This window comes from Polyodon spathula, chromosome 10 (genome assembly GCF_017654505.1).
Source record: "Polyodon spathula isolate WHYD16114869_AA chromosome 10, ASM1765450v1, whole genome shotgun sequence".
In the NCBI taxonomy this organism is placed as follows: Eukaryota; Metazoa; Chordata; class Actinopteri; order Acipenseriformes; family Polyodontidae; genus Polyodon; species Polyodon spathula.
In genome coordinates this window covers 18,380,478-18,524,656 of record NC_054543.1, presented here as the reverse complement: position 1 = coordinate 18,524,656, position 144,179 = coordinate 18,380,478, and the positions used below count along the sequence as shown (strand labels likewise).

The window sequence follows — 144,179 nt, the reverse complement described above, 5'->3', positions numbered from 1 at the left end:
GCCACTTTTCGATATAAATCGGTAAAGCTTGTTAAATGTTGAATTCCCCGTTTTAAAACTGATTTTTTTTACGTTATATACTACTTACAGAACTTTTGGCGGAGCTATAAAAAATAAAAGATTGGTTTTTATTACCAAAATCTTTAGAAAGATAAACACAAGAAATGATATCTAATAAACTATGTAACAATTTAAGGGGCTCAGCTGTGACCAAATGTTATTTCAATTAGAATGTTTGTAACCATGGTTTTGTTGCATGTTGAATATGATAAAGGGGCTTCACTAAATGAGACATTTCTCAATGGCATAAAAAGTCTGTTTTTTTTTTAAAGCATAAAGGTCTATTTCACCCATTCTCTGCTTGAATTAATTAGTCTTTTAGGGGGTAATTGCATTTTAGAACTATGGAAGAACAGTTGCCTTTAGTGCAACTACATTGAAGTGGACGAGTAAGCAGTCTTACATTCCTCAAAAATCTAGTTTAGAAGAAGTACCTAAACTTTAAATGGCTACTGGCTTTAAAATGACAGTAATTATATAGCAGTGATGCCATGCTTGACTGTGCCTTACTATCCTTTTAGCATGTTTTAGTACACTTTGTTATGCTTTTGCCTTGGCATACTGCTGTAAACTTTTAAAAAGGGAGGCACCCATTCTTCCCCTTTGGAGTTCTTCTTTTTCAATCTACTGCTTATTTACATTCCGAAAAGGTAGTGCTAGATGTGGGGGCACAATCTTGCACTCTGTTTAAAATGGATTGCCTTGATTACTATGCTATTGAAAATTCTTGCATTAGTGATTTATCTCATGTATAAATAACCTGTGGCATTTTCCTTCTTTTCCAGTCCATGACCTTGTTCCAATCAGTTTCTGAATAACTCTCCCCCACTGGAGACGGTTGTCTGTGCATATATCTCACTTCACACACCATATATCTGGCCACCTGCTTATCCAATCAAAATTAAACTAGGTATTACCATTAATTATCATATGTTATTGAGACTAGTATATACTGGCAATAAATTTCGGTATCTGTCTGTCCATACACCTGTCCAACTGTATGGCACACTTACATTTGTGCTTATACTGTCGAACCTATTCATGTGACCACCTTTATTAAGCGACCACCTGTCTAACACGACTAGTGACCACAAGTCTCTTACCCAACAATGGACTCAAACCTGTATTAAGTAACCATTTTAGCTGGCTTTTATCTGTAATTTCAATAAACATACTGTAGCGTTTTAGGCAGGAGGCAGAAAACAGAGAGACACACTTTGTTCTTGGTTCCAGTAATCGTCTATGTCTCACCCGCCAGGCCACCGCTCTGCCAGCTTCACAGCTTACACACACAGGATGCAGCAATACAGGAACACAAGAACCATGGCAACCAGAACAGAAACAACAACACTGAATAGCATGCAGCGCCTTCTTTTAACAGTCTATTAATAGGGTTACGCTTACAGTGATGAAACCGAGAAAGCGATTCTAGCAGAGATATGTACATTTTATCATATGCCTTCTGCAAGTTTGCTAGTTTAATAATACAAAAAATAATTTTTGGTCATTATTTAATATGTTGTTGTTTATTAATTTGTTTCTATCGTGTTTGTCTTTTTGTTCATAATTATTGGCTTTTATGTTATAGCAGTTTGTAAGTGATACAGACAATATGCTCAGTTACTTTTTTTACTGCACTTGTATGTTTTAACTAGAAACAGATAAGGGGACCTTGGGTTAATTGTAAGCCCAGTTTTATAACTTAACTTTTATTTTTTTATGTGGAATTACAATTAAATTTTTTTATTTAAAACATTTTGTGTGACCTGCAGACAGGCAAGCATATGCATTGCTTTCACAAAATAATTTGCTTTGTAAATGCATTATCTAAATGAATATAATTAAATTACACTACATCCTTTTGTTCATATTCCATCTTCTAGTATCTTTTACAATGTATTGAACACATACACACATACATAATTACAGGAAGGCATGTCAGAGACATTCATAAGTTATTGGCCCTCTTTTAAGAGACCACCTGTGTTAAGAGGCCACTATTGATAATTCTCATTGTCATGAACTATTTCATCATAATGAGAGTTCTAATTATGAATTTACAGCTGTGGCAGGGATGTAGGTCATTGATGTACTTGTTTAATTTTTGCAAGAACTTTGCCATTCAATAATCAGTTGGAACAAGATAAAAAGCAGAAATAGTAAAGCAACCACCAAAACAAGAAATTTTGTGAAAACATAATTCCAAGGGAACAGTACACAAATCTCTGCGACTAATTGGTGTTTTGACTTTAACTTGGAAGGTAACAACCACCAATTTATTTTGTGCCCTCTTGAAGTTTCTTTGTGGCAACTTTATTTCTCCAAAATGCCTGCATGCATTTATTTTAAATTGTGTAGAGGTGTAAATGTGTATTGCACTGCTGTATAAAAGTGTCTCCTCTTTTGGTGCATAAGGAACTACCCATTCCAGCTGGGATTGCTGGTTCTTCCTCTCTCTGTATTGGGGTCTTTAGATGATTGAGCACCAAAACTGTGGAATGCGCTTCCAAAGTTATCAGGGAATTAGGGTCCCTATTGATGCTCAGGAAGCATGATAATTATATATATATATATATATATATATATATATATATATATATATATACACACACACACACACTGAGCATCAAAAGAAACTTATCACTTATATTTTGATAAAATTCACTAGATATGATCGAAAAATAACAAACTCTGTTTTAGAGCAGGTGCAGTGACTTTTTATAGTGATGATTAACAATTGACATCATGAAGATGCTGCAAAATGATCTGTCGATCTTGGGCAGGTGTTGTGACAGAGTATGTCTGGTTATACCATAGTCTCGCCAGGTTTGAAATTGCTGGCTGTGAGCACCCAAGATGGCGAGCCACAGTATGCTACCCTAGTCCAGCCTCAAACATGTCAATTGCACAAAGGCGCTGCTGTCTTGACAGACGTGGCATATTGCTTTTTTTTTCTCTGATTTTCTTTATTGCTTTTATTCTAGCTTGCAATTCAATAGCTGAAATCACTCCATGTCCAGTGTCCAATCAACTGTCTCACTAATTAGGTAATTAAGTGCATATGCTTCAATCATAGTCACTCAAGCATGTTATGGTCAAGGATGAATGATCGAGTGATTGAAAATAAATATTTCGTCAATGTCCGTCATTTAAATACCTTACTTTTTTCCAAAATTAAATGTGCTAAAATTGTGATGTTTCTTTTGATGCTCAGTGTATCAGTGTATATATACACTGAACAAAAATATAAACGCAACATGCAACAATTTCAAAGATTTTACTGAGTTACAGTTCATATAAGGAAATCAGTCAATTGAAACAAATTCATTAGGCCCTAATCTATGGATTTCACATGACTGGGAATACAGATATGCATCTGTTGGTCACAGATACCTTAAAAAAAAAAAAAAAAAAGGTAGGGGCGTGGATCAGAAAACCAGTCAGTATCTGGTGTGACCACCATTTACCTCATGCAGCGCGACACATCTCCTTCACATAGAGTTGATCAGGCTGTTGATTGTGGACTGTGGAATGTTGTCCGACTCCTCTTCAATGGTTGTGTGAAGTTGCTGGATATTGGCGGGAACTGAAACATGCTGTCGTACACGTCGATCCGGAGCATCCCAAACATGCTCATTGGGTGACATGTCTAGTGAATATGCAGGGACATTTTCAGCTTCCAGGAATTGTGTACAGATCCTTGTGACATGGGGCCGTGCATTATCATGCTGAAACATGAGGTGATGACGGCAGATGAATGGCACGACAATGAGCCTCAGGATCTCGTCACGGTATCTCTGTGCATTCAAATTGCCATCGATAAAATGCAATTGTGTTCGTTGTCAGTGGCTTATGCCTGCCCATAACCCCACCGCCACCACGGGGCACTCTGTTCACAACGTTGACATCAGCAAACCGCTCGCCCACACGACGCCATACATGCTGTCTGCCATCTGTACGGTACAGTTGAAACCAGGTTTCATCCTTGAAGAGCACACTTCTCCAGTGTGCCAGTGGCCATTGAAGGTGAGCACTTGCCCACTAAGGTCGGTTACGTCGCCGAACTGCAGTCAGGTCAAAACCATGGTGAGGACGACGAGCATGCAGATGAGCTTCTCTGAGACGGTTTCTGACAGTTTGTGCAGAAATTCTTTGGTTGTGTAAACCCATAGTTTCATCAGCTGTCCGGGTGGCTGGTCTCAGACGATCCCACAGGTGAAGAAGCCTGATGTGGAGGTCCTGGGCTGGCGTGGTTACACGTGGTCTGCGGTTGTGAGGCTGGTTTGACATACTGCCAAATTCTCTAAAGCGACATTGGAGGTGGCTTATGGTAGAGAAATGAACATTCAATTCTCTGGCAACAGCTCTGGTGGACATTCCTGCAGTCAGCGTGCCAATTGCACGCTCCCTCAAAACTTGAGACATCTGTGACATTGTGTTGTGTGATAAAACTGCATATTTTAGAGTGGCCTTTTATTGTCCCCAGCAGAAGGTGCACCTGTGTAATGATCATGCTGTTTAATCAGCTTCTTGATATGCCACAGGTGGATGGATTATCTTGGCAAAGGAGAAATGCTCACTACCAGGGATGTAAACAAATTTGTGCACAAAATTTGAGAGAAATAAGCTTTTTGTGCATATAGAAAATTTCTGGGATCTTTTGTTTCAGCTCATAAAACATGGGACCAACACTTTACATGTTGCGTTTATATTTTTGATCAGTGGATATACAGTAATCCATATCCGTCACATATCCGCCCTAACTGTTTATCCACCATAATTAATCTCTTCAGCAACATTGGTTTATTAATGAAGAGATAAGATTAGTTCAAAGATTATAGCTCATACTAAAGATTTTGTACACTGTGTTGTATGTGCTCCACGCAAAACCATTTCTTGTAGTGTCACGTAAGCTGTTCAATGTGTTGATATGTAAATAAATCACGTTCACGTTATTGCGGGCGTATCAACTTCAACCCCCTGTATTGATCTCCTGCCTGTCACTCAGCAGTGAATACAAACACCCACAGGGCAGATGACTACTCTGTCACAATCATTAATACCCTATCTTTCTAAACAAGGGATTCAGGGGAGCACCCTAATAAAAGCTGAATGGCAAAACAATCATTGTGTGAATATAATAATTGCAACAGCTGTGTATAATGGTATTTAAAACAGGATTCATTTATCCACCTTTTTACATATCCACCCTTACTCTGGCCCACCGCAGTCAGATACAACAGAATACTATGATGCAAGTAATATTTATATATATATATATATATATATATATATATATATATATATATATATATATAAATATAGATATATATCCTGACATTTGTTCTTCATTTCTTCTCTAGTAAAAATTTGTTTCTGATGGCTGCCAAGACTGGAAGAACACCTCCATCCACCCACAGTCATTCTGTCATTACTCATTTTTCAATCTGGCTATACATTTTATACATATATTGTATATTTAGGCCTCCCACATAGTTGAGTCTAATTACTGAAACGAGTACTGGTATTTTTTAACAATAATAACCAACTGCAAACACAACATCACATTCAATCAGTTAAAAACTAATACAATGCAGTTAAAATTCAGAAGAATGTGCATGACCAGTTAAAGTTGATTGCAGTATTATGATAATTTTAAGGGCACAGAGGTAACATAGTGCTGTTGGTGAAACTTCCTTCATCACAGTTCATTCAGTACTGTCAAACAATGAAAAAATTAATGAATTTGACATATTGCACATGTCATGTTTGAAAGCACAGTTCATGACCAAACAGCTATGGAATGCCATTTATTTAATTTTTTTTTTTTTTTTAAACTCATTCTAAGATTTCCTGGCTTAAATTTTAGGGAAAGAAGGGAGGTTGAATTTTTCATCTGTATTTTCTGCTACTTCACAGTAAAGACAACTTCCATCAGAGAGGAGTTTGAACACACTATTGGGATATAAGAACATTTATGAACGAGAGCATGATTAGGTAACCCAATTTTATACCCTCACAACTCTCTGTGTGAAGAAATGTCTTCTTCCCTCTGTCCTAAATCTATCCCCCTTTAATTTCCAACTGTGTCCTCTGGTCCTGGTTTCTGTACTGCACTTAAAGTATGAGTTAGGCTTGCAATCCTCCACTCACTACAGCAGCTCTACTCCAGGCAGCAGCAAAGTTCCAGGCTTTCAGAGCCCTGCAACTGGATTACCTGACAGTCCAGGACATCAAAGTAATGGCTGTTTGTTTATATTTAAGGAAATGGATTTTTTGTCCTGTAAAAAAAAAAAAAAAAAAATGGGAATGTGCTATGGTCTGCTAATCTTGTGAAATGTTGTCAGTAGTTAATGCTTGCATCTTTAAGAATTCATTTATCTGTATTTCTATTCAGACTTTAACAGGAAAATAATTTCTTCTCTTGACAAATTCACACATTTAGAATCATCAATATAAATTAGCAGGTTAATGATAATAGTTTCAGTCAATGTACTAATGCATAGTTAGCTGTGGATTCAGTCAGGGAAACTACTTGTAAGAATACATCCTCTCAAAGTCATGTTCTGCATAAAGAAGAGGCTGGCATTGTTCACCCAGGGGAGAGGACACGATTGACCGTAAACAGGTGTAAAGGAGCTGGGTAACTGTTAGCAGTGTGCGATTTGAAGGGGGGGGTGGGGGAATTTCCCTGGCTCTGCTTTTTTTATCCCTGGCTCTGCGCATTTCTTCAGGAAATTTTAAACATATTTAAAATGATAAATGTATGCTGCATTATTTTTATGCAAAGGAATGGAGTTTGGTTTCACTGGAGCCGGATCATAAAGTTCGGCTGTATAAAGTGGATCATAGCAGCTTTTTTTAAACAGCCCCAGAGCCAAAGACTGGAACTTTCACCCATGAGTCACCTGCTGAGCAGAGTGGAAAAAAGGCCAAGATTAACAACAGTTAACTCCTGTGGAATAAGCTGTTAAGATAAGTATGTTGCTTTATGTTCCATTTATCGTTGTGCAGTTATCAGTGAGGATATGTGCAACAATGCAAGCACTTGTCATGAGTGTGTTTAACATTTCCTATATGGTCAGGATACGTCTGTTATATGATAACATATATGATCAGCGTCCCGATGAACAGTTTCCAAACCAAATGTTGGGAAGTATGACTGTATTTGCTGCCCTTCGAATCAGTGATATTATGGGGCAAGTTCAGCATGGAAGAGGGGGTCCTGGTCTCAGTTCAGCTCCTCCTACATTTCACAAGGCAACCCCAGCTCAACGGAAGAAGCTGGTAGTCAAGTAGCCAAGCAGGAGGAGAGGATGAGGTGTGTAAACGCTGTTTCCCAGGCCAAGCAGGGAGAATGGATGAGTGTGGAACAAGGTAAGAATGTCTGGCAAGACCTATGGACAATGGAACAGAGCAGGATCAGTTTCCTCATCAGATCAACATATGATGTTCTCCCATCACCACAGAATCTAAAAACCTCTAAGTGGGTGAGGATCCCTCCTGTCCTTTGTGTTCATCACCTGCAACATTGAGGCACATTTTGACAGGATAAAAGATGGGTCTTAGCCAAGGATGGTTTACTTGGCGCCATGCCCAGGTGCTGCGATTGGAAGACAGGCATAACCTGACCAATAAGTTGCCACCAGTTCCGTCAAAGCATTAAACACAAAAGACAATATTCCTCCAACAAAAGGTTTTTTAAAAAGCAGCCAACTGTTAGAAACTGGAAAATGCTGGCAGATGTTGATCAACGGCTTATTTTTTCCACCTGAGATTGCCACCACTAATTTTTGACCAGACATTGTCTTGTGGTCTGGATAAGCACGCCCTGTTCTTCTGGTAGAGTTAACAGTGCCATGACAGGATGCTGTGGATGAGGTATGAGAGGAAGAAATTTCAATGTGCTCAACTAGCTGTTAAAGCGGAACAGCGAGGCAGAAGGATATCTACATCATCAGATGGAAAGAAACACAAATGGATGTAGATGCAGATGGATCACATTAGTTTACTGTAAAGCCACTGTATATCTTAGTTGGTGGTTATCTTAATCAGCATTAAGTTTTAACATTTACTCTCATGTAATGGAAATCTTGTTCGTCTATTTTTGTCGCTTAGACAATCTTAACAAGACAGTTAGTTACCTGCCTCCCTAGTGTGTCTGTCAAGTTACTACCTGTTATTGGCAGAGGGGATGTAACTTTCTGCAGAATAAGAGCCATAAACAAGTGGTTAGCTGGCTGATGTGTGCAATGAAGTCTTGATTTTATAAACAATTGGGATTTTTTTTGTGAAAATCTGGATTCGATTCAAAAGACAGACCCCACCTAAATAATACAGGGGCAAGTAAGCTTGCAGAGCATATTACAAATCACTTAGTTAATAATTTAAACTTGCAGTGGGTAGGGAGGGGATAATCAAGTCTTGACTAGCTTGTTTAGGAAAAACATAGAAGTTATTGAATCAAATCTTTCCCGACACTCTACAGAAGGTAATAAACATCTTGGGATCTGTTTTAACAGTCTTATAAATATTCCCATCAACACTGTTCAACCCTTTTCAGGTGATTGTGTTAACTTACGTCTAGCTTTATTCAATATTAGGTCAAATAAAATGTCTTTAGTTAGTGATTTTATTATAGAAAGCAGCCTTGATTTTGTGTTCTTATTTGAAACCTAGCTCAGTGTTGAGATAATATTTCTCTGTTTGAGGCTTCTCCCTTCAAATATACTTTTTCAGATAGCATGCCCCCCAATATTTTTTCTGCAAATAACATTTATAAACATGGAATTGCTGACTCTTCATTTGAATCTTTATCTTTAATGTTTCATAATCAACCAGCTGTTCTTACTGTAGTTACTTATCACCCATCCAAATATAATCTTTCTTTTCTGTCAAAATTGGCTGATCTCCGGTCTACATTATTTGCTAAACAGGATGCCATTCTATTACTTGGAGGTTTTAATATAGATGTTGACATTGAATCTGTTCCAAAGACTGGAATTTTTAAGGTTTTTAGATTCTCTTGATTATATTCAGTATGTTACATTAACTTACTCATAATAATGGCCCCCCTTTAATTATTTTTTGTTCTAGGTTAAATCTTTGTAGCTTAGTCTGGTTGCGCTTCACTGGACTCTCCAGGACCACAATGTCCCTTTGGTGCTGTGGTGACTGGTATTGGTCCAGATCTGTACTTTACACACTGGCTATATACCTATGCATTCTGTTTGTCTTTCTGATTGCTTTCCTACACTATCTAGTTCCTGACAATGATGTGTTATATAGGGTAATAGCAGTGTATTACCCTGACATAATTACACAGTAGAATCAATCCCAGCAATGGCAACACAAATATTTTGCACCTATATTGTGCATTGGAACTGGGATGGCACCATGGGACCAGTGGAACCCCATTGTGTATCTGTTCATAATATGGTGATAGAATTTGAAAATATTAGCATTGTACTAGCATTGCATACAGGTCATAATCCAACTGATGTGCTGATTGATTAATTGATCACCTCTGGTGTTTAGAGAAAGGTGGGTGATTTGGAAGGCTGTGATTAATGATGGTTTTATCCTGAGTTGAGCCTGGGAATGGCACTGTACTCACCAGGGCACAGCAGCTGTGCTCATATATTTCAGTTGAACAGACTCCTCACAGTGACCCTAGAATGGCTATGACTTTCCCAGCAGTCTGGTAAATGAATCTGGTTATATATTAAACGTGGGTTTAAAGTGTGCAACAGAAATGTTGTCAGCTGGAGTTGTACAAGAGCTTCACCTGTGTTCTACTACAATCAGCAGCCAGTCGCTAAACTCAACATGTCAAATATTCTTGCAGCCCTTATAAAAACATACAACAAAATGTAGTAAAACATAGCAAAAGGATGATAAAGTAGAGAATTAATGTAAATGTCCAGTATAAACATGGTAAAAGCATGGGAAAACTGCACAAAAAATAAAGTTCTGCACATAGGGGTAATGGAAAAACAAGAGCTACTGCAACGTACAATGGTATGAATGATTGGTTAATGCTACCATTTAGAAACATTTTTTATATTTTTACATATCAGTAACAATAGTATCACAGCAGCATACATTCCTATTTCAAATACAGCCATCACCACTAGTACAAATGAATAACTTTTCAGGCAAGTATGTCTGGGATAATAAGGAGATTAACCTCCCCCTAGCTCTTCTTCACAAATGCCTGTTTTCAACCATTCCAACAGTTCTATAATTGAATACAGCAATTTAATTTCTCTAAACCAGCCTAGAAATTGTGCTGGGACACCATGGAACACTGTTTTTCAAATAAAACTACAGAAACTAGCATTCATTTATTCATTCATTTATTGAAAGAAAATGTTAAATACATCTGTGTTTTTCTTTCAGTTCAGTACGAAAGCTCCCTGTTGTTACTGCCTATCAATGCAAACAGAAATCCCCCCCCCACAGTGGCCTGTCGGTTTGGATGGCTGGTTTGCCTTGAGGCATCATTGAAGAGAATGCCCACCTCCCTTAAACAAATGAGGCCCAGAAACGCTGCATGACCGAGCTTGACAAGTACAAAGTCTGAATTGCTTCTCCAGGCTATGGGGCAAACACTGACATCTTGACACTGGTAAAGATCAAATATCAAAACTTTCATTGGGGTCTTCTGTAGATTAAACATTGGGTACAATGTACATGGTAACGCATATAAATAAGAATGGGATTACAATGTGTGTTATATAAATAGGTCTGTTATTTATTATGAATTGATGAATATAATATTTGATTTGAATTCAGGATGAAAGACATGTTATGTGGATTTAAATTGTGTTGAAGATATTTGGGATCTAGGCTTGCTTAAAATAAACAATTTCTCAAATTTACAAAGCTGCAGATACAATTTTATATTGCTGCTTCCTGGTACTTAATCAATAACTACAAGCTGAAAGTATCATTTTGGTTTCATTCTAATCATTTTTGTTGGCAATTCTCCCAAAACAATAAGCTTCTTTGTGTAAAAATCTGGAAGTAATTTATGGTACCAAATCAAATGAAAGTTATTAAGCTCCAGAGTTATTTTAACTTTACCTTTGCAAGCTTGGATGACATTAACCTTTGAGGTACCTCAAGGTCATACAGGTATATTTATTTACTAAATTTGAAAATAAACCTATACTTGACTTTCTTTTTCAAAATATATTCTTAAAGGTGGAATTGCTTGTATATTCAGCTTTAGCTCTTCTGTGAAATGGATTTAAATTGTTGCACATGGCGTACAATAATGGATTTTCTTGCAAAGGGATGACCGTGTGGTGTGCAGGGTCAGTCATACAGTCAAGGGAGTGCAGGTTTGCGTTATGGCTGTGAGAATTCACTGCTCTTCACTGGGGATTCCATCGGGAATGTTGCATTCGTACTAATGTTCCTGCAGTAGGAAGGAAAAAACGTCAGGGGCTGTTCCTCATCGCTACAGCAGACGACCAGTGAAATCAAGTGGACACCTGCAGGGCCTCCAGAGGTGATAGCTCACCACTCTGTAGTTCCTGGTTGTAACGTGACAATTGGCTTGGTCTTTGGATCGGAGTACGCCTGCTGAACTGTTGTGGGGAATTGCTGTAGTGAGGGAGCACAATTATTCTAAACTGGAGAAAATCTAGGGTAAAATAATTAGGCACATGAAGACATGAAGTCCTCACAATGCTTGGCACTATTAATAAAACAGTATTCCTCGGTTTGAAAACTACTGATGCAGAATTATTTAACTTTGCTCCAATGTTAGGATTGTGATTGAAATAGTAAATCTACACCAGTCAGAATAATTAAGACCTCACAAAGGATGGGCTACAGACATGTGTTTGCACATCAGAAACAGCAGACTAGCCTATCTCTGCTCCTTGTTATATACAGATTGTGTTGGCAGTAAAGTATGTACTGTAAATAATGGTGTTAAACCATCAACATAAAAATGGAATCTTCATCTGTCTACCTTTCAGAAAATGTTCACTGTGGCAAAGGCAATAGTCCTTATTACAAAAGGTCTGTACAAACAAGTTTGTAATGAAATGAACAAATGTTGTTAGAGAAAATAAAAACTGACCTTTACTCCCACCTTAGCCACCCTTTGCATTGTTATAGAAGCATATGTGGAGTAGAGTTTCAAATTCAGTGAGTAGCAACATTTCCAAAAAATTATTTCATTGGACCATTTAATGACACCAGTAGTTTAAACATGAAAGAAATGAAGGGCACTGTTGAAATGTCTGAACATGCTTTCTTCATTTTCTAACGCACTATTCATACACATTTGCAATATGTTACACATGTACACCACTCCCATTACTTTTTGATACTGTGTTTTATCTGCCTAAGAAAGTGAATGTAGAGATGTCTAGAAAACACTACTAATTGGGAGAAACAGTGATTTCAGTTTTATAAGACTAATGGAAACTGTAACATTTTAATAATGAAGACATTCCTAAAGATTAGTGCACTCATTTACTGTGTTTAAAGCAAACCAACCATAGACATGCATTTAAGCATTTGCCCACTGCTGTGTCTTAACTACTTCTATAAGCTATTTTACTTGAAGTAAGAGAACCACAATAGACACTTTACATGTGAGAGCTATAGAAAGCTACGTGGCATTCCTTGTCCACGGATTTGGGCAAAATGCATTCCAGGTCAGTTGAAATAATACAGAACATTGCTACTTTATATAACCTACTCACAACATATTCTTACTTCATCCTCTTAAAAACTGTATTTGGTCTACAGTATTTACTGTGCTGCAGCGGTAGCCGTAGCCAAAGCATTTACCAGTAGTGACTTTAATATGTTTTCTGGTGTCTTCTCTGGGACTGACTAGCTTAAGACATTAGCATGTTAACTTTTTTATATAAAAGGACTGGGCTACAAAGATAGGCTGAAAGAATGTATATTGCCTGTAACAAAGAAGAGTTAGGAGTGACATGATTGAAGTCTTTAAAATTGTAAAAGGAGTTACTTTAAACACAGCATAAAACCAGCCCACAGGACACAGCTGGAAATTAAGTGAAGAAGAAAAGGAAAGGAATGACAGGGAAACTTCTTCTCACAGACAGTGGTGATGGTATTGAATGAGTTACTTAATCATGCTGTTGATTTAAGACGTAACTTGACAAAGTTCTGAGATCAATCAGCTACGATAAACTTTGATGAGCCGAATAACCTCCTTTTGTTCATACATTTTCTTATATTCTTGTATATGATCCAAATGACATACTGAAACACTCAATAAAGTGCTAAAGAATGTCCAAATATAGTTTCATCATAACTACAAAGGCATACAATCTAGACATAAAAAGTGTGCGAAAAGATGACTGGACAGACAGACACCCTCTATTTACCAGAAGATTGTTGGCATACATTGTAAAGCTAACAGTATAACCATGAGGAAAATCATGAGAAAACTGCAATTTGCTGTGGTAAACTTTTATAGAGGTCCTTAGCAAGTTTCATTACAGTAGAACAACCGATTCTCTAGATATGCAAGATGTGCAAAAGTGACGACATACATAGCATTTGTGTCTACTATATTCCAAATGTTGTGTTGCTTTGGGTGGTAATGATGTGGTCCCAGAGATATAAGCAATTAATTTAGCTGCAGCCGAGACAAAGACATGAGCAACCCATATAAGCACGTCCTCATGGGGACGAGTTCATATTATTCTTCCTTCCCTTCTGTGCAATTCACTTTTAACAAACTAGATTTTAGCTTCCCAGTTTGTTTGTTCTTGACTCTGTCATAACTAAGCAGGTATGCATCTGTCACTACTTGCAGCAGCAGTTGGTTATAAACGCAACCATCTAAGACCTCTATAGCAAAGCAAAAGAAATAATAAACAATGACAAAAGTTTTCTTTTTTTTTTTCAAATGGTGCAAATATTATCTTACAGGTAACACCTATAAAGCAGACACAGGCTAATAATGTATAATGTAAAAGAAATTCACAATGAAAAAAAAACTACACAAAGAAGTAACAATACAAAATAAGGCAGATTTATTAATTATACAGAACTAATATCACACAATTAAGGTTTTAACTTCAAATGGTTGTAGTAGTCTGAAAAGGGACTCAGTACAAGACCATAACAAACTGGCCCAATGTTCCGGATAGCTTTAAGCTTTGTGGTAAATGGAGTTTTAGATCTCACTGTAAATAGAACTGTTAGGTTTGTAAGGTAACAGGAAACAAGATGGTTAGCAGGGTTGAGCTTGGGGTGCTGTGCACAGATGGGGGTTAATTTGATTAACAAATAAGGGGAGAAAGGGGGATGGATTACACTGAAAGAGGATCTGATGGGAGGCCCAGGCTGCTGATAAATATAGACAAAGGACAGGCCTCAGAAATGGAAAGGGATTAACACCTCCTAATTGAAATGTATGTCCACTTACAGACCTGGGGGGATTCCGAGAACAAAAAGAATGCTTAAGAAAAAAATGAGAAAAAAAACAGGTTAATTAAAAGAATAAAATCGTACAATGGGTTAATTAGGGAAGAGCTGACATAAATCAGCAAGTTCCTATGAAAGTTAAGACAGGGTTATGTAAAAGTCAAAACCCTGAAGCTTTTAAGGCTTTCGATTTCATTCTTCTTTGAATACTACACTAGGAATGGACATTCTACTCCAAGTATGTAATTCACTTTAGAGGCTGTAGCTAAAAAAACAATTCCATACATTTTGTCCACCAAGAACATCCATTTACTATTTAGGACTCAACGTGCAGTTTTGAAGGAAACATATTTTAGCAAACATGTGTTTTGATTTTAAAACAGGAAATCTGATAAATACACTAGTTTAAAGAAATCCAAACCAACTGTCTTGCACTTCGTGGGTCATTTCACCTGGAGGATGACATTGTCCCCGCCCCTTCATCAGTGCCTTTCCTGTCAATAACCCATCAGCTATTTCCCCTATTGACTGACATGCTCCTAGCCAGTAACATGCATTGACCCAGAAGACACTACTGAGGTGAAATGGCCCAGGACGTAAAGCAGTTACAGACTTCCTGTTTAGCAAGGCAAGCAAACTGGGACTTTTTTTTAACACAAACTGGGTAAGATTTATGGATTTATTTTGTAAGTTACAAGATAAAAAAACCCTATTGGAATCAACAGTGGTAAACAAACATAACCATAACATTTAGAACCTCAGCATTTACTCACAGTCCTTTTATAAAAACAAAAAGTAATGTCCATAGTAAATGATCTTTACTGGCAATGCAATGGTTCTGTTGTAAAAAGGCAGGCAAAAGCAACTGCAATTAGTAAAATGGTAGTGCATACACACAGTAAAAAAATAGTATGTTATACTGCAGTATCGGTCCATTGTGATGCCAGAAGCCAAACTGTCTTCATATATATATATATATATATATATATATAGCCAAAAGTTTTTTTAAAAATACTGGATATATATATAAAAAGTCATATTTCCTGCAAAGCGTTTCGACAACTTAATATGTTATACATTGTATGTACAATGTTAACATGAGTTACTTGTAATAAGTCATCCAACAGTAAAGCGATTGGTTCATTCCACTTTATGAAGCAAAATTAGTTATTTCTATAGGGTGATGCAAAACTTCATCATAGCTGGCCATAGCTGTACTGTACAAAATTACAAAGAGAGAGATCCTACTGTATACTCATACTGAAATATTTACAAACACACGATCACTGGATTTTTCCTAACAATTACAAAAAATTTAGAAACTCAAAACTTATAATCTAGTCTAGTAACATGACACGGTAACACTTTAAAAGAAGTGTCTGATCATGATTATTTCATTTCTAGTAAGGGAAATGTTATGAAGTCATGAAAAGTATGTCATGAATTCATGCTTGTGACTTTTGAATTCAATAGGAATTTCATTTGAAATCAGTAGGAAATCGTGTATTAGTTACACTGGAATTACAGACACTTGTTTTAAAGATTTACCCATGGTACCCCACGAGTCCTAGGCTTCCAAATCAGTGACTATTGTGCTTGTATTTGTTCCAACCTTACTGTGTTACTGTTGGTCTGCTAATTTCATGGTAATCTGTGGTTTTAATGATATCCTCATGGTATATTTTACACTTGTATTTTTTCAATATTAAAGCTGTATTCGTGTTCAGTGTTTTATTCCTGGTTGACCATTGACTGCATTATGTCACTCCTGGCTTTCCAATTTAGTTCTTTCCTCCTGGAAGCTGTTTGCCAGTCAGGGGAGCAAAACAAAAATGTAAACAAAAGGACAAGAGAGATATCCTTTTCTAAATAGGGTCTTTGTAGGGTCTTACAATATATTAAGAGATGATGGTATTGATGTAACGTATTACAAAGTAATATGGAACTCAATCTTACTGGAACCAGTTTCATTATTAGTGAGGAGCACACCACAGCAATGTCATCATTATTGCATCTGTTTGTCTGAAATGATTACTATAGTGCAGTGAAAGAGTTTTTGAGAGCAGGGCTCGAGAGTGTCAGTTAAGTGATTCATCAGTAAGCCGAGCAGGTGACAGTAATTAGAGTCATCTTTTCCTTTATTGAGTTATATAACAAAACATCTCACAGACATAGGAAACAATGTGAGAGCAGTGTCCTCTTGTTGAATCATTTACTTTGTAAGGGCCTTTCACTAATTCATACTTGTCAGTATATCATGTTTTTTTTTTTTTTTTGATTAATAGGAAATAAAGAGGAAGCACATTTATATAGCTCAGTGGTTTAGAAAACGACTGCACATGTAGACTGGTACACCTTCCTCCAGGGGATACATTTCCTATTTTGTTTTCCTTTAAAAATACTAAGTCTGAACCAGTCATATGTAGAAACACATGATTTAAAAGGTTTAGCTGGCTGGTGGTCTCTAACAGTACTAAAGAGTGCCGCATGGGTTCTGTCAAGATATAAAATGAAACAGATAGAAAACAAGGGAAAAAGTTACTTCATTACCTGTAGCCACATACACAGTGATTTAAACCACCAGACTATATCTATGACATGCAAATAATACAATGATGCTCTGTTGTAAAAAAGCGAATGTCATTCAATCTGTATATTATATGAGATGCAGCCCAACTCCCCTCAATAGCTGCTTTAGTATCTGCAATCAATGGGAATAGCTAACATTACTCAAACTACATTTTCTGTTCTAATTTCTTGAAAGGGGGAACAAAGGCCTTCTGTTTTACGAGGGAATCAGATTTACCTGCAGAGCTTGTTTTGGTTGTGCCACTGCTTTACTTTTCCCATAATAAGTGAGCTGGCTGGTTCAGTATTTACAGCTCTGAGTAATTCCTTTGCACCCAGTTTTTTTCTTTGATCAATGCAGGAGTTTTCTTAATCTGATCTAAGTAATCAGGAGGTGAGAACATATAAAAAGTTAGACATCCAGTTCCAAGTAAGACACAGACTATGTAATCTGTTACCAATTAAACAATTATCCATAACTATTAAACAAACTAGTGAAAAAATTATATCTATATCTATATCTATCTATATATATATATCTATATCTATATCTATATCTATATATATATATATATATATATATATATATATATATATATATATATATATATATATATATATTAAACCTATAACCTGTACAGGTAAAGTAAATGTAAAGTAAGTTGTAATTTATGGGTATCCCCAATATTGGGTTTGCTAAACCTCTGGATCACAATTCAATTATTATGTCAAGGTCTAGAGCCACTAGGGGGGAAGGAGAAGAGAAGGCTTATACGAGAGATCTAGCCATGATATGATGAATTTAGCCAGGAGAGCATATTGACCTGGGATACCTGAATCTATTTAGCCCGGAGCACAGACAAATTAGCAGGGAATTGACTGAAGTCTTTAAAATCTTAAAATTAGTTGATATAGTTAACCCTAATCAACACTTTAAGTGCAATACAGAAACCATTACCAGAGGACACAGTAGGAAATTAAGTGGTGAGAGACTTGGGGCAGAATTAAGGAGACACCTTCACAAAGAGAGTGTTGAGTTTGTAGAATGGGCTACTGTGGCAAAGTGGTTTGCAGTGCGTATGTGTAGAGGTGATGCGGTGCACAAGTAATGACAAACAAGTGATTTCAATGTCCAACAATGTTTCATTTGGGGTGGAGGTTTTGTAATTCAGGTCTTTCGTGACCGCAAATAATAATCCCAAGCAAATATTGCATTGTTTCACTACGAGTTACAGTCCCAAAATAATAAACAGTTATTAAACACACACAAGACACAAGTCCACAGTGAGCGCTAATGTAGTGAATATACAATTTATCTGTGAACAATGGTGCAGTGCTGTCCGGGTTTGTGCTGGCCTTAAGTGACAGCTCCAGATCGTGTTAGCCATCTAATAAATAACAAACACTACAATTAGACTCTACAAAACAAACAAACACTAATCAGTCAAGATTATATTTTGCTTGTCCTTTAGCGTTCTCTTAACCATAAACAAAAGAACAGATCATCTAGCCACGCCCCCTTGGTTAGTGAGTGCAGCCATTTCTCCTCCAATCCGCGGTTGCCACATCGCTTTCCCTCTGGGGCGATGATTTAATGTATCGCAGCTGTGCCCCTTTTTAAATGGCCAACTTCCACCTAACCCTGGGAATTATCAGCCCATCCAGTCCAGGGCACTCTGTTCCCTTTATACTTCAACCTCACAGGTCGGGAGGGAGATTTATCACCAAGAATCATTATGTCTCTGTCACAGCTACCTAGTCATGTTGTTGAGGCAGAATCATATCCTTTGATCTCAGAACTTTGTCAAGTTGGTTCTTAATCAGCTACTGGGAACAGGACAAGCACTGATGGGCTGAATGGTTTTATTCATAAATTGTCTTATGTTCATATGATTTGGAAATCCAGGACCTTCTTTGAAAGTCTGCCCTGGTATGCTTTTAATATTCATAAAGTGGACAGGACCGTGATTAAACATTCAAACAAAGGCACCTCCTACAGTAGCACTGCAAACTTTGTACTGGTGCTATTTGCTCCCTCTGCAGAGCTGCCAGCACAATCTCTTACCCCACACCACCCGCAGGAGGCTTATCCAAGTACTGACCAGGTCAAAGCACGTGTAGCTTCTGAGAGAATCCAAGTTTGCTGTGTTTCAAGGGCAGAATGCAGAATGACCCAAATCCATTTTGTATGAAGGATATAATAATCAGCACCCATCCTGCAGTATTTGTGTGGATAGAGCCATTAAAATGTCACGACAGGAAATCTCTTTAAGGGAAGCACAAAAAAAAAAAGTCCTTTCAAAAATTAAAAACAGCAGCTCGGAGTGTGGCATCTGTGCAGGATGAGCAAGCTGGCAGGAAGGAAGAGTTGGTCTTCCTTTGAAGGCCTGGATTATAAAACCCACCCTCTATGTGTGAGAGCTGCCGTACTGAGTGTTCTCCTGATGCTGTTGGCTGTCCCAAGGCAAAAAAAACTTTCAGTGGCAAGGCCCCCAACTATGGAATTCTCTGGAATGCACATGCATAAATCATTGAGGCAACTAGACAAGCATTTTACTTATTTAAGACCACTAACTGAGTAAAATTGTATTTAAATAGTTCGCCCTAAGATAATTTACATAAAATAAATAATTAAAAGGTACCGACAGAAAATGGTCGCCGACCTGGTGTCAATGAAGGCAATTATCCATTGAAAGAGAAGAAACAGATTAAACACTAAATGAATTAGCTTAATCTGGTTTACATAGTTTCTTACAGTTTTACCAAATCTTACCAAAAGTCAGGTTATTTGCTGTGATTAGTTGTTTGCTTGAGTCCCGGGATGTTTTTTAAATGTATGTGTATGGTATTATGAACCAACTCTGCAGGCAGGTACTGGTAGAATCATTCATACAGTCTGGGTAACTCTGGAATGCATATTTCTTTATCATTAGGCAAATCAGTGGGCAGTTGCAACTCTGACACAGCAAAGCTGAACAGACCAAACAGCAGTCACTACCCTACAAGTAACTAATTCAAGACAGCTGGAAAACACAGGCATAAAACATCAACTTTGCAATCGAGTTGAGGCATGCATCAACATGAACTTAAAACAAGTTAAATTACATTTGCTACTAAATTGATTTGGTAGCTTGACTGTAGTGTTGTGAACGGTTCACTTCAAACATGATGGAACATTATAAAATGTAACGATCACTTCTAGTATTATAAACTAAATAATCACTGTTAAGTGTTTGTCAGAACTCCAGTACATCCTATCCTGTGTACAGATCTCCTTGTTAATCTTACAATATTAAGATCACTTGTATGAATGTGAGGATGTAATTCTTCTTCTTCTGCAAGTAGTTAAAGTGTTCCAATTCAGCTTGCCTGTTTCAGAGTTGGGGGAAACACATTCCCTAATGCGGAATTGTTCGGAGTGCTAAATAAATTGGACTGCTAGCAGTCTTGTAAAACTGTAGAACACATGCTTAACCATGGAAGAATGTAGTAAACAGACACAAACAAATTCAATGTTTGTACAAAATTCAACATGATTTTAGGATACCACAACTTAACCATCCTATTATGTTCAGAATTTAGGTACATCTGTTGTGTTTTTGGGTCACATTGACCTGATGCAATTTCAAACTAATTTAAACAGCCTTAAATTGATTAACTGTTTTTATTTGCAAAGGTGTTACTCTTTTCTGCTCTTTTAGTCCAGGAGCTGTGATAAAACTTATTTGACTGCCAACCTGGGAGCTCCTCATTTTGGAGTGTCTTTACCAGTGAGATACTGTTGCAATACTGACAGTGAAAATTAGGCTGTGCCTTGTAGATATATATGGTTTGTTTTTTGTGCTTATAAATATCTCCAGACAGGTGCAGCCATTTCCAGAGATAATAATACAAAATATAATAATAATAATAATAATAATAATAATAATAATAATAATAATAATAATAATAATAATAATAAAGAAGTTTGTTTTATTCCTGCACACAAATCTACACAGATAAATGCCACGGGTCACTGTGACCTGAAACATCTTATTTTTATGACCTTTTCTAAAAAAAATAAACATCTCAAAGGTTCTGTTTTCTGTGTGTAAGTTCGTGACCCCAATTTACAAAAAGTCATAAAATATTATACAGAAAATGAGAAGAAAAAATAGCATTCAAGCTAATTGGAACCTAGAGTCGGGTCAAACAGACCCGAAACCTAATAGAGGGTTAAAATATAAATGTTTCTTTTTATGAACAATAACAAAGCATAACTAAAAGCATAACTGGGGGCGAAATGTAAGAGGATCTGAATCTGTAATCTAATGCTTTGTAAACAGAGTAGGAAATGTGAAAAAGTGTCATTTGTATCCGTGGATTATGAAAGGTTAACTATGACAATATAATATCTTTATTTTTATACAGCACCTTTCACAGTGGACCACCATCACAACGCGCTTTACAGATGTAGGCTGTGAATGGAGCATTATATGCAGAGTCGCTTACAATAGGACGTTGATTTAACATCTCATCCTCAGGATGGAGCACAAGGAGGTTAAGTGACTTGCTCAGAGAGTCAGTCAGTGCCAGAGGTGGGATTTGAATCAGTGACCTTCTGGTTAAAAGCCCTTGATGTTTACCAATGGACCACATTGCTTCCTAGTTCATATACTTATAGAAACATGAAGGAATATTGATCTGGAAATAAAAGGAAATTAGTTCTAAAAGTATTCTTTGAGATTTTGTGCCTAATATTTGATGTCATCTTATGCCACCTTGTGGCACCGAAGTGCTGAATTACTAAAAGCATCAGTGCAGAAGTTCCCAAACTCTTTTAATCGAAGCCTGGGACAATCCATGTAAAAACAACTAGTATATATATATATATATATATATATAGATATATATATATTATTATATATATAAGAGAGAGAGAGAGAGAGAGAGAGAGAGAGAGAGAGAGAGAGAGAGAGAGAGAGAGAGAGAGAGAGAGAGAGAGAGAGCGAGCAATTAAAAGTGTTAAAACATTTTACAAAGAAAATAACTTAAAAACTGAATAAGTGTGCAGACAAACATTTATCCCAACCCAAGGGTAAGAGCACTCTACAACCCCCCAAGGGTGGAAGGTTCCCTTTTAAAAGTTGACCATAGTAAAACAATAGCAAAGTGTAATACAGAAGAGTGAAAGCAGGGTAAAAACATAGTCAGGTATAGTAAAGCACAGATAGGTATGGTATTTGACATAGCAAAGGCATTTTATAACCATGGAAAAAGTATGAGAACATGCACATTTACAGTGGGAAACATTAAAGGTCTACTTAAATCGCGGTAAATTTATGTATTTTTCACGGGTAGATTGAGGCATAAAATTGGGATTTCGCGGACCTTTTTTAAACATTAAATAAACCTAAGTAGACAGTACTTCAGAACACTATGAAGCCTAAAAATAGTGGTACTTGCTTCCTTACTTAAACAGGTTGTGGCGGAGTGTCCCGCCCCTTTGTGTTTTTTAGTGTTTTCTGTTGTATTTAGTGTGTTAATGTTGGTGTTTATAATAATATACACGGGATATAAAAATGGTTTATGAGCACGAGTGTTATAAAGTGTAATTTGTATTTAGGCACAAGGATTGCACAGCACTTCAAGTGCAGGTAAAATGTAATATGCGAGAACGGGAATTTGCACTTTATTGTAATAATTGTAATTATAATTAAAATACAGCAATTGCTACACCGTGCTGGAAGTGTTAGCACAGTACTTGTTTGCTGGGTTAGTCCACGTCCGTTTTATCTGTCTTATTTAGCCAACGCGCCCTTTACGTTCAGTGTTGTGTGTTTTGTTTAATTTTCTTCGTTTGTATTATTATTTAATAAATAAACTGAGCGCCATGGCTTAGTTTTCACCCGCCGGAAAAAGCGTGTTTTGGTTTGTTCCTGGGTCTGACGTCACCCACTACAGCCGTCTTTGTGACACAGGGGCTGTCATTTGTTAAAGGCAAGCAGCGAGACTGCACGTTTTGCATCGACTGAATTGGTTGGAAGTTACGGCAAAGCTTTGCCAAGTTATACAGATTGTGGAATGCGATTAGAAACAGACCCAAAACTTGGTTACCCAAGGGCATCTGGCATACTTTTTTAAAGGCCATATATGCATCACGTTTGTTGTCGTGTTGTTTGTAGCATCTAATAATTATATATATATATATATATATATATATATATATATATATATATATATATATATATATATATATATATAAGATATGCAAAACAATTTGTTATGGGAGGTATTCTTGTAAATGTCTTGACACGACAATTACAGAACTACACTTCGTGTTTTTATGTGAAGCGAAAAAAAGTGAATTTCTATGGAAAGATACCTCCTAAAAAGCAACGGTTTTGATTTTTTATTTATTTATTTTTTTGCTTAATTTTAAGAATGATATTGAGGGAGTAAATAAATAAAAATAAATAAATAAATAACGAAATAAATAAATATAAATTGAAATATATGTATTTATTTATTTGTTTCGTGGTTTATTTACGTATTTCGTTTTTTATTTCTTTATTTCGTCTTTTAATTTTGGCACAATCTTTTCACCCATGTATTTCGAGCTGGCGTCAATCATTATCGATGGGCGGGACAATAAGTGAATCGGTGATCTACTAATACTTCGTCATCCTCAACCACTTTGCGTTCAAATATTAATGAAAGTGGGGCAGCTATGAATGAAAATATCCCTCTCTCTGTTCACGTGAAACTTGGATACCAGACAACAACGTACTATTTATCTATATTTGAGCCTTCTGTAAAGCATTACAGTCTGTTGGGGAGAGTTCTTGTAACCTACGATTCCCAAACCAATTCCTGGCACTGCCCTTGTGCAAAGCCACACAGGTCTTGTCCACACAAGTGTGCTGTTAAATGGCACCTTTTCCAAACCCCAAAACAACTCTTTAGAACTGTGAAAAGGTACAGAATTGCCTACCGCAGAAGAAGAATTGAAAACGGATCATGTGGATTCTTACATTCATGCAAAGCATGCCTTCCATACGAAAGCGTTGGCGTTTGCCCTTAATGGAAAACTTCAGTCTCAGGAGGTAAGGCTTTAGTTCCGTAGGGTACTTTGTGTGTACTTTGAGAACCTCGATCTGTATCTCAGTTGTAATTGCCTTGTCTTGAGACCTAAATGTGTCCTTAAAAAATAAGTGGATATCATCTCCCATACAGTATTATTACAGGACTTTACAATTTGTTTTTCAAACATATAGATTTATTTTAGTTTTTTGAAAAATATTTTTTTGCAGGACATGTAGTAAAAACAGTGTTAGGTTTGTATATGTAACTGGATAACCTTTTTTTCTCCAGTGTATAATGGCAAAGTTATAGGAAAAAGTATATGCAGGTTTTTGAAAAACCTATTTACAAAAAAAAATATATAGTATTTTACATTTACCATTGCATGATATATAGGAGGTGAATGAGTGCCTGTGCTTGGAGTTATGGAGGATATATTTGCACTTTGTATTTGACAGGCATGGGAAACCTTTTGCACATTGGCCACACGATGCTAATGAAATGTTGCTAGGGGTGGCGGTGCAGATTGTACATGTTACCAAAGAAAACCAGGCCTTTATGGTGGACACTTCCCATGTGGAGAGACAACAGTCAGGTATATTTTTTTTGCTTGATGTCCATAAAAAGAAATGCACAGTTAAGCCATGCTTTGCAGAAAATATAAAATGTATCTTGTATATTATTTTTGTCAGTGGAACAAATTAATTGGAGTAAGATTGTTTATTTTAGATTTAAGTCTAATACTTATTCATTTTTTCTGTACTTTTTTTATTTAGAAATTTTTTTTTTTTTTTTTTTTTTTTTTTTTTTTTAATAGGATCATCTCCCAAATCAAGGACAGTGTTTGCTGCAAGAGACAGGTACATGGTTGACATTTTAAAATTAGTTTCCTGTTGAAAGCCATAACAACATAGTTCACAATGTAAAATAATTAAAATGGGTACATTGATAACACTATGTAACACAATTTTTGTTCCTGGGTAGTAAGTGTTATTTCCTAATTGCTTATGCTGCAGAAGTATAGAAAATGGCTATTATTCCCCACAAACTTTGCTTTTGTGACCAGGACAATGATATTTTGAAATTTACCTATTTCCAATGAGAAAACAACATATGAATTCAAATTAACATGTATTTATACTAAAGTAATACAAAAATGACTACAAGAGATTTAGAAGTGAGTAGTTTTTCGAGATTTACGATTATACTGTAAATCACTTTCACGACTCAGCCCCCAAATGTAGTCTCCCAACATGTTCTCGTTATACTGTCCTTGGTAGCGGCGTTCAAAGTCCAGTATATCGTGGTGGAAGCGCTCACCTTGCTCCTCCGAGTACGCTCCCATGTTCCCCTTGAATTTATCAAGATGAGCATCAAGGATATGGACTTTGAGGGACATCCTACAACCCATTGTGCAGTAGTTCTTCACCAGAGTCTCAACCAGCTCCACATAGTTTTCGACCTTGTGATTGCCCAGGAAGCCCCGAACCACTGCAACAAAGCTGTTCCAAGCCGATTTCTCCTTACTAGTGAGCTTCTTGGAGAATTCATTGCACTCCAGGATCTTCTTTATCTGTGGTCCGACGAAGACACCGGCTTTGACCTTTGCCTCAGACAGCTTAGGGAAGAAGTCTTGAAGGTATTTGAAGGCTGCAGACTCCTTATCTAGAGCTCTGACAAATTGTTTTATAAGGCCCAGTTTGATGTGCAGTGGTGGCATCAGCACCTTCCAGGGGTCCACCAGTGGCTCCCACTTGACGTTGTTCCTCCCCACAGAGAACTCGGTCCGCTGTGGCCAGTCCCACCTGTGGTAGTGCGCCTTGGTGTCCCTGCTGTCCCAAAGGCAAAGATAGCAGGGAAACTTGGTAAAACCGCCTTGGAGACCCATCAGGAATGCCACCATTTTGAAGTCTCCTATGACCTCCCAGAAAAATGCAGATATGTATCCACTTAGGCAGCTGGAACTAAACTGAACTGGTGGGCTTAAGGCCCCTGTATTTATACTACTATTTATATTACTGGAAAGTTCGAGAAAGTTCTAGAAGTTACTCCAAGTTTACTCGGCACTGAATCTATCTGGAATGTTCTGGAAAATAGGTAAATTTCAAAATATCACTGTCCTGGTCACAAAAGCAAAGTTTGTGGGGAATAATAGCCATTTTCTATACTTTTGAGGCATAAGCAATTAGGAAATAACACTTACTACCCAGGAACCAGAAAAAAAAAAAAAATTGTTACACTGCGTAATAGCATTTAAATCACGTTTAAAATTCGTTCAGAAAATAAGTAAACTTTTATTTTAAGTTTAAAAAAAAGTCTAAAAATTGTTTGTTTTGACAGCTTCCGGAAGAAATTCTAGAAAAAATATTAATGGAGTTGGTGCTGGAAGAGGGTGATCCTGCATATTTGAATCTGTCCTTAATATGTGAAAGATTCAGAGCTGTGTAGGGACACAGCGGTTTAGAAGACTTTGCATGGCTTGACAGTAAGATTAGATTGATAATACTTTTCAATACTTCCATTGAGTGAAAATATATTCCTGTTACATAGAATGTTTAATGCTGCTTTAATTTATCCATAGGAACCGAGCGAGCCAGGTGGGCCTCATGGTCTATTCAGGAATGTCTTGTGTTATTATCATGCCCCTGATTAACTGTCTTTTCCTTTACAAGTTGTTTAAAAGTGAAAATCAACTATGTATTAGTGAGTTTAAGCAAGGCTTGTTTTGGGTCTAACAGGTGTACTAGGGAATTACCACAGTTTAGGTAATGGCTATGTCTTGATAATGATTCACAAACACATATTTATTGATGCCTAATGATAATTCTTGCCTAACATGAACAATTTAATATGTATATATTTCTTTCTTATAGGCATTTCAGATTAGACAGATTTGGAATAAAAAGCTATGTATTACAAGGATTTTTTTTTTTCTGAGTGCCTGTTGCAGCACCACATTTAAAGACGCTCCACCAGGTTATGTAGTGTGACCAGGCTCGGCCGTAGTTCGGGTTCATGCCCCTTTAAAAACGTGACCCAGAGAAGAAAACTTGAATCTTCAGCGCTTACACACACTTTTATTACAACAGAAAATAAACAAACAAAAACCTAGCTCTCACGACCACTGACTACACACATGTAGGTCCCTGTCTAACTTGCAGGATAGCTAAGCTGTTTACCTGACATGTAATGCAAGACAACACACTTTACACACAAAAACCAAACATAGGTTTTGTCACAATACCTTTTACGACTTTCAGTCGGGCTTCACACAGCAGCAGCCTAGAGCAGACTTCCTGCACTCCTTTTACACTTTTACACTGCACTTGGCTCTAATTATCAATAATGGACAGGTGCAGGTGATAATTAACAATAAAACAATTAAACAATTAGCTTGGCAGGGAGGCTTTTTAACCCCGTCCCTGCCATAAAACAAACATTCTTAGGATTGCAGGCCCCCTGTCCTGCTACATCTGTTACAGTAGGTAGTGGTAAAAGAAGATTCCATAGGGGCTTCTATAGTGACCAATCTTTTATTGGGTACTGCTCACAGGACTGTGGCATGCAGTATGACAATATAGGAAAGAGCCCAACAGACCTGGGACAAATATAGTTAATTGAAAATAAAAATAGTTTCAGTAAATTTAACTTGAAACCAAAGTAAATACTACATCCAAATGGCATTAAATATTTGTAATAAATTTCTTTGTTTATAATTTTGATCTCCTTGTTTGTTTTCATAGTACTTTTGACAGGAAAGCAGGACTTCAATCAAAACATAAGTGGTTTGAAATAATAATAAAAAAAAAAGCTTCAGACAACTGTGAATGAATCACTGTGTTAACATCTACTTTGTCAGGGCTGCATAACTCTGGGGCAAGAAGGTTTTCATTTTTTGATCCCCCTGAGGTCTTTCTTACCTGCTTTGAATTAATTTGCTTAATTGGACAAGTTTAACCCTTTTATTAGCGCTTAAGCAGTTAGAGATTTACAGACAGCTACAAAAACCTGCTGGACTGACTGTGACTCTAGAGGAGCAGAATTGTGCACCACTAAATGTATAGATTATACTTGATGTGGAATTTTGACAATTTATGTTGGGGAAAACACATTCAGTCCAAATGTTTATTAATCTGAGAACATGTAGATGTCAATAAATGCATTATTACAAATATCAACCATCCATCCATCATCAATAACCACTTTATCCAATGTAGGGTCACGGTGAGCTGGAGCTTAGCCCGGCAGACAGGTGCGCGACAGGACTCCGCCCATGATGGGACACAAGCCCATCACTGGCCAACTCTCACACTCACACAAGCATGCACACAGAGGGCAATTTAGAGTGACCAATCAACCTGACCAGTAGTTTTTGTATGAGTGGAGGAAACTGGTGTGCCTGGTGAAAACTAACACAAACACGGTAAGAACATGCAAACTCCCCTGAAACGAGAATCAAACCTGGGACCCTCGAGCTGTGAGGCAGCAGTGCTAACCACCACGCCACAAACTATAGCCTAATATACATGATAAATCATAAGTAGGGGTCTACTCAATTCATGATTTCGCGGAAATCGTGAAATATAGGATTGTCCGCGAAATTAACATTCAAAATAAAATGTGAATTACTGATAAAATAGTTTGTTTTAAAACTCCGCGGTCACTGCGATACAAAAGCAGGTCAGTGTGATGCAAAAAAACTTTACTTCTTTATGTGGCCATGTGATAATTAATTCCAATCACTGGCTTGCTGAATGAGTGTCCGTCTACTTTGTGTATGTCGTAACGTTACAGTACATGCAACATCAGTTTGGTTGAACTAAAACATCGAAGGCTGCATTACTTAAGATAAGCGGAATATGACGGACAAATCCAAAAAATCTAAATACATTTCCGCTCAGGAGCGTGTGAAGCTGTTCCCGATAGGAACCTTACATGCAGACGGTGGTAAATTGTTTTGTCCATCTTGCAATGTGACTAAATTTTTCATGAAAAAACACGATCGATCGACATATTGCTTCAGAATCGCATATCAAACGTAAATCTACTGCAGTAGCTACTGCCCAAAATAAAAAGCAAGCGACAGTTAAATTGATGTTTAAAAGAGCAACTGAAAGCAGTTCAGCAAGAAGAGAAGCAACTTTCAAGCTAGTGGAGGCCTTCACTGCTGCCAACATACCTTTGGAAAAAATGGATAACCCGAAACTAAGTGAGTACTTGAACAAACACGTAGCAAACGCTTGAAGTTTTCCGTGTGCAGACGAACTTCGCCAGGATTATTTACTAGAATTAATTGCCTCACATGTTGAGTCTGTTAAATCTTGCGGGATGCGATTCAGTTTCAATTGCAGCCGACGAAGCAACAGACACACAGGATAACTACATACTCCACATTTTATTTGTACGTGGCAGCTAGAACGACAACGACCTGACCGTGTTTTTAACAGCCTGTTCAGCTTGAATCTGTAAATTTCTCAACTGTAGCGCAAGCCACAGTAAACGCTGTTGTAAACTATGGCTTAGAATTCAACAAGGTCTCTGCATTTATCTCTGACAATGCGATGTACAGGAATAAAACGTTTTCTGATGTGCTGCATGGAATGATGCCTAATGGAATTCACCTTACCTGCAATGCACATATTCTTTCCTTGGCTAATGATGTCTGGCGTACAAGTCTCCTTGATGTGGATATCCTGGTTTCTTCTTTTAAAAAAAAAAAACATTTAAGTATTGTCCAAGTCGTAAATTACGATACCGGGAGTCAATTGCCAATCAAAGTGACAAAGTTCCTGCAGCAGTGTCACTTCCACCAGAACCAGTGATTAGGAGGTGGACTTCGTTGTTTAATGCAGTGAGTTACCATGCAAAGAACATACAGGACTACCAGCAATTTGTTTGTGACGAGCTTGAAGTCACACCAGGCACACAGTCTTTGCTTAAAATCCATGATCTTTTAAAACAGGGTGACATATCTGACCAAGTGAAATTTGTGGCTGAAAATGCAAGGAGGTTCGTGCATCTTCTGACTTGGTTTGAAAGTTGGCAGGTTTCTAGCCACCAAGCATACAACAAAGTGATTGATCTGATAAGCTGGGTTGAGGATATGGCATTGCAACAACTTTCAGGCTGCCAAGCCGAAAACCGCCGCAGACAACAAATGTTCCAGTTAATCACAGCAAAGTTAAATCAGTACTACAAGCACAACCAGTTAAAGCCACCTCAATTTAAACAGCCTACTGCCTACTTTTTAAACGCTGTTCACATTTTTTACCTAAGTCTGGCATTTTTTCTGTGTTTTGACGCCAATTTACTTAAAGCAATACATGGACGGCAGAAAGGACTACGAACGTGCTGCGTACTTGAACTATGTCAAAGAATTGCAGATGCCAGTAAAAGTGACAGTTTTGGGACTCGCTTTCTGACCGCTTTCCATGTCTCTACAAGTTGGCAAAGCGCTGCCTTACAATTCCGGTGAATTCAGTGGATGCCGAACGTGCAATATCAATGTATGGTCAAGTGTTCACACCCCAGAGGCAGAGGATGTCAGCTGCAACTGCTGGTGGATGCTGCATGCTGACACACACACACACACACACATATAGTATATAGTGTTCTATATTGTATGAATACAGCCGTGAAATATCCACAAATTTTGCTATTTATGCCGTGATAGACCTGTGAAAAATTAAAAATGTGTCCGTGATTTAAGTAGACCCCTAATCATAAGTTAAGACCCCCAGTGGTTACAAAACTCCTTGGTACTATTATTATTATTATTATTATTATTATTATTATTTCTTTCTTAGCAGACGCCCTTATCCAGGGCAACTTACAATTGTTACAATGTGTCACATTTTTACATTCAATTACCCATTTATACTGTTGGGTTTTTACTGGAGCAATCTAGGTAAAGTACCTTGCTCAAGGGTACAGCAGCAGTGTCCCCCACCTGGGATTGAACCCACGACCCTCTGGTCAGGAGTCCAGAGCCCTAACCCCTGCTTACACTGTGTGGATGTTGTGTATGTAATCAAAAAAGCTTCCAATTTTAATAGGAACAGATAAAATCCACTCCCTTTCTACTAATTCATTTGTATATCAACAAACATCACAGATGTGTTCAATGATTATAATCTTTAATATGAACCCGTAGTTATTTGCATTACAGCTTGTTATTTAGGGTTTGGGGTTAAGGTTAGTGTTGGTTGGTCTTCAGTGCCACTTTTAGCCACCAACTGTACCTCTAGGCAACTGCTTTCACTTCAATACAACTGCATCTTGCTAAAAGAGACCTATTTAATCACCATCTCTATGTGACTACGTGATAAATTGCTGTATTGCGTGTGTGTGTTTAACATAGGGACTTAAATTGCTATAGATAGTTTTTTAGCTGATGCTTTTATTCAAAGTGACTTGCATTTGTACCCATTTATAGAGCTGGGTATTTTACTGGAGCTCAAGGGAACAGCAATAGTGCCCATCTGGGTTTGAACGCTCAACCCTCCGGTCTAGCGTCCAGAGACCTAAACACTAATCCACATGCTGGTATGTATATGTGAACATGTGCAGGGGTGAATATACCCTATATCAAATTCACTTTGTGCATGCTACAAATTAAGTTATAGAAAAAAAAAATACACACACACCATATATACAGCTCTGGAAAAAATTAAGAGACCACTGCAAATTTTTCTTAAATCAGCATCTCTACATGTATGGCAGCCATTCCATTCCAGTGTCTGTTGAATTCCAACACAGGCACACGTCATTCTACTGCATGAGGTACTGATTAGTGGATCACCTGAACAAAATCTTATTTAATGAGGAAAAGTATAAAAACCACTCCTATGGTCATCACTATCTTCTTGCAATAGGACCAGCTTTATGGCAAAACAGTGCTAGTAGTACCTCAAAAGTAATTGGAATAAAAAAATAACTACTGACCATGCCCAAAGAGTTGAAAAGGAAAGTTTTGAGTGAGGAAAAGAAGGGTTCAATTCTGGCTTTACTGGCAGAGGGATACAGTGAGCGTCGGGTTGCTTCCATCCTTAAAATTTCAAAGACGGCGGTTCATAAGAACAAGGTCAAGCAGCACACATTGGGGACAACAAAGCTACAGACCGGCAGAGGGCGAAAACGACTCTCCACTGACCAGGATGACCGCCAACTCATTCGAATGTCACTCAGCAACCGTAGGATGACATCAAGTGACCTACAAAAAGAATGGCAAACGGCAGCTGGGGTGAAGTGCACGGTGAGGACAGTTCGAAAGAGGCTCCTAGGGGCAGGGCTGAAGTCGTGCAAAGCTAGAAAAAAGCCCTTCATCAATGAGAAGCAAAGAAGAGCCAGGCTGAGGTTTGCAAAAGACCATAAGGATTGGACCGTAGAGGACTGGAGTAAGGTCATCTTCTCTGATGAGTCCAATTTTCAGCTTTGCCCAGCACCTGGTCGTCTGATGGTTAGACGGAGACCTTGAGAGGCCTACAAGCCACAGTGTCTATATATATATATATATATATATATATATATATATATATATATATAGACATGTTAATAGTTTATATTTATCAATTAACTAAATGCAAAGTGAGTGAACAGAAGAAAAATCTAAATCAAATCCATATTTGGTGTGATCACCCTTTGCGTTCAAAACAGCATCAATTCTTCTAGGTACACTTACACACAGTTTTTGAAGGAATTCGCCAGGTAGGCTGGCCCAAACATCTTGGAGAACTAACCACAGTTCTTCTGTGGATTTAGGCAGCCTCAGTTGCTTCTCTCTCCATGTAATCCCATACAGACTCGATGGTGTTGAGATCAGGGCTCTGTGGGGGCCATACCATCACTTCCAGGACTCCTTGTTCTTCTTTACGCTGAAGATAGTTCTTAATGAATTTCGCTATGTTTGTTTGGGGTTGTTGTCATGCTGCAGAATAAATTTGGGGCCAATCAGATGCCTCCCTGCTGGTACTGCATGATGGATAAGTATCTACCTGTACTTGTCAGCATTGAGGAGACCATTAATTCTGACCGAAGATAATTGTTTAATCATACACCTAACTATATGCCTACAAAATCCCTGACTTTGTGCAAGTGTACCTAGAAGAATTGATGCTGTTTTGAAGGCAAAGGGTGGTCACAACAAATATGGATTTGATTTCGATTTTTCTTCTGTTCACTCACTTTGCATTTAGTTAATTGATAAATATAATCTATTAACATGTCTATTTTTGAAAGCATTCTTATTTTTCAGCATTTTTTCACACCTGCCTAAATCTTTTGCCCAGTACTGTATGTATATAACTGATTGCAAAATGGTTTACGCAGGCCTGTATTTTTATTTTACATCTACAAATTTCAGTTTGTGTTTCATGTAGGAAATGTAAATACATGGCACAGGGATATTTAGCTATGTGCCACTGTGACGGGGGTGCAACGGGTCGGAGCTGTGGTCGATCCTCCCGATCGCTGGTGGCGTTGCGCAAAACGGGACGAGACCGGCGGAAAGGCAAAGGTCGAGCCGTCCGGGAACTCCAGAAAGATCACCCGCTCCGTCCGAACACGGAAGTCAGCGGCCGCCGTGCCACGTACCCCAAAGTTATTATGTACACCGACTGGGTACAGTGGCGACCGGGGCCGAGGCTAAGGGCGGGGTCGGACAGTATTTAAAGGACGGTACGATCTGAGCTCGCTTTCTCAGTCCTGGGGTACCAGCGAAAGGAGACGTGCTGTTGAATTTACTGGCATGTGTATAAAGTGTGGTGTATAAAGTGTGTTGTGTTCACAGAGACTGGAGACGGCTGTTCAGCTTACTTCCCGGAATAACGACCGGGACCACGATACTAAACCCTACCCAGGACCGGGAGCCCCCTAGAGGCCAGAGCAGGAGCGCCAGCAAAATATTTGTCTATATTTATAACTTATGTTTTACTGTGTGTGCAGGACTTTTGTTAGTTTTACCTTTTTATTTTCGCCTCCTCCTTTATCATCGTTGGTATTGGTGGGGGATTTATTTTGACTATTTTTATTTCTTTTCTTTTTTTGTTCTGTTTTGATTGGAATATTGGTCAGTGGCCACCTTTGGCCAGATAAATAAAAACCCTGCTGCGGGGAAACTGTACAAACCTCCTGAGTATTTTTGCCGGTCCCATCACTACCACCACCTGACTCAGCCCACCAGCCTCCCACAAGTGGTGTTAAGGGTGGGATGAGTCTGGACTGGCAAGGACTGGCAAGTCTCTCCTGGAGGATCTGGAGAGACACCGAGATGGAATGGAGTGTTTACGTGAGGAACGAGACGCCCAGAGGGAGGCTGAACGAGCAGCACATATGGAGGCGATGGCAGACAAGATGGCTACCCTCTGCCAGACGGTACAAGCCATGGTCCTGGCCCAGGCCCAACAAGCCGCCAAAACATCAGCCCCGACGGAGGCAGGAGTCGCCCCGCCCAAGATCAGGCTACAATAGATGACGTCGGAGGACGACCCGGAGGCGTTCCTGACCATGTCCGAGCGGGTTGCTGAAGCGTCATCCTGCCCAACCGATCACTGGGCGCCACACTTGGGTCCCTGCCTCACTGGGGAAGCCCAGGCTGCCTACCAGGCCATGGGTAACGAGGAGGCCCGGGACTACCATAAGGTAAAGGCTGCCATTCTCCGCCACCTGAACTTAACACCGGAATCACACTGCCGGAAGTTTCGGGCTTATGTGTGTCCTCCTGGTGCCCGGTCATGGCAAGTAGCCCAACAGCTGTGGAATCACCTCATTCGATGGCTCTGCCCGGAAACGAGAACCCCGCAGCAGATGATGGAGGCAGTGGCCATCGACCAATTCCTCACGGTATTGGGACCGGGGACTCGGGACTGGGTGGCACGTCATACTCCCGATTCCCTGGGGCAGGCCGTGAACTGGCGAGGACGCTGCGGAGCGACGGGAACCCAGGAACCCATCTCCACCCACCCGGACCCGAGCCCAGACGACACCTCGATCTACAGCAGCGAAGCCCCCGGCTTCCACCGACCCTCCGGGCGCTTTGCCTCCAAAGTGGAGGACGAAGTTAGCCCCCAGCTGGGCCACAGCAAATCTGGGAAGCCCCTCCTATGGCGGGCCCGGAAACAAGCGACTGTCTCCTGCAACGTCCGCCACCCCGGTCTGCTTCTGATGCCATGAACTGGGCCACTTGGCCCGGGTGTGTCCTGCCGCCATGGAGTGCGACGTGGCCTCTCGATTCCGAACACCGGCGGAGGGAGAGTACCGGGGAGGGGGTCGGGAGGAACCTTGTCTTGTGCCTGTACAGATCGAGACTGAGTACCCACGCTTTAGTGGAATCGGGGTATAACCACACCATTGTGTTAGGAGCTCTCTTGGAAGGTGTGGCTTGGCGGCCTCAGGGAACTGTGGCAATCTCGTGTATCCACGGGGACACCAAGACTTACACCACCACTAAAGTTAGTTTGACTGTGAAGGGTCGGACATGCCATGTAGCTGTGGCTGTCGCAACATACCCCATAATATTGGGCCGGGACTGGCCTTTTTACCATGAATTACACCCAGTACCAGCCCCGTCCCCGACCGAAAAGCGGGGGACTGCAACGGGAAGAGAGATTGGCGATATCTTCCCGTTGAAAGTGGATCTGTTTACCACCAAGTTTCGGCCCCAGAAAACCAAGCGAGAGCGGAGGGCTGAGAAGCTTGAGTGGGCAGTAGCAAGACAAGGATGGGGATTGGTGGGAGAGTGTTCAGAACTGACCAAATGAAAGGAGGGGGTGGGAATTCAGTGCGATTCACGGGAACTGGCCACTGAGGCCCCAAGGGCAGATGCTACGCCACCACCGCTCGAAATGCCTTCGACCTGGGACCGGGATGTGGACCTTGAGTGGGAGCAGAATAATGACCCCATTCTGGTACACGCCCGGGAACGGGTCCGGTCGATCGAGGGGAAGGAAGTTGAAGGTGCCAGGCCGCTTGCTTTTCCCCATTTTATCGTGTCCAGGCTACTACTATATAGAGTATCCCGAGCCTCGGGCACAGGGCAGCCTGTAACCCAGCTACTCATTACAAAACCTTTTTGCGCTGAGATATTGCGTTTAGCACATGATATCCCTTTTTCCGGCCACTTGGGTCGAGAAAAGACCTTGGAACGAATACTGGCCCGATTTTACTGGCTGGGACTGCGCGGTGATGTGGCGAAATATGTAGCAGGGTGTCCCGAATGCCAGCGAATAGCGCCGGCCACAGTGCGCCCGGCTCCACTGGTTCCTCTGCCCCTAGTTGGTACCCCCTTTGAGCGCATTGCGATGGACATCAGAATCAGACCCTAAAACATATGCTGAGGCATTTCGTAGATTAAGAACAAAAACACTGGGCGAAGCTCCTCCCCTTTCTCATGTTTGCAGTGAGAGAAGTGCCCCAGAGCTCTATGGGGTTCTCCCCGTTTGAGCTACTGTACGGGAGGCAACCACGGGGTATTCTCGATCTGGTGCGAGAGGGCTGGGAGGAGCAAGAATTCGACAATAAAAATGTAGCTAAATATGTCCTTCTCCTGCGGGATCGTTTGGAACTAATCAGGCGATTAGCCCAGGAGAATCTACAAAACACCCAGCAAGAGCAGATGCGGCATTATAATAAACGAGCAAGGCTTCGAGCTTTTCGGCCGGGTGACCGGGTACTGTTACTCCTTCCCTCCACCGAATCAAAGCTGTATGCAAAGTGGCAAGGCCCTTATGAGGTGGTAGAGCCAGTGAATTATGAAATTCGGCAACCGGACCACTGGAAGCCCCTGCAAATTTACCATGTTAATTTGTTAAAACCCTGGCAAGAGCGAGAGGCTCTATTTATTACACAAGATAGCGTAAGCGAGGATTTTGGATCAGAAATAATGGCCCCAGAATCCACAGCTTCGATTGGGGTGGGGGGTGGGGGACCAGCTACTTCCCTGCCAAAAACAGGAGCTGGAACAGTTAGTGGTGGCATTTGGGGATGTTTTTTCAGAGGTGCCTGGCCGAACCGACGTCATCCAACATGCCGTTATCACTCTGCCGGGTGTAGTAGTTTGGCAGCGTCCCTATCGTGTCCCAGTAAGTCAACAAGAGGTCATGCGCTGGGAAGTAGAAAGTATGCTCACATTGGGGGTCGTGGAACCTTCACAGAGTGGTGCAGTCCTGTAGTAATGGTACTCAAGAAGGACGGTACTACTCGCTTACTAGCGCTCTCTCCCAAGCTCCAGCCGTGGTGTCACCTGACTTCAGCAAAGAGTTCATCCTCCAGACCGATGCCTCAGACGTTGGTCTGGGAGCTGTTCTGTCCCAGGAGATCGACGGGGTCGAACACCCCGTCCTATATCTTAGCAAAAAAATGGCTCCTCAGGAACGAAACTACTCGGTAATAGAAAAAGAGTGCCTCGCCATCAAATGGGCTATGAATTCCCTTAAATATTATCTCCTGGGATGGCCATTCACCCTCATCACAGACCACGCCCCTCTTAAGTGGTTAAGCACGATGAGGGACACGAACGCCCGGATTACTCGGTGGAGGCTGCCGCTGCAACCCTTCCAATATACTATCGGACATCGTGCAGGCAAGGAACACCAAAATGCTGATTTCTTTTCAAGGTAAGGGGGGTCAATTGGGGAGGTAGGAGAGGCCGAGTGGGCCTATGGCTCCACTCTGAGGGGGGAAATATGTGACGGGGGTGCAATGGGTTGGAGCTGTGGTCGATCCTCCCAATCGCTGGTGGAGTTGCGCAAAACGGGACGAGACCGGCGGAAAGGCAAAGGTTGAGCTGTCCGGGAACTCCAGAAAGATCACCTGCTCCGTCCGTGGCCTGGCCACCGCACCACGTACCCCAGAGTTACTATGTATGCCGATTGGGTACAGCGGCGACCAGGGCCGAGGTTAAGGGCGGGGTCGGGCAGTATTTAAAGGACGGTATGATCTGAGCTCACTCTCTCAGTCCTGGGGTAACAGCGAAAGGAGACGTGCTGTTGAATTTACTGGCATGTGTATAAAGTGTGTTGTGTTCAGAGACTAGAGACTGCTGTTCAGCTTACTTCCTGGAAGAATGACCGGGGCCACGATACTAAACCCTGCCCAGGACCGGGAGCCCCATAGAGGCCAGCGCACGAGCGCCAGCAAAATATTTGTCTATATTTATAACTTATATTTTACTGTGTGTGCAGGACTTTTGTTAGTTTTACCTTTTTATTTTCGCCTCCTCCTTTATCATCATTGGTACTGGTGGGGGATTTATTTTGACTATTTTTCTTTCTTTTCTTTTTTTGTTCTGTTCTGATTGGAATATTGGTCGGTGGGCACCTTCGGCCAGATAAATAAAAACCCTGCTGCAGGGAAACTGTACAAGCCTCCTGAGTATTTTTGCCGGTCCCATCACCACCACCACCTGACTCAGCCCACCAACCTCCCACAGCCACACAAATCCATGTTGGGCCAGGTTACATGCACTTGTAGAATGGATGATCCTTGTGCGATACTCACAGGCAAAAAAGCAGGTCAACATGATATAACCAAAGGGACTTAAACAAAGGGATAATCATTCAACTTTGATAAATCAACTGGCATATCACCTTAAAAGAACAGACCTAGGCTAACCTGTACAGACATGTAAGCATGTCAATTTTACATTGTAATTAAGACACACACATTATTCTTAATTGAACAAATACAAGTAAATGTAGATTGCGTGAAGCTATACCTCTATAAAAAATGTACCACAGTTCTATAGTGTAGCTATATTATTTTCATGATGGCTGTACTGCATTCCCTGTGTTACAATAATTGTACATTGATGGTGTAGGATACATATTATAAAATACAATTGCACTTTCACAGATACCATCGTACCTTATTCCAAAATCCAGTGGAACATTTTTATAGGGTTCCGTTCTAACAGTATTGTTGCAATGGAAACAAATTGAACAGTTTCCAAAGAAGCGGAGGGCAGTTTATTAATCAGAAAGTATCAAGCAATATTTTTTTAAAATACGCTGACATCAAGACCACTCCCAACAATGCTTGCAGATTGTCTTTTTTTTTTTTCTTACATACCGCAAATAGCTACGATTGCTGCTTTTGCTATATTATATGAAAATATAATGATGATTAAATGGTTTATTTAGAACGCAATGACGATGTATTCATTACATGAAAAACAAATAAAATGGGCACATTACATGTCTGAGCCTTTCTTAATACAAACATTACAACATTGACAATAAACAAAAGCACCACGACCAGGCAAAGTTAGTAGATCACCAATTCACTTATTGTCCCACCCATTGACAATGATTGACGCTAGCTCGAAATACAAGGGTGAAAAGATTGTGCCAAAATTAAGACGAGAAATAACAATAAAAAATGAAATAAACGAAATACAGAAATAAAAAACTAAATACGTAAATAAATCATGAAATAAATTTCAATTTTAATTTATTTTGCGTTTTATGTATTTATTTTGTTTATTTACTTAATTCATTATTTATTTCAAATTCTATTTATTTATTTATTTATTTAAATTTTGGCACAAATTATCCTCCATACATTTCTACTATTTTACCTCCAATACTGAAAACTAGATTTTAGCAACCCAAATCAAAACAACGCAGCACTGACTTTGTCTCACCCCCTACTGCACAGTACAGGTCACAAAAAAGCAGTACAGATGCTCCGATAGGCTGATTAAACCTTTGTTGTCATTGGAATAGTAAATAACAATAACGTTATCCGCTTTGGAGAATTATTTTTGTAAATGTTATTTGTGGACGTTTGTTTGTTTTTTGCTTAAGTGCAATGCACACAGGACGGCGAAGGAATATAAAAGGGCTTCTACAGAAGGAAGATATGTAGTTTGCGTCGCTTGCATTGTGCAGTAGTTCACTTAAACAAGGTTTCTTTTTTTTTTCTTCACCGTACTTGTTCGGTATGCATTGGCCCCTAAAGAGGTGAATTTCGTGGTGACCCCTCAATTTCACGATTTCTGCGAAATCGCTAGTTAGGTAGACCCCCATTTATGAGGGATACCTGCAAGATTCTGAAACAAATAACCAACTGTGCAAACGATGCAACTTGATGTGATTTGAAATATAAACTTCAGCCAGGTACAGCGAGAAACAAAATCAAATCCACTGAAAGGTCCAGTATTTCCTATGAGGTCAGGGGAACTGAACCTAAAATCAGCCTAGAAAAAAACAAGGGATAGGTGAGACCAAGTTTCAATGAAGTCTAAAAGGACACAGTGAATAGCGAGTGTATGGGATGGTTCATTGCAATACTAAAGTTCTGGGATCACTCAGCTACTAAAAGCTACTACCCCCACCCAGTAAATGGAATATAGAACAACTTTTAAAGTGAATTCTGAATTTTAAATGCCTCAATGAAAACGAGGTAACACATTGAATTATAGTTCATTAAAGGTATTTACATTTGATATGAAACCAACACATTAAAAACAGATTTGGTTATGCAATGCAAACATGTGTAAGAGTATACATTGCCTTCCCCACTTCACACAGGAAATTGTAATAAATCAATTTCGATGCCACAAAACAGTTTTGAATGAGATCCATCACTGAACTGATTTTTATTGTTTGGTGAAAACTGGAGATTTAGGTTTCAGAAATTCAATGATATTGTTGGCACACAATTAAAACAGGTTCAAATTAGACAAAACTATTGAATTACACCTCAGTAATAAAAACTTAGATTTGAGTTTTAATAACATTAAAAATATTACAGCTGAAACTAAAATCTTCTGCAACGAAAAATTCTTAAATGGTATTAGCAATTCAATTGGCAGGAATTTCAAGCAGTTTTCTGTGTTAACAATCGTCCCTAAAATTCTGTACACAGCGACAACAGAAAGCACTAAAAATAAAACATGTCGATTCACTTTCCGATCTTTAGTTTTCTTATTTACAGCACTATCTAGCACAATCTTTCCAATAAAAAGGCAGCATCATCATTCGTCGGATCCATTCTCTTTTGATTTATTGTCATTCTCTTCAGATTGAGGTTTATCCTGGGAAAACAAAACAAAATCACATTTTATGCACATCCGGTTCTGGTGGGTGAACGATCCTTTCATCAGTATCATGACCCACAAACATACCCTCATCCCTGTAAGGAAGTATGTCCTACCCTGTCTTGTATATCACCACTTAATTTGCAACTGCGCTTCAAGTATTTGTTAGGGTTAACTTCGGCAACACCTTTTCATGGTAAACATGGGTGAAAAGTACTGTCTGTAAATGGCAAAAAATATTTGTTGGTGGAGGGGGGGGATTGGGGTGTAGGGGGGTGCTTTTGCATGTACTTGATCACTTGTGACCTTTTCGTATACTTTTCTCCTGTTGAACTGTAGCTTGACTGAGACGATAGGCACCTAACCCACAGAGCACAGGGGAGGCAACTATCTAAAATTTTGCCACTACTTTTTTTTGCTCCATGTAAACACACTATAATTCTACGTTTTTATGGTTTTGCCTATAAAATGCTTTAAAATTCATAAGTCCAACATTAAAAATAAATAAAAACCCATAATAAAACGGCCCCTACACAAACATCGGTTTGACCCACCAAAGTCCGGTCTGCACCATTTATAACAGCTAACGTTAGCAGCAGTGTGACTGCAACAGAAGATGCCATTCCAAAGCGGGAGTTTTAAAACTGTTGTTTATATTGTGCAGATGTATTGGCTTATAGCGTATAATTAACAATAAAAAATGCAGACTGCTGATAATAAATAATCATTTCAGCAGAATATCATGCTCAGAGCTCCGAAAAGGGGACAGTGCAAGCAGATGGTGGGATTTTGTTTTGCTCAACATGTAATGTTGACGTTTATGACGTTTAAATACAAACAGTGACACACGCAGACGAGAGGATCTCCCTAAAGTGTATGCAGCACATGAAGAAATTTTAAATGGGGTATTGAAAGATTGAGTCCGTTTGCGTTGTGTGCGATGAGGCCACTGATCAAGACACCTGTGTTTTGTATGTTATTTTTATCCCACGGTGTGTTACTACTGTGTTACTGCTAATTCAGCAGAACTTACAGCTTACCTAGTAGATACACTGCATCTTGACGCTGTTAACCACACAACAGTAGGCCAGGCTGTCATTAAAAAGATATCGAAGTGAGCATAGCGCTGTACAACACAGTCCGTTTAATTACTGTCTGAACATAGTTTTAAATGTTTACAAAACTCGACAATGTTGACAAATTTGACATTCAACTTTGTCTTGTTTTAATCAGTTTTGTCTGCTTGTTACTTTTTTTTCAGCCAACACATTTAAATGACCCTTGTTTGTTACATTTTAAAATATTGTTTTAAACATTACAATGTAAATGTAGCTACAATTAAATGTTAAAATGTTTCAACCTTGGTGACTTACTTTGATGCGTTATTAATTTTAAGTAACTTTTTTTTTTTTTTTAATAAAATGGCACTTCCGTGACGATCCATGAAATGCATCGTTTTTTATTGTCATTCGTGAATTTGTTGGAAAAAGTACTGTGAATTTTCCGTGACCCTACCTATAAATAATGTACCCAATCCGAAGCAAATGTAAAACTTGCCTGAATATTAAAGTAAAAAATACAAATATTTTAAAACTAGCAAGAAATGACTTGTTGCACTAGCAGCAGTTACATTATTGTTTTGCCCTCTAACTCAATGGACCATATTTAGAAGCAAGTACAAAGGCAAAGACAATTTCTTAGAGCAACAAGACCATTTTAATGGTATGAAACAAGAAACAACTCTTGTCTAGTCCTTCCTGCAACTAAGTTTACACTGTTAAAGTCTTTGCATTTGCTTCAGAGTGAAGTCTTTTTTTATACAGTAAAACCGTGATTTTGACATGGCAAATATTCTGAACTTGCCTTACTTGGGGAATAACTACTTTCTAAACAGTACTTGCTTCTTTGTTTATTTAACACATTCCTTTAATAAACTACACGTGGGATTTGTAGATGTAGCACTGTGTAGAGACTTGCATGTATTTGTATTTAATAATGCTCAAGTAGGTATATATTGTACATTTTATGCTGAAACATTTGCCTAATTTCGTAGGTTTGCAATTACTGCAACTTTACAACAGCAAGGTTTAATTGGTTTCTTAGAGCTTCTTAATTGTAAAAAAATAAATAATAATATTTGCTTCTCTACACTCAGCAGTTAGTTCTTCAGTCCCCCCCCCCCTCCCATCAACATGAAAAACTGTATGAACCCTGCATTTATGACATCTGATTTAGTTAAGCAGAGATTGTACATGATTTGTGGCTGATGTTTTATAAAATTTATATGTGAGTTGGGCATACATGTAAAAGGTTTGATCAGTAACAATTCAACAACTGTTTGTTAACTAGCCTCATATGAGAGTTATCAGGTTGATACATCTGGTAAAATGACAAGTTTAAGGTAAAGTAATTTCTGAATATTTGTTTTTACAAAGTCAAGTTCAAATTTGATTCTAAAAGTGGTCCACATTGGCCGAGAATGTATCTGAGAGCATGTACAACCCCAAACGGGGGGGGGGGGGGGGGGGGGGGGGGGGGGTTGGGGGATTGGGGGGGGGGGAGTTTCAGTCAAAATGATCATTAGCCACTCTTCACCCATGTGGTAATGTGGTGACCCAAATTTAATGCAATATTCCTGTGGTCTCACCACTGTGTTATACAGCCTCACCATAACCTCTTGATTTGTACTCTACACTTCTGACTATATAACCAAGCATGACATATGAGTGAATAAATACAGCATGCTCTTGCAGATAGTTTCCAAATTTTTCTTTAGATAATGTAACTATGAGGCATACAAGGAAAAAAAAAAAAGTGCTGCTGCATGAGTCTCAAAAGTTACTAACCTTTCTTAAAACACTTTCCAGTTCATTCAGAACTATACTCAAACTTGTGGCAGTTTTACATAGATGCTCTTCAAAACAGGATTTCTTATCTTCTGAATCTTTCAAATTCTCTTCTGTTTGGCCAAGGCAATTCTTGACATCTTCAAGCTCTGTAGAGAAGCTCTTATTGGCAGTCTCTAGTTGCAATATGCTATTTGCATCTTCCTCTGCAATTAACAAAACATGTACTCATAACAAATTAAAATGTAAAAACATGTGTTAGGTGACACACAAATGTCTCAACTGATTTTAAAGTTTAAAATTTTTATCCCCCTGCTTGCATACCTATCTTTGCCTCCTGAGACTGAAGCTTCTGCTCAATCCCTTCCCTGTCCTTCTCACTCTTCTCCAGTTTCTGAATCAGGCTCCCCACATCCACCATAGCACCATTGTAAACTATGAGACTGCCTGCTTCTTGCGGCTCGTTTTGTTCCTGTTTTACATGATGGCAGGGCAGTAGGGCTTTGTTTCCTGAAACAAGTTACTGATCAATGCAGGGTTTCAGCAGCACAATAAAAACGACACACACATTTTGTATTCAGTAAACGACGAACAAAGAATTAAATATTTTTCTGCAGACCAAGTTCATGTTATTCCTGACTAGGGGTGTTTGTAATCCATACAGATAAACCATAACCAAAAGAGCTTAAAATAAAAGGACTATAACATTAAATGTGCAGAACACCAATGTGTTTGTAGACTAGACTATGAATAAAGATGCACAAGTTGCAGAATATGTCAGTTTGCTATACCAACCAGCTGTAATAAAGACTATAGTATAGGGTACTAGGATTCAAAAATGCTCTAAGGTCATTAAGTTTTTTTTTACTCTTGCCTCACAAATGTTGAGCTACCGCTAAGACATTTTGAAACGCACTAATCAAAAAAGAGATGAGAGGAATTAAAACAATCAATAAGCCAGGTGTTTTTTTTTTGTTTGTTTTTTTTTTTTTTTTTTTTTTTTTTTTTTTTTAAAGTACGGGATCAATGGAAATAAGGAAATCTCCAACCTTTTAAAACAAAGCTGTGAATATATTAGTAAGTATAATTTTGATAACAATCAACAGAACAACGAACAAACCGGTAAAGGCCACACAACCTAGGAAAAATATGTAAGGTTTTTGTATACTATACTTTACTCTGACACAATGAAGCAGTTTGCACCTACATGCTTTATCAATCAAACCAAATCATAGTAGTGCTTACCAAGAAGCAACTCCTGTGGTGTTTCAGGTATTTCTGGGATTGCTTCATCTTTAGCACGATCAGTTAGCTTCCGGTAAAAGCAGGATTCCCGCACAGCTGTTTTATTTAGCAATTTCTTAACCTGATGAACATAAAAAGTTTTAAATCCCAGCTCCCGGCACTTTAAAATATCTTGGTGAAAAACCCAACCTGTATTTAAGCATCTTGAAAAATTATGTAAACAAAACTAAAAAGTTATGTTTGACCTTTTTTTAGGCTGTAAACCATTCCTATTTAACTGCTGACAATCTTCTATTCTGAACTAACTCAGACAGCATTTGTGTCTTCTAGTTGCAGCTTATCCCATTTACTGCTATTATCTCTTTAAGCATTCAAATAGATAATGTTTATTTAAAACAGGGTATAAAGCAGGCATAACACATTCCTAATCCAAGTTCTACCTGCGCACGAGACAGATGTAGCCCAATAGTATGCATTATTTCTTCCAGGTCTTTTTCAAGGAGATATCCACAGTGACTTTGATCAAAATAAACAAATGCCATCAGAAGATCTTTATTGTAAGTAGTCATCTGCTTCTTTTCCTTCTCCTGAAGAAACAAACAAAAATAAGATAAAATGTGTTTGTATTTAATACATGCAATTAATTAAGCTTACTGATTTTTGGTTAAATCAAAACTAAATATATCCCCTTTGTAGAAATCAGATCAAGGTGTTGTAAAATTTAAATATACAAAAGCAATTTCAGCTGCAACCTAATGAACAGAAAAACCTGACTTAAGATGTAGTAGCAAAGACCCAGAATCGCTTGCAGTCCAGGGGAAAAAAGGGAGCACTATAACAAAATGTCCTGCAACATACTCTAAATGCTCTTATACACAAACAGATTGAAAATTAGACAAATCCAGGAGGTTTGATTACATGAGATAATCACACCCCTTTGGGTTAACAAGCATCCTGTGATACATCCTGAAGTGTTTAAATTACTTTAAATGTACAATTCATACCTTATCTTTTGAAGACCTCTCTCTTGACTTCTTTTCTTCTATTTTCTCATCCTTTTTGTCCTTGTCACTTGTTTCTTCTTCCTTTTCTAAATATATAACGTAAACAAATAATTCAAGCCCAAAATAAAGATGAGGAACTGTTTTGTTTTTTATTTGTTCATAGCAAGTAGGCTTCTATTGCTGAATGTTCCAACAAAACAACTGTCACAGGAACAGATAAACCTGCACCAACAAAAGTATTACACACCCCCTCCCCCTGCTCCCTGCTATGCACATGACTTTTTCATAGTGGTTGAGATGTAAGCATGAAAGACAGTGTAGAAGTAAATTCAGTATGAAAAGTTTTAAAATAAGTCATTTTTGTCTGAATGAAGAATGAAGGGGGAAGGGGGAAAAGCAGATTTCAGATTGTCCAACATATTTGTAGTGACACTTCACACCATCTTGATGATGTATGTAATTAATTTGTAATTGTAAGGGTGACATACATACATAGACAGATGGACATATTCGCATATTCTGATACTTGGGCTACCTAATGTGTACTGATCAAAACTCAAATCAGTGAGGGGTCCCCCATGGCTCACCTACTAAAAACACATGCAGTTCAGGGTGAGGCATGGGTGAAATCCTGTTTGTGATAAGATGCTGATGTTAGTTAGGAAGTAGATTCAGCTGTGCCTTGCATCCAGCACACGTATCCTTGCAACTTTTGTTGCTTAGGTTCGACAGATGAAAAGTGAATTTGACTTTTCAATTGAAACGACTGTTCAACTCCCCACAACCACACACATACGCCATACCTTCTTCGTCATCATCTTCTGCCTCCTCAGCTTCCATGGGGTCGTACTCATCCGGATTAGTATTACTACTCCCCTCTTCATTTTCCTCGTCATCTTTAGATTCCTCTTTTTTCTCCTCTTTTTCCCTCTCCTGGAAAGAAGATTTGGTGAAAGACCTTGTTACTCTGCGAGTCAATGCTGAAACCTAAAAGCATTTTAGTTTTTAAACTTTTTGTACACACTAGGCTATTTTGCAAGTGAGACTTTTCTCCATTTGCAAAATCTTCCTTGTGGCTACTGTGAAACTAGAATTAATGTTTTAAATAAATGGCTTGTATCACTAAGAAAATCAGTGTCCTTGACCGCTCCTGCAGAGTCTGCATAAATCAAATTTGACCTGAAATACGACAGAATAAGGAAGAAAATGCAGTTAAAAGCATTTAACAGGTACAATATGCCTCAGAAACACCGTACAGCTAAATATTTATTTTACATAATGAAGGGCTATTTTTTCAGGTTGTTTTTAACAGACATTAAGATTGTGAAAAAAAAGACTTCTATCAACACTGTAGTTGCAGTTTATTTTTTCGTTATCATAAGTAGGGCTTTATGTACACCAATATTACAAATACTAAGGTAATGAAGGGGAAATTGTGCACTAGCACATTCTAGCAAATACATAAAGATAGAGTGATTCAAAATTTGCACAACATTGTCGGAGCATTGAAAAATCTGGAAGGTGACGTGGAGAAAATGTCTGTGACAGAGACAATAACACACCATTTGGCCACCAGTTGTTCAATAATGTTAAATTTAAGTAGAATTAAACAATGTTGCATGAATTATGAATTGCCCTGTATACACACACTACCTTTTTCTCTTCCCTCTCATCTGTTATCTTTATTTTCTTTGCAGCTGGCTCTTCATTGTCTTCCTCTTTTTCTTCCTTGACCTCCCTTATGGCTTCCTCCTTCTTAACAGCTTCCTTTTTATCACATTCTTTCTTCTCGGCTTCCTTTTTTTCAGCCTCTTTTTTCTCCACTTCCTTTTTAGCCTTTTCTTTCTTCTCCTTTTTTTCATCCTTCACAGGAATAGCAGCAAGTGCTTTGTATATCCTGTAGCCAAAGTCTCTCTGAAGCATTTCATTGAACAACTCTGCAAACAAGGAGACCTGAAAAAGAACAATGCATTATTATATACAGCAGACAGCAGTTCCCAAACTTTTAATTGTCACTTACCTCCTTCCAGACCTATCCACTGTCTGTATTCCCTTACATTACAGGTTTATATTTTAATGTTATTAAATATGTATGCTTTCATAATACACACTTAAACACATACACAATATAATACATATAATTTAAAACGACTAACAATATACTTAGGGCTTTTGATTTTCGGTTTTAACTAATTATCCCCCTTCCTCGATACCAAAAAAAAACCAAAATAAATAAAATGAAATCAGTGTATAGCCAATAAACACCGGAAAAACACTGTAAATGGTTACTCAAATTACAGTGACTTCATCACTACTTTGCCATTTAAAAAAACGAAACAAAAAAACAAATAAAAAAAACTACCTTTCCCAGTGCACTTGTGTCTTGTATCTATCAAGAATTTGTTCTGAATAGTTTAAACCTGAATGGAGGCTTGTTCACAGGATTTAAAGCTGTATCACAGTTAAGATACAGAGGATTTAAAAAAGAAATGTGAAATGTAAAAAAATGCCTAGACACACAAAAACCCCAGAAGAATGTGCCCGTGACCATAAGGATGGCATCGTGTAAGACAGCAAAGGAAAGAAGGTGCAAGTAACTTAAATGTGCAAGTGTTGTTGAGTTACTATACATCGACAGAAGAAAATGCCCAAGCTTATTGGAAAGTAACCGAAAACAATAACTTAATTCGGTAAATAAAATACGAAAGACCTGAATACAGATTTACACAAAACCCGAAAAACAAATAAAAATCACCAAAATTACATACATACAATTTGTGCTGTATGGTGATTCGTGGCGAGAGCTCTGTATGTCATTGTCTGTGTATTTTTGTTCTCATTGGTAACTCTCTTGGAAATTTGCAATAAACGTACGCACCAGACTGGTGAACCCAAGTGTCCCACAGCTGCGCGATTATCTTGCAAAGCACAACCTCTCCGTTTCTAAAACTAGCTAGCGTCACACGCCATTTCACGCCAGAAACTAAAAAGAATTTCCAATGAGTTTTAAAGCTTTGTCTGAGTATGACTAGTATTATGAAAATGCAAAAAAAAAAAAAAAAACCCTAAAATGTTCGCTGCTACAAACTTTGTCCCGCGTATCCCCTAAACACATACCACAGTTTGGAAACTGCTGATATAGCCTATCAATATAACCTGAAATGTACCTGCTTAAGCAAGTTTCACCGAGTGACACTGCACAACAGCATAAGAAACATTTACTTCTCAGCACGGGTAACCTCAACGGTGATCCCCTTTTTGAAAACCTTTGGTATTGAGCACCAATTTAACTGCAACAACTTCAAAATCCTTTCCCGGTATGTAAATATGGAACAAAAGTAGTTCGCATTCATTACCATTTTGTAAGATAAGTAAAATATGAATGAACGGTTATGGCTAAAACTTACCTCAAAAGAGTGTTCTTTGTTGTCTTCAAGTCTGTAGTCCAGCAAGACGCTTAGTGACATGACGCTGCAGTCGAACTTGCCGTTCTTGGCTGTCCAGTTGGGGTGTACAATGATGGTGGGTTCATCAGGAAGAATATAGCGTCTCTCTCTGCGCTGACGCTCTGCTTCCTCCTGACGTTTCCTCTCCTCTTCCTGAAAAGAGGAAAAACTAAAATTATATATTTATCTAATCTAACTGAATGCTGCTGCAAAATCCCCAAAAAGCACTCAACTTTTAGTTTAATTTTAGACTTTATATTTTTCCACATATTGGTATACATTATATACACGTTTTTCTGCAGTAGTGCACTCCAAGGCCCACCCAACACACACATCTGGGTTAATAAGAAATGCAAACTCATTAAGTGACTGGTTTAATAAGCCATTACTTGTATTATAGAAAATCCATGCAGTGACCAATTTATTTCTTCTAAAAACACAACCTACCTCTCTGTCTTCTTCAACCTTCAGCTGCTCTTCCTCTTCCTCCTCCACCTTCACTGGTTTCTCAGGCTCTTTAATTTCATCCGTTTGTTCCTCTACTTTCAGCTGCTTTGTCAGCCTGGCTATCAGCTGTGACTTTAAGCCCTTGGAACTAAGGCTCCGACTTTCCAGTTCCTTACGAAGATCATTTACCTAATAAAGCAGTCCATTTTTCACCTTTGTGATGGTACTACCTGTTATACTTGCATCATTTATTCTATCGTCAAAGGACGTATAGTCGCCTACATACAATTAAGCACGCAACAAGCGACTACTATGATCTGATGCAAATAAAACACCCATGCTAGAAAAAAAGATATAACATTTACAAAAAGGGTCTGCCAAAATAGAAGACAACAAATGCCAAATTAAACAAGGCACACTTAGGGCAGCATGCACTTCATCACCAACATTAAAATGAGTAAAAAAATAGAATGTCAATTGCCTAGTTATTCTGTAAACTTTGGTCTTGTACATCTGTATAATCTGTATCACAGTAGTAATTCTCCACTACATATTATTATTTCTACTTGTAACTATTGTCAAATAAAATTAAGTTTATTTCAAAATTCAGTGTTTAGGGAAAGATGAAAATGTACCTTCATGGACTTCGGATCAAGTTTTGACCAGTGTGTAGGAGTGGAGAGCTCTTTCAATTCCCCTTCATCTTTTTCTTCCTCCTCCTAAATAAAAGTAATAAATATCATTCAGTCATACACCAAGAGATGTCAGACATGTCACATCATGTATTCAATCAGAAACAAAGTGGATCCTTGCAACTAGCAAGGTTTCAACTGTCTCTCAGATTGATTAGGGACAATCCACTGCTAAGTAAAAATAGAAATTCTAATCCATTTAAATAAATAAAAATAAAAAACTGATCAAATGCCACTCATCAGCCAATCAATCAAAGCCATATCTGTGGAACACAAGAGAGTGATCAATGACAACAACTCCAGGAAATGCATGACAGGTACACGCACTGCTGGCATCCATCAGCCAAAAAGTGTGTGTTCCCCCTTTCTTAGATGCACTGCACCAAAAGCTTTATTTGCCTCTATTTCGCACCTTTCATTTAAAACAAAAAAAAATTAAAAATTAAAATAAATAAATAAAACACTGTTGCTCAACCAACTGGCCTGGAAATCAAATCCTTCAAAATGATCTATACAGTATTCAGGAGTACCATAACTAGGGTGAAAGGGACAGACAAGAGACAGAATTTAGAACATGGCAGGTGTTTGTATAGTAAATGGCTAAACAGGATTTTCCCCAACTCAACAACTGGTTCCCAGATTCCAGCAGTTTTGGGCTCGGATTTTCTCTTAAAAACAGCCAACAGTATTCAAAACACACACCCCCCTCCCTGATAAAATTTACAAAACTGAAAAGAGGAATAGAAGTCTTTTATGTTTACTTTTTAAAAAAAAAAAGAAGAAAAACCCCATGATTAAAAGCTGTGGCACCAGAAGGCTGGAAGCTGTTTAACCAGTTGCTGTAGTTTAGTACGTTAACTATGTTCCTCCCAATGTATATAGTTTTGCTGTGTAGGTGTGTGGGTGTGCATTTTGTGCCTGTTTTTCCTGTGCCTGCGAGAAGCGGAAATAAGAAAAAGGGATTAGCGTTCAGTGCCTGTTCTCCATCAGCCTCCTTTCGTTCAGCCTGGAGCGTCTCGGACAGCTGCTGCTTGTATCCACGGGAGAGGGTCTCCCACTCTGAGCGGGTGGGAAGACAATGCCAAACATCCGGGAGAAATAAAACCACTGTCTCCACATGAGCTGGAACTGTACGCCCCTTGTGGGTCTCCTCGGGGCGGTGATATCGAATCTCTGCAAAACGGTACCTGTCGCAAGGGAAGAAGCGTATTGGAAAGAAAAATTCTATCAGACATCTTACAGAGCCTACTATATATTTACAGTTAACTAAACCTTTTCTTCTAAACATCTGACAACTTCTACTCTCCAAAAATAAAAATCCATAAAGATTTGCTTCCAGACCGCAAACACTAACAAGTTCACCGTCAAGATAAAACAACCAAGCTAACAACAAAAACCTTGTGTTAAAGTCCCATCAGTAAGATAACAGATTTAAACACCCACAATCAAAGACTCCTCAAAAAGGACAGTGTGAATCAAAGACCTAGTAAATGAATGTTACACAAACAAAACAAGAGAGAAACAATGATGATGCCATGGACGATTTCTTCTTCAGCACAGTTCAAGCAACACAATTGATGCATTCACCATATTCAAATTAGTGTCAAGTCCTATTGCTTAGTGTAACAGGCAAACCAATTTTAGACAAAATCAGGATAAAAATATAAAACATGCAATCTCTTTCATACAACATTTCACATTTATTCTTGTGGATTTTACCTTCTCTCCAAATAAAACAAAATACAACAAAAAACATGCATTAATAAAATAAAAAATAATCTACCACTCATGGGAAGTACTTACCACTGTGTGCATAAACTCAGATCAATGCCTGTGAGAGCCTTACAAGAACGGATAGCAGTCTTGATCAGCACAGAAGGGTCTTTCTCTGGGTTGGCTCCATCAAGAGATGGGGACCAGTGTCCACCAATAGCCATGGCCTCATCCTTTCCTTTCATGCCGACCAAGAACTAACAAGAAACACAATTGAATGTGTTGAGTTATACTGCGTACATCTCTACAAGGAAATTCTTCACCACTTCATTTATAAATATTTACCAGGAATACTTAAGTCCCTATTTGCCAAAAACAAATGGGATTCAGATATACTACGATTGAAGAACTGTGTCAGTATAACTTATTCCACATTTTAGTTTCAGAAATGGAATAGGATTTAACATCACCCACAGTTTTCCTTCTGTATGGCTTTTTATATTGCATGTACTTGATAGATGCCATAGTGTACAAGCAATAACACTACACACACACCTCTCTGCACTCTCCTCACTGATTGGTAGATATGAGCATCCGGGGTGGGTTTAGTATCCTAGGAGATCTCAACTGATATTGTTAAGCAAGTGAACATTTTGCGTGTCCCCAAAATGAATTAAAAATAAACTACAGTAATTACTGCAGTGGATCGTATACAATAAATTTTGCATTCTACTGGTGGCAAACTATTTTTTACAACCTGCAATGTTTAATTGGATCACATACGTCATACTATGATCCAGCGGCATTTAGACTGAAACAGCAATCAAAAAACGTAAAAGGTTGTGGATAGTGCATTGCTTCAAAACAAAAAGGTAATTTTTTTTTTTTTTTTTTTTTTTTTTAAACTTCTGCACTTGGTGTCACATTTTGCTCAAAGGCCCCTCCCAAAACTTTCATCTAGCACTTTGATTGATTCTGCTCTTATGCGACTCCAGCAATCAGCAGCAATGTACGCAAGATCCTTTACTGTTAGAACTCTGATGGCTTCTTGCAGAGCAACCCGTGAAATATTTTTCAATATGATAATGCAGCACCTAATTCTAGTCTAGAAAATGCTGGATTGTAGGTGAACATTCTTAGAGAGTATAAAAGAGTTAGGCTGAGGATGATTGCTGTCATTACTAATAAGCCAATACGGGAAAAAGTAAAGAGCTATCTGAAGACCTTAAGCAGAAAATTATTTATTATCATAAAGCTAGAGAAGGATACAAGAAGATTTACAAACATTTGACTACCCCAATTTCAACATTGTTTCTATTATCAAGAAGTACAAGACTCATGGAACTGTCACAATACCCCAAGAACATGTAGAAAAATTGTGAGGAAGGATAATAACAATACAAGATTGACTGCCAAAGATATTCAAAGTGAATTGGCTACAAGTGGGACTGGGGTTTCCATTTCAACCCTAGGTTGAGTACTGCAGGGTGAAGGTCTCAATGGTCACAAGCCAAGGAAAAAGCCACTCTTACAAAAACATCACGAGGACAATCAAAGTTTTCAAAACGGCATTTGAATGATGGATAGAAGTTCTGGTCAAAGGTTTTGTTGAGTGAAAAAAAACAGCCATTCGGTGACTCCGATAGTCGTTACCTTTGGAGAAAGTCTTCGCTACAAAACTTGGTTTAAAGCGCAAATGGTCGTTCCAACACAACAACGATCCAAGCACACATCAAAATCTACTTCAGAATGGTTAACGAAAAATAAAATCAAGGTTCTGGAATGGCCTAGTCAAAGCCACGATCTAAATCCGATTGAGAATCTTTGGTATGAGTTGTGCTGTGCACAAGAGAATCCTCACAATTTGAATGAACGGGAACAATTGTGGGTTGAAGAATGGTCAAAAAAGAAAAGAGGGTACTGTTGCTAAAGGTGCCTCAACTAGCTATTAATTTTATTTTCCTTGTCAGGGTATGAATACTTTTAAATTTGCATTTTGAGTCTTGCAAAAAAAAAAAAAAAAAAAAAAAAAATTGTAGACTTATTTCTTTTAACATTTTTCCTCATCCACAAATGCCAAACTTTTGCCAAGAAAGATCTTTCCTAAAATTCTTTGTTTTGAGAAATTTCTACAAAATATAAATTTCCACTGGGGTATGTAAACTTTACTACAACTGTTATTAGGGTTGTCAATCGATTACAATTTTTGATAGATTAATTTATAGGAATTAGTTGATTTAAAAAAATAAATTATCCATGCACATTTTTAATAAAGGTAACAATATTAGAGGCTGTCCTGCATAGTAATACTAAAAAAATTAATCAATAGAATCTATAAAAAATAAATAAAACCAATGGTAATTTGGTCTTTGCAAAAGCATTTGTATTATTTTTATTTTAGAAAATGGGACACATTTTCACAGAATATCGGATGTTTACATAGCTACGTAGTTGGCTTCCTTCTTGTACTTCTGAATCTAGCAGAACCGGAGGCACCGAAGAGATTAAGCTGTTCGGAATCCTGTTACAGGTGCTCGAGAATACTGTGGCTATTGACAAATGACTGCTTAACATGCTGTTGTAGTCAGAAATCAAAGATAAATACCTCTATTTGAAAAAGTGGTGCCTTCATCAGTTCAGGTATTAAAATAGGGATACAAATCAGTAAAAAAAATAGTTTTTAACTGAAACAAATCGGTAAAAATTGGGGTAAACAAATCTCAGTATACACACTTTACATGAGGAATATGATGCGTAGCAGTTCTGGTTTCGGATTAAGTTTAATGTGCCTGGCATGTACGATGAAGCAGAACATGTGCAATCTAAGCCACATTTTCCCAAGTAAGTTGGTACTTTGCGAACGTTTGGGCAATCGCTGTGCTGACGGAAACAGTATCTACAGAAGGTATGAACTTGTCATCAGCACAAAACAAGCCAGGTTTATTCGCCTTGAAATCATAAGAAAAGTAAAAATTGCCCTGGACTTTTCCATCAATGCCTTCCATAAGTTTATCAACTAAAGCAGCACCATTTTCTGTCAAATATTTACAATTAAGATTATCAGCGTTAGGCAGTATTTTAGTCGATGGAAAGTACTGTCACACGAAGTCACCAACACATACCTCTCTGCAATAAACAGTGACTGTCCAGCAAAGCACAGCGCTCTACAAACTCATTAACACAGTCATTCTGCACTCTTTTTAAAGTGCAAGTAAGTGTCACATAAAAGGCTTGCTCATCTCTCAATTCACTTTGTTTTAGGTTGAATGCGTTGCTTATTTTGTAGTATGTTCTTTTATTGTCAGCGAGAACACGTACCTCAATGCAGCAGTATTTGCAACTCTATGCATCCTCTATCTCATCTGACCAACTTCTATTTTTGCCTTTTGTATACTTCAAAATATTAGTTTTCTTTTGACTATTTAGAAATTGACTTACGTTTTCTCCCCATTCCTTATACACTAAAACTAATATTTTCATGTATTTCAATTTAGTTTTTGATCAAGCTAGTAGTTACTGCAATTGGCCAATATAAATCAAGTGATAATGTGTTTGTGAAGTGACAGAGAGAAACGTTTGATCCTCTGTCTAAACACCTGCTGCATCCAACGATAGTGTAGGGCTTATTACAATGTCGGAGTAAAAAACAAAACAGCGTTTTAATCAAAATATTGTGTACTTCCTAGAAAACAGTAACAGGAATGCTCACTAATGATTGGACAGTCGTAAAACAAGGGCAGAGTTTTGCCTTTCCCATTGGTTAAGCTCCCAATTATGTCCTTTCTCTGCTCACTCACAATTGGACAACTGTATAACAAGGGGCAGATATTTAACTATCCCAATGGTTAAAACTTCTAAAGACCTTCAACTAGATATCCCAATTCCGCTCACTTATGATTGGACTGTCGCCAAGAAAATCCAGGATCTTCTATTGGTTGATTCTACGTCTACACCCCCTTTCAAAATGTTCACCTTTTGTTGCCTTAAAGCCTAGAATTAAAATGCATTAGAACAGTTTTTTTTTTTCATTTATCTACACATCCTACCCCACAACTTCAAGTGAAAAAAAACATTATAGAAATTTGTAGAAAATTAATTAAAAATAAAAAGCTTAGTTGGATAAGTGTCCACCTCCCTTATAATAGCAATCCTAAATTAGCTCAGGTATAACCAATTGCCTTCAAAAATCACACAAGTTAAGTGGCCTCCACCTGTGTTAAATTGTAGTGATTCACATGATTTCAGGTTGAATTCAGCAATTCCTGTAGGTTCCCCCTACAGGTAGTGCATTTCAAAGCAAAGACTCAACCATGATCACCAAGGCACTTTCAAAAGAACTCCGGGACCAAGTTGTTGAAAGGCATGGATTAGTGGATTAGAAAAAAAATATTTCAATATCCCTTGGAGCACGGTCAAGACGATTATTAAGAAATGGAAGGCGTATGGCACCACCAAGACCCTGCCTAGATCAGGCCGTCCCTCCAAACTGGATGAACGAACAAGGAGACGACTGATCAGAGAGGCTATCAAGAGGCCAATGAGAACTTTGCAAGAGCTACAGGCTTTTATGGCAAAGACTGGTCAAAGTGTGCATGTGACAACAATATCCCAAGCACTCTATAAATTTGGCCTGTATGGTAGAGTGGCAAGAAGAAAGCTGTCGCTCAAGAAATTCTGTAGCTATGTGGTAAAAAGTTTTGTGGTCTGACGAAACCTATGGAACTTTTTGGCCTAAACGCAGAGCGTTATGTTTGGTGCAAACGCAACACCACGCATCACCCAAAGAACACCATCCCTACTGTGAAGCATGCTGCTGGCAGCATCATGTTATGAGGGATGTTTCTCATCGGCAGGGACTGGGGCACTTGACACGATAGAAGGGAAAATGAATGGAGCAAAGTACAAAGCAGTCCTTGAGGAAAAACTGCTGCCCTCTGCAAGAAAGCTGAAACTGGGATGGAAGTTCACCTTTCAGCATGACAACAACCCAAAGCACACAGCCAAAGCTACACTGAAGTGGCTAAGGAACAAAAAAAATAAGAGTCCTTGAGTGGCCCAGTCAGAGCCCCAACCTAAATCCAATCAAATTTGTGGCATGACTTGAAGATTGCTGTCTATCAACGCTTCCCAATGAACTTGACAGAGCTTGAACAGTTTTGTAAAGAAGAATGGTCAAATATTGCCAAATCTAGGTGTGCAAAGTTGGTAGAGACCTATCCCAACAGACTCACAGCTATAATTGCTGTCAAAGGTGCTTCCACAAAGTATTAACTCAGGGGGGTGGAGACATCCAATTATGATCTTTCAGTTTTGTATTTTTTATACACAGTTTTTTTTCTCAATAAAAACTTTACCCTTATGTGGCGTATGGTGTGTAGATAAGTGGAAAAAAAATCCTCCTTTAAATGCATGAAACTCTTAACACTTGCAGAACAAAATGTGAAAAAAAAATTCAAGTGGGTGTAGACTTTCTATCGGCACTGTTTATTAAATCTTATAGATCACACATAGCTCCTTTTCATTTGCCAGTTTTTAAACTGTCACGCATGGTGAGGTGGTAAATAAGTGCAATGTATTTGTCATTTCTAGCTAACCTGATTATTGTATCCGAATACATGTAAAAAAATACATATATTTTGTCCCAGCACAAACTTTTTAAAATGTATAATGTATAAGTAAATATATATATATATATATATATATATATATATATATATATATATATATATATATACACACACACACACACACACAAACACACACAGAATGCAATGTTTGTAACACCAAAATGAGTTTTCATGATGAGCAGTCCCAGTAATGCAGCACTTCCTTGTACAGACAGCAATGGAGGAATTGACTAAAATATAAACTGCCATTAAAGTCTTGATCACTTCACAGACAGCTTCCAAAATGCTAGTTTTCCAGTATTATATAATTGTACTGTACCTTGATTAGTCTAGCAGGATGCTGGAATGCCTCACGAAGCTCCTGAGGATCATCAGCAAGAGCACACGACTTGTGGTAGAGCTCTTCCAAACTGGGGTTTGCCAGAAGCATTACCTGGGGTTACAACAGATGCTATTGCCGTCAGAAGGCTAACTCAATAAAACAGGGCAGGCCGAAGCCATGAAACACAAGAAGCCAGATTTACCAGGCTGCAATATCGTTTTAAGAAATTAAATGCAAACAGTTTCATAGACCCCGATTAGGGCTAATTGTGGACCACCTTCTAGGATTATTGCTGAACAGAATCTGTGAATGTTTCAAAACTAGCAAACAAAAGCATTGTTCTGCATGTTGGTTAATTCAAAAGAAATAGAAAAAACTGATTATATATCGTTTTTTCCCATTTCTTGTTGCTGCACTGAATTAGTAATATATAATTACAGTTCATGTGTCAAATTGGTAAATCTATAGATTAACCGGTATATGTGTAGATTTGCCAGCTCAGCAGTCAATGTATAAAACAACCAAGGAGATGGTAGTAAACTCTCTTTTACTTACATCCACGATCAATCTGGCAACAATTCACAATACAAAACAACGTTTTGCTAGCAAAATGACACAGCACACCGTTCACTTCTCACTGAAATGCAAAACCTGCGTGCACTTAGGTTATGCTTTTTTCTAGATGAGTTCAACTAAATAATACTAAAATCACAGAGGCTTGAGTTTAGCTTAAGAGATGTTTATTACCATACCTAATGTGTGCATTTTTTACATACAGTGAAAGACAAGGGGGATAAAATTGTAAGAAATAAAACTAGAAATCTGTCTCTAATCATATCTGTACAGAGGACAAAACATTATTACATGGTCTCTGCTAAATACATTATTATTATTATTATATTGCAAGAGGGATGCAATAAAGTTTAGAAAGATTAATCAAATAACTCCCAAAAAAATCCTAAGGCTAGAGTTTACAAAAAAATAAATAACAAAATTAGTTAATTTACCCAAAGTACGTAACAGATTTACAATTTTTTTTTTTTTTTTTTGCCATTAAGCTCCCTGATGTTACTTTATGTCCGAATTCACCTCGAATGCTGTAGCATTATGATTACCATCTCCTCAGTTATTTTATAAATTGACCACTGAGCTGGTAAATCTACACATTTACTGGTTAAGCTATAGATTTACAGCTTTTACACATAAACCGTAACACATACACATAGATACATTAACTAAGCTAGATTTACATATATTATACCTACACATATAACACGTAACACATATATATATCTATTATGTGTGTGATATATAATCATATATATATATATATATATATATATATTATATATGTCTACACTATCGTCACATACATACATACATGGGCTACATAAGTTAAGTTAAAATCAGATGTTGTCAAAATCAGAATGTGATAGAGAATCATAGCCATGTCCCAGAAATGAGGAAGAGACCTTTAAGTCACTAGTCTATCAATGAAGTATGAATAAAGAATTAAATCTGTTAATCTTTAAAATAGTTCATTTTAATTGAAGTTTAACAAGATATATCAACTACATGTTTGCTGAATTAATACAAGAGACACAATAGCTTACCTTTGCACTATACAAGTGGTTTGCATCTGGAGGGTCCAGAACAGATGTGTTCTTTACCAATGAATCTACCTCTCTGTGCATTATATGGAAATTGCAGTAGTTTCCAAACTGAAAGGGTCGAGATACAGGGAAAGCATCTACCCAAGTGAACTCAGCGTCAAAAAAATCACTAGGGATGTAGAGATTCTGGTAACGCCTTCTGAGCTCCATCATGTCACAATTAAAGCTGTAAAATGAAAAGTAGATCATACATCCTTTATTTATTTACATATACATACACACACACACACACACACATATACATTTATATATATATTATATATATATATATATATATATATATATATTATATATATATATATATTATATTGGCTCTCAAAAGTATTCACCCCCCCTTGGACTTTTCCACATTTTATTGTGTTACAACATGGAATTAACATGGAATTTTTGCCACTGATCAACACAAAAAAAGTCCATCATGTCAAAGTGAAAAATTAAAATCTACAAATTGTTCTAAATTAATTACAAATATAAAACAGAAAATAATTGATTGCATAAGTATTCACCCCCCTTTGCTATGACACAACTAAATAAGCTCTGCTGCAACCAATTGTCTTTAGAAGTCACATAATTAGTTGAATGGAGTCCAGTGTGCAATTAAGGGGTTTCACTTGATTCCAGGTTAAATACACCTGTCTCTGGGAGGTCCTAGAGTTTGTTAGTACGTTTCCTAACAAAAACTACATCATGAAGACAAAAGAACATTCAAAGCAAATCCAGAACAAGGTTCTTTAAAAGCACCAATCAGGGGTAGGATATAAGAACATTTACAAGGCACTGAATATCCCCTGGAGCACAGTAAAGTCCATTATTAAGAAATGGAGAGAATATGGCACAGCTGTGAATCTGTCTACAACAGGCCGTCCTCAAAAACTGTATATAGTATCCAGAGAGAAGGGCACTAGTCAGGGAGGCCACCAAGAGGCCTATGGCAACTCTAAAGGAGTTACAGTCTTTCACGGCTGAGCTGGGAGACACTGTGCATACGGCAACAATAGCCCGTGTGCTTCACAAAACTGGCCTTTATGGAAGAGTGGCAAAAAAAAAAAAAAAAGCCATTGTTGAAAAAAAAAAAAAGAAAAACCTCACATCTAATCTTGGCTAGAGTTTGCCAGAAGGCATGTGGAAGACTCTGAGACCAAGTGAAAGAAGATTCTATGGTCTGACGACTCCAAAATAGAGTTTTTTGGCCTCAACGCTAAGCACTATGTTTGATGCAAGCCTAACACCACACATCATCCTGAGACCACCATCCCTACTGTAAAGCATGGTGGTGGCTGCATCATGCTATGGGGATGCTTCTCTGCATCAGGGCCTGGAAAGCTTGTGAAGACAGAGGGCAAAATGGATGCAGCAAAGTACAGAGAAATCCTGGAGGAAAACCTGCTGAAGTCTGCAAGAGACCTGGGATTTGAAGAGAAGATTCATTTTCCAGCAGGACAATGACCCTAAACAGACGGCCAAAGCCACACTGGAGTAGCTTAAAAACAAAAAGGTCAATGTCCTGGAGTGGCCCAGTCAAAGCTTGGACCTCAATCTGTTTGAAAATATGTGGAAATGGCTCATGGCTGTAATTGCTACCAAAGGTGCCTCTACCAAATATTGACTCAAGGGGGTGAATACTTATGCAATCAATTATTTTCTGTTTTGTATTTGTAATTAATTTAGAACAATTCGTAGATTTTATTTTTCACTTTGACATTATGGACTTTTGTTGTTTTGATCAGTGGCAAAAACTCCTAATTAAATCCATTTTGATTCCATGTTGTAACACAATAAAATCTGGAAAAGTCCAAGAGGGTGAATTATTTTGAGAGCTACTGTACATTATATATAGTTAGCACAGTTAAAAATCTAACTAATATAGTCCACTGTACTGTTCATAATTGTGAAAAAAGGGGCATCTCTTTAGGGCGTTTGTAATTTCATATGACTTACAGGTAACCAAATAAATACTGCTTTCATTTTCACATTTGCTAGCACATTCCCACCCGAGACATATTAACAAACCTATTAATAATATCTATTGGCCCCCAAAAAATAATAAATAAAATAAATAAATAAATGTGTCAGTTTACAAGGATGAATTAAATCTGCTTATTTGCACCTAAACCTGAAAGACCATGAACCTCAATCAGAAAACTTAGCATGTGCTTTAACATTATTATTATTAGTTTGATAATCTAGTTGCTAACAAATATAACCAAACTATTTGGAAGTTGATAAGAATTTAGCAAGTTGCTAAAACTTAATTTATGAACAAGGCCCTAAGGCCCTGTGTTTATTTATTTTATTTATACACATTTTAAAAAAGCATCCAATTATTGCTCACCAGTCCAGGGAGAATTTTGAGAACTGTACGGTGTATCGAGGGACGATTCTACGAGCTCTCCTGGGGGATCTCTCTCTGCGGGGGGACCTGTCTCGAGAGCGTTTCCGCTGGGGAGAGCGCTCCCGGGACCTCCTCCTCTCCCGCTCCCGCTCACGGCTAACAGCAGAGAAAAAAATAACAGATTCCAACACTGCATGCAGATTAACATTCCCTGCAAACAAGCTGAAGTTATTGCAGTCAACAGAACTTCTGAACAGGGGAAGATAGAGTATCGGAGAACATGCTGGAAATTACACGAGACTGCTGGGTCATTCCATGGAACTTGTGTAACATTCTAATCATGTCTAAGTACTAAGGTTGTACAGTATCTAGTTTAAACAAATATTTATCAACTACACAATTGTAGACATTAGTATTGAATCCTGTTACCAAGCATGAAGTGGATGAAAAGATTTTAATCTAACTTTTTATTCCTAAAACTGGCCTATGTCAAACTTGAGTATATTAATGCGTGTAATAAAATCACCAACAAGACGTGACTGCCCAAGTACACAAACAGGAACGTGACTGGCTGCCCGAAAAGACGAACAAAAACTTTACTGCCTGATCTTGAATCACCCAGGACATACAGGCAGCCATTTTCAAAGCGGAAGTCATTGTTGGGGAAATGGTCAAGCAATAAAAGAGGCCTCCTCCAACTCAGAGGATGATGACTAGGAGAGATTCGGATATGTCTGTGTTCAAAAATGGTGTCCTTGCTATTAGAAGAAGAATATAACAGACTTTGTGCTACTCTAAATGCATAAAAATGTTTTCATCTGAACACTACATTGCCACACACACACACACACCTTCTGTCGTCCTTCCTGTTGACCATTAGATCGACTCTATCATTTCGTACTGGAAACCTTGGTACTGGGTCTAACCTCCGTGCTGGCTGGGGCTGAGGCATCATTCGCACAGGAGGCTGGAGCAGGCCTCCTGAAAAGACACAATCTAGAAAAAGCACACTGGAGTTACACACAAGTTAGATATATTATGCTTCTTCTACTGCAACAGATACTAATATACTCTTAATATGACAGACATATACTTTCCACGATAGGTGCCCTACCTTGCTGGCTACACGTTGGGGTTGGAAAATATTTACATTTTGTTATCGATTATCGGCTGTAAATTATTACGACAATGTTATCCGCCGAATAAATATAATGTCTTGGAATTGATCAAATTTAAAGCTATATACATACACACACTTGAGCAACATGAAAACTGCTTCTACTAGTCGCAGAGTAGAAGAAATTAAACTAGATAGTTTTCAAAGACATGCACTTTTAATAAAAGTTAGGAAACAATAACAAGAAAACAAATTTGTTTGAGCTTTTCAGCTTTCAAAATATAGGCTACTGATTAAAAAAGTGTTTCAAAAAAATGCTTTCCAGTTTATACAAATTCTAAATAAAATGCCTACCATAAGGTTTGGGTTTTTTTTACACTGAGAATTTAATGTATATTAGACTGTGTCAAATAGGCAGTTAGCATAGGGGGCATGCCTATAGAAACAGTGGGGGTTTCTAATACTTTTACCCTAGCGATATTAAAAAATGCATTTGTCATGTCTGTTTTAAAAGGTTTTATTTTCTAAAAACCTAGTGGTTAGTTTTTCTGTGACGTGTTAGTAATACGTACACTGAAATATCAACGTAAAACACTATGGTTTATAAGTTTAAAAATGTAAATACACTTTACGTCTACTGAATACAAGTAGCACTGACTAGACTACACTTCCCATGAGTCATTTGAGTCAGCTGGTTTCCAAGAGGGAAAAGCCAGTTGTAAAAAGTGAAGGACAGTCAGCGTGTGAGGTGTATGAGAGGAGTAAAGAAGTTACGCTAATGTGTCTACGGAGACTTGCTGCATTGGTAAAGCTGCGTGCTGAACCTTGTGTGGATACTGATATCTAATTCAGAAACCAAAGAAAATACAAAGCTGTGTAAGGTAATTTCTACTTGGCAGTCTAACACAAGAGGAAAATAAACAAACCCTCTTCAGAACCTGAAATAACTGAAGGACACTGCAAGTACAAATTACCTGTGACTGTGTCCAAACCGGCTTACTTCTTAAAATGCGTTAAGATTAGAGGGACACTCTGTAATCCAGTGGATTTTATATTAAGTAGTCTGTGTGACCACACCAAACATAACGTTTATTTTATCTTCTCTTCTCATGCCGACAAAATAAAAAAATCACGGACAGTGTGTAAAAGAAAGAAACAAAAAGACTCCACATACAAGACTTTAAAAGGAAATTTTTATTGCGACTGCTAGAAAAGCACGGCGAGACGCAATACCAGAATCAGCAGCAGGAACCGCCAAATCCTAAACGGGAAAAAAAAATTACTTACCTGCAAAATCCTCATGAGAGAAACAAAGACTATTACAAACAGCTGAAAAGACTAAAGCAACGTAAAGACTATTAGAATAGCAGAACTTACCTGCTCTTGCTCTTCTGTGTGATGAATAAAAACTGGAAACGTTCTTTCAGCTTTCATATTTCTTTAACTTGAGTCTTTGCTTTTCGAACTTTCGACGATAATGAAATTTTATTGCATTACATTATCGATAATCACAATCGATTATTGTTCCAACCCTAGCACATGTATGCATTTATATCTGGCCCATCTAGTTTGGGGTGACTGGGCCTGGGACATTTGCAACCCCACTTCCTTACCAAGAATGAATTTATTCTGGAGTACATATCACCCCCTCTTTAAAAAACTGCCAGAATACTGATGTGTAAGACTTCTCTCAAGTGCAGTACCTTATTTCATACATTTACTACCACTGCAGAACAGTTCGGTAGGAGGTTTGTTCTTCAAATTAACACAAAACTGGGTTTCTGAAAGTGTGATTGGCAAGTCTGACAATGTTGCACCATACTTTCCAGTTGTTCTGCATTGGTACTTCTGCTTATTAATATCAAATTGGAAAATGTATTCCAGGATTACCAAGCTATTTAGTGAACAACAGGTTTGATTGTGATGGTTAATAGGGAATTAAATGCTCTACCCCAAGTCTTTTGGAGTTTTTAGAAAATTGATACATTTTGGTTTACCACTGGGCTTATCACATGGTTAAAACAGAGTGGCAGTGAAACAATATTGGGTCAAGATCAAGTGAAGAGATGATCCTTACCTTTCTGAGGTGGCTGGGGCAGAAGAGGCTGTGGTGGGTTCTGCAGCAGAGGGGCCAGTGAAACAGCTGATAACTGAGCCTGTAATAGACAGGGGGGTGGAGCCTGGGCCTGGAGGCTGAAGGAAGGCGGTGGAGGAAGGGACTGCATCATAGCAGGGTTGGCCTTAAGCAGAGGCGGACCTTGTGGCTGGTTCTGTAAATAGAATATATTGTAACGACTGGAAAAACAACAACAAAAAATAGCGATTATCCACGACACTACCAAAGATTAGAAAAAAGTTGACGACACCAGAAATTATACTTGCCATTTGTGGAGACATATGAGGCAGGGTCTGTATCCTCTGTGCATTCCATTTGAACGGCATATTCGGGTTATATGCAGCTTCTACCAGTACCCGGTCTCCTACTTGTGGTGTCTTGCCTTTAACGGCACTAGAAAAAAACAAGGGAATCAATTATATAAATTGCAATTTTTGATTTAATTTTTGAATGCAATTGAGAGTCAACACTTAGTTTTACCCTAAAGCAGAAACCTTTCCTAAAAATCTTAGAATTTTTGATAATGCCCATCTTCCGATAAACTAGAAATCACACTTCTGCACCAGGTTAAAAAAAAACAAAGGTTTTTAAAAAAGGTACCAAAATGTTATTCTCTCAGATTCAGAGACAATTTGTATTACATTTACTTTAACTTTACATTCTGGAATAAAACCTTGGCAAGTTGGGATTACCCCTTTGTTTTCACATTGGGCCAAAATGGGTTAAACAAACCTTATCTGGAAGAAGACATCTTCATCTACAAATCCAAATGTGTCGTGCAGCTTGGTAACCACCCCAGTAAACACTCGCTGTTTTTGTGGCTGGGCTTGCTGCTGGCTTGACCTTGGTGTTGGGTAGGAGACTGTGATCTGGGCCGTTTGCTGGGGGTTAGTCATGCTGAGGCTGGTAGGCAAGGCGACAGATGGCTGCAAAATTTTGAGCCAGCCAGTTAGACATTTCTGAATACACAGTACAAGCATAGAAAAAAAAAGAGCAATCCGAGAACAAGATGTTTCATAACACTGTCAAATCAAAAGTACGCTATAGGTTTAATATTTGAATATGAAGCTATTCAAAACAAATATTTGTTATACATTATAGCTATTATGTACAGTACCTTTTTAGACCAGGGATCCTCAACCTTTTTGCATCCGAGCCCCACAGCCCACCATACTAATTATTTTATATATAAGACACACAAGATGGAAATAACTCCTATTACAAAGCAGGTTTACCCATTCTAGATTTTACAACAAACTTGATTAGCCTGTGTGAACAAGTTCAAGTTTCTCTTAAACATATACTACTAAAACCAAGAATGGATCAAACTGCTATGCAATGGGAGTATATATATATATATATATATATATATATATATATATATATATATATATATATATATATATACACATACACACACACACACACATATATACATACAGTGCCTTGCAAAAGTATTCAGACCCCTGACCAATTCTCTCATATTACTGAATTACAAATTGTACATTGAAATTTCGTTCTGTGCGATATTTTATTTTAAAACACTTACTCAAAATCAGTTATTGTAAGGCGACATTGGTTTTATGTTGGGAAATATTTTCAAGAAAAATAAAAAACTGAAATATCTTGCTTGCATAAGTATTCAACCCCCACACATTAATATATGGTAGAGCCACCTTTCGCTGCAATAACAGCTTTAAGTCTTTTGGGGTAAGTATGCACCAGCTTTGCATGCAGTGTCTGAGTGATTTTGGCCCATTCTTCTTGGCAGATTTGCTCCAGGTTGTTCAGGTTGGTTGGACGATGCTTATGGACCGCAATTTTCAAACAGTGCCACAGATTCTCAATGGGATTGAGATCAGGACTTTGACTGGGCCACTGTAGGACATTCACCTTTTTTGTTCTTGAGCCACTCCAATGTTGCTTTGGCCTTGTGCTCGGGATCACTGTCCTGCTGAAAGGTGAATTTCCTCCCAAGCGTCAGTTTTTTAGCGGACTAAAGCAGATTCTCTTGCAGTATTTACCTGTATTTTGCTCCATCCATTCTTCCTTCAACTGTAACAAGATGCCCAGTCCCTGCTGATGAGAAGCATCTCCACAGCATGATGCTGCCACCACCATACTTCACTGTAGGGATGATATCTTGAGGCATGGGCAGTGTTAGGTTTGCGCCACAGGCCAGTGTTATGCAGAGCTCCTGATATGGATGACTGGTGCACCTCCACTCCCAACCACTGAACTCTGTAGCTCATTCAGAGTGATTGTTGGCCTCTCTCTGTTTTCTCTCACAAGTCTCCTTCTTGTTTGAGCGCAGAGTTTTGAGGGACGGCCTTTTCTTGGCAGTGCCTGAGTGCTGTGATGCAGCTTCCACTTCCTGATTATTGATCCAACTGTGCTCCCTGGGATATTATTTTGTACCCTTTCCCTAATCTATGCATTTGTATTATTTTATCTCTAACTTCTGTAGAATGCTCTCTGGTCTTCATTTTCCTTTAGATTCACAGCCTTACCAGTGATCCTTCAACAGTGGGGTTTTTATCCAGAAAATGTGACAGCAATGTTAATGGTTCATAAAACCAATGTTACCTTACAATAATTTTGAGTTTAAGTGTTTTAAAATACAATATCAAACGGAACGAAATTTCAATGTACCATTTGTAATTCAGTAATATGAGAGAATTGGTCAGGGGTCTGAATACTTTTGCAAGCTACTGTATGTGTGTGTGTATATATATATATATATATATATATATATATATATATATATATATATATATATATATATATATATAGTGCCTATAGTAATTATTCACCCCCCCTCAGACGTTTTCAGTTTGTTGTGTTACAACCTGAAATCTTGATGCATTTTGATATGGATTTTTTTTTCCTTTGATTTACACAACCTACTCAATACTTTGAAAAGGCAAGAGAATTTTTATTGTGAAACAAGTCTTCAGAATTTCCTAAACTTAACTCGGAGGGAGATGTCTGATGAAGTGTCAATGAGCTCTTCTAACAGATTTGATGGGACAGTGTGACAGTTTAGCTTCAATATTCACACTAATGGGGTTTAAACGGCTTGTTCCGTGATGAGTTCAGGAAAGTAAGTATTAAACTTGTTGAGTAGACCAGACCAACGCGCTACCAGTTACAGTTTGATTACACCAATGTTCAAATCACTGCGAAAACTGTCTTCTGACATAAAAGCGATCTATCGTTTGACTGGCATTTCACATTGGTATTTTTGACAGTTCCTTTGCTTTCTGCTCTCCAAACATTTCCTTTACAATTTCAATGGCACACTGCATTATCAATTCCTCAGCAGTCGCATGTGATTTTTTTGGTTTAGCAATTTTATGCATCACTATATATGATGACACTACAAGCTTTTTATAATTTCATTACAGCTGTAGTACCAAGCAGTTCCTTAGCCTTTCGCTCAAAAAAAGAATGTTGCTTGTTTTTATATATTTCATGCTTGGTAAGTAAATATCTTTGTAATTTGAAGGGTTTCAAACATTCATTGGACAGTATTTATGCACAAATTACACACTGAGGTCAAGGTATCTCTCCACTTCCAATATAAACAAAACTAATTCAAGTAGCTGTCTTCATTTCTTTATTTTGCAGGGTTAATATCGGCTTTATGTTTTTTACTCACACCACCACCTCCTCCTCGCTGTTCTTCAGCCCTTACGGTTGAATTTGTTGAAGTTCTGCATAATCATTCTGTTAATTTTGTGGTTTTGATGCCGTTAGTCGAATTAAAAATGTATCCACATCTGGTATTTATTCTGTGTGTTTCCAGTGATTATCCCCCTGCTTTGTAATCTGTCGTGCTCCCGCTGAAAAAGCTCTATTACACCATATGCAACCCCAGAATGTGTTACGTAACCTGAGAACGCGTTCATTTCTGATGGGAAAATAACAAACTCTCTGGTTTATTTTCGGAGGACCCCTTGAAACCTAACTCGAAGCCTCCTACAGGGCCACGGACCCCCGGTTGAGAACCCCTGCTTTAGACAATACCACAGAATTTGCACGTAGTATAACTTGCAGTGTTATTCTGGGCAATTCATACTTTACTAAGAATTACTTCAGAACAGAAGAAACTTCTGTCTTCTTTAACTGCTGAAATATGGTAGAATGCAGTATACATATTCTGACCATATCAGCCTTGCAAAACACATGTTAAGTAAGGGCTAGAAATCCCCACTAGTCCTGAAAACCTAGAACTACACTCAAATAAGTACATTTTTCTATGATCAGGCTCCTGTTAACAGATGGTTTCTCCTCTATAACTGGATGTACAACTCCAGATAAACAAGCATATGACTCTGATTGCCAATAATCCTGGCACCTGGTCATTTTAATAATATACCTAAGCAGAGGGAGCTCTTTAAGCCACGAATGGTTGCATGACAAGTGTAAGTTTCTGACCGTGGTATTAAACTAAACTACTGCATTTCAGGTTATTTCTAAAAAAAAAAAAAATCATTACAATAATAATGTATTAAAAAAAAAAGAGGAACTCGGGAGTAAAACATTACCTGTGAATGCAAGGCTTGATGGGGCGGCTGTAACTAAATAAAAAATACAATCATTAAAAAACAGTATGCAGTATTTAGTTAATTCAGTTAGGCCATGTTCATAGTACATGTATAGTGCATAAGGGATCTGGACAAAATCAAGACCATACAGCAAAATAACAAGGGATCATGAAATTTCAAATTGTATATACAATACATTTTACATAATTTGAAGCTACCCAAAATAACTTACAATTCACATGAAGACAACATTATACAAACCTTCAAAAGGCCTTGAGGTGTTCGACATACCTGCTGTTGGACGCTGTACATGGTCTGCTGAGGCTGCTGCTGCTGCTGCTGCTGCTGCTGCTGATACTGCTGCAAAAAACAAATACATGGATTCAACTGTAAAACAGCAAGCATCAATATAATGTTTGCACCTCTTAATTTTAAAATATGTTTACAGTTAAATAATAAACTTTCCAGGTACAGTCGCTGCCGCCTAATTGGGATACTCAAATCGGGATTTCTGCTTAAATGGGACAACTCTGGGAGTCTGTTTTTCCCAATGCTATTTATGTCATTTAATTAGGATGTCACTGCGGTTAATCAGGATACAGTATTTTCAAATGATGAACGAAGATTGAAGACAGGTCACCTAGCAGAGTGCAGGGAGTATGTGATTACGCTGTGACTTGCGTAAACCACGTTGAGGAGGAGGAGTCTCCTGTGGTTTCTCAGGCTGCTGTTGCAAAGACAGGCTGTGTCAACATCGCTGGTGCCTCGCCTTGTGATAAAAATGCGATTTCATTCTTTTTCATTTCATGTAGAAATAAAATAACAGCGACTCATTTTGATTATGAATAAAAAAAAAACATTAACTCGTATTTTAAATGATGTATTTAACATTTAATCATAACGGGATATGATTTCATTATTTTTCTTTTCATTAAGAATTTAAAAAAAGTGACTACGGTCGCCTCGACTGCTTCTGGTTTAATTGGGACAGCCGCTTATTCGGGATATTTCTCTCTCCTGAGGCCTCCCAATAAAGTTGCACCTACTGTACACTTTAACCCTTTGCAGTCCACTTATTCTGTGCTTGTCAGGTGCATCGGGTCCAATTTATTTTCACACGCACTGTAAAATATATTTAAGGTAAAGCAGGTTTAAAAGGCACTGAATCGCAAAAGGACACTCAGTACTGTATCTCCAGCCATGCCCCACCCCTTGTTCGCAGTATTTTTCACATACCTCTTTACAGACCTGCATACTGATAAAAATCCACTCCTGATCACTCGTTTGATCACCAAACTCCTCAATAATGTGATTCTAGTCATTATTTTATTCCTATAACCTCAAATAAAAGTTCTGTAAATGTCTGATATTCTCCGAGCACTGGATGCAGAAGCAGCTATTTCCATTATGTCCGTGTTATCTCTGTAGTGCATGAGGCTATGAGATACGCCCTTTGTTTTCGGTTTCATTCGGCTCCTATCGGTCTCACTCGGCCATTGAAAGGTTTTCTCTGCTTTTTCCAGAGAAAAAACGAACTAGAAACTTGTGCTTTACGTCTTTTTGTCATACAGGGTCCAACATTGGACTGGAAAGGGAAAATTGTAATGTCGGACCTGGTCTGACATAGGACTTGAAAGGGTTAAAATTATGCATATTTATTTATTAATCATATTGTAAAATAATTTGTATCACTTATTCCAAACAAGTGTTCTCAAATTCAGTATAAGTATAATTGAGAAGAACAGTTATGAAGAATTCTATCAGTTTGTCTGCATAGTTTAGGCACACAACTATATATTGTTGAACAGTTAAACTTGCACACTTCCTCACCAAACTCAGTGTATATAGTTCTCTTGACATTTTTCCTCAACCATTCCTCATTTGGTTTACACAAGCTGGTATCAGCTGCTAATACAACTCCAGGATTGGTTGAGACATGGGGTATGACCCTGTTAGTGTCATGGTGGTTGCTCTACTCCAGAAGCTGTTAGCAGTCAAGTATTTTCAGACTCAGTTATCACTATACAGAACCAACTTCTCTTACTTACTTCTTGTAGTATTCAACCAAGAATTTCACAAACTGTCTTGTTTTCATTGTTACATTAGAAAGCATCTTTAAAGTTCTTGAGTGTTTTAACAGCCCATGATAAAGCCAGTTCCATTAGATTTTTGATACAAAACTTGAGACTTCAGTATATTCTCTACAAGTCTATACAGAACTCCATGCACACCTAAACATTTCAGGCTTTGTTTCTTGTGTTCATGGTAACATCTTTGCATTTCTAAATTTCTAATTAGTCAATAAATATTTAAATAAGACTACATTTTTTTTAATGCATTTGAGCACTTGTTTGGAATAAATGTTAACAAATGACATTCAGAAGAATTTAAATTCTACAGTAAAAAACAAAAAACTGGGACAACAGATACCTCTGCCAGATTCAAAAATAGAAAAGAAGCTTCTACAATAACAATAAATTAATATTTAAAATGTTGCTTTAAAGAAACAGAAACTACAAAATGTATAAAACAATGAACACCACTTCCAAACAGTTACCCCAGTTCTGTGACTGCAATACTGGAAGATATGAAGATAATATTTTGCTTGGAATGGCTCACCTGTTGCAGGGCCGCGGCAGCTGCAGCGGCGGCTTGCTGTTGCAGGGCAGCTGTTTGTTGGGACAGCTGATAGTTTGCTGCAGCAGACTGAGAGTTGAGGTTGGCTGCTGCCATCGCAGACTGTTGGGAGTACATTGCTGGGGAGGCTCCAAGAAGAGAGGGCTGCTGAACCCCTAATGCTACCAGGAAACAACACCAGTTACAAAATCTACACAAAGATGATTACTTACTAGTGTAAATAGATCAAAGGCAAACACATACACTACAAGGGTTTGACAAACAGAAACAACTGCCATAGTAGCCACTGTAGGCTGCACCGATACAAAGTGGAGAGCCTGCCTACAGTATTACTGAAATTGTTCTGGAGGGACATTCCTCAAGGGAAGTCTATCTGCTCTCACGCAATGGTAAACAGAATCCCTGTTATCAAAATTCCTTTGAGACGCATCATTAATTTGTGCAGCATTGAACACAGCATACCTTCAGTCAAGCACCTACTATCTGCTCTCTTGCTCATTGTTACTGAAACTAATTTAAAACAAGGAGATGTAACATTCATTACTGGAATGCATTTAACAAAGATTTTCTGTTTATTCAGGGTGCAATGATATACTCATGTCACAATACAGCCCCTTTAACACTGGCGTGATCTGCCCGGGTCAGAACCTAACTGCAGGACCCGGAGTCACGCGGGTTGTATACGTGATTTCACACGGCTTTTGATAAAGCAAGGTTGACCTTGGTGACAGATGCAAGTAAACAATGCCCCGGAAGCTGCTTGTCACCGACGCTTCCATCCAAGCACCTCTGGATTGAACCATCGGCCCAAATTCCAATTACAGCAAATGCTTCTAGATCCCTGCTACAATCTGGCTGATGCTGTGTCTCAAACAACCAAAATACGACTAAACAGAATAAACAGAAACATTCCTTGTGGAAGTGAAACTTTCGTGGCTGTTTGATTGCGTTGGCTCACATACAGCCGTCAAGCATTTTGTCTCGCTCAACCCACATCCTGAGGTGGTTCACAGGGACCAGGGTCAGAACCAGGTACGTGGATTCAAACTACAAGGGATTGTAACCCAGTTAGCCATTACCCAGGTAGGAGTGCCTGTGTGAAAGGGGCTTACAATACACATCACGACACGTAGGTGGTCCTGATGAGCACTTGTGTGATGCAGAATAATATCAAATGGTCATTTAATGATGGACTATTTTGTTAAAAGGCAAACATTAAACAAGTTAGTAAGGTTATGTATTAATATATAAAACACTCATTCTTCATTCAATAATCACATGGTGAACTACAAGCTATGTTGTGCTTTTGGTCATTGATCATGACACAAACTATACATACTTCTATTATTATACAATATATCATATAAACAAAGCATCGCTATTAAATCGATACATGGTGAATTGTTACACCTAACATATTCACTACTTCAATTACAGGCAGAATCGGGTTATTGTAGCAATTACTTGCAGTAACATCATCAACCCAGCGTTACTGCTCAAGCAAAATTAATGCAAGATTACATTTTACAGTGAGCACCAACAGAAAGTTGGTTTTCAACAAGGACGAATAGTGCAACAATCCTCTTAAATATGTCAAAGAAATATTTCTGGTTGAAAACTTCAATTTCTTTTATATGTCGTTTAAAAAAAAAAATTAAAAAGCACAGTGGTATACTCACAGTGCAGGCTGTTCATGTCAAGAGACTGACCCTGCTGGGAGACCGCAGAGGCTGCAAACTGAGCAGCCCACGGCGGATTCTTCTGTCCCCCAAACTGAGCCATAATGGACAGGCCCGCGTTCGTCTAAATAACCTTTCAAGTTGTGCTAAAACCTGCTAAAATGTACAAGAAACACAGACTGATCAGTAAATCAGGTGTCAACGGAACAAGTCACACATTTTAATTTTCAACATAAAAAATAAGACACATGCAATGAGTACAAATAATATACACAAGCCACGATGAACGCCAAACGCTAGTGTGCTATATTTTAAATATTATTAAATTACATGCAAGAGATTTAAAACCACCACAAAACATTATTTTGGTCAGCCTACACATTGGTGCAGTTCTCTCAACAATTAAAAGTTGCATGGTGAAATACAAATATTAGTTTCGCAGAACTAAACGTTTTCGTCAAAATATACATATTTCTGCCCTAACTCTTTTACAAACGAAGTTTGTCAATGAATCGTATAAAGTAAGACTTGATGGGTCTACTTGGAGATGCTAAGCCTGCTCACCACGGCAATGTTTTGTTTCCCAGTTTATGGAGACGGAATGGCTTTTGGGCCTGTATGTAAATGTCATACAAACTGTATTTGGATAATGACAGAAATTACCTACTCCCCCATTAAACGCAAAAACATGCGTTTTCCAATACACAAATGATGCAATCGCTTACAACAATTCTATTGCAACCTTTGTGTTTTCACTTTAATGTTATACATTTAAAGCTCTTCTGTTGCTTACCCCGTCCTCTGTGTACATTCACGCTACACCGGTTTAGGATAGATGCAGTTCTGTGCGGATACAAATCAATACAGCGCATGCGCACTAGAGTACTGTTGCGCAGTCGCATTGGTCTTCTTACTACCTCTCAGTTCCAAAATAATACAGTAATTTGAATGAAATTATACGACTTGCAAGGTAACTCGAGAATTCTGCAACGAGATAACTCTCCCTGCTTGAGAGTGCAACGTCGTCACTGACTCGAGAAAGGGCGCCAATGGATCAGAGTAGAAAAGATGGTACAGAATCACTCACTGGTTAAGCGTTTTAGAGTGCAATAACTAGTTGTTTGGTATTGGACGTTTCCAGTACACCGTATAATACTATAATTACAGTGTCAGCTTCAACCGCTCCTACCCCAAAAACTAAATGCAGGAGTGGTTTCTCATTTATAAGGTATACATGGTAAATTGCCAGGGTACAATTAACTCTTTAGCCTCTGTGTGGCTCTGTGATATACCCCATACTGCATAACAGTACAATTACAGTGCAGCTTCAACCGCTTCTACCCAAAAAACTAAACGAAGGAACAATTCAGTGGCGCGGGAACAATTTTTATAATGGGGGTTCTGAAAGCCACTGAGCAAAACTGTAACCCTTGAATATGATGGAAGCCATGCAAAGCTGCCGCACCCCCAGCACCCCTAGTTCCAGCCCCCCTGTTTCAAATCCAAATTTTTTCAATAAAACAAGTTTGAGCACGTGTTGCTGGGAAGGAAAGTCAGAAATGTATTATATAATGGAAGCGCAGGCTGGCAGTGTGTTCTGTAAAGTAGGAGAGTTTAGTGAGCTTGTGTGTAGTAGTTGAATACAATTGCACCTCTAGTTGAGCCTGGGAAGGAACAGTATTTGCTAGATCAGAGGGCTGGCATTTCAAAGGTGGCAAGTAGACTTAATAAACTGTCATTGTTCGATTCCCGAACCTCCTTTATTCCATTTTAGCATTCCATTTCAGTATGCTTTCTATATCGTTTAAACCGGTGATGCACAACTCAGTCCTGGAGTACCGGTGTCCCTACAGGTTCCTGTTCAAACTGCACCCTTAATTACTTTAATGGACCTTATTAGAAACTCAGGTGGTCCAATTTAACCAATTTAGGGTTTGGTTAGAACAAAACCAGGAGGGACACCGGCCCTCCAAGGCCTGAATAGTGCACCACTTATTTAAACAGTTCCCGTTGGAAGTTGTATTTATTTTTTAAGTTTAAAAAAAAAAAAAAAAAAAAAAATTTCAAGAAATAAAAAAAAAAAAACCATTAAGTTAATACCTGTCTAAAAAAACATTTGTCTTAAGTATTTATTGTGTGACATGACATGCATTGCAAAACCTTCAGGAAAATGCAGGTGGGTATCTCAGATATGTTAAGAGTTTAATGTTAATCAAAGGAACATGTAAGGTTTATAAGAATGTGTTAATACTATGATGGATTTATGTTTAATGTTAAGCCCTTACGTTCGACACTACTTAAAACAAAATACATTGATTGATTGACTGATTGATGGAGACTATACAGGGGGTGTGTTAAAGACAGAGGTTTGTGCTGGAGTTCAAACGGGAGCCGGGAGCTATCATTGTGTGCCACCCAGAGGCTAAAGGGTTAATTGTACCATGGCAATTTGTTCCTTCTTTTGTACAGCAAGGTACAAAGCGTATATCTTGTAAATGGCAAACCTTTCCTGCATTTAGTTTTTTTGGGTAGGAGCGGTTGAAGCTGGCACTATAATTGTGGTATTATACAGTGTACTACGAATCTCCAGTATTAAAGCAACTTCAGTTTGGTAGTGCACCATTCACATTTTTGTTTCTTCTTACGGGGAAAAAAAAAAAAAAAAAAACTGTTATGTATCATAAACAAGTGTGTAAGACTGGTACTTTTCACCTTCACTTGACCTGTGATCTGCCATCAGGTGCTTCACAATGGGTGTATGTTAGACATGGAGAGAAATCCAATAAGAACATTTATATGAAGGTATATGAAGCCTCTGTCTTTAATTTACCACAGTTAACTCCTAGTCCTAATTACATAATTGGACCAATTAAGCTTCTAATAAGCACTTGGTTCATCCTATTAAGTAATTTAGGGTACAGTTGGAACAAAAACCAGGAGGGTCACTGGCCCTCCAGGACCAGGATTGGAGGACCCGATATAGATGATTTTAAAATATATTTAGGATTTTAAAAGCTAAAAAAGAGGCGACACTGAAGTAGTAATATTTCAGTTCCCTGTTAAATCCCTGTTCTTATTTTAGACTCTGCACAATGCAAATTTAATTTAGAAAATGGATAATGGAGTACTGGCTCTAACAAGTATTTAGCAATTCCTATTTTATAATGTTGGGATATCATAGGGAAAAACCACCTACCAACGCATAGCTGATTCAGTAATTTGAAAAGGCACGTACATCAACAGGAGTTAAGCTCAGTTTACACAATTTACTGATTCAATTGGCAGGCAGTCCATGGTTCAGCATAATACCAAGATCTTGAAAGAATGGTTTAAAGTCCATATCTTACATAAAACATAATTTTTTGGCTTTAGGGTCGTACTTGGTTTACTTTCACAATGAGCAAGAAATTAAATCTCCTTGATCAATTTTAGAGCACTGAGAGACATAAAACTACCAATAATTCCGGAAAATACAGAAAACGCACCAATGATGCACGAAGTTGACGTGATGTCACTAGGGGAGCACGCAACAGGAACAGATGAGAGATATACATGGCTTCAGACTGTAGCAGTAGAGCGAACATAAATAAATAAATAAATAAATAAAAACTACCAGTCCGACGGGCAAAGTATAACGTCTGTCCTGCAAATCTTGTTGCGTCGGGCGATACCAACCTAACCCTAACCCCTGTAGAGGGCCATCAGTCCAATTGTAGTAGTACCTCTGTGTGCTGAAACCGAGGTGAAAACATGCAAGACACATTCTTACATGTTTGTGATTTGGCTGAAACATACGCAGAATCCTGGCTTTATCAATATGAAGGCTGATGCACTTTCGACTGAGCATCTATTACAGCTCAATGATACTGGCAAGCTATTTGGGAATTAAATAATCATCGATATGTTGACAGTCCCAATAGGGCATCTTCCCAAAGTCAGGCCACTTAACTGTGCAGTACAGATCTAAACAGGATGCACTCAGGAATCTAAACATTCCTAATATATAGTAAAAATAAATAAACAAATAATTACAAATAATTCGTCAAGCCTCATACCTGAAAACGGCTGGATTTGCTGTGCTTCTTTCAGCACACAATGAAAAGCAGTTTTTCTTTGGATTGTAATCTGAAATTAAAACCAAACATGTCATTCTATTTATTCATTTATATTTTCATTTTATAATATTTTTTATATATTACATGTTATTTGGCCGAGATTGAAAATGTCCTTATAACTTGTAGTATTAGTTATTAAATCACTGCATCTTTAGCCCAATATAAAAGGTAGTGTAAAAAAGGTTTGTGGTGACAGGATAGAATAATGTTTAAATTGACACATTGAAAGTAGACTTTTAATGTGATACGTACTCCATAGTGATGTTTTCGCGGAGCCGTGCTTGGTGTGGCGGAAACGGAGAGGTAAGGAGTGGCGCATTTCATTACTGATATAGTGGAGTTCGTGGTTTCAGATAATCGATCATTTAGATGTCTGAATGTACTGTAATAGTTACTGGGATAGGCAGTGGATTTTATAAAATATATAAAGACCTGAAAAAACGTTTACCATCCTGACCAGGCAGAATTTTAGCCTGTCAAAGTTGTTGAAAGTCTGGCTTTTAAACAACTATTAAATATGAGGCAACACTCAAAGAGTTGTATTCAATACTCCTGACTGTGGAATCTCGTCAGCTAAGTAATACAAAAAAAAAAAAAGGAATATGAAATATACTTAGGCCTGCATGTAAGCAATCTGTTCACGTCGACTGTCTTTGTGTTTTGCTGGTGAATGCAGCGAATCATAGACAGAAGACATATTCCCCTTACTTTTCCAATGCTGAGGAACAGCCCCTTCACATTGCAGGAGTGGTAAAACTTTTATTTCATGGTATTATATTGGTTTAATCCAGAGGTGGCCAAACTGCAGCTTGCTACTTTTGCAGTTCACGTGCTACTCCCTGTGAAATGCTGGGTGACGCAAAGTTTTCGGCTCTAATGAACTGAATAAAGAATAATAAACAAAAATGGAGAACAAGTAAAAATAAACAATTTTATTATTTTGGTTCTCCTGTATTCATTCTGTTTATTCTTTATTCTCTCTCTTTTCTCTTCTGTTTCTTTGAGCCTGCATGCAAGGACAATTCGTCACTTGATGACCTTCGACACTGCACGCTGGTGCATGTATATTTCGATCACTTCGAGTAAAAGCCGGTTGTGCAGTAAGTTTCATAATTTGGAATTAAGTGCTTATTCGTTTCGTGATGGCAATGGCATTTAATAAACTCTCCACAAGTAATAAGCGAAAGTATGAGGATTAAAACCGAGGCTTTAAGCCAGAATGGGAGGAAGAGTTTGCTTTCACCTGTAGCGTAGAGGGGGGGGGGGGGGGGGTCATGATATCATTCTGGATATGAAATTAACAGAATTGAAATATGCGGAGGGGAATCTTAAATTATTCTCTGTGTCTTCTTGGTCTGATCACAAACTTCCACTGACAAAGAATGCTTTTAGAAAGGGTCGAAAACTAACAGCTGAACAAGTGTTTTATCTTTACCTATCACTGAATGAATCATTTAGGTGCCAGCAGTATCTTGCAGGAGGCAACTTCCAGGCAGTTTTAAGTATGCCCTGATACTCAAAACAGTGACCAGACCATCTCATAAATCCAGCCGACAGGGGGCAGAATAGCAGACCAATTGAGAACAATGGGCTGTCTCTGAACGAGAATGACCAATGAGAAACACACCACGTGAAGTGTTCCATGCCTGCTTTCAGAAAGTGAAGTTTTCTGCTGGGCAGGAGGGTACGTTCAGTCATTTGCGGGCCGCTCTTTCCATCCTGGTGCCCCCTTAAAAAGGGATCGAGAACTGGTGACAGGGCACCCAGGCGGCATGGATAGGGCGACCAGAGCACAGGCTGGTCACCGGGTGTCTACAGCTGCAGGCAGAGGCGAGAGCCCCTGCGACAGTGTAGTGACGTCTGGTTCACCACGGGGAGCGAAACAGGAGTCTGGGCGAACGACCATGCCTGGTAGCGCTGCGACCTGGGACCCAGGCCCAGAGATGAGAGGACCAGACACGACGGTGGGGTGTCTAGGATCACGGGCCAAGGGAGCTGACCCTTAGGCGCCGGAAAGGAGCAAAGGGGTGGAGGTCGGGGCTGTGGTGGATCTGGTCTCCTTGACTCCTGCACCATAGAAACCCGTCACTTCTCTCTTTCCTCACTGTCGGGGACAGCAGCACCTCCTCCTCAGGCTATTGGATGGCAGCTCCTCCTCCTCTGGCCCTCGGGACGGCAGCTACTCTTTCTTGGACTGTAGCTCCTTCTCTGGCTCTTCAGTCAGTCAGGCAGCCACTCCTTTACTGGCCTTTGAGGATGGTAGCTCCTCCCACTTTTGCCTTGGGGCACAGTAGCTCCTCCCCCTCCGGCATTCAGGGCTCCAGTTCCTCCCACTGTGTCATTTCACCCATGTCTCAGTTGGCTCCCCTCTCTGGCTCCCTCAGCAGCGCCTCCAGTGGCTGCTGAGCATCACCTTCGGGCTTGCCCTTGTCCACCCAAAAAAATTTCAGGGGTTTGGGGCATCAGCTCTTTCCCCAGGGGTCCTCCCCCCGGGAATCATGATCTCCTCCTGATGTCCCACCTTGCCTCGGAGGAACGCAGCGAATCCCTCGCTGCCACCATGTGTAACGGTATTGCTTCTGGGTGTGTGCATTCACTGCTGAGTGACAGGCAAGAGATCAAGACAGGGGTTGAAGTTGAAACAGCACGCCGGATTTATTAACAAACAGAAAGCGACGTAAATAAAAATGGTCATGTAACGTTACCAACGATGGTAACGCACAGAGGACTACTACAGCAAGCTGTACAAAAAGTGCAAAATAAAACAGCACAAAAAACTATCAAAATAAAGGTACCGTAACAACGGCGTGCGCTACTTCCTAAGACATGGAGGTCCCGCTTTATACACCTTGCTCACTATACATTAGTGGGATTTACAATCCCTGAACTAATCTTCTCTGTTCAACCACAACCAAACCCCGACTCCGATGACTAGCAGGACCGTCAGCGGTTTCGCTTCTGATCCCGGGTCACTCTCACGGCAATCAGGATTACACAGCCAGGTCTCCATGTCCAGGTAGCATGGACGATCTTTAGCCCGTTGTCTGTGGCTTTGCACCAGCGCCGAGGTGAACAAACAGGACCTCTTTATACCTGATGCCGTGCTGGAACACACCTACCTGCTGACTATCCACAGCTGGCAATCACACACGGCAGACAGGCTATCCCAGGAGCATCAAGTACTTCATTAAATTAATTACAACAATGTACACACTTATTTACAATAACCCACTCTTCATGTGCCGGGCTCCTGCCCTGCTACACACCCTGACAACATATTGACCAACACCTCACAGAACTCTGTACCGCCCTGACAACATACTGACCATCACATCACAGAACTCCTCCATACCGCCCTGACAACATACTGATCAACACCTCACAGAACTCTGTACTGCCCTGACAACATACTGACCATCACATCACAGAACTCCTCCGTACCGCCCTGACAACATACTGACCAACACCTCACAGAACTCCGTACTGCCCTGAAAATACACTGACCAATACCTCACAGAACTCCTCTGTACCGCCCTGACAACATACTGACCAACACCTCACAGAACTCCGTACTGCCCTGAAAATATACTGACCAATACCTCACAGAACTCCTCCGTACCGCCCTGACAACATACTGACCAACACCTCACAGAACTCCGTACTGCCCTGAAAATATACTGACCAATACCTCACAGAACTCCTCCGTACCGCCCTGACAACATACTGACCAACACCACAGAACCCCGTACCACCCTGACAACATACTGACCAACACCACACAGAACTAACAATGTCTTTTTATGCACACATACAATGTGCCTATTTAGTCATAATGTTATCATACTTAATTATTTCTATAATTTTCTTTGACAGTCCCTTTAAACAGCTCAGTATAATACAACTATTCTACAGTGACTCTGGATAAGATAAGCTATGTAAATACTTGATAGTACTAATTAAAAGCTGTAGTCTTCCTGTAGAAGGTTGGGGGTATTCACTGATATGGGAGACAGAAGCTGGTATTGGAAAACACGCACAAGTGCCCAGTTTTTGGCAATGGTAATCAGGACCACAGGGTTACCACCACAGGTATACACAGGTGCACTGACAGGTGCTCAAAAATAATAATGAAAACCAAAGGCGAAGTGAAAAGGGAAAACAAAACACAGTAATAAAACTACAAAACAGAAGTGCTGCTTATACAGTGCCCCCACTGCCGCTATGCCAGTCAGCTCGAGTCTTCGTCCTACACTTCGCTGTGCACTATGCACTGGGATAGCCAGAGTTCTCTGTATCTCCACACACATCTCGTCGAGTACGTAATAATTTATTTTAATTCTGGTTTTATTTGTTTAAGGCGGGCTATCTTCCTCAGCTGTGCTTGCTTGTTTAAGTCCTGTCTTCAACCACTGGCATACCTGCTGATTCATTTGTTTTTATTGGTATCTTCATCAGCAAAAAGGTTCTGAACATCATCTATAAGCTGTTCCAAATGGTGTTTTTGGTATATTCTGATAACATTTAACAGGAGACACTGACATTTTAAACATGCTTTTAAATATAACAAAAAACATAAATAATTATAAACATAAAAACATTTTACGAACAACAAACAATTTTAAACATAATAACATTTACGAACAACAGGAGGCCATTTGGCCCATCTATGCTTGTCAGGTTCCAAGTAGCTGATTGATCTCAAAACTTCAAGTTCGCTCTTAAAGGATCCGAAGGTAGCCCACTTCATACCCTCATCACTCTCTGTGTGAAGTGTCTCCCACCCTCTGTCTCAAGTTAGTCCCCACTTAATGTCTAACTGTGTCCTCGAGTTCTGGTTTTGCTTGAAGTATTGGTTTGGGTTATTTTTGTCACCTACTTTGACATTTTTAAAACTTCAGCCAGGTCCTTCTTTGTTCTAGGCTTCAGCCTAATGGATACAAGTTTAAATCCAGTCCTGGTTTTCCAGTGCCCATTAAGCTGTGCGGCTTTGAGGAGGGTGTGGCTAAACAGGTTTATTTTGGTGGAGGGTTACAGGAATGTATACTGCAGCTGCAAGGTAGGAGTACAGTGCACAGAGAAATGTCTTCATCCACCAGGAGAGTAGCTGTGAAATACAGGGCCACCAGAACATTCAGTTACTGCTCAAAAACTATGTAGAGGTGTGGTTTGAAAGTGGTGTGAATCACCTCCATTTGTTGACTTCTACATGGAGGAAACATTCTTAAGACTTTTATTCTAGCTCAAAACCTTATTTTTGGACAGATTGCTATTTTTTTTATAAATACTTAAGGCTTCTCTGGAAGTTCCTTTGGACAATATAGAAATGAACTTTTGGTTTTTGCTTCCAGCAGTACTTTCCTTAATATCATTCTTCGGAACATGGACAGTGTAAGTTATTTTATTTCTTTCTCTTGCGCTTCCTTTAATATAAGATTACTGCTTGTTTGGAGTGCATTCTGTGAGTTAAAAGTTTTTGAATAGTAATATTAAGTTTATTAAACAATATTAAAACCTAGAAGAAATCCTACAGTTAAAGTTTTTACACTTTTTATTTTTTATTTTTATGTTTTACCACAGTGGTTGTTACTTGGGTCTGCAGAGGCTGCCAGTGGGTACCAAGCAAATTCTGCAAACTCCTCTTTTGTAAAAAGAAAGTACCTTAATGTAGTAAAACTGGTCTTTAACTATTGCGGTAAGAGTAAGACCTTGTGATGTACATGGCACGTTTACTTTCCCTTAAGTACAGCTTTTGCGATTACAACCTTTCCCTCAGTTTCAGTTAGAACTTAAGAACAATTAAAAATGAAAGGAGGACATTTTGTGCTCGTCTGATTCCTAAAAGCTGATTGATTTAAAAACTTGGGAGCCCCATTTAAAAACATTTAAAAAATGGTGAACCCCTACTTTATCATACTTCCTCTATAGCTTCTGAATTTGTTTGCCATGGTTTTAATATGCTTGATCTGGAGTTCTTGAAGATTTGGTTTTCTGAGTATATGATTTTTTGATTCATCCACAGAGGAATGAGAGAAAAGGAACAAAGTAACAGCAGAAAGGGGTAACCTAAGGGCATGACCCGGATAGAATCACACACAATCAACTTTATTTCCACACACCTCAGCCAAGATAGACAAGCATGATATTTTGGTATTATTAAATTCACCATTATTGATTGTTTATTAGTTATGGATAAAGAGTTGCATACATACAGACAGTTGGACAGACGTAAACAGCCTCTACGCACCCTGAGATTATTCAATAACAAGTTTTGTGACAATTGGACAAAAGATTCTCTAGATGAAATGTGTTATGCAAAGAGTACAATCTTCTCCACTATAAAATCCAGTTGGACCTTGCACCACCAACAGAAGGTAGTTAATTTGCTGCCCCATCCAGGTTTCCAAATTGCTAAGCCTTTTTGAGGCTACAAAATGAGAAGCAAAAGATAACTAGGGCAGGTTTGATGAGGGCTCACAGCACAATGTGTGGAAGCCAGCTTTTCAATGCTACCTGATAAATAGACAGGACTTTAGTCCCCTGTTCTGCAAATCCAGCCCTTAAGTATTCCCCATGGTTTACTCTCCTGTAAGTAATTCTGACTTCAATATGTCATTTGTGACCTTAAGCATAATATGACTTTTTTTACTATTTATTTAAAGTGTCCAGTTATTTTATTCCCCTGATTTGCTCCCTAGTTTAAAATGTCCAATTGCATTCCCTCTGCAGCAATTCTCCTCAACAGCTCAGGAGAACTGCAGGTTTGTGAGTGCCCTACGATCAGTAGAGTCCACTATAGCACGATAAGGAGAACCAGTCCTTGTCAGTTTTGCTTGCTTAACCTGTGACTTAGCACAGCCAGGATGCAAACCTACACTTCCCTGATTCACCCAGCACACCACGTGGTCATGCTTTTTCTAGGTGAGCCAAAGTAGGAGCAATATGGTGACTTTTCATGAATATAAAACTTAATTTCATCAATCTAAACAGATTTGAAATATAATCATGATTATGGGTTTTCTTAAACCTGTTTAAACATGTAAAGAGCACTATAAAAGCCTAAAAATGGTGGTAGTAAAATGGAGTGTCATTTGTTAAAGGCAAGCATGAAACATCCCAGGGCAGTTGCTCTCTGTCTGTGGTGTAAAGACTTGCCCATATGAGGTTGCACATTTGCATCCACTAAGTTGGCTGGAATTGTTAGCAATACAGATGTGGAAATTTATTAGAAAAAAGTCCCAAAACTCGGTTACCCAAGCCTCTGCCATTCTTTAATAAAGGCCATATATGCACCATGTTGGTTGTCCCATCTTGGAATTTATTTTATTAGTGCAGGATCAAAAGAAAGAGAACCCAGTTGGGTCTAAAATTCTGATTGCGTTTAAGAAGTAAGCAGCCGGTTGTTTGAACCGAGGTGGCTGTGCTGGATCGTACTTTGTAGTACTGATTTAACTTGGCTACACTGGACAGGAGTGCTTTTTGTCTGCGCTGGTATTCAAGTTGGTTTTCTGAAAGCTGATGTCTGTTGGCAGCCTCTGTAGTAACCTATCGTTTATGTGTTATTCTGGAAAAAAAAAAAAATCCAGTCACATTACAAGATGTGCAAAACAATCCGTATGTAAAGTTTCTTTGAGAAATTTCTTGACACGATCCTCAGCTGGCATATACTTTTCTTTTTTTGATTTGTTGTCCATTTTTGTTATTTTACCTCCAATGCTGAAAACTGTATTTTAGCAGCCGAAATCAAAATAACAATGCAACACTGACTGTCCCACCTCCTAGTGTACAGCACAGATCACAGAAAAGTCGGTACACACGCACTGGTAGGCAGATTTAAACATCGTTGTGATGTGAACAGTAAACAAGGAAGTTAACCGCTTTGGAGTATTTTTTTAATTGTATTTGCCTAAGGCCCTTTTTTCTTTTTATTTGCCTAAGTGTAATACACATAGGATGGCGAAGTGATAAAAAAATAATAGAAGCCTATCTATAGAATTAAAATGTAGTTTGCGTCGCTTACAATGTGCCGTAATTAATTTCAAGCAGTAGTTTATTTTTTTAATTTTTTAATTTTGTATCTCCGTACTAGTCCGGTATGCACTGGCCCCTGAGGAGGCGAATTCCCCTCTTTATGATATCTGACACCGAACACCCAGTGAAGCCAGTTCCCATACCAGTTGGATACCTGATATTTAACTGTAAATACTAACTTGAAAATAATACTGGAGAGTGAATGTAGTTGCGTATCTGTGTTTTTTCTTTAGAAGCAGCTATGCAAATTCAGTTGGATTACTTGTCAACCAGGAGGATGGGAAAGTATCCATTAACAACGCAGTTGTATTTTTGCAGATTAGCATTTCAATGAGCCGAAGAGTGCAATCAGTTAGTTGAAAGAAACTAACTGGGTCTGAAGCCAGTCATTAGTGGAAAGTGGTAGCATACCAGAGTGGGAGTGTAATGGGCGGTGTACTTTATTTATGTAACTAGATTTAATTTCTTGTACAACACATAATGTACTGCATATGGAACATTCTGGTTTGTGAGGCTGGATTAAAAAATAATAATAATATAAAGGGATAGCTAAGCATTGTATCAGTTGTGATACAGAAATGGGAATTACAGGGTTAAAGCACTAAAACCCCAAACACACAAGCTCTCTTTGGCATAGTGGTTAAGATGCTCACTTACTGTGTGTGTGGTTACTGGTTCACGCCCAGCTTCTTGTCACACATGCAAAGGGTTCAGACACAGTAAATAAATGATATAGCACCACTTTAAATATACATAGTGTGGCTATTAAATAATGTGATTAGATAACAAAGTGGCAACTCCCTCCAGGAAAACCTTATTACCTGCAATAGGTGTTTGCACTATTTATTGTCCAACAGTCTGAGAAAAACAATATTAATCAAAAATGATGTAGAATATCCTAACTCATATATACAGTTAAGTTTTTGAAGGAGTTCAAAGAATGCTAAACAATGGGGGATAGAGTACAGTAATAAATATAAATGATATAGTTGTAGTGTAAAGTAGAACATTTTCATTTTATGATTTCTTCCAAAATAAAAAAAACCTTAATTCATTTTAAAATCTTCAAGGAAAAGTAATATATTACTTTAGAAAAAGCAACACTAACTAGTCATCCGCAGCACTAAAAAGCACATTTACTTTAAAACATCTGCCCTTTCCTCGTGCAGGTCACCTGGACCTGTTTCTTAGTTTAAAGCTCACGTGTAACTTGCCAGTAAAAAGAATCTAGGACCGAATTAGGAAATGGATGGCACTGAGCTAGAAAAGGCCCGCTGTAGTAGACTCAGTCCTGTTGATGACCAGATAGTGTGGGGAGACTATTTAAAAGTCCACCAGAATGCTAGGTTATGTAGAGTGCATAGCAGTAGTTTCATTATGATAACTTATGTCAAAAGTTTGATAGATGAGGGCCTTTGACCTTTTTAGGGTTCTTTGACCTTGTTTGTGAATATATGAATATCTAATGAGGGGCCATGTTTTTTATTGTATTTTGCATATAACGAGTTCACAATCACTTCAAATTCGCAGCTGCTCTCAATACTTACTTATTGTCATTTGAAACTCTGCCCATCATCATAGCATGCAATCAGTCCTCTAGTTTCTAGTGCAACTTTCGATGCAGAAATTCACAATAAACGAACATGTGCAATTTATTTTTAATAACTGAACAAGGAATGAATTACACTATAATAAAAGTTTCTGGTTTTGTATTAATTTATAATCCATATACACTTATTGAATATAGCTATATTCAACAAGCAATGAGCATATATGTCTTATAAAAAACATATATACAGTGTTCCCTCGCTATAATGTGGGTCTCGGGGCACACAATGTGAGCATTGTAACCGAAGAGCGTTAGAAACGGGGAGACGTTGTGGGGCACTGCAGGACACATAACACCCATCTGACTAAAATACAAGCTGAAGCATCGCTGAAGCATCTCGTTTCCCGTAGAAAGTCACAACTCCTCTTGCAGTAAAAAAGTAAATACATTAGGAACGATAACCGTGTAACTAATACTTATTTAGTTACAAAATTAATGCTGAATAAGATGTTTGTGTTATAAAGGGCCAGCTCAGCTTTTCTTCACTTCAGATATTATATCAAAAGGGAACAACACAAAAGTGTAAATCTAGTAGTACGGCCTCAGGCTTCTATTTTTTCCATTCGGTTTGAGTTTGTGTGCTGTGGAGTAAGAGTACAAAAATACATACTTTTTTTTTTTTCTTGTTCCACTCCAACAAAACAAATTATTGTATTTTGTTTCTCTCATTACGGTAAAAAAAAAAAAAAAACTACAACAGGGAACTAACTTACTTGCAACTTTAGAGTTCCTTGTAGCTGAGGATTTTGCAGTTGTAAAAGTTCTTTTTGACATGCTGAAAAGCTGTTACTTTATCAGAGGTAATTTGCTTGCAGTGGGGAAAAAACACACACAGTACATTGCATATCATTTTAAGTTATCATAGCAATAACAAGCAACATCATTTTATTTAGCTAAGACTCCCTGCCCTGTACTCTAATATGCATGACAATTAAAAGTTTCACATTTTTCCTTCAGATATGTAATCTCAAACGCAATGCTCTATTGAAATGAACTGTTCTTATTAGCAATTTCAATTTTTGGTTATGGCTTCCCCTCAGATCTTATCTTTAGTTTTTCAGTATAATCTAGCATGGCAAATGGGAGTCTGAATCAGCCGATCAACTGTGTTATCCTGCATTTCACATTTGACCCCTTCACAAGACCAAAATAAAACAATAACAACATATAGTGTGTTTCTTACCACTGATGCGATGCAAAATGAAACAAAGCAATATCAATCCTCACTCCTACATTAATCAATTGTACTTGATACAACTGTTTATAGCAGCGCTGTGGAAGGGCCGGGAGGATGTGAGTCACTCTTCCAATTAAAACCCATGCTCTGATCACCCGGTCAACCAGTGGGGAGTATTGTGTCAGACAGACAGGAGTTTGTCATCAGAGGCAAAGCCTCCTCTGGTAAAAAATAATATAAAAAAAACCTCTGGTCTCCTCCAATTAAAACCTGTGCTCAGATCACACCATCTGCCACTGCTAACATTGTGTTTAATGGGAGAAGGGAGGCTTGCCTCCCTTTGTAATAAATAAATAAATTAATAGCTCCTCTAAGACCAGAACACCACCTGTCACTGCTAGTACTGTTAGCACGTGTCTCTCAGCAGCCAGCTGTTAATTTAGGAATGTTGAATCTAGAATTTAGGTTAAAATATATTTTTTCATAAATTTTAGCCATTAATTGTATATTATTTTATAATGCTATGTATATATATATATTATATATATATATATATCTATATATATATATATATATATATACACACACACACACACACACACACACACACACACACACAGTATTGTGCAAAAGTCAGGTGTGAAGAAATGCTGTAAAGTAAGAATGCTTTCAAAAATAGACATGTTAATAGATTATATTTATCAATTAACTAAATGCAAAGTGAGCGAACAGAAGAAAAATCTAAATCAAATCCATATTTGGTGTGACCACCCTTTGCCTTCAAAACAGCATCAATTCTTCTAGGTACACTTGCACAAAGTCAGGGATTTTGTAGGCATATAGTCAGGTGTATGATTAAACAATTATACCAAACAGGTGCTAATGATCATCAATTCAATATTTAGGTTGAAACACAATCATTAACTGAAACAGAAACAGCTGTGTAGGAGGAATAAAACTGGGTGAGGAACAGCCAAACTCAGCTAACAAGGTGAGGTTGCTGAAGACAGTTTACTGTCAAAAGTCATACACCATGGCAAGACTGAGCACAGCAATAAGACACAAGGTAGCTATAGTGCATCAGCAAGGTCTCTCCCAGGCAGAAATTTCAAGGCAGACAGAGGTTTCCAGATGTGTTGTCCAAGCTCTTTTGAAGAAGCACAAAGAAACAGGCAACGTTGAGGACCGTAGACGCAGGGGTCGGCCAAGGAAACTTACTGCAGCAGATGAAAGACACATCATGCTTACTTCCCTTCACAATCGGAAGATGTCTAGCAATACCATCAGCTCAGAACTGGAGAAAACAGTGGGACCCTGATACACCCATCTACTGTCTGGAGAAGTCTGGTCAGAAGTGGCCTTCATGGAAGACTTGCGGCCATAAAGCCATACCTCCGACGTGGAAACAAGGCCAAGCGACTCAACTATGCACGAAAACACAGGAACTGGGGTGCAGAAAAATGGCAGCAGGTGCTCTGGATTGATGAGTCAAAATTTGAAATATTTGGCTGTAGCAGAAGGCAGTTTGTTCGCTGAAGGGCTGGAGAGAGGTACACGAATGAGTGTCTGCAGGCAACAGTGAAGCATGGTGGAGGTTCCTTGCAAGTTTGGGGCTGCATTTCTGCAAATGGAATTGGGGATTTGGTCAGAAATAATGGTCTCCTCAATGCTGAGAAGTACAGGCAGATACTTATCCATCATACAATACCATCAGGGAGGCATCTGATCAGTGTAAAGAAGAACAAGGAGTCCTGGAAGTGATGGTATGGCCCCCACAGAGCCCTGATCTCAACATCATCGAGTCTGTCTAGGATTACATGAAGAGAGAGAAGCAACTGAGGCTGCCTAAATCCACAGAAGAACTGTGGTTAGTTCTCCAAGATGTTTGGGCCAACCTACCTGCCGAGTTCCTTCAAAAACTGTGTACAAGTGTACTAAGAAGAATTGATGCTGTTTTGAAGGCAAAGGTTGTTCACACCAAATATTGATTTGATGTAGATTTTTCTTCTGTTCACTCCGTTTGCATTTTGTTAATTGATAAATATAAACTATATAAACTTGAAAGCATTATTACTTTACAGTATTTTTTCACACCTGCCTAAAACTTTTGCACAGTACTGCATATATTGTAACGATCTCGGTTAATGCAGGCAGGCGCATCACTCAGTGCGAGGCAATCCACACACAAGCGGATGGCTGGTGCGAACCCGTGACCTCATGCACTGCAGCATCGCGCCGGTACCGCTGTACAAAAGAGGTGTGTACTTGGGCTGTGTATATTCGGTCCAATCGTTTTTCCTTTTATAAAAGGAAATTGGAAAACGGGAAAACAACTCGTTTTTTATTTTAGTTTTGTGTGCAGAGAAATAAAAAATAAAAAACACAAACTTGTTTTCCGATTTTATTGAATTAAATACAAACGTGTTTTTTGGCTTGTTTCACCATCAGGTTTGTGTAGGGTGTTAGGAATATTACATACATGTCATTCTTGATGTAATTATTTTGTGTTGTGAAACCATTTGCCCTGCATCCCACAGTGACCCACTAAAATATAAACTGATTTGTTTTTATACACAGTAGTTTTTGTTCACCCGAAAGACCTGGGCCTCGTTTGTATCTCAGACAATGTCGTACTATGGGGCGTTTCTATATAATGTTGCTCACACAGATTGAAGGTGATAACGACCTATTTGAATTTACAATCTCACAATATAGAAACAAGCCCCCCCCCCCCCCCCCCCCCCCCCCCGGTTGTTGTCTGAGCAAAAAAGCAAATCTCATTGAGGTCAAATTAGTTTTGGGTGACGGAGTATTGCCAGAAACAGGGGCGGGATTGGTGTGGTATACAAACTCGGTTCCCGTTCCAGGAAGTCCGTTGGGTCGCTATGCAGTTTATAGTCCTTTTATCTATTTTTTTTATTATTATTATTTTATTTAAAATTAGTTAAATGTTCACCTATTTAGCAACCTCTTTTTGAGGATGTTAAGTTGAATGCTTTGTTCAGCCGTCAGTTCTCGATTCTACGCTGACTCAAACCAGCAGACCAGTTAGTAGAGCTCACCAGAGGCAGTGTCCCGCCCTTCCAGTATGATTGATGCTCAATGAGAAATACTAGAGTGAAAAGATTATACCAAAATGAAGAAATAAAATAAATATTGTATTTCGATATTTATTTATTTATGTTGGTGCAAATTATCCTCCATAAATTTAAAGTGCACACAATGCAAATTGAAACTCTGCAATTGACCAGGGATCGGCAAGGTGTCCGTGGTAAAAAGTTTGAGGTCCGTGGTAATTTATTTTTAAAAAAGTACGATTTACAATCTCTGTTGAAAAAAGACATGATTTATCTATGTACATATTGCAATTGCGATGCAAACAGGCTAGATTTGGCCTCTGCTTCTCCCCGTAAACTGACAATGACAATATTCAACCGTAACTATGGTTACTGCAGAATCTTGATGATACTGAACCGCCTACTGAAGCCTTGTTATACAGTCCGATTAAGCTTTAGTTACGTTCACGTTGTGCACTGTTTTCTTTTTCTTAACATTGAAAAAAACATGGCGTTGAAATTAAAAAAAAAAAAGAAAATCGTTCAACCCTGCTTGGGTAAGAGAATATTTCATTTTTGAAAGACCCACAGATTATTTTATGGCGTGCGCAAGATGTGGCCAAGTAATGAAAGAACTCCAGTCAACAGTAGCTCGCGACCATGCTGAAAAATGGTGCAAAAAATATATAAGACTTCAAACATGTCGAGTGTAGAGAAGGATAGATTCATCAAGGAGGCCAAAGCCAACAGAGGAAGCCAGATAAAGTCAATGACCGACTTTGTTAACCGCAATCTCAAAGATGCACAGAATTATCTTTGCCTTGCCTACAGTTTTGCAAAAGCCAAACTGCCATTTACATCAGGCATCGTTTTCAAAGAAATGGCTGAAAAAATTGACCCAGACTCTGCTCCTTTTCAGACTGCATTGCAGTGCAAAAACTGTCAAGAAACACCGAGGATTTAGGTGGCTATCTTTACAGTGAAACTGTTCAAGCAGCAGTAGATGCACCGTTTAAACTTGATGTGCGATGAGAGCACTGACCACAGTGACATCAAATAATAATTTATCATTGTTTTGTGAATGTTGACGCAGGTGAAATTCGCTCTGAGTTTTTGAGCTTAATTGAAATAACCGAGCGTTGTAATGCACAAAATCTGAGTGAAGCCATCGTTGGTTGTTTGGAAAATGACCGAAACAAGTACCCTGTAGAGAAAATTTAAGTTAAATTTGGCTGCCTGCGTTGAGAGGTTTGAGTTACTGCGGGATTCTCTAGTGCAATACTTTGAGAGAAAGGCATTTGCGAATGGGTCACTGAGTTATAGAACAAGTTGCCAGAATATCCATGACATGCTACAATCTCCTAAATTCATTCTATATCTAAGTTTCTTGAATTGGGTTTTACCACTTCTCGCATCAACGAATCTAGCGCTGCAGAAAGGGAACTCAGATCTATACAACGCATACTGTTCTCTGGAGAAATACTGCAAGGTAATTTTGAAGCCGTTTAAACAACCTTCAAATGAGGATTCTACACGGGAATCTTTCATAACTCCAAGCGACCTGTCTATCCCTAGTGCCAAGGTCACAGGGATACTGAGGGAGTGTGAGGAGCAGCACTACTTGCCAGAAACAGAGATTGCTAAGGTAAAAGCAACGTTCATTGAATATGCAAAAAAACTTGAACAGTCATTCAGGTCCAGGTTTCCCCAAAAAGAGCTGGTGAAATGCCTGCTTTATTAGGACCACTGCAACATCCACAAGGAATCGCCTTGAGAACTGTTGTGTTGATGCGTAGCTGCGGCAGCATGGTACATTCAAAAACACTGAGTTAAATTTATTATTATTATTATTATTATTCCTAGATAACTACTGTAGCTATATACAGTTGTGCTGCTCTTCATTGATATTCGTGTGCTTAGCTCATATATATATATATATATATATATATATATATATATATATATATATATATATATATATATATGGGAGAATGTGCTTTAAATCGGACTGTGCTCTGCCATTTGCTATACCCCCTCCCCATATCCGTCACTGAGTCCAGTAATTTTGTTAAGTGTCCGTCGCGCAACTTGGTGGTGCCGACCCTTGCAATTGACTGCAGCTGTGTTTTTTCAGACATTAATTTTGCCACATTGCATCTGTTACAGGATAAGAAACTATAAATGAGCGGTACAACTTATTCTTGAAGTGGAACAAGAAGTTAACAAAATTATAAACATATTCTGTAGCGTTCACTGTAGCACTGGATCGCCTGTCTTTCTCGTGACTCTAGAATACTGTACACAGTGTCCTATTAATACAAATTATAGGAACTCTTCCTTGATTATATATGAGGATCACGAGATGGTGTTTTACTATGAGGATCTGGATCAGGCTTCACCGATCTGTAATGTTATTCCAATCCTGGAGCTGAACAAACATTAACTAGGGACCACACATGACGCGTAGTTAGTTTAAAGACCACGGCTGATAATCTGTATACAGCCTGTGATCACAGTAATGTTGGGGAATAATGGCGAACGGCTGGACAAAGATACAGGAGGATGCACTACGCTGCTGTATCCAAAACACAGGAAAAGGGTTTAAGTGTAATTCACCATAGCTCGTGCTATTTACTAATGATACCACACTGATGTTTCTGTCTACTTGCAATTTAACTTTTAATTTTAAATTAAAACAGTAAACTTAAAACAGCAAAATGACCTTTGTGTCTTGTGGAAATACAGTGGCTGTCAAAAGTATTCACCCCCTTGGACTTTTCCACACTTTCTTGTGTTACAACATGGAATCAGAATGGATTTAATTAGGAGTTTTTGCCACTGATCAACACAACAAAAGTCCATAATGTCAAAGTGAAAAATAAAATCTACAAATTGTTCTATATTAATTACAAATATAAAACAGAAAATAATAGATTGCATAAGTATTCACCACCTTGAGTCAATATTTGGTAGAGGCACCTTTGGCATCAATTATAGCCATGAGTCTATTTGGATAAGTCTCTACCAGATTTGCATATCTGGATACTGCAATTTTTGCCCATTCTTCTTCACAAAATTGCTCAAGCTCCGTCAAGTTGGATGGGGACCAGCAATTTTTAACTCTTTCTACATATTCTCAGTTGGATTGAGGTCCGGGCTTTGACTGGGCCACTCCAGGACATTGACCTTTTTGTTTTTAAGCCACTCCAGTGTGGCTTTGGCTGTATGTTTGGGGTCATTGTCCTGCTGGAAGATGAATCTTCTCCCAAGTCCCAGGTCGCTTGCAGACTTCAGCAGGTTTTCCTCCAGGATTTCTCTGTACTTTGCTGCATCCATTTTGCCCTCTATCTTCACTAGCTTTCCAGGCCCTGACGCAGAGGATCATCCCCATAATTGTATTATTATTATTATTATTATTATAATTATTTATAATAATAATAATAATAATAATAATAATAATAATAATAATAATAATAATAATAATATTGAAAACCAAAGGTTTTCGTTTAAAAAACTGATGCTTCTGAGATGACAGTTAGGCTACCATTATAGGTATTACGTAATTTTGTTATCTACACAGATTTATACGTTTCGAGGGGGACCCCTTGGCGACACTGAAAGACTATAGCCAAATAAATTTTATTGCTCCCTTGTACATGGAAAAGTGGTGGGCTTGGTTATGTACATTTTAACCACATGGATTACCTACATGTTAAAGTACTTTACGAGTGTAACCAAATGATAAAACCTAAAAGTTCATATCTTTAAAGTGGCTAAAACATTCATACGTTCTTCATGAGTATTCTAGTTTACATTTTTTATCCTTGAGTTTGATTGAAGTTCAATGTAATGGAGCACTGTGCCTTTAAGAAATGAATAATTTAAACACAAATAGGTGACGTCACAGAAGACGTGCGAGTATGTCCATGGACTTAAAAATAAAAATATACCGTAGTCGTAGCTTACTACAAAGAAATTAAAGAAAATATATCTAAAAAGCTTTACCATCACAAAGAGACACTGCTCCACGCAAAGCTCTCCATGAGTAGAAAAGAGTTTGTTTGTACATATTAAAGAAATAACAATATTCCTTTATTAAACATTTAACTTGAACTGTGGCAAAAAAATAAATAAATAGTAGGCTAAAGAAGAAAACGGTCTTGTGCGTGTTTCATTTAAGGGTGCAACAAACACAACATATATTATGATAATAATAGGAATAATACATCTTCTTGTTACTGCATCTTGTAAAGTGCTTTGTGATGATGGTCCACTGTGGAAGGTGCTATATAAAATAAAGATTGATGGATATAATAATATTTGATACTATAAGTTATTAATTTTAAATTGTTCAGTGTTGTGTGCAAGTGTTTGATATATGAGGTCAGTGGAGCATCTTGAGGCTTGTAGTGTTTGTTTGTTTTTTTTTTTTTTTGCTTAATACGCAATAGCTTTCGACAAGTTTGAAGTTGACTATAAATTCCGGTCCTGTGAAAGTCTTGCGATGTGATTTATACCTGGAATTGAGTAGATTTGGTCCAGCGATAGCAAACCACTCCCCCTTCTCAACCCACTTGTAGTCAACAAGCGATATCTGCTTTTTGAAGGGCGAAAAGGGCTTGTTTTAGTACAACGAAATTTCACTTGGAATTTTTCTTGTGTTTTATTACTGCGAATGCTTCGAGTCCTCGTTCGCTAAGTGCTAACTTTGATTTGGTCCGGCCCTATGTAACACTGCTCTAGTGCTCAACGCTGCCTCAGGACCAGTTGTACTAAAGGGATCCTATCTGAGCAGAACTTCATTGCTCTTTGAAGACTACAAAGTCATGGCTTTGCAATTCCATGACTCAGAAGCAAGTGAATAATATAGCTGTTTGCCACAGTCATCACTCATGACAACATTGTGCCAGCAATTTATTGTTTTCAATGGTTACCACAAGAATGTCTTTGGATTTTTTAATTAGACATACAAGGGATGCAATGTTTTGTTACACTTGTTTGTGACATATTTTATTATTTCAGATAAAATAATCTTCATGCATGCCCCAGCTACAGAAACTAATCCCCCCACTTTGGAAACCAAAGTATTTTGGAACGAGTCCAAGACAAAATGCAACAATGCTTTGTTTTATTCTTATTGTAGTAATACAATACAATTTTCTGAGCAGAGTTGTGTTGTTTGAATGAGAGATCATTCAATGTCAGCAAGGGACTAATAATCACAGTTAAGTTTAAACGTGTAAAAGCCACCCAGTTAAATATAGTTACCTGAAACTCAGGAAGAACGCAGTGCCAAAACTAATTTATCATAGCAATATTAATTAATCAGTAATCAACAGCATAAAGTGTGTGTTTTTCTTATTTAGAAATATGAACGACAATTAGAAAATAAGGACAATTAGGCATTTGCCTCAGCATTTAATTAAAATAAATAAATACAAAATAAATATAAACGATTCAGTCGGTCTAATGATTAAACAAAGTTATTCGACTAACAAACTATTATTGAGAACTGCAGTAGATACCCAGAGGATGAACACTGCTCTGTTACTTTCCATTTGTCTTTCTTTGGCATCAGCCTGGGTGGCTGTGGGAAGTTGACGAAATGATATAAAATCTGAAGCTAATTCGGCATCTCCCCGCTGCAGCTGGGCACTTCGCTAACTGCCCGGGCATTACGGCAACTGCCCGGTTACGGTAACGGTCCATATATAGGACAGAACATTTAGGAATCTAGTGTATTACTCTGACAGAGAAAGTAAGAATTCCGTCATTGTATCTGGCACATTCAAAATAGTTTAGCGAATAAATGTTATCTTTGTTGAAATTAGGCATCTAAAATATAAAAAAAAAAAAGTTGGTAGAAGAAACTGACATTGACAAAGAGTTCTTGTCTAAATGTATTTTTGGTATCCCAGAGTATGTTGAAATATGTGTCAGACCCAAAGCATCATTTCATATAAGTGATGACAAGATGTGGATCACCTGTGGAACAAATATTACAGCTTTCTAATTCCATCTGTAAGATTATTAAGATTCTTGGATAAGAAGTTCATAGGGACTTATTTATACATGATTTCTGATTTATTATTGTGCTGAAGAGGGTCACTTCTTCGGAATTTGAATACAGTCTGTTATTGAACACAGTGTACATATGGAGGAGAATATAGTTTACTGTTTTATTTATATATAGGTTGCAGGCAAGTTTGTGATTAGTTGTATTATATAAAGCAAAGTAAACATGTATTTCTCTTATTTTACAGGTATGGCCTCGCTCTGGCAAATCACCATGTGTGCCCACTTGACAACTGGTATGTACATCTTAAAATGGAGATCGACATAAACTGCAGCTTCATTTTGGGTGACTTTTAAAGTAAAATGTAGCCTTCATGGTGAACTAAAACAAATAACAACAAAACATGCTGGCCATAAAAAAAAAAAAAAAAGATTACCCAAAAAAACATATTCAGAGTTTTCATTGATATATAGGTGCATTAACACTACACCTTGATTTACTGGAGATTACAGACAGACCTAGTGTAGGTTGCCTGCACTTTATCAAACCACACTTTCTGTCTCTGGTAACTTCACAAGTTTTGTTGCATGTGACGTAATTGGAAAAACAAAAGTCAACATTCACTTTGATGTCAAAAAAGTAATCACTAAGCAACACCACAGGCAGAACCCCACCTTTGAAAAAGCATGTCACTGTAGGACAGGTGCTGTCACGGAAGATTGCATTGTGCTGAACTGCGGGAATGTAAGACATAGATAACAAACTGAGATAAAGAGTGAGCAATTGCAATGACTTGTGGGAGTTGTTATAAAAGGAGGAACAATGACAGGCATTTTGACATTTTGAATGTTTTTATAGTTTTTTTGGTTTTCTTAAGAGGAAGATTATAAAAATATTATTATTAGCCAAGAATGTATTTTTACTATGGCAACACAGTAACAGATAGCAGTGTCTTGTTGGCTGCAAAGCATACCAGTCATTAGGGACACATGACACTGATACATATAATGCATTTATAGAAGTGCTTATGTAAAGAGGGAGGTCTTGGCTGAACACAGCCAGGACTTCTAATGTATTAAAGCCCATTACTGTGTGACATTAGTGTAACAGGAGGAATAGCAAGAGAAAGTGAGAGCATGTAATAATTTGCAATTTCATGCTCTATAAATTTGCACCCTGGTTCACTTTTTCCAAAATGTTGTTCTTCATTTTCAATTACTGTGGTAAACTTTTATAAGCAAAAGGTCCCTAAGAATGGGGTTTGCTTATTGGGGTTATCCGACAACTTCCTCTAATACCAATTTTCTGCTTCCTGGGACTCTTCAGTGAAAATAAGATTATTTCTGAAAGTGAACGAAAACACTTAAAGCTGTATATGAATGGGAAATGAATAGCAGTTATGATGTATTATGAAATATCGTATATTATGCCTGTTTATAAACCCTTTCTTGTCATTGTAGGCAATACACAAATTCCTGTTCTCCGAACAGTACAGAAAGATGCTGCATGATACAACACATTCCATTCATAAGGTATGAGCTGCTGTTAGCATTTCTCAGACAAGACACTTTGGTTATGTATGGATTTATTTAGAGCATTTTACAGTACCAAGCAAACCACTTTGATTGCATCAACCACTCATCTTTATGAATGGATCAAACTGCTATGCAATGGGAGTTATTTCCATCCCCGGATAACTACAGATAGGTGGTTGATGTAATCAACCTCCCAGTACTGTAAAATGCTCTAACAGTATGTGATTAAATAAAACAATTAATGTTCTTTAGTAAACTTTTTGAATATTCAAAGCTGCTTATGGTAGTTTGAGAGAATGCAGGATATGTTTATCCAGCTAATTACCCTTCATGCCCTTAATGAAGTTACCAAACCAGAAATAAACGAGCTGGATGTTTCATTTTGGAGATGGAAGGAGTCTCAATTTGTAGTAAAGTGGAGAAAATTGTTGAGCCAAATACTTTCTCAAGTTATCAATTAATCAGAAAGAGGGGCTATGGAGGCTGTCTGATGGTGTGCCCAGCCACCTGTCTGAGGCAAAGGGGCATGCTATGTTTTATCTCTTTTTTTTCAAATATTAAATAAAGTGACATCAAAATACAAATGGCCCAAAAGAAGGGATTGAGAGCGTATTGTGGTCTTATGGTGACAATGCCCACTGGCACAGCTTTGAGGACTAGAGTGATGAAACTCAACAATTTTAATTACTGATTTTCCCTTTTAGTAAAATAAAATGTGAGTAACAATTTGAAGTAGAAAATCTTCACACAAAAACTGTCAGTATGGGAACCAGAGTAAACAGTGTGATCCTAGAAGGTTGCTGAAAACAAATTGAAAACACTATGTAACACAATTTTTGTTCCTGGGTAGTAAGTGTTATTTCCTAATTGCTTATGCCTCAAAAGTATAGAAAATGGCTATTATTCCCCACAAACTTTGCTTTTGTGACCAGGACAGTGACATTTCAAAATATCACTATTTCCAATGGGAAAATGGGCAAATGTGTGTCTTTTCATTCACATAAAGTCAGAAAAAAACAACATATGAATCCAAATTAACATGTATTTATACTAAAGTAATACAAAGATGACTACAAAAGATTTAGAAGCGAGTAGTTTTTCGAGATTTACAATTATACTGTATTTACAGTATAATTGTAAATCTCGAAAAACTACTCGCTTCTAAATACATGTTAATTTGGATTCATATGTTATTTTTTTCTGACTTTATGTGAACGAAAAGACACACATTTGCCCGTTTTCCCATTGGAAATAGTGATATTTTGAAATATCACTGTCCTGGTCACAAAAGCAAAGTTTGTGGGGAGTAATAGCCATGTTCTATACTTTTGAGGCATAAGCAATTAGGAAATAACACTTACTACCCAGGAACAAAAAAAAAATGTTTTTGTTACACAGTGAAATTTGTGAAAATGCAGCACAGTGACCAGTGAGTTTGGAGCTTTGATTTGAAAGATACCGTTAATATGCAACAAAGAGAAGTGTGTATTTATGTGATCTATGTTCTAAAATTGGTTAATATTGGTTTGAACTACATACTCATTTTTGATGACATATTTGACAATTTTTCTAAATTTATGAAAAAGCTAATGAAAATTGTTTAAGAACAACATTGCAAAAGATAACAAGTCAAGGAAATATAATTATTATCAGTATATTTGTTTAAACTGTTACATATTACTAGGTAACCGTGTCTCTTTTTACAGCACCTGTGGAATGCATGCTCCTGAAAATGCCTTGTTCAGTGCAACTTTAAACTCTGGGGCAATTTTATGTAGGTACATGATATTGTTTTTTACAGTTCTGAAGTATTACAGGCTAATGTAAATCCAAGCTATTTAATAATGGGGGCTTGGTGGTCAAGTGGTTAAAGAAAGGGTCTTGTTACCAGGTCAGTTCAATCCCAGCTCAGCCACGGACTCACGATGTGTGACCCTGAGCTGTGTGTGTCACTTAACTTCCTTGTACTCTGTCCTTCGGATGGGACTTAAAACCGAGGTCCTATTGTAAGTGACTCTGCAGCAGCAGTTGTGGTGCATAATACACCCCCTAGTCCCTGTAAGTCACTTTGGATAAAAGTATCTGCTAAATGACTAAATAATTATTATTATTATTAATTAATTAATAATAATAATAATAATAATAATAATAATAATAATAATAATAATAATAATAATAATAATAAAAGAACAGTCATTGCCATAAGTACAGTGCTTAAAATAAATTCTGTCATTAGCAAGTTTGACAAACCGAAAACAATAAAACCAGAAGTCATTAAAAAAGCCATTTTAGTCATAACGTTTGTCATTCGACTTATTAAGTTTCTTTTAGTATTTATACATTTGAGTGTTTAATAGTTATAGGTGATGACAAGAAGCGACTGTTATGCTTCTGGGAGGTAACAAAATGTTTAAAAGCTTGGTTAAAACCTGCCGTAGCTAACATGAAACAGTGTATGCATGGCAATGTGTGTTAAGCCCTGTATTCTGATAACAGTCTGGACTGGCTATAAATGCATGACAGTTCCAAAGCAGTTCTTGATGTGTGCCAGCTTTCTGTTTCAGTGCTTGTGTTCTGCATCTTTCAACACGCTCACATAATCAAGAAGAACAGTGACAACGTCACGCTCAGCAGAATTGGACTGGCAGTCGGATGTCTGTCTTCGTTTGGAGCCTTTATTACTGGAAATTGCAACGTAAGACAGGAGTAGACATGTTTACATTGAAGTGAAAGGCAGTTCAAGCATTTAAGAACATATTTTTTATTCTTGTTTTGTTTTTGTAGTAGCTTTAAAATAAAATGATGTCTGGTGGGCAGGCTAATACACTTGCCTTTTATTCTTTTTAGCTCTGGGGTTCAGTAGGAAAAAATGTTTGATGGTATCTATTTCCCTGTGGTAATTAAGGCACAGCACAAAATTTTAAAAGAAGTTGACGTAGACTGGGTTTACGTGCACATGAAAATCGACTCTAGTCTTGACACCCTGAATCTGTGCCATTGTCAAGCAAAACAGCAAAAGAACGTTCTATGGTCAGCGTGACTTTAAGGGAAGGGTCAGTCGCTTTCTCAGGATAGAAATAGCTGTAAAAACCCATGTAAACCAGAGCAGGAATCATGCTTGTTACTCACGAGGTTTCAGCAGTCAGATCCCGTTTTTCTGACATAATATCACGTAATCTCCCATCATATCAAATATCTGCACAGCCGAAATGTCGTATTTAAATGAACAATTAAACATAAAGAGGTTTATTTTCAAACTTACCACATATAAAGCACTACTTTAAAAAATGAAAAACTATAATAAAATAAACTAGTGTGTAAACAGGTATATACACATACAAAACTGTAAAAACAAAAGTAGTTTTTAATCTATAACAAAAGTAACATGATTTATCTTGCATATGTGTCACTCGCAGCACAGAATCCAAGTTGAGCTGCTGAAGTTTGAAGTTTTATTATTGAAATGTTTTTACTGAAGCGCTGTGGCTAGCTTCAAGATTAAATCTCTCTCCTACCTTGTACAAAACAAGGGAATTGATGGCTGCCAGGCCAAGTAGAGATAACAACAGGCTTGTGTGTGTATATATGTGTGTGTGTGTGTGTGTGTGTGTGTGTGTGTGTGTGTATAGTATATACTATGTATATACGATGTCCCACAAACACACACACACACATAAAAATTCTAAATAGTAAAACTTGTAGAAATTATATTTTATATAATTGTGTGTGTGTGCATGCGTGCATGTTGGAAAGGTAGCCAGACAAACAAGTAGCTAATGTGTGGCGTAATTCAGAATGTGTGTGACAACATGTGAATTCATTTATCTAGTTAAATGTTTTTATCTTCATGGCAACGCCTGCAAGCTCTCCTCACAATATTAAAAGTCGTTCTTTCCCTAATTAGTATGCAGACAGGGACATTTAAATAAATCCCCTCCCCTAAATCACTATAACTGTAGTAATTTGCATTGTCACAGCCTGATTTGTCGTCCTAAAGCATAACTACATGGAAACACAATTCCTAAGAAATATGGCCAAAACATTGTTAGGAAAACTGTCATGACTTGTCTATGTAAACACTGTCATAGTTAGCCCTTGCCAATACTTTAAGCGCAGTACAGAAACCAGGACCAGAGGACACAGTTTAGAAATTGAGTAGCGATAGGGAAGGAGACACTTCTTCATGCAGAGTGTTGAGGTTATGGAATGGGCTACCTAGTCATGTTGTTCAGGCAGAATCACTTGTCCTTTAACCTGACTTGTCAAAGTTCTGAGATCAATGAGCTACTAGGAATCAGATGCGCTTGGATGGGGCTGAATGGCCTCCTCTCGTTCGTAAAATTTTCTTATTTAAATACTTACTCCTATTAAATTAGAACCCCCTCATATGGTAAAATGATGTGCTAACAAGTTATGAGCCTTGAACGTTTCTTCTGTTGTTATCAGACAGTAGCATTGCAAGCACTGCACTGCACCCTCACATTTACTAATTCGATTTTTTATAATCTTTGTGTTTTACAGCCTGGGACCCTCATGGTACTTCATTACGTGGGTGCTGCATTGTGCTTTGTGAGCACCTGTCTTTATACTCTAATCATGAGTATTCTGACTTACCGGTGCTTTATAACAGGCCTGGAGTATATTCTTGCTCCGATAAGGACTATATCGACCACCATTCAAATTACAGCCACCATCTTCTGTATCCTTTGACAGATATAAATTGGTTTTAATGCTTCTCTATGTGTGTGTATGTATATATATATATATATATATATATATATATATATATATATATATATATATATATATATATATATATATTATTATCTAGTATACAGTGTGTCATTACTAAAGTTATAATACATGTCAGATTGTGTTTAAGTATAGGTATATGAATCATTAAAAGGTATAAAATGTCAGTCCCCGAGTGGCTGACCAGGTAAAAGCACGGCCACGTGTTATGCAAGGTGAGTCATACAGTCAGGGGAGTGCAGGTTGGTTCACATTCTGGCTGTGCAAAGTCTTTGCTGGGGATTCTGGAAGGAGCGTTGCATTGGCTTTGGCTTACCCTGCTTGGTAAAACATGGTCAGTGCCAAATTTATAGTATGTGCATTAAAAATACATTTGTGTATGATAAAAAATAAATAAATAAATAAATAAAAATAATAATAATAATAATAATAATAATAATAATAATATAATAATAATGAATGATACTACAACCATAACAGGCAAATGAGGATAAGTATTCTCAAATTGCCCTTAACAAAATGTTCCAGATACAGTTTTTTTCCCACAGGAAACCTATGACTACCAGCATATTTCTGCCATTTTTGAATGGGTTTTGGCCACAAATATTCAACTATTTGAACTGAGCTTTGTGGTTGAATTTTATTATTTTTCTACTTCCATGTTGTCTGTGCTAATGACCAAAGATGAGGAGGAAACATCATTGATAATGTCGTGATGTGGTAGGAGATTAGCTAGTTAATAAATTCATTATTATATAGTGTAAGCAAATCTAAACTCAATTGTGGATATTGTTTATACTTTCTTGTTGGTAAATGTTACGTTTTTGTTGTCTTGTTTTCACTATTTAGTGTTTTACTATAATATTTTTCCAATCCAAGAACCACTTCAAAATATGTACATAAGTACTGCTAGGACTCTATGCCATGAACAACGAACTTAACACAGAGGTCAGTTAGTAGCTAGGAAAACTGTCCAGAGCATCTGATTCATTCAATAAAATATTACCTTTATATTCCATAAACACAATGCATGAAAATATAAACCACATTCACACAGGCAGCAAGATTAGTAACAACAACAAATGCAAGCCATGGAATTACAAATCACGCTGCCAAAATAAAAATAAAAATGCCGTTCTACCTTGTAACTGGTCATTTTATGAAAACGCTCCGACGTGATTCAGTGGAAACAATTTCAGCATCATATATAATATTAATCATAAGATATTGAAAAATACCAAATTTAGGAAGACTAGGCTGTGAATTTGTCTTTTTATGTGCTCTCTGCGAGTTCAGCTTTTCAGCTACATGGTTAGTGTTTTCATCAGGTGTGGAAAAAGTATTCAAACGTGTTACCTGAGTAAAAGTACTGTTACTTGGGGAAAAATGTAATTCAGTAAAAGTCAAAGTATCCTTCTAGAAAACTGCTTGGGTAAATTAAAAAAAAAAAAAATCATATCTTAAAAGTACTGAAGTATCAGGAGTAAAAAGTAGACGCCTTTAAATTGTACCCATGGAAATCCGCCTGAAAAAAAAAAAAACCTTGTCCTGCAGACCAACAGTATATACTCGCTTCTGATATTATTGACCTTTCCCTGCTTGATGGAAGACAATCTCCGTTCTTATTGTACACACTCTGTCAATGTATACTTCCCAGCTGTCCTTACTGTATATATTTAAATTTAGAATAGCAAATAGGTTGTTTTTTTTTCTTTTTTTTTTTAACGCAATCGAAAATAGTGTTAATAGAGGCTATAGCAATTACTCTATTGTTTTATGCACAAGTTGTAAAACAAATGGATGCAGACTGACCTTCAATAACTTTATTTCAACAGATCACCAGCAACACAGACACGGTACCTGTTCTCTGACAGCACTCTGAATAAACTTTATGAACACTTACAAAAAGTAGCCAGTAAATACTGTTATTTAGGTGGCTATACAAATATGCACTCAAATCCGATAACAAACACTTCACAAAACAGGGTACGAACAGCTACATGTAAGTAGAATATTTTAATTAAATATGGTACCGTGTTAAATTGTTATTTACACCGCAACTGGAAGTAGCCTACAGGGTCCGTCGCTTGGATAAACCAAAGCGCCTGAACAGACCACGGATGTTTTTTGAGAAAATCGCATTACTCATGGAATACTAGAGGTAAACGCTTAGCAACAAAAACTAGTTCTTCATAAAATCCGGACAAAACTAGTAGAAAAACTGTTTTTAAAAATGTTGTTTAACGTATCCATATTCAATAGCGCTTGAGCCTTGTCGCCTTCGGCTCGGGCATGTAACTGCACGAAGCAGGCTCAAATGCTTAATTTAAATTTCAAATCAGAAATTAAATGTTTAGTCACAACTTTTATCCATAAATAAAACACAATTAATTCATTAAATAATCCTAGGATCAAAAGTTAAAAATGTGAAATCCTGTTTTGAAACTGCTTGTAGATTCCTGTTACACTTCTAAAGTTAAACTACTAATGCATCCTCCACAGCTAAACGTTGTGTTTGTTGATTGGTTATTTTTAAAATCAAAATGGTCTCTGGTTGGGCATCAACATACATGCCATCATCAAAGCAAGCAGACGCAGTTACCCAACTTTACCCAGTCAGAATCCTGGCTAGCGCAAGACTTGGTGTGCATAAAGAGAGAGCAATGAAATGTTTCTGGGAAATGTAGTGCAGTAAAAAGTACAGTATATTCTAAACAAACATACTTGAATAAAAGTACAAGTATCCCAAAAACAAATACTTAACTAGTGTAACAAAGTATTTCTACATTGTAACTTTCCACCCCTGGTTTTCAGGGTGTCAGAGTTGGGGCTGGCTGTTATAGGCCCTAAACCTAATGTCACACCTAATTTCCCCTTTTGAAGGATTTCTGCTTGATAGGGCCTAACTACCAGTGGAAACGTTAATTGTTAACAAGAAAGGATGCCCACACTTGAGCCGGGCACCACTGCACTGTGGAATTTAGAGTGTGCTTCACTGCTCTATAAAGATTCTATGAAGCTCTTCTAGGCAGTTGAACTGTTACAATGGTCAAGAGCCAGACTGTTCCTGTATTTGTGAACCCAGACCAGGGCAGATATCTGTTCAGTCACAGTACTCCGTTTTAGTGTTCTGCTTTTCATTGTTATGTCTGATTAGGATTATAAATGTTTCTTGTTGCTTGGTAATCACTAAGCTGTGTACTGAAAGAGTAAAGCCTAGAGCTCTATTCAGACTGTTTTGTTGTGCATTGGCTGTGTGCAGTACAGTGCATGAAAGTCATATCCTTGACATCAGCAGAAATCGTGAAGAACAGAAACATTTAAGCTTGGATTCAGGCAATATGCTGCTTTTTGTTTTACCATCTTCATAATAAATATTTATGTATGTGTGTAAATGACCAAAATGTTATTTAATGTATTATTAAAATATCATGAAATGTGATCTTTTCTAGCTTTCAAGTATTTGTGTGGGTTACCAAACGAATGAAGACCTCAATGTTAAAATGAGATCAAATAAAAGAATGTATTCATTCTCTGCGGTAACACAGTAAACTGATAGCTGCTGATTTACTTCTAACTGAACAGGGAGGGGAATATATCTGAAATAAAAATACATTTATATTCTCTAGTTATACACGTTAAACAATTGCCTGTATGTCATAATAAACTAACAATCTATCATATCTATCGAGCATCCTGTTTCCTGTCAGCCGCTGGTATTCATGCACAGCAGACATAGCAATTTAAACAGGATCTGGCCTTGCAGGGTGTGAGTCATTTCCATTGCATAACTGGAAAAATCCCAACCTGTGGTCTGAGAAAATTCCCCAAGTTAGGCTACAAATATCCACTCATACCCACAGGCTATCAATCCATTAGAACAAACTCTCTGGCTTAACCAGCCTAGTTTCTATTAATGTATCTAATCCAACTATTATGACCTATTTCTCATGCTATGGTTAACCAATCACTGCTAAAATGTATCCACATTCTAGAATTAAAAAAGGAGTGAAATGTAAGTAGTCTTTGCTGTTTTCAGAAACCTGTACTCTATATTTCATTTCATTCTGTCACTTCATGTATTGTTGTTTGTCAATGCATTACAGTATATGAAATGATTGAATAACCTTATCTGAGAATGTTATTTTTTATTAATTCAGTACTGTAATTAATAGCTTGTTTAAATACCAAATCCAGGGATTAAGAACACAAACAGATTTCAGTTGTCAGAAATTGAGGGTCGACATTTAAACTGGAAAGGTGCAGATTCCCTCTTGGCTAAAATTATCAAGTGGACACATGTTTTGGCTGAATTATACTTTAAACATATTTTACACATAGCTTCCAAAACACTGATGAAGACACTAGTTTGTCTACTTGCACTTTACCTCAGAGTTATTACTGAGTGTTTGAAGATACACTAAGAATCGAGTTATAAGTACAATCAAGCTCCAAAATGAAGGGCAGATATCAACAAAAATGTTTTAAAAATATGCAAATTATCTGTAAACTGTAAAGCTTGTTAGCTGAATCTGGATTATTTGAAATATGGTCCCAGAGCTGGTTTATTAGTATCACAGCATTAATGATAGTGAAATGGCAAGCGTGACTTTCAATGGCTTCAGAAACTTAGAGTAAGTGGTGGGGTTCTGAAAAGTATAGCTATATACGTCTCCCACGTGTTGCTACAACTGTTTAAATAATGTGCTGTGGCGGAGTTCCCGTCCCTTTATGTTTATTAGTGTTTTATGTTGTAAGTTGTGTGTTAATGTTGGTGTTTATTTATAAAATACACGGGATATAAATATGGGTTACGAGCACAAGTGTTTAAAATGTATATTTGTATTTAGGCACGAGGATTGCACAGCACTTCACGTGCAGGTGAAATGTAAGCATGGGAAATTGCACTTTATTAATTCACGTGCAGTTGTACCAAGGCTCCAATTGAATGCTTGATACAGCTATATAAAAGCAGCATGTTTTCACTCTGGGTTGTGTGTTCGGGAAGTGGAGAATGGGTGAGAGAGAGAGGAGTTAATTAAAAATATAGCAATTGTTACAGCGTGCTGGCTAAAAACCAGCATGGTACTTCTTTGTTGGGTTTGTCCATATCCGTTTTGCGTTTTGTCTGTCTGTTTGTTTGGCTAACGCGCCATTTATTTTCAGTGTGTTTTGTTTAAATCTTTTGTTTGTTTATTACTTAATAAAACACTGGACGCCGTACCGCCATTACCGGTTTTGGTTTCTGTGTTATTCTGGGTCTGACTTCTCCACTACAGTCATCCTGGTCACTGTCCGTACCTGTCCTTTTTCTTTTCATTGTTAACATCCTGACAACTTTGTACACTTATAACTTTAAAGTGTGTTTCAAAGCAGGAAGAGCAATTACAATAAAAATTAATCATAAGAAATGCTTTGGCTTTTCTGTTCTGTACTACATCATGGATCATTATTGCTGTGTTACCTGTTTGATAATGTGGGCAATGTAATCCTTCACTCAGTGCACTAGAGCGGCCACTTTGAAACAGACTTTAACGTTATAAGTGTAAAAAGTTGTCAGGGCGTTAACAATGAAAAGAAAAATTACAGGTACATTATTTAAACAGTGGGGACGTGTGGCGCTATTTTTCTGAACCCTGCTACTTACTCTTTAAGAATGGTAGCATTCGGTAGTCCAGCGTTAGTGCTGATAGGGGTCTGCGAAACCATTGATATATAAAATTCCATATGAGTTTTTTTTCTTAGTCTGCTTGGTGTATGAACTATAGCCTACTGTGAGCTGAAAAGAACAGGGACCAGGCAAGACATCTAGAATACTATTGTTTGTTTTTGTGTTGTAAGAAAAATAAAATCTTGCGATCTTGCCCAAATTTACCTGCATAGTGATCTTTGTATATTATTTTCTGTGAATGAAGTTTAAAAAGGTAATAAGTTAAAAATTGCCTCCAGACTCAGACACAGCCAGCAAGAACAGATCAGGCTGCACAAAAAAACACTGGCATCAACTACTTTGTATTAATTAGAATCAGTCATTCTTGATAATACTACCACAGCAATCAATCAAATTTTTAAATAATTATTTTCATTATTAATGATTCAACAAAAATTTAACTTTTATGGTTGTTGACTAACTTTGTGTGGCTGAATTTGTTGTGTTGCTTAATTTTTAATACATTTTATATTTTTTAAATGTAAGCTTTAACCAAATTACTAAATACAGTAATATGTATTATTTGAATTATTGTCAGTGTCCTGCTTAAAAAAACAAAACAAAACAAAAAAACACTGTTTTCTATGTAGTTATTGTTATTTATTCATTTATCCAAGTATAACATTCCAGTCAGTTCTGACAATATGAAAAATTGCATTTTACATGCTGTCGTAAATATGCTTATTTTAAGGACTGTTAGCTAAATTGTAGAAAAGTACCTGATCAAGGACAAAACCTTCCACTGTCTCAAAGTGTAAAATGCAGTTCCCATTCAGGTTCACAGGTGACACCTGTAATTTTGATCCCTAATTGAATTTGCCTTTTTTGTAAATGTTCAATTGTCAATACTTGGAGGTTCAATATTTCAGTCCAGATTTCCTAACTTCCTTAGGTGATTTCATTTTAATTTGAAGGTGCTAGCAGCATCTAATCATAAAAAAAAAAAAAAAAAAAAAAAAAAAAAAAAAAAAAAAAAAAACACTGCCTCACTGCTCACCGGGTCATGTTTAGGTAATGTGTGTTGCATGCATGCTTTGTGAGTACTCCCTAATAACATTGCTGCAAAATATTTTAGAATGATTATGAACATAACAGGTCTGTTCATTTACTCTATATGTCATACCCTGTAAAAACCCAAGCACAGAGCATTTGAATGAAGGGTCCGAATATAAAAAAGGAATGAATTCTTATGTGCTGTTAGTCGGTTTCTTTCTGTTTTAATACAACTTGAACTCCGTTATTATAATTTTTTGTGTGAAATTGTGCATAGAAAAGTGGTAGAAGATCCAGCAGTATTCACAGCACTTTTTCCTGCCCCTTTGACCTGGGACATGCTTTGCACTACCATACTGTAGTTATTTCACAGTATAGAAAACACTGCCGGCTTATAGTAGTAGTAGGACTGTTTTTTTTTTTTCAACAAAATCTTTGCAAATGTAAAAAGATTTCAACAGTAATAATAAGCCATGTACTTTCATTGCAAAACATTATAAGGGATATTTAAGAATCTGTAACAAAACAGTTTAAGGGAGTTTCATGTCATCAGAGCTGTTAGTGTGATGATCTAATCCAGTTCTGTTAGATACTTGTTCATCTCGACAGGATAGTGTAATTGTCACTGTATTGCTTTAAGTTTCGATTTATTATGTAAAATATTCCTTTACATTTCGCATAAACTGCCTCCCAGTGTGAATGATATACAGTATGTTACTGTGAACACAGCCCAATTAGCTATCAATGCTGGAGATAATCATTGTTTTGCATGTGATGTTAAAGGTAGTTCTCTAGAAACTATCAGTAATATTAGATCAGCAGAAGCACAGATCCAATTCACTCTACTGCCGTTGTTCCCGTCAGGTGTGCCCAGGGGTTAGGACTTCAACCCAGCTAAATTGGATTGTCTTGCCTTAGAGATCTCTAGAAATCAACAATAACAATTCCATACAAAGTGGCTGTTAATAAGTGTAGTTAGGGTGTTAGTTTGTTTGGTGTGGTGGTGGGTAGTACAGAATTTAGTATAGTCTGGTTCATTTGGAGATTAGTGTGAACAAAGTTTGCTGGGCAACTGACCACCTAAAGAGGTAGTATGGTAGGTGAACTAAGCTAACTTGTTAAAATGCAATAGTACCCCAGCTATCATGTTTTTTAATGTTTGCTATAACACATTGTGGCAAAGTGGCTGGTGATTGTGAACAGGTGCAGAGGTGATGCAGTGCAGGAGCAATCACAGACAATTGTAATCCGGTTTGGAAAGGTTTATTTTAATCCAGGTCTGGTGACCAAAAGAAAATGCTCCGGCAATACATAACAGTGCTTACTGCACGGAGCCAAATAAACGGGTTTACAGTGCTGTTCCGGTTTGTGCTGGCCCAAAAGCGACAGCTCCGGAAGCGTGTTTAGCTGTCTGGTAATTCAACAAACAAGACAATTACTAACAACACGGAAAAACAGACAAACACTCACGAATATTCTTTTCACACAAAGACAGTTCTCAGGCAGTTACTACTGCGGCTCTGTCAGTCCTTCCAGGTTAATGCACAAAACCCAAGTGTTCCTGCAATGGAGTCTCGCCTTCTTCCAGGCTGACTGACTTCCCGACCCTGGAAATGAACTGTCCGGCCAGCCCGCCCAAAGACTTTCCCTTTCACTACTTTGTCCCCTCACTGGTTGGCAGGGAGGTTTCCAACCAGAACTTTCCATCACACACATGTTTCTATTAAGACTGCACATTTAAGACCTGTATAGGAAATGGAAGTAAGTAATATCTGGGGACTTATTATCCTTCACTGGGGATGAAATGACCTATGAAGGGGATATAGTGGAGGCAGTCATATATCCGTCTGTCAAATATCTGGAAAACCGCTTATCCAGTTGTCAAGGAAATTGGTATTAAGATAATAGACATATGGAGGATACTCCACCCATCAATCTCATACGTTACCAGTTAAATAGGTCTCTCTGCCCATAAACCCCTGTCGTTTCTTTGTTTGGTACACTTACCTGGCACTGGATTCGATTCCTCAGTCTGAAAGTTGCGTTTCGGCTCCTGAGAGCCCAGCCACTCCAATTCGACCTAGCCGTAAGAGAACGTCTCGGCTGTCTCTTCAACATGCTGCACCAATAAAAAAATGAAATATCAGTCATGGAAAATTCCTCGGCTTCTCAGTACTCCGTATTCCAGGAACATTTCTTACAGTGCTTCCCGCAAGGATCTCATCTCCTTGCTAAATCAATCTGAAGCATCAACCTCCAAGTCTCCAGTCCCGTCTACATTTGGCGAGGCCTCCACTGTTCAAGCAGCCTAGTCTGGGTTGGATTCCCAGACTCATCTTAAAGCCCCCCATTCATGCCAGCTCTGTCTCTAACACGGATATCTTCCAAGCCCTGCAAACAATGCAAGCTTCAGTCTCCAGGCTGGAAGAACATCTCTCCTACCTTGAACACCATCCCATACCTCTTGGTCCTTCTGCATCAGCTTTCCTTGCCACTCCATCTCAGCTTCCTGCTGCGGTGCCCTGTTCAACCCACTCAATTCCGGCCCTTCTTTTAATCTTTCTACAGCAGTATCCAGCGATAGCCACAGCAAATGCATCTGTCCCAGATGCGCCCGCACTGCGTCCCCGTAGAAATGACTAAGCCTTTCATCCACCCCCATTGATATAGTAGCGATGGTGGTTGCTCTCATAGATTACCTAGATAGAGTTTTCTTTCGTTATTTTATTTCAGATCTGAATGATGGTTTCCTCACTGGCATCTTATCTCCTTCCTCTGTTTCCCATATTTGGGCTCCTCATGATCTGATTCTGTTGATATTTTGCTCAAGTAAGAAACTTCCAAAGGTTTTATGATTGGCCCATTTCATTTCAGTGGCATCTATTTGAAGTTCAATGGAAACAACAATTCTATTTCTCAGTTCGCCTCACGTTCAGTTGTAGGAGCAGTCTTCACATCTTCAATTCACTATCTGAAGCATTGTGTTGGATTCTACTAAATAATTTCAAATTGCCATTCGTGCTCCATCTATTAGATGACTTTCTTTTAGTGGACATTAAGGATTAGCCCCCTGATCGTTTTATTAGTATTTTAAGAACTGCATTTTTTAGAACTCGGAGTTCCTCTATCAGAGGAGAAAACCTTGAGACCTACCACCTGCCTGGAGTTCCTCTGGATTGAACTGGACTTCAAGAAAATGGAAGCATGTATCCCCCAAGACAAATTAAGTCGAATTTCAGACATCTAAAATCCTTTCAGGACAGAAAATCTTGTACTAAACGCGAACTCTTCTCTGTACTGGGTCATCTTAATTTTCCTTCAAGGATCATTCCACAAGGATGTTCATTTGTTTCTTATCTTTTAAAACTAGCATCTTCCATAGTCGAACTACAACACCATGTTAACATCAATGCAGGGTGCCGAGCAGATATCAATCTTGGTCTTACCTCCTCTCCAACTGGAACGGCATTTCCTTATTTTACAATAACTTACCTACTTCTGCAGACTCTCTCAGTCTTTATAACCTCTGTTTCTAGTGGTTCTAAGTGAATTGCCCCCCCCCCCTAACATTTTATTGCGACAACCTCTCTACAGTAGCTATTATCAATAAGGGCAGATCATCTTCCCTTACAATCATGAAGCTTATGAGAAAGCTCACCTGGGTTTCGGTGCTGGGAAACTTTAGAATCCAATTAAATCACGTCCCGGGTTCAAAAAACATAATCACTGACTCTCCCATTTTAATTTTCAGAAATTCCACGCACTGTTTTCAGGAGACCCCCTACCATATCCATGTCCAGGGTTGAAGGACCTCATATTGTATTAAATCAATCATCTCCCAACATCCAGATCTCATGAAACAATCAGTCTCACAAAACACCAGTGCTGCTTATAATACATGGTGGCAGTCTTACATCAAATATTGCTCTCTGTCACATTCATGCCTTACTTCTGAATCTTCCATCATAGAATTCTTTACTTATTGCATTTTAAATTGCAATCTCTCCCTTTCTACCAGGTCATGTACTCTTCACTTATTCTAAAACATTCAAATTCAGACTGAGAAAAGAAAAGCATGCATGTTTATTTATCAATAACACATTGTATTATTTGTCCTGTTTCTGCTCTTTTCAGCTGTCTGTCACTGCATCCGATGGCCAACAATCAGGATCCCCTGTTTCTCACCTCGGAAGGTATAGTCATGTTCAGGAACTGGTTCTGTGACCACCTTCGTCTGTGTCTCCTTCACTCTGGGCTTCCTCCCGACAACTACTCAGGACATTTATTCAGGATTGGCGCCGCAACTTCTGCTGCTTCCAGGAACATCGCTTCTCCCCTAATCAAGGCTACGGGGAGATGGACTTCTGGTGCATACGAACTCTACATTCAAAAGAATGTCTCAAACTTATTATCAGCACAAAAAGTGTTATGTGGTTAATTATGGACTATTGGAGTTGATATTTTAGAACCTGGAGGAAGGGTAACCATGGATTCCCTAAGGTTTCCCTTTTTTGAGTGAGCGGTTTAAATCTGCAGGATGGTGGTAGCTTAGGTCACCTCTTTCTTTTGGGGGAAGGTGGCCTGAGTGCCACTTGTCCTGCCGCTGGCAACCACGTCCATCATAAATACACATCATGCTTGTCAGTATTGGACAGCGCCTTAGCTCCTTGAACCAGACAGGACCAAAAGTAATTACACTATGTAACACAATTTTTGTTCCTGGGTAGTAAGTGTTATTTCCTAATTGCTTATGCCTCAAAAGTATAGAAAATGGCTATTATTCCCCATAAACTTTGCTTTTGTGACCAGGACAGTGATATGTCAAAATATCACTATTTCCAATGGGAAAATGGGCAAATGTATGTCTTTTCGTTCACATAAAGTCAGAAAAAAACAACATATGAATCCAAATTAACATGTATTTATACTAAAGTAATACAAAGATGACTACAAAAGATTTAGAAGTGAGTAGTTTTTCGAGATTTACAATTATACTGTATTTACAAAAACTACTCACTTCTAAATCTTTTGTAGTCATCTCTCGCACAATTGTCTGATCCAGTTGTCCTTGTGATGCTCTGAAGGGAACATTAGTACTTCTATTACAAACTACAGCACTACTTTAAGAAGGATAACGCTTTTTTTTTTGTAAAAATGCCGACGACAACAGCTGAAGTGCACGCTACGCTTGTGGCCGTAAACACTGGTTTAAATCTGTTTTGTACATCGGTCACAGACCCAGGGATTGGAGTGAACGACTGCCCTTGCATTTAAGATGTATTATATATTACAAAATCATAAATAAGTGCTACACATTTATTTTAAAATAAAAATAAAAAACATTGGTAGGTAATGTTACAGCTTACAGCAGAACCGCTGTTTATTTTTAGTTAATATTCAGAATGTAGTGTACAATTACATTGTTCAAATAGTCTTTAAAAAATTTACTGATACAGTTCTTAAATTGGTGACGAATAAAAATAGTGGAGGGGAGGACGTGATATACTACAGCGTGGTGATTGAAGTTCTGCGCTGAAGATGACAATAGAAAAGAATAGAAAAAAAGCATGATAAAAATAGCCAAAAAAATAACCAAACCAACAAATACAACATTAACCCGCTAGATGCTTTAAAAAAACAGGCCAAATTTGGCTGGAAAAACGGCACTCAGCACTCGGGGTGTAGCCTCAACTTCATATGCGAGACGCACGCATTACCTATTAAAATAAATGTTCCCTCAAGTTCAGTGTACAAATAAAACGTGAATCTCAATCATTTGTTTTTATTATTATTTTTTTTATTATTGTTATTTTGATTGCCGTTCCTTTACGTACTGTAAGATTTAGGACTACACCACCACTGGCCATAACCCACTATTTTCTTTAATGACATTTCAACCTGTGTCACCTGATCTGAGAAAAACATTACCGTGATGAGTGAGCTGAATGATGTCTCTGCAAAATAAAACCCATGTTGATTTAAATGCACCGTGTGTGTACTAACACATATCAAATAAGCTATTAAATAGTTTTAAAATGATTTTAATAAAACAGCAGTTCTCAAATGGTTCAACTTGTATTGGCACATTGCAATAACGTAAAATTTAATTTACTAAAGCAAATTGTTCAGCAATGTCTTGCACATCTGACAGTTGTAAAGTTTTTTTTTTTTTTTTTATCTCAGTATAATCTCTAGAACACGTTTGACAGAAAAGTGTGATGTGAATGTGCTGTTACATAGGGGGGTATGTTTGCATTCAGCATCTGCATGTGTTTAGTGGGTGTGCCACCATTAATAGGGAGTTGAGAGATGCAACAGAGTTCATCAAATGTGTTCTTGTTATTAAATACTGTACAGCAGTTACTTTCAATACCGGTTCGCGTCTTTTATTCAAAGAAGAACTGCACACATTGGAGGGATGTATTAAAATGGATGTACCGATGTAGGATTCGAATCCGAACCCTGCTCAAAAAGTAGATATTCGGGTCGAATCTGAAACCGAATCCTGGATTCTGTGCATCCCTACAAAGAAGCTATCATTCTATCTTGCATCATGTCAGACTGGGCTATTGATGAAGTGCATAATTAATTTTAGACATTATCAATGGACATTACCCACGTTCCTTAAAAACTTGTTTTGTGGGTTTGTTTCCAGACCATCAAAATCAGGTGTCTTACCAATAATGTGGCAAAGACCAACGTGTCTGATTGTAACTTTGTTAAGAAAGTATCACTGGGAACAATGCCAACGAGAGCTGTAAGTGGGGGTACTTTAAGAACTGTCGAGAGTTCTCAAGCAGATACTAGAACGGAGCCTGGGACAGGTCCAGTACATATGTATGAGCAAGGCAGGTGGCACAGGTGAAGTGCATATCTGGGTAGATTTTAGCCAATCTGACTTTTGACAGCGATGTACAATTTTGAATTGTATTAGCCCATGTCAGGCGTAAATTGATGAGGAGTGTATTCTAGAGAATTGATTCCCACACTTCATCTGGAAACTCAAAGCCTATATCCTGCTCCCATGCAATTTTTATTGATGGGGGACGGGGCAATGCAAAAACAGAATATTGCTGTAAATTCTTATATGCCTCTACAACTGGGATTGAAATTAAGCAGAAGATCAATATGGGATTCAGGAAGGAGCTGAGGAAAAGCAGCAGTCTTATTTTGTGCAAAGTCACGAATTTGAAGGTAACGAAAGAAATGAGTTTGCTGCAGATCAAATTTGACAGTTATTCAAATGAAGCAAAGGTACCTTCAATATATAGGTGTTTGAGACAAGGAACTCCATTTTGATACCAGATGTTAAAGGCCTCATCTTCAAGAGAAGGTGGAAATAAGTGATTGTCTTTGGTTGGCGCAGATATTAAAAGTGATGGCAGACCGTAGTTCCTACAAAAATGACTCCACGTTCGAAGACAGTGAATAACTAGTGGGTTAGTGCTGTGCATTATTGCCGTTTGCACTATTTTAAATTCTACTTAAAGCCCTGACCCCTACCCCCATGCATGCTACAATACTGTTAGCTTTAACATTGAGTTTACAGCTGTTGCAGGGATGTATGTTATTGACATACTTGTTCTGTTAGCTGCAATGATTAATAGAACTGTATTATGCCAAAATTGGCAAGTGTGTTCTCAGTATGCTTTAGGTGTGCTTAGTTCTTTATTACACTGCCTTTGAGCAGTGTTATCACATTGTGTCAGGTCTTTCCTGTAAATGCAGTAAAATCGGAATTTGACCTTGAAACATGTGTGAGCCTAAACCCTCTATTTACTTTGTATGTTTTTAGTTTACTTTGTGCTCAGGGTTGTATTGATAGGCAAGGCTCATACTATTATTAGTTATCCTTTAATGGAAAATGAATGACTTTTTAGCCCGAACATTAGGGCCACATTTTATACTATAAAAGGGCCTCAAAAGCACATCTGAACATCAACTATTGATCTTACATAAGTAATGTACATATTGAACAAGGAAATATGTTCCCAGCACTACAGATAAAACCACATGACACTATTACGTTACATCTTGAGTAAATAACAGACTTGCATTCAAATGGAGATTTCTTTTGTAGTTAATGTTATAGAGCAGCTCTCTAAAAGTAACTTTGCTTGATCACAGTTGCCATGTTCTGATACTTTAACAATGATAACGTTATTCTTTCAAAACTGTTACAAGTTGGATTTCAAGGGGACAATCTTGGGTGATTCCCCAGTGCTGCAAAAGGCTTCAAAGAAAGCCAGTTGTGGCTTATCCAGAGGGTGATTAAGTCAAATGTTGGTTAAAAAAATAAATAAATAACTTTCACAAAGCATACATATTATTTAGAATATAAATGGCTGTTAATCTGGCTTCATTTTTTTTTGTTTTCACATTTTGTTTAGTTATTTTAATTCCATACGTAGGAATTATTTACTGTACCATACCTCTTTAGTTGGAGAAAATGGATCAGTCCAGTGGGGGAAAAAAGTCCAGTGTTTATAATTATAATGCAGTTGTAAGGGAGTGTTGGGTAATAACACATTACTGTAATATGGTTACATTATCCAGTAACTTGTAATTCTTAATGGTTTGTAATGGTTTATTTTTCAGACAGATAGTGAAATGTAGTAATGGATGACATTGTATGTTGATAAATAAAAATAAACCTACAAAAACATTATATTCAAAATCTTTTCAAATCCAGAACATTACAAAAATGAACCAAACATTCTCAGCATAATAAAGGGACCAGTAATATTGTTACTAAATTGTAGCTAACAATATAATTCAATGATTCTCCATTGTGCATGTCCATTAGCTACATATGTCTCAAATGTACAGTTTCTAAAAAAATACGTTATAGAATACATGTATGTTTATTTCAAAACAGACTTCTGGTACTACACTTGCCTTACCGTGTTGTGCATTTCACCTCAGCAGTGTCAAAGCATGTTACTGACTGAAAGAATGGCAGTCAATAGGACAAGTAGCTGATTGGTTATTGACAGGGAAGAAGCCAGTGAAGGGTTGGGGATAATTTCAACCTCCAGGTGAAAGACCCAGGAAGTGAAAGCCAATGTAAAAGCATGGCTTGTAAGCAAAGAGTTCTTAACCCAGTGTAGTACCAACACATTTGAGACCTATTGGTTGTGAAAATGTATAGAACTAATCGACAAACATTCTAACATGACACTAATACAAACTATAAAACAATAAAATAAAAATGGACACGGGGTCATCATAAATACACTATTGGGTGACATTAATGAGCTATACAGTTGTTCATAATGTATACTTCTATTTCAGTAAAGGGTGTGTTCATTCTTATTTTCATAAATGAGAGAAATATACAGTGCCTACAGAAAGTCTACACCCCCTTGAACTATTTTCACATTTTGTTGTGTCAGTGCCTCAGAGTTTCATGCATTTAAAGATGATTTTTTCCACTTATCTACACACCATACTCCACACTGTTAAGAAATAAGTTTTTATTGAGAAAAAAATTATATTTTAAAAATACAAAACTGAAAGATCATAATTGGATAAATCTCCACCTCCCTGAGTTAATACTTGGTGGAAACACCTTTGGCAACAATTACAGGTGTGAGTCTGTTGGGATAGGTCTCTACCAACTTTGCACATCTAGATTTGACAAAGGTTGACCATTCTTCTTTACAAAACTGTTCAAGATCTGTCAAGTTCCTTGAATCTTCAAATCATGCCACAAATTTTTTTTGCCTTTTTTGTTCCTTAGCCACTCCAGTGTAGCTTTGGCTGTGTGCTTTGGGTCGTTGTCATGCCTCACTTCCGAATCTTCCATTATAGAATTCATCACCTATTGTTTTTTAAATCGCAATCTCTCCCTTTCCACCATACGTCGATACTTGTCAGGACAACAGTTTCACTCTCGCTTGCTCGGAATCACTATCCCTCCCCCATCTCATCTTCCTCGGATACAAATGCTGCTCTGTGGGATTCAACGAACTGCTTCCAAACCTTCATCCTCCAAGTTGCCGATCACTAAGGAAATTCTGGAATCCATAATCAACACTCTACGCTCAGGCTGCTTTTCTCCTTACAAAGATGCCCTCCTGGAAGTAATGTTCGCTTCGGCCTTCTGCGGATTTCTATGGTGTGGCGAGATCACGTGCTGGCGCCAGTCATGTGACCCATCCTCGGACCTCTGCATAGGAGATCTCCATCGCCAATCACGTACTCCTTACTTTTAAAACATTCAAAGTCAGACGGAGAAAAGAAAGGTGTACATATTTATTTATCCAAAACAATCTCTCCCTTTCTACCAGGTCACGTACTCTTCACTTATTCTAAAACATTTAAATTCAGACTGAGAAAAGAAAAGCATGCATATTTATTTATCAATAACACATTGTATTATTTGTCCTGTTTCTGCTCTTTCCAGCTATCTGTCACTGCATCTGGCAGCCAGCAACCAGGATCCCGTTTCTCATCCCAGCGGGGATAGTCATGTCCAGGAACTGGTTCTGAGACCACCTTTGTCGGTGTCTCCTTCGCGTGGGCTTCCTCCCGACAACTACTCTGGCCATTCGTTCAGGATCGGCTCTGCTGCTTCCAGGAACATTGCTCCTCACTTAATCAAGGCTATGGGGAGATGGACTTCCAGTGCATACGAACTCTACATTCGGAAGAATGTCGCAGACTTACTAACGGCACAAAAAATGTTATGTGGCTAACTGGATTAGTGGAGTCATTATTTTAGAACCAGGAGGAAGGTTAACCCTCTGCCATGGATTCCCTAAGGTTTCCCTCTATTGCTGGTAAGTAGGGGTTTTTCCTTACCTGAGTGCTGAGAGGTTTAGATCTGCAGAGTGGGGATGGCTTAGGTTGATCCGTTCTTTTGGGGGGAAGGTGGCCCAAATGTCACTTATCCTGCCTCTGACATCCACATACATCACAAATTCATATCATACCTGTCAGTATTGGGCAGTGTTTAGCTCCTTGAACCAGACAGGACCAAGTAATAATCATGCTCTATTTCCATTATATCATTCTATCCTGCATTCATCAGTCTGGGCTATTGATCGGTCATATAATTAATTTTACACATTATCAATGGACATTACCCACATTCCTCAACACGGGTGATGGTTAACTATGCAATCAATTGGCAGCAGCCTTATTTATTTTGGGGGAAGGTGGCCTCATGTGCCACTTGTCCTGCCCGCTGGCCGAGCCATTCTTAATTACTGTATGTGGAGGCTATCGAGCGCCAATGGATAAGGCCATGGGCCAAATTGTAATGTGAATGTATTATGTATCTGTCGGGTTTCGTGTTCATGTCGCGCATAACTGTTTGCCAATTGTTCATGTGTCATTAGGCGTATCTTTCACAACCAATAAACTGTTATTTTTACTTCTAATTGGATGTCTTTCTGATTTTTTTTTTTTTCACTTGGAACTTGTGGGGTAGGATGTGTAGATAAATGAAAAAAAAAAAAAAAATAATGTATTTTAATTCCAGGCTATAAGGCAACAAAAGGTGAAAATTTTGAAAGGGGGTGTAGACTTTTTATAGGGACTGTATAACCAATATTGACCCTGAACTCCCATCAATGAAAAGTCAGTTTACGGCCTTGATAAGCCAGTACAAATGTCAGCGCCCCGTATGAGGAAAATATTCTTCCTATCTGCTTTTAAAACACTCCATGCTAAAGGCAATTGTCATTGAGTGTTACTCGTTTGTAAACATAGGGGAAGGACAGGTTTTCTTGTTTTGAAAATCAACACATTAATCAATAGATTTACTGAATACTTGGTGATAAATGCTTTTTAAAGGCAATTTTCCAAGTTTCTACACACCCCTACTAGAAAGAATGGTTTTGAGAATGCATCGTAAACACATTCGTGTCATCTTTTCACATTTTGTGTGCAGCCTGCATCAGCAATCTCTATTAGAAGTTTATGACATGTTTTTGTATTCTTACTATACTTTACTAAAGTAACTGTGCTACAAAATACAGCAGAATTTGTTGAGGATGAATTACTCATCACATCTACTGTCTTGCCCATATGCTTTTTGCAGTGTCTTGCTCTGGCTTGTAAACAATTAAAAACTTTGTAAAATTTTTTGGAATAGTTGCACAAGTTGTTTTTGTGTAATCCTGCCAAAAAGCTTAACGTAAACCAGTAGACTTAGAACCACAAAAATGCAAATCACCTGGGATGGCCCAGATACCTAATTTCAGACCTACCCATTTCCAAATAAATACAAAAAAATCATTATAAGCCTAATATACCCAATAGACTTTTGTTCCAAGTTGTTTCTGTGCAGTTGCTAAGTTTTCTGATTCAAGGTTCAATCATGTTTCAACTGCATACTCACTTTCCTTTACTTATCATATTACAACTCCATCACATAGTGCTTAGTGTTACAGTAATAGTGATTCTACTTCAAATGTATTGAGCAATCTGTATGAACTCAATTGCCTTTTAGTTACAATACATGGTCAGTTGTTACACATTTATTTAATTTGTTACTTTTGTTTGTCTAATAGTGTTAAAGAAAACAATATGCAGATTTGAATGACCATTCCAATGGTACCTCCTTTATTCATGGCCTGCTGTGTATTAATCTGGCTTGGTGGTGCAGTGGGGTAATGCACTAGCCTTCCCCTTCTGGAAGCCTGAACGAAAGTTTAGTGGTCTCAACTATCCTCAGTTAAATGACAAAACACTGATTGATAACTCAGGTACAATCGTCTAGCTTCTAAAACTTTTACAGTTTAACAATAAACATGGAAATGAAGCCCATTTGTGCTTATTAAAGTTATTAAATATCAAAGGAAATGTCAGCATTGGCAGCTATCTGAAATAACAGCCTGTAATCCCTAGTGACCTGTATGAAATCCAGTCACTTGAAAATTAATAGAATAGTTCTTCAAACAAATCACTACAATAATTGTGCTGTGTTGTCTATTATTGCTGTTCAATTTATTGAAACTTCTTGACTTACGGAAATGATAAATAACAAGAACCCATTCCGATGATCAATGTCTAAATCTAAAATAGTTACCAGCATTTCCAAGTTAGTTGTCTCACGTAGCTTTCTTTATACTGCATTGCAAAATTCCTAAATCTATAATTTGACTATATAAATTACACTGTGTGAAACCTGTTTTATTTTATTGTAGGTGTGATCTGAGCTGTAGTAGAGTGTGACATCTGTACACAGTATAAGACCAAATTTGGTGCAGAAGAGTCGATTCATAGCATTTAATCCACACAAGACAAGATCACATCCTCATTAGCATGTTTTGTTTTTAAGCACCAGAATTGTAATAAAAGTCTACCTCAAAAACATTCAATACAATACGATTGAAACTACAGCAGTTTCAGTAAATACATTTAAAACTGTATTTACTTTGGAGCATGACTGAAAACAAGTTTTGCTTTAGTCATCTTATCCATTGTTAAATATTTCGAATTTCAATTAAGGAGTGCAGCTACTTGTAATTCTGGACCTGTATAAAGTAATTACTGGTGCATCCTTATTAAGAACCTGTTTATATTTTACAATAAAATTGGTTATTCACCATGTATAGAAAAATATATAAATTAAGAGACCAATTGGAATGTATTTGCAAATAGATTGCCTTTTACTTTAAGAATGTAATATACATCCTGCAAAAACAGAATCATAATCATAATACAATAAGAGCAATATAATTAATAGAATTTACTTTTGCAATAACCTAGAATTAGCGTATAGCACAGCGATAGCATAAGAGGAAACAATGGAGAAAGCATGGGTGTCCAGGGATGTATTTTACATGTAATCATTTATTTATTTATTTATTTTTTTAATGCTCATAAGCTCATGGTTGCAAAATCTTTCACAAGTAAAATAAAAAAGGGACTTGAAAGCTTTATAGTTCACCAACTAAAACAATTCACAGCAAAGCCTAAACCAAAAATATTTTGGAAGAAAAAAAAGTAAACATTTTATAGTGGCTGCTTCCTGGAACATGTCAAATGTTTTCAGGCAGGCTTAGCTCAGATTAGTTTTCATATTAGCACTATTTATAATACATGTGGCATTCAAATGGTATAATGAAGGATTAACTGTGAAGATCAATTACATTTACTTTTCTGGATATTTGCTAGACATGTCAGAATGTTTAGTAGCGGTCTTGTGTTCAAGAAAGCGAGAGAGCTTATCGAGAAAGGTTGTTTTATTCAAAACATTAACTACAACCTCCACAGTTTATCTATTTATTACTCATACACTTTATTAAAATCTGTGGTAGCAAGTTATATTTACTTCTCATTGTAACATCCTTTAAAAGTTCTACAGAAAATTGAAGCCTTTGTTACTATAACAGATCAGTATATCTGCCCACGAGTGTCATCTGACTGTTTAGTATTGAAAAATACTGCAGCTGTTCATTTTTATTGTGAAGGCATATGATTATTGTACATATATAAACATGTTAAAAAAGGACACTACTGTAGTTGACAATTCATAAATGTCTTATGGTGCAGATGAATAATTTTATAAACCTACAGCAAATACAACTGGCTTTCTTCAAACTGTAAATATGTTCTTTGTTGTGGATCCACTTTTGCTAGATGTGTCATCATGTGACTGGTATCCAATAAGGGCTTTTGAAGGAATACTCAAACGCTCTTTGTATTGTTGCCTGAAAGGAAGAAAAAAGAAAAAGCAAACTTGTGTGATACAAAAAACTGTGCATTGCAATCGAGGTCTCCAAATCAAATAGTTACACATTAACGCCAACCCAAGAAGCTGTGACAAAATCATGGCTTGAATTTATTTATTTATTTTTTTAAACATATATTCTCATCTCTACCACACAAGTATATCTGATCATGTTGCAACTTACATAATATGAAAGGAAATTGTGTGGCCTTTCATTTGATATAAGTTTCATGCATGCAGCACAAACTATCCAGTAGTTAAACATACATAAATTAAAACAGTGAAAAACAGGCAGTTTGTATTGTAGGCCTGTAAGTAATGTTGCCATCTAGTGGAGTATATGGGAATCATTTAAAACTTCCAATACTCAAAAACGATTTGACATTTATCTTTCTAGGAGTTTGGTAATGTAAACTCAATTGGGCCTATTTTCCATTACCATTGTTTTCTTCTTCTTTATCAGATTATGTGACAGGGTGTTACCAATATGAGAATACAGAAGTTACTGTTAAATAAATTCCAAACGGTACTACAATTCAGGTATTGTCACGGCAAGCTAATTGCATAATTTGAATATTGTAGGTAGTTTGTTTAAACTTTAATATAACTTACCCTATAGTCATGATTGCGTCTTTATTTTCGCAGTTACCTGTCCAGATGGATAGTTTGTCACCTTTTGGTCTAACGTTGACAACTGCACCACAAACATCTTCACTAGCTTCATCAAAGGACTCTCCAATTAAACATAAGAGCTAGCAAAAATTAAAGAAAAAAAAAAAATTTAAAAAAGGAAAAGGTTGTTAAGAAATCACAATCAATGAATGAGTGACTTTATAACAAGTGTTTTTTTTTCCCCCCAATCCAGGGAAAGTTTAAACTGAATTATTAGACCCCGTTCACCAGCGCGTTAAATAACCGACGGCAATTGCCGCAATGCTTCCCAAATTAAAAAAAAAAAAAAAGAAAAAAAAAAAACTTACAGCAAAAGCTGCCTGTAAGCCCACCTGTCATTGCCGCTGGTGTCCCTCAGCACCAGCACATCTGAGTTACAACTCATTCACAAACTCATTCCGCACCAGCTGGCCCGTTCTGTCACAATTTAATTAAATTCTGTCTAATCTCATCCTGTGAGAAAATTAGTCATTATCATAAAGTATTATTGTTGCCATTCTTTTTACTGTGCAGCTCCCGGCACTAATCCGAGAAAGACCTACTGTATCACTGGTTAATGACGGGCAAACAGCGGGAGGGATGCTGTCACTGAGCTCAATATGACCACACTCCCAGGATTTTTCAAACTCACGTATTCACTGGCAGTGTCACTGATTTTTGGTCTGTTAACCCCGTGCCAACTCAAAAATGTTTAAAAAGAAACAAGAGCTGTCTAAATCGGCATTGAAGTGTTCTAGGACTTACCTAATGTTCTGGTAAGCAATGGGTGCACAACAGTTCCAGACAACAATATAATATTAATGTCAATTTACAGTTGTCAAATACTGCAGAAAGGACGAATGAATCTGAATTGTGACAGAACAGGCTTAAAATTGCAATACTTTTAAATGCAACTGTGCAATACACATTCTAACCCTTTTCATGTCACCAGTGTATGTAAATTGCTAATTTATATAGACATTTCAGTGACCGTTGCTATTTTGTAATTCGGTGTTATTGCCCCCAAAACATTAACGCTAAAAATTCACACACAATAGGTAGATCATTATTAGTTTTGCTCAAATTGAGCTAGTAGCAGCTCCCTGTGTTATTTAACGAGTAGGAGAAATAACATAAGTGAACAAAACACAATCGTCAGGTTTCGGTTTTCTTTTTTTTTGTGCAATACATTCTTATTACCTTACATAGTTCTGTTTTTTAACCTGTAAAACGTATGCATTCACGAAAGGGGTTAGAATGTGCATGCTTAAAAACACCATACCATTTTTTTTTCCTGAATCGAGTGTCCAGCAATGCACCATAACAAAACTGTAAATGTTATGGTGCATTGTAAATTGTACTGTAAATTTCAAGAACTGTGAAACTATATAAAGTCTCTCAAATGTAAACATCTAACATTATGTACATCCACTGTTCATCATTGTGATGCAGACCGCTCTGCATTGCCTGACAAAGTTTCTATATCGAGTTTTTTTTTTTTCTTTTCAAAGCCACGTTGTTTGTACAGGATTTGTAACAGCAGCTAGCAAACTACACAGCAGACTGAACAACTCCTTTAACCAGATTTAGACCGCTGTTTTGATGTGGCCCAGGAATGGCCTTTACATACAGCTCTGGAAAAAACTGAGACCACTGCAAATTTTTCTTAAATCGGCATCTCTACATGTATGGCAGCCATTCCATTCCAGTGTCTGTTGAATTCCAACACAGGCACACCTCATTCTACTGCATGAGGTACTGATTAGGGGATCACCTGAACAAAATCTTATTTAATGAGGAAAAGTATAAAAACCACTCCTGTGGTCATCACTATCCTCGCAATAGGACCAGCTGGATGGCAAAACAGTGCTAGTAGTACCTCAAAAGTAACTGGAATAAAAAAATAACTACTGACCATGCCCAAAGAGTTGAAAAGGAAAGTTTTGAGTGAGGAAAAGAAGGGTTCAATTCTGGCTTTACTGGCAGAGGGATACAGTGAGCGTTGGGTTGGTTCCATCCTTAAAATTTCAAAGACGGCGGTTCATAAGAACAAGGTCAAGCAGCACACATTGGGGACAACAAAGCTACAGACCGGCAGAGGGCGAAAACGACTCTCCACTGACCAGGATGACCGCCAACTCATTCGAATGTCACTCAGCAACCGTAGGATGACATCAAGTGACCTACAAATAGAATGGCAAACGGCAGCTGGGGTGAAGTGCACGGTGAGGACGGTTCGAAACAGGCTCCTAGGGGCAGGGCTGAAGTCGTGCAAAGCTAGAAAAAAGCCCTTCATCAATGAGAAGCAAAGAAGAGCCAGGCTGAGGTTTGCAAAAGACCATAAAGATTGGACCGTAGAGGACTGGAGTAAGGTCATCTTCTCTGATGAGTCCAATTTTCAGCTTTGCCCAACACCTGGTCGTCTAATGGTTAGACAGAGACCTGGAGAGGCCTACAAGCCACAGTGTCTCGCACCCACTGTGAAATGTGGTGGAGGATCGGTGATGATCTGGGGGTGCTTCAGCAAGGCTGGAATCAGGCAGATTTGTCTTTGTGAAGGACGCATGAATCAAGCCAAGTACAAGGTTGTCCTGGAAGAAAACTTGCTTCCTTCTGCTCTGACAATGTTCTCCAACTCTGAGGATTGGTTTTTCCAGCAGGACAATGCTCCATGCCACACAGCCAGGTCAATCAAGGTGTGGATGGAGGACCACCAGATCAAGACCCTGTCATGGCCAGCCCAATCTCCAGACCTGAACCCCATTGAAAACCTCTGGAATGTGATCAAAAGGAAGATGGATGGTCACAAGTCATCAAACAAAGCCAGGCTGCTTGAATTTCTGCGCCAGGAGTGGCATAAAGTCACCCAACTTCAATGTGAAAGACTGGTTGAGAGCCTGCCAAGACGCATGAAAGCTGTGATTGAAAATCAGGGTTATTCCACCAAATATTGATTTCTGAACTCTTCCTAAGTTAAAACATTAGTATTGTGTTGTTTAAAAATGAATCTGAACTTATTTTCTTTGCATTATTCGAGGTCTGACAACACTGCATCTTTTTTGTTATTTTGACCAGTTGTCATTTTCTGCAAATAAATGCTCTAAATGACAATATTTTAATTTGGAATTTGGGAGAAATGTTGTCAGTAGTTTATAGAATAAAACAAAAATGTTCATTTTACCCAAACACATACCTATAAATAGTAAAACCAGAGAAACTGATAATTTTGCAGTGGTCTCAATTTTTTCCAGAGCTGTATGTATGAACGCAAACGAATCACATGACCAATGTGGTTGCACTGCTCAGTAGACACTCCCATACTGGCACACACGACACACGCGAAAGGTAAATGGAAAGCTGAATGCTCTGGTAGCTAAAAAAAAATAAATACATTTTTAAAATCTAGCGGATTAACATTCACATAATATACGAGCTGCAGTGCATTCATAATTATGCTTAACCTTTTCTTCCTGTTATTTAGTAATTAAGAGATAAATATAAAAATTACAGGATTGTGGATCTTAATGATGGTCAACAATGCTGGCGACCTGGCATATTCAGCTACCATTGTTTATTTTGCATGCAACAATATACATAGCTACAGATGTGTGCGTCTTTACATTAAAATGCCGATCATTTCTTTAGCTGCTTGCTTTTACACACCCACAAAAAATACTGTTTTCATCCACAAATATTAAGATCGTTGATGCACCACGTGAAGATGAGACCCGCATTATAATATTTCAATGCCTGTTATTGTGATTATTGATAATGTTATTCTACTGGTGACAGAGCAGTGGTTTATTATACTGAGCATGTTGCTGAGCAAAGTGTATTTGATATATTATGGTGTATTGCTCTATTTAGATTAGGGCACTTCCCTCAATGAAGTGATAATAGTTAGGGACTAGAGAATAATAATGACATTGATAATACTAACAAGTAAACAACAGAATAGTTTAACGATTGCGTTTGTAAACAAGATGGCATTCATACATGTTAAACAAATATGTATAAATAAGAAGAAACATGTGTAATGTATTAGGTGGTCAGTCGTGAGCTAGTCTTGTGAATGTCAGTCATTGCATGTACAACTTGTTAGTCATTTGCAATCTGAATGAAGTATCTATTATGAAAATAAATATTTATACCTCTGATTTATAAGAAACATCTGCTACAAATCAAGGATTACTCTATGTCCAGGTAGCTCTTCCATCCTGTGGAGTGGAGGTTATCATTCCATAAAACCAAAATAAATAAATAAATACTTCACCACATTTTAGGCCTGCTTTTCAGTCACATATGTGAATGTACAAAGACTCCTTAAACCGCAAATGTGAACAGGGTTGCAGACCGGAATATGCGACAGCCCTGGGCAAGCACAGTAGTGTGAACAGGGTCCAAGTTATTTAAAACTATTAAATTTGAAAAAGAAAAAAAAGCATACCGTCTCCATCCAGTACCTATCCAAGTCATTATGTCTCTGCTGTTTGTTGAGTGTCATTAACCATCTTCCTCCAAGTTTATTTCTGTCATCCTCCCACATTGGTTTGATTCCATCCTTAAAAAAAACAACAAAAAAACCCTCCCTGTATTTGAATATAACACTTCTAAGATAAAGGATTATAGCAGAGTGCATATTTTGAAATAGTTTCATAGTTGTTGCTCCCAGACAGTAAACCTACCAACACACAGCTAATTTACAGGTTCAAAAATGTAGCTGTAGATCACATGCATAAATACTAATTATATCTGCAGACTTAAATGAAAAGTGGCAGATGAACCATTACCTACTAAATACGTAAGCAGTGTGCATGTGTGTTACCATGAGCTAACATCCCAGCCAGGGAGGTACAGGCACTTTGTGTCTCAACCACCCAAAGCATGGTTTTATCTCCCCATAACACACACTCAGCAGCACCAACTCAAAGGCTGACTAGAAATCAAGAATACTCAAGCACATGCACAGCCAAGAAACACATCTAAAAAAAGGATTCTCAGTTATTTAACGTCAGGTGTGCTAGTGTCACTACCCTTCATGAAAAGTGGGTTATTTTTTGTCTTGCATTAGGTTTCTTACTGGTTTTAGTATATTCTTCTTCAAAAGTTTGATTGACCTTATAGCAAAAATAGCTATTGATTATATTTAAAAGTAAAATGTTTATTGGTTGCAACAAGAAGTGATTTGAACTATTTTGAAAAAGATTGCTTTTCATGCAACAGGTGGTTCTGTGGGTAGCTAAGTTACTAAACATGGTAATAATAAAATAATTTATTTTTTGCTTCAAATTGTTCAGGGGCCCTGTGTAGAGTCACAATAATAAGGTAGGTTTACAGCATATAAAAAAACAGAACTACACATAATTTCAGAGAAGCTGATAGGGATTACAAATAAACTTTAATGATGATTTCTATGACAGAATGGGTTTAATTCTGACATTGTAAAGAGAAGCTAATTCTAGTAAAGGCCAGTACTGAGTTGGCTTACTGCATTAGCTATTATGATGCAAACAGAGATGCACTAACTAAAGGTAAAACGTTTCTAAATGTTTTAATTGTGATTGTACTGTATCTTACCTTAAATAAACAGTAGTCACATCCAAATCCAAGTTTACTAGGTTGCTGTATGTGATTATATAACCTGAGGGGAAAAAAAAAAACAAAACTTGTTTCTATTTAACTGCCCCATTTAAACTACTATGTTTTCAAGCTTTCTACCTTCATGTTGTTATTATGTCAAGCAATAGTTTGATAATGTCAGTTTTAGTCATATTGAAGTTGGCAACATTTTTGATTGATGCAAACAATTGCTTGTCATTTACTGTAATTGACACAAAAGAGTGTTTGAGATTAAAATAGATGTGACAAATAAATGGATTATAATGAAACATGCATTGGTGGATCAACCCCACTCAATCCACATTTAATTGTGATCGGTAGATGAAGTAGAATTAAGTTGTGAGGATTAATTTATGAAGTGACATGCTTTCACTGTAGTAATTACAAAACTATAGATGGATTAATACCAGATTCGCACAGAACAAACAAAAAAAAAACCCCCACAAAACAGGTGGTTTCAGAATTTTTACCAACATCTGTAAAATTTAGTCCTGTGTAAACTGTCCATTTCTTTTCATTCCAGAATTCTCAGGGGTCCTCTGATTTTTTTTTTTAACCAAATTGGGGAAGGGCAAAAATACAAAACATAACTGGCGACTCTTAAATTGACGCTTTGAATGATGCACTTGATGATGTGTATGGAAATAAATATCATGCAAGGGACGAAACAGTTATTCTAGCCTTTGGAAAACACTATACAACAAAATGAAAAGGCGCTCAGTTGATATGCTTCGTTCTTCCTCCATCTTGCACAAGTTATTTACATCTGGTTCACTGTTTACAAATCATGCACAAAAGCACCTTCTCTGGCCACAACATCAGATTTACCTACTTTCCTTGATGAAACTAATCCACGTCTGGGGGGTTACTAGGCATCCTCTGCTTTTAACCAACTCTGTGGACACCTGATTTTAAGTCCCATGAGACACAATGTAAGGGCTACTGATTCTCCATTCTGGGGAACAGCAATTCCGTTACTAATGCCGTAATTCCATTCATGGAAAAACAGAAGCACCAGATTTCCAAATGGCTTAAAATTGGAATCATCTTGCCTATTTAGATTAAATCCCATAATATACTTACGCCCAGAAGTCTTCAACTGTATCAAATTTGGCAATAAGTCTCAGATTTTCCGTCCAACTTTTGCTCTTGTCATTTTTGAAATACCAAAGAGCCCATCTATTGAAGATAAACACATTTAGTAAAAACATGATTTCTTTATTAATATTGCTTTTGTCATTAAGATACTATCTGGTTGTGACAGACATTTCAGTTTATTTCCAGTTTCTTATTGAAATGACATTGAATAAGATTTACTGAATCAAAAAATATGGCCAAGCTGGTGGCATTAGGATTTACCAACCATCCTTTTTGCCCTGTTCACCTCATACTTAATTTCTAGAATGTCTAGGCTGTGCTACTTGTGTTTAGCTACACTGAAGCTGATGAAAATGCAACCAGCTTTCAGAACGAAACCAAAATAAATAAATAAATAAAAAGGACACTAAGGTCCCAACTTAAACAGAAGAATGTCCATAATACTGAAGATATACAGTTGCAAGCTGAAAAGTTTTTTGCAATATTAGCAGTAGTGGCAGAGGATTTGCTAATTCATGCAAGCTTCCCTCACCGAGATGCTTAATTAAGAGAGAATAGGGTCAGCATTTTCATTTGTTAATTTCTCACTTCTTCTAAAATGAGATTACATACAGTTTGTCCCTGAATTTTAGTTGATTTGTTGAAAAGGCATACACGTACCACTCGAATTTATATACTTAAAATTGCAACAGCTGAGCTAATTTATGGGCAACTTTTAAATTCTAACAGGTGCTTTGTATTACTTGGCTAACAAACCACAAAGTAGTATTGTCCACTTTTTCTTTTGTTGTTGAAGCTGCCCATTAGGTACTTACTGGAAGGTTGTAAGGCTTAAATTTGATAGGTGAAGATCATTTTTGTCTAACTCATCTGATTGTGGTTATCTCTGATGATTATTGCATTAAGTGCAAGTCTGCACAAGTTTCATGATGTTTTTTTCTGAAAATCCCCACTGAAAACAAGTGCTCTTGAAAAGTAAACATAGACAATGAAGGGCTCTAGATGTACATTTACTACATACAGATGAGAATGATTTAGTTGTACTATGTATGTCTTTCCATTCCCATACTACTGAATAAATGTCAATACAGATTTGAAGCTTATTTTCATACATAATTGTTGAATAATGTAAATAAAACCATAATGAACTACTGAAATAGTTATCACTTTACAAACCGTTTCACTTTGCAACTGTTAAATTCATTTGACCTATTGTGGTGAAATTCTAGAAAAATGTACTAAAGGTGTTGTGCCTGCCACAAACGAATCAGAAGTCGAGGGTGAAATGCACTAAACATGAGCGATGCTGTTTGCGACTTTTTAGGGAATGCTTTGCAGCAGCAGTCAGCAGTTTTTCTTTGCAGTTCAGCTATGAATATGTAATTATGGGCGTTCCTGCATACATTTGCAAAAAGGGGGTGGAGATAGTGTAAACGAGAGTTCTCAAATATTACAGTGAGATGTACTAAAGCTGCCGACAATTGCGACACTTACAATTGCATCAGTTTGTTAAGAACTTTTGAAAGCATGCTTTAAACAGTCGCAATTGTTGCTGACATTTCCCAGTCCGTTTTTTCTCGTGTGTTGCCAATTGTGCTCAATGCATATTTGAGATGAACACCCATGTACCTAATTTTCACTAATGTCAGGGTGTACTTACAAGCCTTGAAAACAAATTTATTACATTTCTGGTTTTCCCAGCGTGTTGGGAGCAATAGACTGCACAGATGTGCCTCTAACCACTCCAGCTCATTCACCATCTGTATAGGGCCATGATCTATTGTGTGTTAATAGTCTAGGCTACTAAGTAGGCCAAGTTAAAAATAATAATTAAAATAAAATAAAAAAAAACATTTAGTTTTAATTTAAAATAATCTTTTATTCACACTGTACATCAATGTGTACAATGCAGCAGCATGATTTACTTTGTGTTGCCAGTAGGCTAAAGTAAAAAGAAAGTGCACTATGTATTCATTTGATTTTACAACTGTACTGTATCCTGTATAGGCCTACTCTACAGATTCATATTTTTACATAATGTAATGTGTAGTCTACCCAAAACACATTAGTGTTATTTCAGAGCAATGATCTATATTTAAAATATAATGAACTATAAATGTATGTGTGTGCAATTTTATTACACTGTATTGTTTTTAAACCCGACACCTCCTTATGTCGGACAAACATATCCGGTTTAGCGAGGGGCTACTATATGACTATGAAAAGCTTTTTAGGTGTGAAGGTTGTGGCCCCACTATAGAGTCTGATGGGACTCAACTGCCTTTATTTTATATATATATATATATATATATATATATATATATATATATATATATATATATATATATATATATATATATATAAACACACACACACACACACAGTACCAGTCAAAAGTTTGAGTACACCTGCTTGAAACCAGGTTTTTCATGATTATCTATGCTTTTAACTGTATAAACTTGTCTATAAACACTTAATATTTCATTATATGATAGGAGTACTTATATAAGCTGATAATCATAAGTGAATTGCATTCAAAAATTTTAATTTTTAAATGAAAATGTAAATCTTGTCAATTTCAATGAAATGGTCACCCAAAGCAAGGGGATTTCAGTCTGAAGCCCAAGTCAGTTAAAAGTCTGAAATGTGTATAACATGGTGTTAGAACACTGGCCTAAGTATAAAAGTGTCTTTGTTAGATGTTCTCTGAGTTAACTAGCATGTCACCTAATTAACCTTTTGTCACCAATTATTGTTAACAGGTGAGGGTCCATGATTACTATAAATATAGGTAGCACAAGTTTGTCATTCCTGAACGTAAGGGAGCAGAAAATGGCAAAATACGCTCAGTTAAGCAAAGAAAAAAGTTTGTAATTACTTTAAGAAATGAAGGTCAATCTTTAAGACAAATTACAAGAACTTTGCAAGTGTCTGTAACTGCTGTGGCCAAGACCATCAAACGATTTTAAGAAACTGGCACTCATGAGGACCGAACAAGGTCAGGCAGGCCAAGGGTGACCTCAGAATCAGAAAACAAGTTCATTCGAGTCACAAGTCTGCGAAACCGGCGATTAACTGCCCCTGAAATACAAGCTCAGCTAAATGCTACTAGAAGTACAGACGTTTCTACATCAACTGTTCAGAGGAGATTGCGTGAGGCTGGCCTAACTGGAAGAATTGCTGCAAAGAAACCATTGTTAAGAGTGTAGAATAAGAGGAAGAGACTTGCCTGGGCCAAAACCAATACAGAAACTGGACGTTTGAGGAGTGGAAGTCGTTCTTAAGGACCAATGAGTCAAAATTTGAAATATCTGGGTCCAACCACAGAGTATTTGAAAGATGCAGAGAGGGCGAGTGCATGAATTCTGCATGTGTGGTTCCCACTGTCAAGCATGGAGGAGGCACTATCATGGTCTGGGGTTGCTTTGCTGGTGACAGAGTTGGTGATCTTTACCAAGTCCATGGCAAGCTCAACCAGCATGGCTATCATAGCATACTTCAGAGCCATGCCATTCCATCAGGATTACGACTAGTTGGGCAGTCCTTCATTCTTCAGCAAGATAATGACCCGAAACACACCTCAAAGTTGTGCAAGAACTATCTGGTGAAGAAGGAAAGTGAAGGACAACTCAACCTAATGACCTGGCCTGCCCAGTCTCCAGACCTCAATCCCATAGAACTTGTATGGGATGAACTGGACAGATCAAAGCAAAGCTACCCACAAGTGCCCTACATCTCTGGGAATTGCTGCAGAAGAGCTGGGAAGATATGTCTGGTGATTTCCTGCTGAAACCTGTTAACCTAATGCCTAGTGTTTGTGAGGCTTTTATTAAGGCAAAGGGTAGCTATTTTGAGGAATCCAAGATGTAGAGACAATTTTCAATTTTCTTGAACATTGCTTTGATACTCCTTATGTTTTGTTTTGTATATTGTAGCATGTGTTTTCATTTTCAAGTATTTACAAAAACGTATACGACATAAAAAATGGTCAATTATGAAAAAAACCTAGTTTCCAGCAAGTGTACTCAAACTTTTGACTGGTACTGTATATCAGTATTAAAATAGGCCAAATGAATACGGAACAGAATCCATTGTATAGATGACGTTTACATTTAACAAAAACTATAAGACGCAACAAATATTTTAATTAGTATATTGCGGCTCTTTTTATTAACATTTTCTCTTAGTACATGACAAAAAGTATACTTTGCGAACTGGCGGGACGAAAATGCGTTACAGTTGCGCTGCGACTGGCCCATCTTGGTACATCTATCCGTATGTGTGTTGCTATGAAAACATAGGACTTTTACAAAAATGTGAGATAGTTTGAGGTGCCAATGTTTTAACCACTGTACCCCTTTCAAAGTCTCAGTCTCACATAAAACTCCTTGGCATCTAAGGCACTATTCCAGAGACTCAGCTAGCTGTATTAACAGACAAAATGCAGGACCTCTGCTACCACTTAGTACACTGACATGCTTTTGTTACACTGATTATTAGTTACAATTCTATCCAGAAAACCACCTGTTTTAACATGTCTGGTACACTCCTGAACCTACAGATACTGGAAGAGCTGGCTCTTCATTGAAAACTTCTTAGCATTCTTGTTCTTGTTATACCTCTGGGTCTTGGTGGAACACGACACAGAATGTCTTATTTTATTACTGTGCACTAAGTGTCGGTTTCTTTTCAATTATTCTTGAGTTGTACTCTGATTTTTACGTTTCATCAAAAACATTAACACCACATCTAATAACACATTTGATCAAATAGGGATGGTACAGCTCTTGCCCAGGGGAAACCAAAAACAACTGAAAGAACACTGACTTGTTTTGCAGAGGATGTTTCATGTATTCTTCTGGGTTAGCAACTACAGTTGCGGTAGGCTCTGCTGTGCTTTCTTCAGATTCAGTTCCACATTGCTTCAAAAGAAACAAATATGGTTTAGTATGTTACATTAAACAAAATGATATATATTATTTTCTGCTCTACATTGATAGTTTGCATCGCACAAATTTGTACCTGAAATGAAAACATCTAAAGTTTTATTTTTTTATATAAACGGGTTATCGTATGAAGTTTCCGTTTTTCAACCATATTATACTGCAATACAAAATTCTCGTGGAAACATATTTGACTAGTGATGCATCTACACTCTGTTGACTGTTGTCAGCACCTTGAATTACTTAATTGAATTGCTAGCAAACAGTACTGTAAATTACTACACTATAGTACAACGACGTTTTGCTCCCCAGGCCATACGGTAATTCTTCATACAGTACTTGGCATAATTTATAATCAATAGAGCTACGATGAAAACAACCGCTTTGGCAGAAAATACTTAAGGATTTTAAAATTACACTACATCTATTCTAATTTGTGCTGTGCGCTCTGTTCACATTACATGCCCTATACTGAGTGAAACGTCGGGGTTTCTTATGTGGCATTGGCCTTTGTTTAATTTAAAATCAGTAAAACAAATGAACAAATAGTTGTGCCACACACTTTCTAGAATGTTATTGCAACAGAGGTGCAGGTACTAATAACTTCCAATAAGTAACTGACTATATGAGAGTTTTATTTTGTGTCAAAAAACAATAAAACACGTTAATAATTTAGTTACTACTAGTAGCTGGAGAGCCTGATTCAGCCCATGAATGTGGTCCATTCATATTTCCACATGTGTTGTATCCAGCAGAAAAAAATAACGCTATAAAATCATCTTCAACTTGAATGATATATATCTATATATATATATATTATCTATATATATATATATATATATCTATATATAATATATATATATATATATATCTATATGTATGTGTGGGGTGTGTGTTGTGTGAATGGGAGAAAATGCAGTTGACAATTTGGTATTGTCTGCACCCCAACAACTACCGGTATCCTTCCTCAAACTCTTTCTTCTTCTTCTTCTTCTTCTTCTTCTTCTTCTTCTTCTTCTTCTTCTTCTTCTTCTTCTCCACCCCCCTCGTTATAGCAAGCTGGGTATATTGAACATGTTGCAAACCAGACAGCAGCACAAAAACGCTACACTCAACCTACAGGGTCGACCAAAAGGTTTCCCTCTACCCACAACCACTCAACTATTATATCCTTACGGGGGTCTAATTAGGAATGGGGGTATATATATATATATATATATATATATATATATATATATATATATATATATATATATATCCTTTCGCCCAGCATCTTTCCGCTAAACCCATTGGAGGCCCAACCCTCTGTCCCCCACATACCGGCTCCGACGTCGCCATCTTGACTGTAAAAAACGCTCCTGACTTTTCAGCGTTGCTGCGTCACACAACCCAGTTAATACGGCAAGCGACTGAGGTCAAATCAATAGTAGTCGTAGTAACAGGACGTGGGCCGGAAGCTTACTACAGCGCAAAACGTATATGATTTCATTTCTTGAGTCATACACTGTTTGCCAGTGATTTGAGTTTAGAGTAGCAGCGAGTAATGCAGTATGCCTCACGTATCATATGTTAGGAAGTGTCTCGTTCCAGACTTGATTATTTAAGGTCAAGTTTTTTCCTTTTGACAATTGTTAACAATATTCACGCTTACTAACTAGCTGTGAAAATAATTATATAATTGCAATAGCTGAATTTTTAATAACAGTATAGTAACTTATAGTTACCTTTATTAGCATATAATCGATAATTATATTAGCTATATATATATATAATATATATATATATATATATATATCTATATATATATATAGTTTTGTTGCAATAACCAACATTTTTTCTAGGCCAAAACACACATAAACACAAGTTTTCCTCAATGTTCAAAACTACAAATAAATGTTTTCACTGTTTACTTTTGAGGGTAAAGTCGAAAATGAAACTGAAATTACAGCGCTTTTGATATATATCGTTGCGAAATATATATATATTATATATATATATATATATTATATATATGAGATATATATATATTATTATATATATAATATATATATATATATTATATATATCATAATATATATATATATATCATATTATAGATATATTATATTCTAGTTATAGTTGCCTACATGTATTCTTTGTTATCAACTTTGGTTGCTTTTTATTGATTTTGTTTAAAAAATAAAATAGAATACACACCAGTAAACTCCAATTTAACAAGCAATCGAAATGTCGTTTAAATTGCCTATGCTTTAATAATATTCCAATATGACAAATGTGTGCACGTGAAAGGCAATTCGACTTAAATAAGGGATTGGGAATTTGCAAGTTTGGTTTGTGGTTTTTATTCTTTAATTGTGTTAGATATGACCATATTTATTTAAGACTGTCATATTGGTCCATGATTTTTGTATAACACAAATAAGATATAATTCCTTTTCATATGAAGATTTGAAATGTATTTGGAAATATGTTAGGATGTTTTTTGGGGTTTTTTACATTTATTTTTAAGTCACAGTTACTATAGGATACCCTTGACAAACTGCATTTCTTAGAAGTCCTCAGTGATTTATAGAAGGAGACAGAACTGCTGAAACATTTATAGGTAACGTACATTTACAGGCTTCTCTCAAACTAATTATACAATAATTCAGTTTTAAAGATGAATTAATCTTTTTTTAATTGAAGTATTTCTTCATATAATAAACGTAGTAGTACTACCTCAGGCTCTTTTTTATGTTTCTTATTTTATTTATGTTTATTTATTTTTAAACACAAGGAAGTAACAGTGTGTGATAGGACTACAATTCAGACTAAAATTTAAAATAAATTATGACCAGCATTCATATTATGTATAGTAAAAATGTAAGGGTGCCATACATACAAACATACATACGTAGATCTCTTATAAACTCAATAACTGTCAGTTTAATCACAGTTTAATCACAATTGGTAAAGCAGTTCTCATGATGTAATAAGAGGTTTGTCATATTACATGCTGGCATACATTTGGGCACCTCCAGTTATATCCACTTTGCCAGTGGTTTGCATTCACCACATGGTTTAAAAATTAAGTGTTTTTTAAACGGGTCACGAAACAATCACATCACAACCAAACCTGCATCATACTGTTTGTAATGGCTACAATGCACTGCTGTAGTGGAGAAGACATTTAAATTTAAAACTCTTATCAGATTAACAATACTACATTATGGTCTAGCTACTCAAAGCTATTTACTCAAAATCGTCACATTTAAGTTGAAAAAAATTGTGTGCTGATGCACTGGGGAGGCAGAATGAGCTGATCCCTGGAGCCAGCATTACACTTCAGCAATCAACACCAGACAGAAGGATATCTACATCATCAGATGGAAAACAACACAAATGGATGGCGATGCAAATGGATCACAATAGTTTATTGCAAAGCTACGTCTTAGTTAGTGCTTATCTTGGCGAGAGTCGAGTTCAAATCAGCATGAAGTTCAACATCTACTCTCATGTAATGGAAATCAAATCTATGACATTTCTGGTTTCCCCAAAGTGTTGTGCCGCTAACCCCTCCAGCTCATTCTGAACATCTGTATAGGAATAGGAAACACCTATTTTATGAACGTGCAAGTGGTTTGTAATTGTGCACAATTTAGCACTTCACCCTTGACTAACTTAAATAAAAACTGACAGTATACATTTGGCTTATAGGCTACTCATGATAATACAAATTAGTGGTATAATGCAAAATGTGTTGCTGGTCCCTTGAAATTCATTTTAATGAGAATTGACTGTCGTCCTGTAAATATAATGTGTCAGTGCAGGACCATGATCTATTTTGTGTTACCAGTAGTTGCTTAGGCTACTAAGGCCAAGTTAATAATAATAATAATAATAATAATAATAATAATAATAATAATAATAATAATAAACCTGCTAAAATAATGTCTCTATTTAAAAGAATCTTTTATTCACATTGTACACCAAAGAATACAATACAGCATCATGACTTATTTTGTGTTACAGGTTAAGGGTTGAAATAAATATTAGTTAAAAAGTAGTATGAAAGGGCTTGGGTATGTTTGTGTAGGCTGTGTTGAAATATGGATAGGTGAGTCTTTACAAGGACAGGCGCTTTACAAGGACATCACACTTTGGCTGTGTGCCGAGAACATCTTGTGATATTGTCTTTCCTTTTAAGATGAATATACATTCTGCTGCAAGGACACACTATTTTGTCTTGTTTGTGCATTACTATAGAAAGCTGTACCTTGTAACTACGTGTCAGAGAAGCATTAACAGATTGCCTGTGAACTGTTGTCTCTCCAGAATTCTGCTTAATAAAACTGCTACTTTGTATCACCTCTTGAAGAATCTTTATCTAAAATTTGGTCCCTACAATTTGACATTGTCGGCAGGATGTTTCTGTTCCTTGCAATGTTATTTGCACAGTACTACAAGGGTGAGTAATAGTAGTTTTGTTATTGTGTATAGCATAGACCATGTTTTGACCATGTTGCAGTGTCTAATTAAATATGGGATTTCCTTGAGTTGTATGATAGTTGGTTTGGGTTTTTTTTGTGTTTTGTGTTTCAAGACTGGTCTACTCACGGGCATATACCTAGTTAAGTCAGACATAGTTCGACTGCTGAAGTGAGTTATATGAGTACTTAGTTAAGTCATTCACAGTTCAACCACTAAACTGAAGTACATATGAGTTATAAGGATATGAAGTAGCTGGAATACTCATATTGTTTGTGAGATATGTTTGTATATGTATTGAGTGAATTGGTAACGTTACTCGGCCTTGAGCATACCAACCAAACCAATTAATGATTGACTAATTAGACTCTTATTGGGCCTGTATTGGATTGAGGGTAGACGTCACTCAGCCTTGAGCATATTGACTTGCCTGCACTCAATAACCCATATGATTCAATAAAGGGAACAGTGTTGTATCTAGGGATATTTTGAAGTTAATTGTAATCTGTTTCACTGTCACCATCAGGTAATAATATAAACCTGTTATAATAACTGCCACCAAAAGTGGGGCGGATGAGGGTAGTGGCATAAAACCCTAGTTAAAGCCCATTAGTGCGCCAACAAAAGTGTCAATTTAAGGTGCTAGAGCAAAACTATAGATAGGTCACTTAATTTAATACGGCATTAGGATAAGCCGGTAGTGTAACAATTCACACAAGCTGAAACTGATAAGGAGTAATCAGACGATAAACTCCAGTTAAAGCCAATAAGAGCACATACAAAAGTGTAAATTTAATGTGCAAGGAAACAAAACCATTTATTTAAGTGCATGTCCAGAGAAGGAGTGCTTTTTGTATTCTTAGAATAATATTTGCACAGTGCATTAGCGTAAAGAAAACTAAATAGAAAGAACTAAAAGAAACATAATGGCTGGCATACAGGAATACCTGCATGAGAAAACTGACAAATACCATAATAAGATGGAACAAGATGGTTGTGTGAAATGAGTCAGATGGTTTAAGAAACAGAAGAAAGAAAAATTAGGAAAAAGCATGTGTAATTATGGTATGTAGGGGTAGAGTATTGTGTAAGGCTTACTCAAGAGTTTTGAGTGTCTAAG

General features: G+C 37.7%; 3 protein-coding genes and 1 non-coding gene across 12 annotated transcripts; 1 reads left to right on the top strand and 3 right to left on the bottom strand.

Moving 5' to 3' along the window:
* Positions 1–40,683: 40,683 nt before the first annotated feature.
* On the bottom strand, positions 40,684–75,493 carry LOC121321889 (cell division cycle and apoptosis regulator protein 1-like). 6 transcript variants are annotated; one of them, XM_041261224.1, is made up of 25 exons: positions 75,398–75,493; positions 74,605–74,760; positions 72,908–73,086; positions 70,550–70,648; positions 70,289–70,321; positions 66,471–66,664; positions 66,005–66,131; positions 65,700–65,892; positions 63,357–63,501; positions 62,506–62,661; positions 60,114–60,339; positions 58,498–58,611; positions 52,642–52,808; positions 51,815–52,025; positions 50,782–50,865; positions 50,147–50,335; positions 49,661–49,852; positions 47,907–48,206; positions 47,057–47,186; positions 46,254–46,339; positions 45,690–45,836; positions 45,250–45,370; positions 44,329–44,514; positions 44,005–44,210; positions 40,684–41,155 (listed from the first exon to the last, which is right to left on the bottom strand). In XM_041261224.1, the coding sequence occupies exons 2-25, from the start codon at positions 74,705–74,707 to the stop codon at positions 41,096–41,098; spliced, it is 3,648 nt and encodes a 1,215-aa protein (XP_041117158.1). In that variant the 5' UTR covers positions 74,708–74,760; positions 75,398–75,493; the 3' UTR covers positions 40,684–41,095. The 6 variants fall into 6 exon arrangements, with proteins under 6 accessions (XP_041117158.1, XP_041117162.1, XP_041117160.1 ...); XM_041261228.1 differs by having other exon boundaries at positions 70,580–70,648; XM_041261226.1 differs by having other exon boundaries at positions 70,550–70,645.
* LOC121322528 lies at positions 52,963–53,025 on the bottom strand. The gene has a single exon (XR_005951046.1). It is a non-coding gene; the product is annotated as a small nucleolar RNA SNORD98 (small nucleolar RNA).
* An 8,306-nt stretch (positions 75,494–83,799) lies between the features above and the next one.
* LOC121322233 (transmembrane protein 150A-like) lies at positions 83,800–116,337 on the top strand. 3 transcript variants are annotated; one of them, XR_005951008.1, is made up of 8 exons: positions 83,800–84,107; positions 98,853–98,900; positions 100,066–100,137; positions 101,847–101,914; positions 102,705–102,835; positions 104,662–104,839; positions 105,421–106,894; positions 115,730–116,337. XR_005951008.1 is itself a non-coding variant. In XM_041261901.1 (8 exons), the coding sequence occupies exons 1-7, from the start codon at positions 84,043–84,045 to the stop codon at positions 105,606–105,608; spliced, it is 750 nt and encodes a 249-aa protein (XP_041117835.1). In that variant the 5' UTR covers positions 83,800–84,042; the 3' UTR covers positions 105,609–105,612; positions 115,730–116,337. The 3 variants fall into 3 exon arrangements, 2 of the variants coding, with proteins under 2 accessions (XP_041117835.1, XP_041117834.1); XM_041261901.1 differs by having other exon boundaries at positions 105,421–105,612; XM_041261900.1 differs by lacking the exon at positions 115,730–116,337 and having other exon boundaries at positions 105,421–109,637.
* Positions 116,338–125,381: 9,044 nt separating this feature from the next.
* LOC121321986 (eukaryotic translation initiation factor 4E-like) lies at positions 125,382–140,010 on the bottom strand. Of its 2 annotated transcripts, none has more exons than XM_041261378.1 (7): positions 139,913–140,010; positions 138,477–138,571; positions 133,635–133,730; positions 132,510–132,573; positions 131,380–131,493; positions 126,894–127,033; positions 125,382–126,261 (listed from the first exon to the last, which is right to left on the bottom strand). In XM_041261378.1, exons 1-7 carry the CDS (start codon positions 139,928–139,930, stop codon positions 126,147–126,149), a joined length of 642 nt encoding a protein of 213 aa, XP_041117312.1. In that variant the 5' UTR covers positions 139,931–140,010; the 3' UTR covers positions 125,382–126,146. The 2 variants fall into 2 exon arrangements, with proteins under 2 accessions (XP_041117312.1, XP_041117313.1); XM_041261379.1 differs by lacking the exon at positions 139,913–140,010 and adding an exon at positions 139,548–139,746.
* Positions 140,011–144,179: the final 4,169 nt, after the last annotated feature.

Bases quoted from the DNA above. Each gene is read 5' to 3' on its own strand.
- LOC121321889 (XM_041261224.1), bottom strand. From the start codon at position 74,707: ATGGCTCAGTTTGGGGGACAGAAGAATCCGCCGTGGGCTGCTCAGTTT. The intron at 45,837-46,253 runs GTATGAATTGTA...TTGTTTCTTCAG, and splicing joins AGAGGTCTTCAAAAGATAAG to GAGAAGGAAAAGAAGCAGAT. The intron at 45,371-45,689 runs GTAGAACTTGGA...TATGTTCATCAG, and splicing joins TACATCTGTCTCGTGCGCAG to GTTAAGAAATTGCTAAATAA.
- LOC121322233 (XM_041261901.1), top strand. From the start codon at position 84,043: ATGAACTTTTGGTTTTTGCTTCCAGCAGTACTTTCCTTAATATCATTC. The intron at 98,901-100,065 runs GTATGTACATCT...TTGTCATTGTAG, and splicing joins GTGTGCCCACTTGACAACTG to GCAATACACAAATTCCTGTT. The intron at 104,840-105,420 runs GTATCCTTTGAC...AAAATGTTCCAG, and splicing joins AATTACAGCCACCATCTTCT to ATACAGTTTTTTTCCCACAG.
- LOC121321986 (XM_041261378.1), bottom strand. The intron at 133,731-138,476 runs GTCAGTGTTCTT...TATCTTCAATAG, and splicing joins AAACATCCTCTGCAAAACAA to ATGGGCTCTTTGGTATTTCA. The intron at 132,574-133,634 runs GTAAGTATATTA...TTTTCCCCTCAG, and splicing joins ACAGTTGAAGACTTCTGGGC to GTTATATAATCACATACAGC.